The following is a 144,179-nucleotide window of genomic DNA, read 5'->3' as shown; positions in this document are numbered from 1 at the left end:
GCGCATACAGTTGTGCAGCCTTAGCATTTATTGCGGAGAGGACGCGCTGCCTGCCACGACGCTGACGGATGACGCACCCTCTCAGCATTTAATACGTCTTGTCCAATCCGCCAGCAGACGGCGTCAGGGTCACCCAGCAGACGGCGCGCCTCACCAGTCTGTTGGTAAACAGTGCGCCCGTGCCGAGCGGCGCACAGTACTCATCATCCTTCTATAAGAAGCTTCCCCTGCACGCCGAGGATACGGAGATCTCGGGCGTCAGGGCACAAGAAGATTGCCCCAGCAGCAAAGATTTGTGGCTCCAAGCGCTATATTCTTTATGTCTCTATGCCCACCTGTCGGGGCCCAGTACCTTTGTGCATGCCCTCCTTCAGCTATAAAAGGAGAGGCATGCAACGTTACACACAAGCTCAAGCTCAGGCTCACTTAGACACTCACAAGTTCATATAAGCTCTCAAGCAATACATCACACAGTGGAGTAGGGTGTTACGCTATGGCGGCCCAAACCACTCTAAATCCTTGTGTGTTCTTGTGTTCTTCCCACTTTTCCAACTAACAAGCAAAACACTTAGGCCCCTCCTCATCTTAGGATCTAGGGCGGGTGCACTCCGCCACCCGGCCGGAGATTTGCTCTCCAACATTTGGCGCGCCAGGTAGGGGCTAGGCTTTAGGTTTTTGCTTGTCTCCTTGCTCAAGCATGATGGTGCAAATCGTCGAGCACTGTGCCGAGACTTTGGTGGATTTCGCAGTGGAGGAAGAGGATGCTTCCTCCACGCCGCAAGTTCCCAACCGCCTTGTGCTAGGCACTGCTACAGTGCACGCCGCACGGCAGCATCTGGCTGTGCAAACGTCCCGGACTCCATCAAGGGCTTCTCCAGGGGCGTTATCGGCAGCCAGGGAGTTGTTGCGACACCCCCAAGCTCCACGGCCTCATCAGGGGCCATGAAGCAATGGTGGGACGACGTCGACCGACTGCTCGGTATGGCACATTCTACCTCGACCAGGTCGAGGACTCGGTCATCCCTGCGCCAACACGAGGCGTCAGCATCTGTGCGCTCGCCCTCAGTAAGGGGTGCACAGACCAACGACCTCCGGGCAAGACTCAACCGCAGGCGTGCGGGAGAGGATGCCCGGGTATCTTTGGAAAAGGCGCGCGAGCGCCGCCAAAACATAGATGGTCGCAACCTCGATCAGGACTTCGCGGTGGTTGCACCACAAACAGCACTGGGCACCTGGTCCCAAAAGGGTGTCCCCTTGGTCGGTGTGGGTTGCGCCACCCTTGCGGATCACCTCCGCGTGGCGTCATGGCCACCCAAGTTCCGGCCGCACCTGCCGGAAAAGTATGACGAAACATCGAACCCGTGGGAGTTCCTGCAGGTGTATGTCACCGCCATCACGGCATCAGGTGGAAAGACCGCTGTGATGGCAACATACTTTCATGTGGCCTTGTCTGGACCTGCCCGGACCTGGCTCATGAACCTTACCCCAGGGCCAGTCTGCTCCTGGGAGGAGCTCTACGCGCGGTTCGTTGCAAACTTTGCCAGTGCTTACCAGCAGCACGGCGTGGAGGCCCACCTCCATGCTGTAAGGCAGGAGCCCTAGGAGACCCTCCGAAAGTTCATCTCCCGCTTCACCAAGGTACGAGGTACTATACCTTGTATTTCTGATGCTTCCATCATCACGACCTTCCGACAAGGAGTACGTGATGAAAAAAATGTTGGAGAAGTTGGCCACACACGACGTGGAAACTGTCCCCACACTCTTTGCTCTGGCCGATAAATGCGCCAAGGCCGCCGAGGGCCGTGCATGGCACTTGGCTCCACAAACCGGAGCCGCCCAGTCGGGTGGCTCGGGCGCCGTCCCCCGGGACGGAAAGAAGAAAAAGAAGAAGGACCACGACTACCAGAGACCGCGGTCCACCGCTCTAGTGGTCGCAGCCACGACCGGGGGCCAGGGCGACCGCAACAAACGCCCACGGCCACAGAAGGGTAATAGCGGCTCATGCCCTGTGCACCCCAATGGTCGCCACAGCGCCACGGAGTGTCGCGAGATCATTGACCTCGCGAAGCGTGTCAGTGAGCGGCGCGAGCAGTCTCCCAAGGACGGCTCCCCACCTCGTCGCCGACCTGGCAAAGAAAAGGTCGACGATGGCGAGGTGGCCGCGGTTGAGCGGGACCTCGGGTATCAATCGCCCAAAGGGGACCTAAAAGATGTCTTCGCCGGAGGCTCTTACTCTGGTGAAGACAACTACATGGACCCCAGGGGGATCCCGAGCTCCCTAGTCTACGGAGCTGAAGCATGCCTTCCTCTGGAAACCCTTCTGGATTCCCCCACGGGTCCAGGCAGCTAACAGGTACACACGGAAGTGACCACGACTAAAGATAAGGGCTCCCGTGTTAAGTGCAGGTGGGGGCCCAGGGTCGGGACCTAGCCCTACGGCAAGTACCAAACCAAGAAGGGCTCCGTAACTCTCCCCTAGCTGGGAAGGACCCTTCAAGGTAACAGGAATACACTGACCCAGGGGCAACCATCTAGCTATGATCGGAAGAGTACCTTACCCCGATGCCGAAACATCTCTATAAGTTCTATCCATAAAGCAAGGTTGAGGGGTCGAATCTATTTTTTGTAACTAGGTAATGCATACGTATAAGACAACCTGGTGGGGTCTGTCCCTGTAAACCCGGCCTATTGGTCTGCACACATGCACGACGAAGTTATAAAGAGAAACTACCCCCTCAGTTGTGCTCTTGTGATAGTTCCATTTTGCTGCTCCATGGTCCTACCTTACTGTCTTTCAGATAGTACTTTTTAGCTAACCCACCCATACAGTTTCCACCTGTCTGACATGATGACATCCGAATTGAGCAGCCAGGCTTGCAGTTTAGGGCTCCTGATACGAAAGTAGGGAGGTCCGACAGCCTGGGGGTCGGCCCTAGAGAACCGGACCCCGTTCCATGGGGTGGCCCAGAGCCCGTGTAGCCGCTCAGCCTGGTCCCGTACCGTGGGCCTGCATGCTCTGCCACTTCGTGATGGGAACTTAGTATCTGGAGCTATAAGTCCTGCGGGTCCGACAACCTTGGGACTGGAACTAGAGAATGGACATTAGTCCCCTGGGGTGGTCCGGAGCCCGTGCAGCCGCTCAGCCTGGTCCCGTACCGTGGGCCTGCACGCTCCACCGCCCTACGACAAGTGTCCTAGTATCTAAAACCGCGACCCAAGGAGGTCCGGACACGCAACTTGGCCACCCGGACTAAAACCTGCGAGTCCCGAGCATGTATCAAAGGACGACTAATGTCAGATGGGGAACCCTATGAGGTGTACTACTAATGCTTCCTAGCTCAAAGTTGTGTACAGATCCAGATCCCGGCGAGTTTGGCTCCCAAGGGTTGTTGACAATCTTTTCAGATGCGCTGGTATCCAACCTTAACAAGTTAAGCCTACATCCCAAGCAGGGGGCCAAGTACCAGGGAGGAGTCAACAATATCACACACAACAGGAATGAGCGATACATAGATAAGTTTTAAATACTGCTTAAAAAATAGTACTCAGTAGTACCTTGCAAAAACAGGAAAAAGCCTGGGGCCGGTGCTAAAAACGGTTACCCGTTCCCTAGGGTGGTCCGGAGCCTATGTGGCCAGTTAGCCTGGTTCCGTACCCAAACCCTGCACACTCCACCACTCCATGACGGGTGCCCTAGTATTTGGAACTATAGTCCTGTGCGTCCAACAACCTGGAGGTCCGCCTTTGAAGAACGGGCACTTGTCCCCTGGGGGGGTCTGGAAACCGTGTAGCCGCTCAGCCTGGTCCCGTACCATGAGCCTGCACACTCCACCACCCTGCGGCAGGCGTCTTAGTACTTGAAGCCACCATCCAGGGGGTCTGGACACACAACTTGGCTTCCCAAGCTAAAATCCTACGTACATATGTTATTACATTCTGCTTTCAAGCAAACATATGTTCCCTTACAAGCGGGGCCCTAGCTCCATTTATGTAGGAATGGACTACGCTGCACCAGCAGGAGTCGCGCTAGAAGCTGGCTCCGGGCAGCCTCACCAGCGGCGGCGACCACCTCTACATCGACGGATCGCCGGCGACAGCGACCACCTCTGCACCAGTGCAGCGACTCGAGGCACCCCCGTGCATGGCCCAATAGTGACATTAAGTACTTAACGCCAAGAAGAATCACCATGTAAAAATCCAGATTATCCACATCCACATAATAGATTCCACACCTCTCCCATGAATGCACATGGCTACAGATGCAATAATGACTTCTGCCTCCATAGCTCTAAGGATATGAAGCTGCATCATACCCCTTCTCGGACAACATAGGATGCTCAATGTACCGGTATGGTCGGACCATAAGATCGCGACGAAACTTCAATGCAATGGATGATGAATGCATTATGCAAGTCAACAACATGAGTTCTTCCCAAACAGAATGTGCTAGACATATACTTCCACTTATTCCACATAATAAACCACATGGGTAACATGATCAAACCACATACTCAACATATGTATCAGTAAAACATGAATATCTTCCAACGATGGTACTCAATTAAAAGTATGAATACGAACACAACAGCAGAACATAATCAAGTGTAAGACTCTTCATTCGACAGATAGAATAATCATCACTGTTTTACTTGACTTTACCGGAAGTTTGGGCAAATCCCTAAGTACGATCCGGAAGTCCACCACCTGTTTTTGACACCCAACTTAGTGCACCAATATCACATAATAAGCCCAAAAACAACGCCGCACCTACGCGCAATCTCAAACCTCGCCGCGGGTAACAATTCTCCCCACACCCACCAAACTGCAGCGACGCTGCTTAACGATTCCATAACTTTCAAATTAAGGCAGCAGTGGTGACAAAAAAAAAACTCCAGCAACAACTACATAAAATTCCCCACAAGTTTTGTATACAATTTATGATTAAATTCTAACATCTAATTACCCCTAAACGGTCCACAAGATAAACCCAGCAATCTGTTTTTTCCTCTTTTGGGCAGCGACATACCCGGATTCAAACAGCGATAACTTTTAAAATATAATTCCGAATCGAGCGCATAAGTACTTGTTGGAAAGGTAAGATAAAGCCCTACATGATTCTCATAATGATTAACACTAATTACTCACGAAACATCCCCAGAAACTGCTAACACTGCTGCTGTTCGTCCACCTGAAAAATCTGTTTTTTTGACAGCCACATACCCGGATTCAAATGGCGATACCTTTTAATTTATAACTCCGAATTGAGCGCATAAATACTCATTGGAAAGGTATGCCAAAATTCTACATGATTCCCAAACTGATTCCCATTGACTCCCCACGAAAAAACCCAAAAACTGCTAGAATTACTGATGTTTGTCCGCCACCTAAAATTCTGGACAGCCCCTCTACCCAATCGCATACGCCACATCTAATCAATTGGATTGCAGCACAAATGAACAAGAGATAAACACAAAAAATCACCTTGAGTTCTCCCCCTTTCCTTCCTCCCTTCTTCCCTCCACCGAAAACAATCGAAGATTTGCTCCATGCGACGTAGGTCCGAGCGGCAACGAAAAGCACCTTGGGAGGAGGAGATGGGGGGGGGGGCGTCCAAAGGTGGGGAGAAAGAGGGGGGGCGGCTGCACAAGGGGTGGGGGGTTAGGGGAAAAGGGGCGGCTAGGGTTAGGGAAGGTTAGTGGGCTGAAACACGAATCTCGGCCCAACTCGCCCACGCGACAGCTCCCGACCCCGTCGGCTGCAAGAGTTTGGAAAGGAGAAGATGAGAGGGGGGCGGCGGCGGCCAAAGGTGAGGAGAATGAGGGGGCGGCTGCACAAGGGGTGGGGGGGTTAGGGGAAAAGGGGCGGCTAGGGTTAGGGAAGGTTAGTGGGCCGAAACACGAATCGCGGCCCAACTCGCCCACGTGACAGCTCCCGACCCCGTCGCAAGCGCTCAACCAAACAAATTCTACTGTCCTACTGGTGAATGATTTTCCCCAAATTCCAAATTACCAAAATGCATCAACCGAATGAGAAAAAAAACAAAAAGAATAACCTCCAACTTCCCTTCTTTGCAAACCGGGTATCACACTCGTACACTTCTTTCTTGCTATGGAACGGCTGAGGCGGCGGCGAGGAGGCTCCGACGACACTGGGCGGCGGTAGCGGCGTGCTGTAGATCTGCGCGCCGACGCCGGTCTGCATCTCCTCCCGGCCCCTGTGCTTGCCGAGGAAGTAGCAGCCGAAGCCGAGGAGGATGGAGAGGAAGATGAAGGGCAGAGAGACCACCAGCACGAACCCCATTGCCCGTCTCTGCCTCCTGTCCTGCCTCAATTCGCAGAGCAGGGGGTGTGGAGTGAGAGGAGCAGATATGGTGACTATTGATTGCTTTTTTGGGTCGCTCGTCGTTGCCGCTTGCTAAAATCCCAGCAGAGATGCTTTGAAGCTTTGCTTTGCTTTGCTTTGCTTTGGGACATGGGAGATGAAGCGGGGGTGGGTGGGTTAAATAGCCGGGGAGACAATGGAAGCTGCAAAAGAATCCTAGCGAAGGAGGCCGGCTGGGCTGCAGCTGGAGCCTGCAAGAGAAGAAGCTTGTGTAGTGTGCTGGCTACTGTCTGACAGCGTAGCGGCAAGTGACCGTTGCCGTTGGCACTAGTGTCCTAGAGGGAGGGCCTGGCAACCGTTGCCGTTGGCAAGTGACCGTTGCCGTTGGCAAGAGATGGCCTGGCATGGCTGGAGTCTGTACCTGGAGGCAACAGTCGAGTGACGAATGCCCTGCCCCGTTGTATACTTCTGACCTCGTCATTCGTGGTAGCATGTTACACCATCTGGTTGAGATTATGGTTCCGCAAAGAACTCACACATTTGCCCTCTTTCGATTTCGAAAGGGATTGCAAATGCACAATTCACACGCGTAATAACGAGCTAGTAACCCTGATTCCTTAATGACTCATCTTCTAGACTTCTACACCATTTCATCTTTGCCATATAAAACCGCCTCATTATTTGCTGCGTCCAAAGTGACGGTATCCGCTAGCCAAAGCAGTTTTTTGTGCTTAAACACAGCTCATACAAATACTCCTATACGATTCTACTACCAGTACTAGTACTAGGACAGCAGAGGTTTGCCAGACTAGTTCCCTAATTTATGTGCAGCTCTTTTTTGTTAGTATAGTGTCATGTAGTCCACCTGTCCACCACCTGATCCAAAATACTAGCGTATGTTTCCAAACAATTGGTCGCTTTGGGATTTATACTCTGACAAACAATATTGTTAGATACTTATAGGGTGATTGGTTCGAGGAATGAGTTATTCCATCATCTTTTCACTCATCACTTTTTTTGTTTGGTTCGTGGAATGGAATGAGTTGATTCATCATCACCTTATTTCTCATAGTTAGTACTAATATAAGAATGAGATCATTCTATTAAATTTGATGAATAGACTCATGATGCATCACCTTATCTTGGATGAAGTGATTTCTCAAACCAAACACCCCTTATAGTTAATCAACGTTAGATGTGTTGTTGTATTTGTTGTCAAAAGTACTACAAACGTGTCTATTCTTACTATTTGTTTTGTTCAGACAAGAGGGGCCTTGGCTACTAATTTCTATAAAAATGCATTATCTCATAAATAAAAGAAAATAGACGTTCGAGACTATTTTTAATGATGAGCCTAATGTCATCAACCATACTCTAAGGTTTTCTTCTTGGTGATCAAGCTATAGAAGTTTGGAAGGTGTGTTAAATGATTTATATCCTAGAGGAAAGAGCATGTTCAATACTCTTATGTATGACTTAATTTGACATTCCCTTTTGGGTAGCGAGGCCGATCAATGATGTCAAAGTGCACAACCAATTGTCGTTGTTCTGACGTGCTTAAGGGAGAAGCACCAAACTAGACTTCACGATGAATGGACATGAGGTTAACTAAGAGTACAACCTTGTCGATGGCATCTACTCCCAGTGACCGGTGCAGACTAGTTCTCTCTCATAGACTCTAAAACGACATGTATTTGTTGTATTTTAGAAGAGCTAAGGCTAGCCTCTATATTCCGGCTAGCCTAAGTTGTTCTTTTTCCCAGTGAATATTCAGTATGACCATATGTTCATGTATTGTTCAACACAACATAATCATTGAGTATGAGTATAGAAGATCATCCGATGTGGATGACAATGGGATATTCAAGTCCTCTACTGCATTATCAATCATCACTCTGAAGCATCCATGAACTGAACTATGCAACCATCATTTAACATGAAGCCATAATCCATACTGATCTTGTCCATGAGGAGCTTCAAAATTATTTAATAAAGCATATATACAATCTACACAATTAGGTTTTATTTATAAATAATATAACCTTTTAGTTTACTAAATTATATCATTTTAATTTATGCTTTACAAATTATGTAATGTTATTTGTTTATGTAATCAGATATACTTTTGTTTTAATAAAATAACTTATTTTTATGCTACCTAAAAGTTTGTTAAAAAGCTAACGTAACATTGAGATAACTAAACTATGCACTAAAGCGCTAGTCTATAAAGACTAACCATAGTCATAGCTTATATAACGATAGATACAGATCCATATAGTTGGAAAATATGAGAACCTAAAGTTCCCAACACGACAACAACGGACAAAGCTTACTCCAAACCAGTCTCCAGCATCACAATAGCATTCGTTTGATTAACACCAGTCTATCCACAGATTCGGACGTCCAAACCAACAGGGCCCATTTCCGGTCGAACCACAACCACGCCCACATACCAGACCAATAGAGGCATTCCCAGCAACCCACAACCAGTAATCCAGTACCATCAATACCACAATATAACAAGTTCGCAAACCTTGCTTCGTTTATAGGCTCGACAACCAAAGCTCATACAGATACAGCTTTGATAACGCTTCACTAGCTAGAGTCACGTGTCGCGCGTAAACGACATGCTTACAGGAACTTAATAATAAATACCAAGGTGGGAGCTTTCATCATTGGTAATAGGATTTGCATCTGACCAAAAGGTTCACGACCCTCCATAGATAGGTCCCTTCTTCTTCAAAGGCGAACCAACTTCAGTGAGCCCGCTCCCACAGAACCTCAATGTCCACCTCGGATGGGTCGGTCGCCTGGATCTCGTAGTGGAACCTGTCGAGCTCATACTTGATACGGTCCTTCGAGGTCGAGTACAACATCTTAGCACGGATGTGGGATGTCGACGGTGTTGGGGGCCTTCGTCTTCCGAAGGTCCTCAAAAACATGACTAACAATGTTTCCCAAGTGTAATATATGTATAGGAACCTTCGGACTCGGGATAAAGCTGTACACAATATGAAAAGCAGGGTCAGGACGAAGGTTGAACCAGTTCCGAAGCTATGCGCAAGGAAGCTTCGGCTCAACGACAGAAAAGGGAACTCACTTAAAGGGGAAAAGGCTATCTAGTCCTTGTTGGATTGTCATTAGGCCAATAGTAAACATAAAGGGCATGAATGTAATTTTACACAGGCTGCGCCCTGTGCCTATAAATAGATGAACAGTACTCCCGTACTGTTCACGCTGACTTGTACTCATTCGTGCGTCACGCTTGGACTTTCGCCTTCTGTCCAACCGAAGGTACAAATGTAATCCAATATTGTTTATATTCATTTATGATGATTTAATAAAGACATATTAAAGATGTTGTATAATTATTCATGTTATCTCTTACGTTTCATATGCTTCTTCTTTCATTATTATACACTGCAATGGTGAAGGTATGACCTTCACGACCTTCGTCTGAAGATCATTATATCCTAAGGGAGGTAATGCTTCGAAGGACGAAGGGAATTAACCTTTAACATTTTGTGTTGCCTTGTTCTTAATTCATAGCATTTGAGAACAAGTCCCCAACATTGGCGCCCACCTCCGGTGTACTCACTTCCACAATCTTCGGCAAAGCATCAACCTTTGTCATGCCGCCGAAGAAGACAACAGCGCCAGGGGCTACACTGCAACCACTGGACACAAACCAGGATACTCTCTCTCTCTCCGAGAAGCCAGAAGCCAAAAGAGAAAAGCCACCAGTCCAACACTTCAGGAGGAGGAGTTGGACCAGCAGATCAGGGACCTCGAAATCATTAACCAGCAGGTGCAAAGGAAAAAGGAGAAGATGGCTCGGCTGGCCGACCTTCAGAAAAGACGAAGCTACTGAGGAAGTGCGTCATCTTACTCAAGATGATCACGACCAAAGGCCCCAATACCGGGAGCTTCGACAGGAGGGCTCGTTCAATGAAGATGAATGGTACGATGATTTCAACCTTGGTAGCTTTACTTTTGATAATGCTTCTCCCCTGGCAGCAGAATTGCAAGCTATCCCATGGCCACAATCTTACAAAGCCACTTCAGCTACCCATGTATGATGGGCACTCGGACCCAAAGCAATTCTTGATGAGCTATGAGGCAACAATATCCTCATATGGAGGCAATGCAGCTGTCATGGCAAAGTCCTTCGTCATGGCAGTCAGAAACGTGGCCCAGACATGGTACTCTTCTCTTCGACCAGGGACAATCACGTCATGGAAAAAGCTCAAGGACATGCTGGTTACCAGTTTTCAGGGCTTTCAGACGAAGCCAGTCATAGCTCAGGCCTTCTTCCAGTGTACACAAGACCATGAGGAATACCTTCAGGCGTATGTCCGAAGGTTCTTGCGACTGAGAGCACAAGCGCCCACAGTGCCCAATGAAATTGTCATTGAGGCCATGACCAAGGGTCTTCGGCTAGGACCTATGACCCAATACTTTGCCAGGAAGCCCCCCAGAGTCTAGAGAAGCTGCTTCAAAAAATGGATGAGTACATCCGAGCTGACAACGACTTCCGCCAAAGAAGGGAGGAAGCTTACAGATTCTCTAAGATGACTAGGGGCTTCGGAGGAAGAGTCCACCCTAGGCATGTCAGATCAATCCACAACTCCAGTCAGAATGATGACAAAGGAAGCCAGCTTCAGAGGCCACATCACACCTCACAGTTTTCGGGACAGCAGCAAAGCTCCTTCAGGCCACCAGCTCCAAGGGACAGAGGCAGCAGGGGCTTCGGAGGAAGATATGGGGATCAGCCCAGAAAAATTTATTGCTTATTCTGTGGTGAGGACAAAGGCCACACTACAAGAACCTGCCAGATCACTATTCTGAAGCAAAAAGAGATTGCCGAAGCAGAAGCTCGGCAGAATCAGCCGAAGCAAGTCCTACATACTGCTTCGTGCCACTCTCCCTACATACCAGAATATGTGGGCAACCAACCTGTAGCTTCTGTTGCTTCGGCAAGCCATTCACAGGCTTCTTGGCCTCAACTCCCACCGCCACCACTACTGCAACCTACTTATTCCCGAAGCCAGCAGCCAGAAGGGCGCCAGCACTCCCAACAACAACGTGAATTTAGGGAGGAATCCGAAGCTCATACAGTCAATAGTACTGTACCAGAATCGAAGCACATATACTGAGCGATATCCTGCTTCTGAATTTTATGTTCTATGCCATTTTGCTTTTTAATAAGGAACAAGCAATGTAAATTTAGTCTTAATTTATTGTAATGATTTTGCTTCTATCAGAATGAAATGCATCTTCTTCACAGATTTACGAAGCTCAAAAGTCGTTCCTAAGGGAATGCAGAGCTAGATTTACCGAAGCTACAAAAAAGTCGTTCCTAAGGGAGCGCAGCGTAAGTTTTAAGCTCAAAAGTCGTTCCTAAGGGAATGCAGAGTCTAATTTGCCGAAGCTACAAAAAGTCACTCCTAAGGGACCGCAGCGTAAGTTTTCTGCTCAAAACTCGTTTCAAAGGGAATGCAGAGCCAAATACTGCCGAAATATAAGGCGAAGAAGTTCAAAAGTCGTTCCTAAGGGGATGCAGAACTTATACCGCCGAAATATAAGGCGAAGAAGTTCAAAAGTCATTCCTAACGGGATGCAGAACTTATATCACCGAAATAGAAGGTGAAGAAGCTCAAAAATCGTTCCTAAGGGGATGCAGAGCTTGTGTGTTCCAGTGTGGGCCTGTGGGTGTGTGTCTTCGACATCCTCATCATTTTGCATCATATCATCACATCATTTCGCATAACATCACATCATATTGCATCAATGACACGAGAATTGAATACGAAGCTGATCTTCGGCAAATGCTTCGTCAAAATAAAAAGGTGATAAGGCACGAAGTAAGTTTCGGGAAATACAGTTTTATCAGCCTTGTCACAAGAAGGGATCTCTCTTTACAAAGCATGGATATCTTTCTTTACGAATAATGGATCTTTTTCTTTATGAAGCATGAAAAGAAGGGAAGGTGTTTTTTCGCCGAAGCTCAAAAACGGTATGTGTGTAATATTCATACATCACAAAGAAATAAATTGCAGTAATTTACATATTCAATTCAACATTACACACTCCAAATATAACAAAGTTTTGTTACAGTAGAAAACTAATCTTCCTTCATTTGTTATATACATCAAGTTTTTCAGAATGTTTATTACAATCAAATCTATTCCTCTTTAAGGACTTTCTCTGCAACTTCGTTCAGCAATTTGTTGACGACTTCGTCGACAATAGATTCAGCCATGTTTATGATGTACAGCACTTCCTTCATTTCTGGATCAGCTAAGGGATCGAACGGTTCCGGCGGCGGAGATAGTTCAGCTGAAGTACGAAAAAATAATCAGTCCGCAGCCACAAAAATAAATGCCAAAGCTAAAAACCAAAAAATAATACCTATACGCTTTTCGCGCTCTGTAGCTTCTTCAGCTCGTCTTGCTTCTGCTCGGGCGTCATGGGTGTCTTTTTCACTTTTCTTTATAATTTCATGGGCCATCTCTCGGCCACCATTCACCCAGACATCATTGTAAAATTTCCTGCCCATCAAGGTTGCCTCAGCTGAAGGATCCTTCGTATCATCTACGCAGAAGGCAGCTTTGGCCTGGGATACGGCTTTAATATGATCACATCCCGCCTTCTCCAAGATGGCTGAAATTCCCCATGCACCAGAAAACGCACAAACATCCCCGCGATCACTCAAAATTTCTTCGAAGGTCTCGGCTTCTCCGCTTATCCATTCAACAACGCCTTCGAGGTCACCTCGTATGAAGTTTTCTTCAGCAGAGTAGGCACCCACTTTGGCGAAGCTAGCTTTTATTTTCTTCACGCAATCCAAGGATTTTTCAAAGAACCTTTCCTTGGATGTGCGAAGTTCTTCAACATTTTTCTCTAGATGATTTTTCCAATATTCGCTAATTTCTTGGTTAGCTTGTGCGAGTGCGCAGTTTTCCTTAGCTTCGGCCAGTTGTCTCTGAAGGTCTTCAATTTTAGTCTTTTGGGCTTCGGCCTGAGCTTTGAAACTAGCTTTGTCTTCCTTCACTTTGTTTGCCAATGAAATTAAGATTTTGTCTTTTTCAAGACCTTTGTTTCTCAATTCAATCACATCTGAACGAAGGTTATTCAGAGCCATTGTATAACCTTCGTCTTCAATATTCTTCTGTGCCCTCAGGGCATTACTAAGAATCAAGCCCTGTAACAAAAGTCAAGAAAGAATTGAGCATGACAAATAAAATACGTCATTCTCAAATTCAAAGCTAACTTCTATACCTTTATACTGTTGTATGCTAGGCTGTCAGCAAGATCATCATTCGACAAAATCGAAAGACCATCTTCTAGCTTCGGGAATCCCATGCTCTTACCTATCTCCCGACAAACGAATATTTCTTTATTGTCCGGGAGACAGTACAGGAAATCATCTTCATTACTTCTGTTAAATACTAAGGCTCCTTTCGAATATTTCAGCTTTTGAGCATAATGCCTTGCTTCCGCAATTTCATCTTCGGACAATTTCTTCCCCGAAGCATGTCGATAAATGTAATCAGCAGCTTCGGCCTGCGCTTCGGAGGCAGGAGATCTTGCCCTTTCTGCAATATCTTGCCCTGCTGTTTTTTTCCTCAGGCGCGGCAGGCTTCGCCGCGACGGGGGCTGGAGGCCCAGCTTCGGCTTCATCCTGAATTTTCATAGCTTCGACTTCTACTTGTCCAGTTTCGGCTTTAGCTTGTGCTTTGGCAGCTTTAGCAATTTTCTTTGTAGGAGTAGGGCTCAAGGCCTTTGTAGTCTCCAGCACAGCATCCAGCACGTTAGTCATCCTCCTCCTCTTGGGAGTTGCGGTAGAAGCCTTTTGCACCTTCGTCAGTTTTGTCTCTGTCGGAGGGCTCAGAATTTTTGGCACTTTTATTATTTCTTCAACTTTTGGCTCTTCAGCCTTATCAACCTTAGCCTCGACTGGCTCGGCTATGGGTACCTTCGGCACTACGGTCGCCTCTTCAGCGCTTTGTGCAATCAGAGCAGTTTGTGTTGCTTCGGCTGCTGAGGAGGACCCTGCGCCAAATTCAGGAACTACGGCCGGTTCAATATAACATGGTCGGTGGGTCAGAACCTTCACCTTTTTGCTCTTCGGCACAGGCTCTGCTGGGGTGACCGAAGCAGCAATCTTCCTCTTTTTCACTTGCCCTCGCAGCGGGTAGCGGTAATCAGGGTATACGAAGCCAATAGCATCAAATACGCTATTTAATCTTTTCTTGCCTCGACCTCCAAAGGCTGCGGATAGAGCATTATCTTCGGCCTTAGAGTATGCTCCAAGCAGCTCATCACTGGTAGCTTCGATGCACTTCAGCCAGTCGTCGTTCGGCTCATCAAACTTCTCCCTAAATCTGAAGGTATACTTCAGTCAGACCAGACCACCCTCACCAGAGTCGGTGGTGGTCTCCTTCGGCATATCCCAGCTCTCCACAAGTGGCCATACCCTGAAGGATATATGCTCTTGAATTAAATCCCTTGTGCCAATGAAGGCACCCACAGTGCTGAAAGCCCTCTGACATGCTTCGACATTGCCATCAATTTCCACCTTCGACCTTCGAAGACCGAAGTGGCACCAGATAGGGTGCTGGATGATTTCTTTAATATCTTCTCTTGCCTTTAAATCATTCTTCACATAAAACCACTCCTCCATCCAGGCTCCGGGCCATCTCTTCCAAAATGTTGGCACTGGGTGGCTTGCGTTGGGGCGAGCAATAAATCCATAACAACCAAAGTTGTTGTGGTACTGTTCTTTGCCAGTAGCATTCGTCTCATATAAAAGCTCGTGCATACTGCAGAAGCACTTCGCGCTTGGCTCTAGCCCCTGACTCCTTACAGCCCAGACAAAAATCCCCATCCTCATTATAGCTTCGGGGGTGATCTGATGAAGGAAGATCTGGTAGATATTCAGCACTTCAACTACAAACTTGCTCAAAGGAAACCGGAGACCAGCCTTAAAAAAGCTTCGGAAGATAACAACTTCATTTTCCTCAGGGGCAGGGGCGGTGTTGTCTCCGCCATCTCTCACGATACACATGTCTCGAAAGTACCTTCCTCTCATGTTGTCAAGATGACTCTGTTTAATAGTTGATTTTCCGAAGACAGTATGGCTTGGTCGCCAGGGCCGATCTTCAGAATCTTTGTCTCCACTCTCCACGTCATAACTATCACTATCATCAGTATCTTCGGACAAACCTTCTAGAATCTCTTTAGTAATCTTCTCTGTGTTTATTTTTGACATAGACTCAACAAACCCGGCGATAAAAGGATCCACATTTCTCTTTTCTTCAAACAACTTCGTCTCCTCAGTTACCTTCGTTTCCGCAGTCATTTTCTTTTCCTCACTCATCATCTCCCCAGACATGGTGAAAACACGTCCTTAAAACAAAGCTCGAAAAGCTTGAAAATCAGGCGAGAGCTAGTGAGCAAGAGCTAAAAAGTTTGAGAAAATAGTGGAAATGGCGTATCAAATGCTGCCGCTATGGTTTATATTTATACGCCTAGTGTGTTGCAACTTGGTGGGCCCTGTCTGTCATTGAGTATTGCTATTCTAGCAAAGGGAAGGTGTTTTTTCGGACCTTCGGCTTAAGGCCTTCGTTCATGTCGCAGTCTGAATTCGTTGTTATAACAAATTAATACTGCGAGGGGCTACTGTTGGGGGCCTTCGTCTTCTGAAGGTCCTCAAAAACATGACTACCAATGTTTCCCAAGTGTAATATATGTACAGGAACCTTCGGACTCGGGATAAAGTTGTACACAATATGAAAAGCAGGGTCAGGACGAAGGTTGAACCAGTTCTAAAGCTATGCACAAGGAAGCTTCGGCTCAACGACAGAAAAGGGAACCGACTTAAAGGGGAAAAGGCTATCTAGTCCTTGTTGGATTGTCATTAGGTCAATAGTAAACATAAAGGGCATGAATGTAATTTTACACAGGCTGCACCCTGTGCCTATAAATAGATGAACAGTACCCCTGTACTATTCACGCTGACTTGTACTCATTCGTGCGTCACGCTTGGACTTTCGTCTTCTGTCCAGCCGAAGGTACAAATGTAATCCAATATTGTTTATATTCGTTTATGATGATTTAATAAAGACATATTAAAGATGTTGTATAATTATTCATGTTATCTCTTATGTTTCATATGATTATTCTTTCATTATTATACACTGCAATGGTGAAGGTATGACCTTCACGACCTTCGTTTGAAGATCATTATATCATAAGGGAGGTAATGCTTCAAAGGACGAAGGGCATTAACCTTTAACATTTTGTGTTGCCTTGTTCTTAATTCATAGCATTTGAGAACAAGTCCCCAACAGACGGGGACCTGGGGTAACGGTGGATTAGGTAAAAGGTTTGGTGAAGTGAAACCAGCATGAAGGCCAGAGCGGATGCATTGAGCATGAAAGAATATGAGGCACCACAGGGATACATATAGTGCAGTCCAAAAAGACAACATCAGAATCTACATAATAGATTAACAATTATTGCCAAGAATATTAACTATTGCGCCACATGCATTGTTAATCCTTTTGGTCTGAACTACTAAAATGCTAACTAGTATGGGTTACCAGCAATCACTATAATGTAGAGGTGGCAAGTGCTATCATAGCAAGATCACATCACAATATCCAATCCAACTTTACAGTTCAATACTGAGTTAATAACACTTTAAAAGATTAAGTACTTAAACAACTAGTATGTTAAGTTTACTGTGATTGGTGCATTTTAAGCTTTTTTCAGATCCTCAAATGACTAACTCATGAACAGTTCACATCTTCAGCTATTTCTATGGATCTAGTATTCTAGTCTAGTTTCATTGGCATTGGCTTTACAGCTTAACGAAACTGCTAAACATGTATGAAACAAAATAAAGATGTGTGCATATATGATTCTGAAACTTACCAGGCAATGAAGAAAATCTTACTTTTCTGCACATTCTCCCTAGTAATAAAATCAAAATCATATAGCGCATATCGGCAGTCATTCTCCGGCAGAGAGGCCAGAAAATCATCATAGCTTTCAGTAGTCGCCCCATCTTCTCCACAACTACCTGCTTTTGCTTTTCTTCGATTTTGAAGATAACATATCGGAATGCCTTCTTCATTTGGAGCTCGACAAACGTCTCCCTAATGTTAGGAGCAACTCCCATGCCGGAAGATGCATTTGACTGCATAGAATTGTGCAGTGTTATTTCATAAAACTACATTTAAACGTCAAAATTCTAATTAGAGGTTGAAACCGCGTTTTGGCGTTCTAGACCGTAAAACACAGTGTTTCATGTGTTTTAGACCATTAGCTACTTTTGGGCCTAGTCTATTAGTTACTTTTGGGGTCCAACCTGGCTCATAGGTGAAGTTTTGGTAAACCACTAACTTCTCGATTTTGGTATTTAACTTCATGTTATTGTTTGAAATTATTTTTTTTATCGAACGCGTAGGAGAATTGTCTGAAATTATGATATATTGGTATTTTTCCTATGTTGTTTAAACTACGTTTAAACTTTGTTTAAACGTTTAAATGTCAAAATTTCACCCATGAGCGTTTCAATGTTTTATCATTTTAATATCCTAGGAATTGTGTAGACGATAAAAGAAAACCAAGGCTAGAAAACAGAAATACAAGATTAATTGTTCAATTTTGAACGGGCAGATATATAGAGGGGTTATAAGTAGTAACTAGAAGATTAATAACATTCTGATCATCCAATGTATGAACTGCAGCTATGTAGGCATGATTCCATAAAAGTTACTCCAACCTTCCACATACAGGAAGCCGTACAAAATTTTAATCCACCGGTCCTAGGTAACACTGCTGCAGCAAGCTTGCTTAATAAAAAATTATACAGATATACAGAAAATCCCTCAAGATACTGCCTATTCCAGGATTAAAAATTAGAAGCATGGTTCATAACATGTAAAATCACTTGGGCAAATCAAAAGTTCAGTGATTGCACAATAATGGATAGGATTAGGCACAACACCAAACAGAAGCTCAACCATCCATGCTAATTTTAATTCAATCAATTGCATCGCCAACTGTGTGAGAAGCAGTTCACCGTCCCTACACTAACCTAAAAGGCAGCAGGCAGCAGGCAGCGGGCAATCGGGTGTAAGAGGCATACTCCAAATATTTGCGCTTAGTGGAAGCAACGAAGCAGGAATAAGACTATACCACCATGGCCATTCCTCATAGGATCAAAAGTCTATGCAAGCAAGAATATTCGTTCATGGATGAACTGAACGTTATTGCCTTGAGAGCAACTCCAAAATAACGTGTAAACTAACCCTAAAACAGATTAGTCAAGAATAGTGGTTTTCTTACTCCAACAGCTCAATCATTCTTCCCCAAAAAAATTAGCGTCCCGCATCCACAACCTCATCTCCCTCATATTTTGGTGTGTTCCATCCCTCCCCAATTCATTCTTCAACGTATCAGATCATCCACAACCTCTCCGACGACTGTACAGATTACACCACATGTCACATTTAAAGGAACTCTTGAAGTACTCATCATAATTCACTCTTAAAACTTTTTAGCCTACTCTTAATAATCAGTTTCTGAGATAAAATTTGGATGAAGGGACCCGGAAGACGCAAGCAAGGAGAACTAGGGAAGGGAGCCCCTATTGTCCTATTGGCTGTGGGGTTCCTTTTCTTTCTTTATTTTTTTATATATATCCGGGCTGCTTCCACGGGGCTGCTGAGGGTTTTCGTTTTCGTATGGTGGGGCGAAATTCTCCATAGACACGGACGCGCCGCCGCTTCGTGTGGGTGTGCGTGGGTGGGGGCCTGTGTGGCGTACACGCCTCGTGGGTGACAGTAGGGTCGGGGTGTCGGTCAGTCCATCGGTCTCGGCTAGGTGTGTGGGGCCAGAGGACGGCGGGCCTGGGCCGCAGGAGGGGAGGTGGGGTGGGTGGTGCTCGGCGGCGGTGCATTGGACGGTCGTGATAGGAGTACCAACTTATATCACTCAAATTATTATTAGGGGTAATTATGACCATACTTTTCTCTGATCTACAATGGTGATTTTATCTCTAGTTTTACAACTTTGTGATTTTACCCATCTGCTTTGAAAACGAAGCCGTCATTTGCTCCTTACCTTTAACATTGTTAATTCAGGGTTAATTGTGATTATAACCTTGTGTCACCTTATAATTGGGTTTTCCCCTTAATTTTTTCAACGGTAACGTAAACGATATATGGTAGATGAACGACGAGGTTCTATGGAGACGAGGAGAGCCTTGGGAGGGACCATGGCCCCTATCGGGACCCCCTTGGCTCCGCCACTACCCCTGCTGCGGCTTAGTGCCAAATGCGGTTAATGTGGTCGATCACTTATGGTGGGTCAATCCTGGGTCACGCGCGAAATGCACTAGAGTGGCTTTCTCTCGATTCACCCGACCCCGTTCTGGCTCCGCCTCGCCCGATTTGGGGCTTGTTGCCTCGGGAGTATCCAAGGGTGGGTCCTTCTACGGCGAATCTGTTCATCATCCTTTTGCTAACTAGTGGGCCTCTCTGACACTTTTGTGAGAGAGACATGTGGGATCCTACGTTAATAGTGAAGAGTTAACTGCTATACATGCGAGTAAAATGGTAGGCGACAAGAATCCCTACAATCAGGCTCTAAAAAGCGATATATGGATGTGACAGAAAGACCGTTTATTTTGCTAGGGCATGTTTGTTCAGCTTTGTTTTGACGATTTTATTTTTCAGAATCTGGCTATGAGAAGAATATAGCTGTGAGGAGAATCTGATTATCAAGAGGATTATGCGTGGAGAAAGATGAAAGAATAAGATTTAGAATCTAGAATGTGATGGATTCTTAGTTTTCTACTACCGCGATGACTTGACCGATTCAATGTTTACGTTGATTTTAGACGATTTTAAATTAAACGACTATAAAAATACATACAACAAAGCTAAGTGTTTTAATCCGCAGCAGCTTGGATGGTGAGAAGTTAGGAAAAAGCCGAAACAAAGACCGCGTATTTGAAGTTTGAACTACGCTCGAGTCGGGAGGTACCGTCTCGTTGCCTCTGTCGTCCTGGGTTGCCAGCCCAGCTCACAATCCGGCTAGCCGCCGGGACAATAGGGTCCACTTGTCATCGAACTATTATGCGCCTTGCTACCTGCCAAACAAAGAGCAAATGCAAATCCAGCAAGACTAACTATAGGTGTACATTTGGGCCGGGCCTGATGTGCCGGCCCGAAGCATAGAAAAAAGCACGGCCTAGGCACGGCACGACCCGAAATATTTTAGTGTCGGGCCGGCACGGCCCGATATATCGGGTCGGGTTTGGGCCGAGGTCGCGGCCCATGGGCGGGCACGAGCACAACCCGTTTAAGGCAGGCACGAAATGGCCCATATAGAGGCACAAAAAGGCCCATATATTTATTAAAACCACACTTCATTCCATATTTTCATGTACTTGATAAAGAACACAAAGCTAGAGATAATGTTAGTTAGATATTTTTTATAGCTTTGAATTAGAGTATGTGATGTAATTTTATTTTTGTTATGAACATTATATAATGAACTGAACTTACAAACTTTATATAGAGCTGATTATACTCTATTTCTTTCTAACAAAATGATTTGTAAACGAGGTAGTCATTGCATAGCTCTGGTAACTTAATACAAATATTAAGTTTGCTTTTGGTTACATTTATTTGTCTTCTCTTTTATTTGTTTTATTAACTCTGATGTGAATTTCGGGCCCTGATGTGAATTTCGGACCAAAAATTGAATTTTGGGTCCTAATGTGAATTTCGGGCTTTTATAATTTCGGGCCGCTCAAAATGAGCCCGACACGTTAAAGCAATTACGGGTCAGGCCGTGGGCCGGCCCAGCATGACCCGAAATTCAAATGGGTCGGGCCGGCCCGAAATTCAAACAATACGGGTCTTTTCGGGCTTGGGCCGGGCGGCCCAAATGTACACCTACAAGACCAACACGAACACAAGCAGAGCTCTCTCACGCCTCCCTTCGTCTCCCTGTCTCTCTCTCTCCCAGACGTCAGCCACCGCAGCAGCAAAAAAAACCTAAACCCCCAATCCACCAATGGTGTCGAGCAGCACCTATCTTACCGACGACGGCTTCGCGGTGCCGCGCCTCTTCTCGCAGGGTGTATCCTACACATACGATGACGTCATCTTCCTCCCGGGCTACATCGGCTTCCCCGCCGACACCGTCGACCTCTCCACTGCCTCTCCCGCCGCACCCCGCTATCCATCCCCTGCGTCGCGTCCCCGATGGACACTGTCTCCGAGGCCGCTATGGCCGCGGCCATGGCATCACTTAGCGTCGTCGCCGTCGTGCACTGCAACACCGAGCCCCACGCCCAGGCCGCCATCGTCCGCGCTGCCAAGTCCCACTGCCTTCCCTTCGTTTCCGCCATCGTCGTGCAGCTGGTTCTACGCAGGCTTTTGAGCAAAAATGCCTGTGATCCGAACGTGGTTCAAATTTGAATTGCTTTTGACCCGACAAAATTTTAGCAATCTTTCACTCTGAATATTGTAAGAAGCGACTAATCCTGTTACCGATGCTTAGACTATCTTCAGCGGTTTCCTTAAATTTTTCCTACTATATCATATTTTTGTCATATTACCAATATTTTATCCTCTATTTTTTTTATCTTCCACAGTGGTTCCCCTATAATCTCACTCTATACCTCACTACAACTATAAAATACTATACAAATATAAAATTGGTTCGGTGATTAAATCTTTTAATTAGAAGATATAAAAAAACTAAGTACAAAAGCTATTAATTTTGAATTAGAACGATATTTTAATTAAATCTTTTGAACTAATCTTTTAGTTAAATATTTAAATTGGAACGATTGGACGAACGATTGAAGAACAACCGAACGATCCTTGTGCTAGCGTGTTCTTGTGTGGGACTTGGAGTGGGCGTGTTGGGGGGAGAGAGTTGTCATAAAATGGCTTGGGGTGGCTTGAGAGGAGGCCCTTGCCCCTCTATTTATAGGCTAGGTGGGGGGATTAGGGGGAGGAGGCGAGGATTAGTGGGAGATAAGCATGTATTAGTCGTGTATAAGTGAAATTAGCTTGTAGAGCTCACTGTATGACACCGGAGGCGTACGTATACGTATGAGCATGCAGATAATTATGAAGAAAATATTTGTGGAGACTTTAAAAATGATTCTGAAGGTATTGTTGGGTTTATGCTTCGTCGCCGAAGGTCTTATAAGAAGAAGTGGTCCTCGGCTGAAGCTGTTTGTATAAGATAGCCGAAGGTTCTTCTTCGCGAAGCTTCGGCATTATAAACCGACTTAAAGGTAGAATGACCTTTTAGTCCATAAAGGTCTAAGTCAATGTTGTAAGTTTTTATAAGGGGCATACTTGTAATTCCTCACAGGCTGTGTCCTGTGCCTATAAATAGTGAACAGTATTCCATTACTTTTCACGCATTCTGACGATTGCAATCGCATCTCTCGGAATTCAACCTCTGCCAAGGCATAGGTATTATGGTATTTGATGATCCAATATAGTAAATAAATGTAATATAATTAGTATATGATTTATTTACACATATTATACCTTTTTGTATTATCTTATAAATGCCTATTGAAATATGATTACGAAGGTTCAACTTCGTAATCATCCTCTTATTAACCTTCGTCCAAAATTCATTATTCCGAAGGGAATAATGTTTTAAGGACGAAGGGCGTTATTATTTAACATTTTATGTTGCCTTGCTCTTGATTTATAGTATTTGAGAGCAAGTCACCAACATTGGCGCCCACCGTGGGGTGAACTCACTTCCACTTTTTGAGCCGATGGCTTCGTTTAACAACCAAGCTGGAGCTGCTTCGGACCCGAAGCTGGTGCTCCCAATCACAGGTGGCTCGTCCTCAGAGCCAGCTAACAAGAAACAGAAGAAGGAGGCACAGAGAAGAGTACAGCATGTTGGGGTGCAAGGACCCTTCATCAAGTCAAGATGGTCTCACATTCCTATTACCTTCTCCCAAGAGGACCTTCAGCTCAAAGATTACCCACACAACGATGCCATGGTTATCTCTTGTGTTATTAAAGGATTTCTGGTCCACAATGTTTTGGTTGATACAGGCAGTGCAGCTGACATCATATTTGCTAAGGCCTTCAGACAGATGCAAGAGCCAGAGGATAAGATTCATGATGCTACACATCCTCTCTGTGGCTTCGGAGGAAGACAGATTGTAGCACTGGGAAAGATTACCATGTCAGTGACCTTCGGGTTCATCAACAACACTAGAACTGAGCAAGTTGTGTTTGACATTGTCGATATGGAATACCCTTACAATGCAATTATTGGTCGCGGTACCCTCAATGCCTTCGAAGCAATCCTTCATCCTGCCTATCTTTGCATGAAGATACCTTCGGATCAGGGACCCATTGCTATCCATGGAAGTCAGGAAGCTGCAAGAAGGGCCGAAGGCAATTGGACTGACTCAAAAGCAATCCATAACATAGATGGAGCTGAAGCTTGTGAACAGTACAAATTCAGAAGGGAGAAAGCAGCTTCAGCAGATCAGCCGAAGCCTATGCTCTTATGTGAGGACATAGCAGAGCAGAAGGTGCTGTTAGGCTCTCAATTATCCGAAGAGCAGGAGAAAACTTTGATAAGGTTTTTGTTCAATAACAAAGATGTTTTTGCATGGTCGGCCAATGATCTCTGCGGAGTCAATAGAGATGTTATTGAGCACTCGCTCAATGTCGATCCATCCTTCAGACCCAGAAAGCAAAGGCTTCGGAAAATGTCAGATGATAAGGCCGAAGGTGCTCGCAACGAAGTCAAAAGACTCCTCAGTGCAGGAGTCATTAGAGAAGTGAAGTACCCAGAATGGCTAGCTAACACTGTTATGGTAAAAAAGGCCAATGGCAAGTGGCGAATGTGCATCGATTTTACAGATCTTAACAAGGCTTGTCCGAAGGATGAATTCCCACTACCAAGGATAGACTCTTTAGTTGATGCAGCAGCTTCTTCAGAGCTCATGAGTCTGTTAGACTGTTATTCAGGTTATCACCAAATTTGGATGAAGAAGGAAGATGAGCCGAAGACTAGCTTCATAACTCCAAGTGGCACATATTGCTATCTTCGGATGCCTGAGGGGCTCAAGAACGCTGGAGGAAGTTTCAGCCGAATGACTGCGAAGGTTCTCCAACCTCAAATAGGCCGAAACGTGCTAACTTATGTTGATGACATCATTGTAAAAAGCACGAAGCAGGAGAATCATATTGCTGATCTCCAGGAGACCTTCGCCAGTTTCAGGCAAGCTGGCTTAAAGTTAAATCCAGAAAAATGCGTCTTCGGAGTAAAGAAGGGAAAATTTCTTGGATGCTTGGTTTCAACAAAGGGAATTGAAGCTAATCCAAGTAAAATTGAAGCTATACTTCGGATGGAACCACCAACTACAAAGAAGGGGGCTCAAAGATTGACAGGAAGATTGGCATCTCTCAATAGATTCATATCCAGATCAGCAGAGAGAAACTTACCATTCTTCGAAGTGCTGAAGTCGGCCGAAGTCTTTCAATGGGGACCACTCCAGCAGAAGGCCTTCGAAGAGCTGAAACAGTATTTAATAGATCTAACCACATTGACTCCACCAATGCCAGGGGCTCCTTTATTATTATATGTGGCAGCTTCGCACTCAGCGGTAAGTGCAGCGCTTGTCCAGGAGAAGCTTGATGGTCAAGTCAAAAGGCAGGCCCCAATATATTTTGTTTCCGAGGTTCTTAGTTTATCAAAGAAAAATTATACAGAGTTGGAGAAGGTACTGTATGCTGTCTTGATGGCCTCCAGGAAGCTTCGGCACTATTTCCAAGCTTACAACATAATTGTTCCTTCATCACAACCTCTGAAGGATATTATGAGGAACCGAGAAGCTACTGGAAGGATTGGAAAATGGGCTGCAGAGCTCAATGAATTTTGTATTGAATATGTTCATAGATCTTCGATTCAGTCACAGGCGCTGGCAGACTTTATTGCTGATTGGACGCCAGGGGCTCAGGAGGAGGAAACGAATAAAGACAACGAAGCCTGGACAGTGTTTTGTGATGGATCTTGGGGAACCTTCGGAGCAGGAGCGACTGCTGTGTTGGTTTCACCTTCCAAAGTCAAAACTTGTTATGCGGCAAAGCTTGATTTTAATTGCACAAATAACATTGCTGAGTACGAAGCATTGATTCTAGGTCTTCGGAAGTTAAAAGCAATGGGAATCAGAAGGGCCATACTTAAAACTGATTCCCAGGTTGTTTCGGGTCATATTGACAAGAGTTGCAAGGCTAAGGATCCGAAGCTTGAAAAATATCTGGATATGGTTCGAAGAGTTGAAGCTTCCTTCGAAGGGTTTTCTGTCAAAAATATCCCTCGAGGACAAAATGAGCACGCCGATTTGCTGGCTAAGTCAGCAGCACAGGGGCTGCCTTTACCTTCGGATGTGTTCTTCGAAACAATAAAAGCACCTTCGGTGGAACTTCTTGAAAGAGCAGTCCTTAACATATCTCCTGTTTTTAGCGAAGATTGGAGAACCGAGATCATCTCTTATCTTCAGGGTAAATTCCTTTCAGATGACGAAGCTTATAACAAGAGGATAGAGGCAAGAGCTCGTCCATATGTCATAATAGAAGGGGAGCTGTACAAACATGGAGTTTGTGCTCCGCTGCTCAAATGTTTATCCAGAACCGAAGGTATAGAATTAATGAAAGAAATACATGCAGGCCTGTGTGGATCTCACATCGGATCTAGGCCGTTGCTTGGAAAAATTTTCCGTCAAGGGTTTTATTGGCCGAAGGCAGCTTCGGATGCAGCAGAATTGGTTCAAAAGTGCGAAGGTTGTCAGAAATGTGCAAGAGATCAAAAACAACCTTCGTCCTTAACACAGCTCATACAACCCACTTGGCCATTGCAAAGGTGGGGCCTTGACTTGTTAGGTCCGTTACCACCAGCCCAAGGGAACCTGAGATATGTTGTAGTAGCTGTGGAATATTTTTCTAAATGGATTGAGGCGAAGCCCTTAGCCACAATAACTTCGGCCACCGTCCAAAAGTTTTTCTGGCAGAATATTGTTTGTCGTTTCGGGGTGCCAAAGGCTATCACTGTGGACAATGGAACATAGTTTGACTCCGAAGCTTTCAGGGATTTCTGTGACCAAATTGGTACGAAGATCCATTTTGCATCAGTTAGGCACCCGGAGTCAAATGGACTCGTTGAAAGAGCCAACGGCATTATAATGACAGGAATAATGAAGTTAATCTTCAATCAACCCAGAGGAAAATGGCCAGATCAGTTAACCAAAGTGGTATGGAGCCACAACACGACAACATCAAGGTCTACAGGCTTCACTCCATTTAAGTTGTTATTCGGTGACGAAGCAATAACTCCAGAGGAAGCTAAGACCGGATCAATAAGGATAGTAGCTTCGGCAGAATCAGATTCCGAAGCTGCTTATTCTATAGAAAAAGATGCTTTAGAAGAGATCAGACTGCAAGCCGTGGAGAATATCAATAAATATCAAGCCGAAACAGTCAAATGGCGGGACAGAAAGGTTCGGCTAAAAAATATTGAGCCAGGGCACTTGGTGCTTCGGAGAGTGGCCAACCCAGAAACAGTAGGCAAATTGCAGTTGAAATGGGACGGACCTTTCTTAGTAGCATCTTCGTCAAGACCCGGGTCATACAGATTGAAGGATATGGACGGCAACGACATTCCTAGGTCTTGGAATGCGGATGAGCTTCGGCGATATTATGTATAATTCGATGTAATTTTTCATATTTTTTATTTTTTCTTTCATGGCACCCTTTTCCTTTCCAAAGGGGGAGAAAGGTTTTTAATGGGGCCAGCATATGTAATTTTCTTTTTTAGTTCTATAAGAGCAAAATCCCCCAAAGAATGTAAATGTAAAAGCTGAGAGCGCACCATCGAGTGCCAAAAAGTAAAGGCGAAGAAGCTCCAAAGTCGTTCCTAAGGGAATGCAGAGCTTACAGCGAAAAGTCAACGCTGATTCCGCCAAAAGTAAAGGCGAAGAAGCTCCAAAGTCGTTCCTAAGGGAATGCAGAGCTTACAGCGAAAAGTCAACGCTGATTCCGCCAAAAGTAAAGGCGAAGAAGCTCCAAAGTCGTTCCTAAGGGAATGCAGAGCTTACAGCGAAAAGTCAACGCTGATTCCGCCAAAAGTAAAGGCGAAGAAGCTCCAAAGTCGTTCCTAAGGGAATGCAGAGCTGAGGTGTGATTGTTTTTAAGAAAATAATGGCTATGAATATGGCTTCGGATACGTGTTTGGCCAATCATTTGCACATCACATTACATCATAGCATTTGCATTCATAAACATTCATCTAGGCATATGTAGGATAATCATCTTCATCGCATAAATGGTTGCTTCGGCAAAAAGAAAAAAGAAAGGGAAAAAAGAGCTTCGTGCACAAAGAAGAAAGGAAAATGTTGTTTTCTATGCTTCGTTGCGTACGAAAAGAAGGGAAGGTGTTTTTTCGCCTTCGGCTCAAAAGAAAATTTCGTCCACAGCAAAGCATTTCTCATACACCAATGGAAGGATAAGGATATATACCAAGGTATGAACAGAATTCATTAAAGACAAGTTTTGGTTACATTTACAAAAGTTATCTCAAAAGTTTTTCAAGTACTGTCTACAGTCTACTATCTAAATCTCCAAGGAGCTTCGGCTTCGGCGTTATTTTTAATCATCAGCTTCGGCTTCGTCATCCTACATGAATAAGGTTGTTGGAAGTCAAAATCAAGTTTACAGGAAAAGGTAAGCGCAAGGTATGGTTTCTTACTGGTTCAAGGTGACTACGAGCTTCGTTTCCAGCCTTCTCTCGCCCTCCTTTTGTCCATATCATTTTTACAAATCTGTTCGAGATACTTCGGGCAAGATCGGGAATGTCGTCCAGGATTGATGGTGATAAAGTGAAATTTGGCCTGTTGACAATCTTCCCATGATCATAGCCAGCCTTCAGGAAAGCTGCAGCAGTCCCTCGAGAAGCCACCCAGGCACAGAAGTCACCATGCCCAGCTATGACTTCGTCGAGCTCGTCAATCTCCCCCTCAATATATTCGAAGGTCTTCGGTAAATCTTCAGCTGAGGGGGTGAATTTTTCACTGCTGGCTCCAACTGAGTAAAAAATCTTTCTTAATCGTTGAATGCACTTGTTGCTAAATTCCAAGCATTTTTCTTGAAGACTTGTCAGTAGTTTTCTCAAATCTGAATTTTGCTGAGCTTCGGCTTCAAGTTTTGCATTAAGATTTTGTTTTTCTTGTTCGAACTGCTCAGACTGACGGAGAAGCTTCGTGTTCAGTTTTGATATTTTTGCTTCAGCTTCCGCCAGTAAACCTTCGGTTGCCTGGAGCTCAAAGTTCTTTTTCTCGAAAGCATCTGATTGCTCCTTTATTTTGTTTTCCAAATTTCCAATTATAACTTCATGCTTTTTATCTTCAAGATCTTGCTGCATTTGCAAGGCTTTACTCAACAGCATACTCTACACGAACACAACCTTCGTCAGACATGTTTTTATTAGAAGCAATAAAAGTTAAGGGACAAGTTATTCACCTTGAAGTTGGAATAAAATAAACTACCAACGACATGTTGTCGTCGGTAGCGGCTGATGTCTGCTTCTAGCTTCGGGAATCCAATATTCTTGGACAGGGTACTGATAACTTTGGCCCCTGTTTGGTCTCGAATACACTCTAATTTTTCATCATCAACGCCTCCGAAGAGGAGTGCCCCAGGTTTGTACCCACAGGATTTGGCATACTCTTTAAGCTCTTCTATTTCAGCTTTGGATAGATGTTCTCCAACTAAGTTTTGGAACGCGAAGGCTTCGTCTTCTGAAGCTTCATCAGCAACTTCTTTTCCTTTCTTTGACGCTGCGGTCACGACCTCTTCGGCAGCAGTGGTAGCTTCTTCTGCAGCCATGTCTAACAGTATTTGGTCAATATGTTCAATTGTGCTCTCCAAATTCAAATCTTCAGCTGAGGCAGCTTCGGCAGCTGCGGCCTCCGAAGGTGCAATTTCAATATCTGCCCCCTCTGCAGCCGTTTGAGTTTTTTGGGCCGAAGCTCTTGGCGGCGTCTTGTCAATCACCTCTGTCACAGTGATAATTCTTTGTTTCTTTGCCCTGATTGTTTTCTTCGATTTCTCGGGCTCCTTGTCCTTCTGAAAAAACTTTGTCAGTTGAGGACCCAGTGGACTTAGCTTCGCAGGTAAGGATTCAGTCATTACCTTCAGAATTTCCTCAACGTCAGCAACAGCAGGTGATGCGGGGGTTTCTTCTGCTTCGGATATTTGTTGCTTCGGAGACGTTTTCCTCTTCTTCGGAATCTTCTTTTTTAATGGTTCTTTTTCTTCATCCACGGCCTCAGTTATCCTTTTTCTTTTTTGACCCCCAGCACCTTTGTTCAGGTTTTCATAATCAGGGTAATCAAAGCCCAAGGCATCCAACACTCGATTTAGCCTTCGTTTCGGACGGGCTCCGAAGGCTGCGGTCATCAATTGATCTTCTTTTTTGGAATAGTTGCCAAGTATTTCATTGCACATTGCTTCAATTGTTTCCAACCACTCTTGGCAAGGTGTTTTAAAGTATTTCTTAAATTTAAAATAGTAAGGCAAACGCACAAGTTCACCTTCTTTCTTTTTCCCCTTCAGCTTCGGCATTTCCCATTCTTTTAAACTAGGAAAGACTTGGAAAGCCAAGAACTCCTGTACCAGGTCTCTTGTACTAATATGCTCTGCAACAATTCTGAATTCATCCATTGCTTTTTGTGTGGTACCGTCTACTGACATGTTGCAGAGAGGCCGGGTTTCTCCGAAGATTAGTTCGAGTGGACTTTGCACGAGTTTCTCCTTGTCATCATTAACCTTAACATAAAACCACTCAGACTTCCACCCTGCTGCCCATTTACTCCGATAGCTGATTACAGGAAACTTCGTAGTCTTCCGATAAGCAAAGTTGTAGCAACCAAAATTATCATGCAAGCCATCCTTTCTAGCCTTCGTCTGATAATGCAGTTCGTGAACCCGGCAGAAGCTGTCCGCAAATGGCTCCACTGCTTGGCTTCGGAGTGCCCAGATATAAACACTGAGCCTAACGATAGCGTTGGGGGTCAGCTGGTGAAAATAGATACCGAACCTCTTCAGCACCTCTGCAATAATCCCGTGAAGGGGGAATCTTAATCCAGCCTTTAAAAAGCTCTTAAAAATGACAATTTCATCTTTTTCCGGTTTCGGGGTAGTCTCTTCTCCCCCGAAGCGTAGTAGCTTCTTCTGATCCTCATTGAAAAAGCCTGACTTTACCATTTTGGAGAGATCAGCCTTCGAAACGGTGGATTTTCCAAAGTCCAAGTGGCTGGGCTTACTTGGCATGACAATACGATAATCGTCTTCGGGATCAGTTTCCTCAATAACCTCTTCTTCTACTCCGGCAGCTGCTTGTTGTGTTTGTTCTGCACCCTCACCAGGAATATCTTCAGAAACTACCAGCCCGGATCGTTGCATGGCTTCGGAGATGGGAACAGTCTCCGAAGCTTCAGTTTCGCCTCCCTCACGCTCAACCCTGGCAGTAGAACGCACTCTGGCCATTTAACTATGAACTTGCGAAACTTTAATACTTTCTTCCTCCGAAGCAGGTTTCAGGCTGGAGCTTCGTTCGGTTCCGACGGACAAGCTTCGGCGATAGTTAAAAATTTTGGCAGCAAAACAGTACAAATAGCAATGAATGCTGTGGTAACTTCACACCTACTCGTCTGTTTATATAGTGCTGCAGGTAAGAAGGCGAAGCGCCAGAATTTTTACACCAGGCGGACACCCGCTCGCACTCGCTGCATGGTGGACCGCAGAAACCGAACAGTAACTCTGCAAGGTGGGGCCGTTACACGCTGGGAGATTGAATCGTTTCTCGACAACGAGCTCAGGGAAGGTGTTTTTTAGACCTTCGGCGCTCCGAAGCTTAAGAGACTTTTTTCACGGATCAAGCTCGTTACGAAAAACGATCTAGCACCGCGAAAGGGGCTACTGTTGGGTTTATGCTTCGTCGCCGAAGGTCTTATAAGAAGAAGTGGTCCTCGGCTGAAGCTGTTTGTATAAGATAGCCGAAGGTTCTTCTTCGCGAAGCTTCGGCATTATAAACCGACTTAAAGGTAGAATGACCTTTTAGTCCATAAAGGTCTAAGTCAATGTTGTAAGTTTTTATAAGGGGCATACTTGTAATTCCTCACAGGCTGCGTCCTGTGCCTATAAATAGTGAACAGTATTCCATTACTTTTCACGCATTCTGACGATTGCAATCGCATCTCTCGGAATTCAACCTCTGCCAAGGCATAGGTATTATGGTATTTGATGATCCAATATAGTAAATAAATGTAATATAATTAGTATATGATTTATTTACACATATTATACCTTTTTGTATTATCTTATAAATGCCTATTGAAATATGATTACGAAGGTTCAACTTCGTAATCATACTCTTATTAACCTTCGTCCAAAATTCATTATTCCGAAGGGAATAATGTTTTAAGGACGAAGGGCGTTATTATTTAACATTTTATGTTGCCTTGCTCTTGATTTATAGTATTTGAGAGCAAGTCACCAACAGGTATTTCTCAGGAGGAGAATATTTGGAGAATTATCGGTGGAATATTTGGGCAGTATTTCTGAAAAGAATCAGAGGGGATCACTGAGGATAATATTTGTAAGATATTTGAGGAGAATTTTGGAGAGAATATAGACCACTATATTTTATTTGTTGAGATCAACTCGCAAACAAACATTTTAAAACGAAATTTAAAATTCATTTTGAATTTAGAGCGAGTTTGGAAAAATTTCAAGATTTGAATTTTTGGGGTGCTACAGTAAATCATTAGAATAACTGAGTAATAACAAATTAAAATATATATAGCATGTGTGGTCTTGTTTTTTCAAAAGAAATCTTAGGGAATACAAATATAAAATTGGTTTGGTGATTAAATATTTTAACTAGAAGATATAAAAAAAACTAAGTACAAAAGCTATTCACGTGAACAATACTAGTTATATGCCATATACATATGATTTGTAATATTTTGCACTCCAGGCATCTTGTGATTACCTAATGGTAGCTTCTCCCAGTGTCTGAACTTGTCATACTTCTTGTCCAATGTCAGTTCGCGTTGTTGAAGAACTTTGCATTTTGATGCACGCATTTGTGCAAGACGACTCCACATATGTCCTACGGTTCTGATTATTTGCATCTAGGTGATACATTCTATTGTCCACTAGGACTTATGCATCACGCATTTGTGCAAGATGACTCCACATATGTCCTACAATTCTCAATATTTGCATTTGGGTGATACATTCTATTGTCCACCAGACTTGTGCATTACTTAGTTATTTGTACCTAATGTTGCATTTGTGAGATTCTCTCAGGTCCTCACAAGCATAGTATCCACATAATAGTATCTGGGTGGTTGCAATCGATTAAAACTTATAGATAGCATGCATGATATAATACAAAATACGAACATTGATACGTACCAGGAAGTCACGCCTAACGGTTAATCATGTTCTTTCTTCTTCTCATTTCTCGGATCGACGGATTTAGAATCCTCGAGGTACATCTGTAAGCAGTGTATAAAAACCATAGGAGTAACGACAAATTTAACATGTATGTTAAATACAAAATAATAAGTACTATCACTTGCAAGCTCAATATGCTTTCAAAGTCAATGTACACTTTTTTAGAGTATCCAAAGAGTCTAATATAACTGCATGTCCATATTATGGATAGATTAGAAATGTAGTCTAGTAAGCCATAGTGTCAGGATTGCACCATTCAAACAATACAAGTTTGAAATCTCGAAATATGAAAAGGTTGATCCCAATAGTTACATATATGTTTAAAACAACCTTTTTAGTTACCTGAAGTTGTAGGGGGCAAAAATATACCCATCTTCTTCGACCCACTTCATGCATTTATACTCATATTGAGTGTGAGAAAGAATCATTACCTAGTGAGGGATTTGAAAGTTGAAATTCGCTTGGTTAGCAATCTCATTAGTTCATAAGGGTGTAATTATTGTGCACCACCATTGATCTCATTGAGCTTGGTATAGGGATCAAAGCGGTCGGTAAAACACCTCTACTGTTTTCATTTTCATATTTATTTTGCGGTACGGGAACGGGAACGAGGTATATCGAAAACGAAAATGTGGGAACAAGTCCTTTCTTCATCTATTTGTCATAGGGAACCTTGAGCTTGCACAATGTTTTTTTAGAATATCATTGATCGGGTAGTGGTATTTCACCACTCGTGTGGTCACCTTTGTGGTAACTGGTAGCCTACACTTGTTGCTACAACTATGTTTGGAGCACCACTAATTAAGCCAACTTGGCACAATAACAATGGCCTTAGCTCCATCGTCTCGAGGTCATGATCTCTATTCTAGTTTTAATCCAAAAATGTCTACTTTTCCAATAGTGGATACCTTCACTATGTGTATCATATGAAGGGATAATCATTATGATTTATGGTGTGAACCTGACAAGCAGTAATGGAACACGATCTCCACTAACACCACACTCTCATGTTAATAAGTGACATACTCGGGTTGGGAGCCACCAAAGGGGGAAAATAAAGTATAGAGCCTCCACCAAATAAAATCAAGCCAAAAATTACAGGAAATGAGTTCCATACTTGGACAAAGCTAGGTTAATAAGCAAACCATTGGGGAGTTGAACATTCATTACAACAATATTTTACTCATTATAGTATAATATAGTGAGTGTGGATTGCACATGGACATTTTACTCAGGTTGGAAGCTGCTGCATTTGATTCCTGTAGCAATACGATCATTTTTGTTGGCACATTGTATGAACTCGGATTAGAGTTAAAAGGTCTTGTGTTGTTTCACAAAATTCTAGCACCTATGCAGCTAGCCTTTTGTAGTAGTGTCGTTTAGATGCATTACACAAATGTCCAATGTGACTGAGCGCCCACCTACAACATGATTGTTGTCACCCTTATTGTAACTTTTATGTCTGGTGTACAAGTCCACTAGGTAATAGGGATCACAAAAAATATTTGACACAACACACTTTTGTGAGCGGTTCACTACACCAGAACGATGAAGAACCAATTTATAGAGAGTACTTGATCCTTTTATTGACCAAGGACAGTGACACCACCGGGATAGTGTTTAGTGTGTCTCCACTGGGGCGTTGTTAAGACTTTTTGAAGCATTTTTCTAGGGTATGAAATTCATGCCGCTATCCTCTATTGCAGTATTGATTGGCATGTTTTTTTTTGCGTAAAAATATCGAGTCCGAGAACTGACGACGGTCTAGTGGGCCGATCCCTTGCAGGACTGAGATCGACTAGTGGACCAAAATCTCAGTCCACAGTGGCCCAGTCTTAATGCGTGCTAGGTAGGTCCACCGGCCACCACGAAACGCGAATGATTCGGCCCGAGAAAATTCCGACTGTTGCGCCGCTCATGTGCGCGAACCCGTTTGCTTTCGGCTTCTTTCCCCCAAACCTTTTTAAGCCCACGTGCCCTCCCCCGATCGTTGCACTTGTACCCCAAATAAACTCCCTTCCCTCCATCGGTCCATCCATCCTAACAGAACCAGGACGCGCACGAGACGAAACCGCCGCCGCCGCACATGGCTGACTCTGGCGCCCTCGTCGTGACGGAGGCGCGACAGCAACACCCGTTGAGCCAGATCGCGGCGAGCGAGACGCACCGGCTGCTGCTCAAGCAGTGGGTCAAGGAGGAGGACCTGCTGGCGCGTCGCGTGGTGCTATGGGAGGCCTGCCTCAACGGCGCCCGCAAGGAGATCGCCTTCCTCTACTGCGCCTTCTTCGCCTTCCACTCCGCTTCCGTGTTGCTCCTCTTCCTCTCCTCCTCCTCCTCCTCCTCCGCTGGCTTGGCGGCAGCGACAACAGCGTGCAGACGATCATGGATCCTCTGCCTTGTCTCGCTGCTCTCCTCGCTCGCCATGATCTGGGCGCTGTGGTACAAGTCTGACACGGAGGCCATCCTGGAGCGCGTCCTCGCGCGAGAGCGCGAGGATGCGCTGCACCTAGCTAGGTGCGTCTCTGAGCTCAAGCGCAAGGGCCTCCGCTTCGACCTGCTCAAGGAGGTGGACACTGTGCGCAGGGCCAAGAACCTCCGCGCTGAGGCCAAGGGCGCAGCAGACAGGCCCAGGAGGTGGCAGACCAGGGACCTGGCCGTCTTCGCGTTCTTCGCCGTCGCCTGCGGGGTGCTCATGCTCACCAGGTTCCTGCTCTGCAATTAGCCAGGTCAGGTGGGGAAGCGATCAGCACGTGCTGCTTGCCTTGCCTTCTTGGCCTCTTCTCCTCCTTGTTCGTTCTGGGCAGAATTGTTTGTTCTGCGAATTTTGGTGTTGGTTTTATCTGTTTGTAATAATAATAAGGAAATGATCTGATTGTAACAGAGAGTAAATGCTCTCGGTATTATGAATTTACGATGATACCTATTAATGTTAATGCTTGTGAGTTCATTTTGGTGGAACTGGTAAGGGGCTCGTTTAGTTTCCTTCCAATCTACATTTGAGGGGATTTTGAGGGCCTGTTCGTTCCTATCCTAGTCCATATGGGCATGTTTGGTGTGGCGCTAACGCTGCCACACCCTGCCTAAGCAGCGGCGCTCGATTTGGCCGCCACAGCGACGGCGACAAATCTGTGGCGTGGACGGTGAGGCAGTCAACCAAACCTTAAAATCCTTCCCGAATAACCCAAATAAGGCTAACCTAGTTCTGGAAATTGGCAGCATTTTGGTATCTCGGTTTTCTCCCTATCGAACGCTCCTTCAGACGTTTCCCCAACTTCAGACATCTGACAGCACATTTCAAGAATTACGACAGACAAGTTTTAGATGATCCTGCTATAACATTTCTCTATTGTATTATCCTAAATTGAAAGATCTTGTGGAGATGCTCAGTTGCAATCTTCAAACACATATATAGCCTGCAGGAGTCACACACACAAGCCATTCTACTGCAACGCCATTGCATGATTACAGAAGATATAAAGTGTGATTGCAATCATATCACAACATCCACACACACACACCATCTTTAGACACAAGCACAGATTTGACTCTCAATCTACACTCTCAAGACAACCAGGGCGAAATTAAAGAAGAAAGAATATAAATCCAACATCACCACCAAGACATATATGTAGTAGTAGTAGTAGAATGGATGGATGGAGAGACGTCTGAATCTCAGTCACACAGCCTCGGACCCTTATTTCTTGCTATGGAACGGCTGAGTCGGCGGCGAGGAGGCACCGACAATGCCGGGCGGCGGCAGCGGCGTGCCGTAGATCTGTGCGCCAACGCCGGTCCGCTCTCCTTCCGGCCCCTATGCTTGCCGAGGAAGTAGCAGCCGAAGCCGAGGAGGATGGAGAGGAAGATGAAGGGTAGAGAGACCACCAGCATGAACCCCATTGCATGTCTCTGCTTCCTGTCCTGCCTCAAGTCGCAGAGCAGGGGGATGTGGAGCGAGAGGAGCAGATATGGTGACTATTGATTGCTTTTTTGGGTCGTTAGGTCATTGTCGCTTGCTGAAATCCCAGCAGAGATGCTTTGAAGCTTTGTTTTGCTTTGCTTTGGGACATGGGAGACGAAGCGGGGGTGGGTGGGTTAAATAGCTGGGGAGACAATGGAAGCTGCAAAAGAATCCTAGGGAAGGAGGCAGGTCGGGCTGCAGCTGGAGCCTGCAAGAGAAGAAGCTTGTGAAGTGTGCTGGCTACTGTCTGACAGCGTAGCGGCAAGTGACCGTTGCCGTTGGCGCTGGTGTCCTAGAGGGAGGGGAGCTGGCCTGGCATGGCTGGAGTCTGTACCTGGAGGCAACAGTCGAGTGACGAATGCCCTGCACCGTGTTGTACTTCTGACCTCTTCATCCGTGGTAGCATGTTCCACCATCTGGTTGAGACTACGGTTGAGCAAAGAACTCGCACATTTGCCCTCTTTTTCTCAGTCATTTCGAAAGGGATTGTAAAAGCACAATTCACACGCGTAATAACGAGCTAGTAACCCTGATTCCTTAATGACTCATCTTCTAGACTTCTACACCCTTTCATCTTTGCCATATAAAACCGCCTCATTATTTGCTGTGTCCAAAGTGACGGTATCCGCTGGCCAAAGTAGTTTTTTGTGCTTAAACACAGCTCATACAAATACTCCTATACGATTCTACTACCAGTACCAGGACAGTAGAGGTTTGCGAGACTAGTTCCCTACTTTATGTGCAGCTCTTTTTTGTTAGTATAGTGTCATGTAGTCCACCTGTCCACCACCTGATCCAAAATACTAGCATCTGTTTCCAAACAATTGGTCGCTTTGGGATTTATACTCTGACAAACAATATTGTTTAGATACTTATAGGGTGATAGGTTCGAGGAATGAGTTATTCCATCATCTTCTCACTTATCACCTTTTTTGTTTGGTTCGTGGAATGGAATGAGTTGATTCATCATCACCTCATTTCTCATAGTTAGTACTAATATAAGAATGAGATCATTCTATTAAATTTTATGAATAGACTCATGATGCATCACCTTATCTTCGATGAAGTGATTCCTCAAACCAAACACCCCTTATAGTTAATCAACGTGATATGTGTTGTTGTATTTGTTGTCAAAAGTACTACAAACGTGTCTATTCTAACTATTTGTTTTGTTCATATAAGAGGGGACTTGGCTATTAATTTCTATAAAAATGCATTATCTCATAAATAAAAGAAAATAGACGTTCGAGACTATTTTTAATGATGAGCCTAATGTCATCAACCATACTCTGAGGTTTTCTTCTTGGTGATCAAGCTATAGAAGTTTGGAAGGTGTGTTAAATGATTTATATCCTAGAGGAAAGAGCATGTTCAATACTCTTTTGTATGACTTAATTTGACATTCCCTTTTGGGTAGCAAGGCCGATCAATGATGTCAAGGTGCACAACCAATTGTCGTTGTTCTGACGTGCTTAAGGGAGAAGCACCAAACTGGACTTCACAATGAATGGACATGAGGTTAACCAAGAGTACAACCTTGTCGATGGCATCTACTCCTAGTGACCGGTGCATACTAGTTCTCTCTCATAGACTCTAAAATGGCATGTATTTGTTGTATTTTAGAAGACCTAAGGCTAGCGTCTTTATTCCGGCTAGCCTAAGTCGTTCTTTTTCCCAGTGAATATTCAGGATGACCATATGTTCATGTATTGTTCAACACAACATAATCATTGAGTATGAGTATAGAAGATCATTTGATGTGGATGACTATGGGATATTCAAGTCCTTTACTGCATTATCAATCATCACTCTGAAGCATCCATGAACCGAACTATGCAACCATCATTTAACATGAAGCCATAATCCATACTGATCTTGTCCATGAGGAGCTTCAAAATTATTTAATAAAGCATATATACAATCTACACAATTAGGTTTTATTTATAAATAATACAACCTTTTATTTTACTGAATTATATCATTTTAATTTATGCTTTACAAATTATGTAATGTTATTTGTTTATGTAATCAAATATACTTTTGTTTTAATAAAATAACTTATTTTTATGCTACCTAAAAGTTTGTTAAAAAGCTAACGTAACATTGAGATAACTAAACTATGCACTAAAGCGCTAGTCTATAAAGACTAACCATAGTCATAGCTTATATAACGATAGATACAGATCCATATAGTTGGAAAATGTGAGAACCTAAAGTTCCCAACACGACAACAACGGACAAAGCTTCCTCCAAACCAGTCTCCAGCATCACAATAGCATTCGTTTGATTAACACCAGTCTATCCACAGATTCGGACGTCCAAACCAACAGGGCCCATTCCTGGTCGAACAACAACCACGCCCACATACCAGACCAACAGAGGCATTCCCAGCAACCCACAGCCAGTAATCCAGTACCATCAATACCATAATATAACAAGTACGCAAACCTTGCTTCGTTTATAGGCTCGACAACCAAAGCTCATACAGATACAGCTTTGATAACGCTTCACCAGGTAGAGTCACGTGTCGCGCCTAAACGACATGCTTACAGAAACTTAATAACAAATACCAAGGTGGGAGCTTTCATCATTGGTAATAGGATTTGCATCTAACCAAAAGGTTCATGGCCCTCCACAGGTCCCTTCTTTTTCAAAGGCGAACCAGCTTCAGTGAGCCCGCTCCCGCAGAACCTCAATGTCCACCTCGGATGGGTCGGTCGCCTGGATCTCGTAGTGGAACCCGTCGAGCTCATACTTGATGCGGTCCTTCGAGGTCGAGTAGAGCATCTTAGCACGGATGCGGGATGTCGACGGGGACCTGGGGTAACGGTGGATTAGGTAAAAGGTTTGGTGAAGTGAAACCAGCAGGAAGGCCAGAGCGGATGCATTGAGCATGAAAGAATATGAGGCACCACAGGGATACATATAGTGTAGTCCAAAAAGACAACATCAGAATCTACATAATAGATTAGCAATTATTGCCAAGAATATTCCTAACTGTTGCGCCACATGCATTGTTAATCCTTTTGGTCTGAGCTACTAAAATGCTAACTAGTATGGGTTACCAGCAAACAATACAAAGTAGAGGTGGCAAGTGCTATCATAGCAAGATCACATCACAAGATCCAATCCAACTTTACAGTTCAATACTGAGTTAATAACACTTTAAAAGATTAAGTACTTAAACAACTAGTATGTTAAGTTTACTGTGATTGGTGCATTTTAAGCTTTTTCAGATCCTCAAATGACTAACTCATCAACAGTTCACATCTTCAGCTATTTCTATGGATCTAGTATTCTAGTCTAGTTTCATTGGCATTGGCTTTACAGCTTAACGAAACTGCTAAACATGTATGAAACAAAATAAAGATGCGTGCATATATGATTCTGAAACTTACCAGGCAATGAAGAAAATCTTACTTTTCTGCACATTCTCCCTAGTAACAAAATCAAAATCATACAACGCATATCGGCAGTCATTCTCCAGGAGAGAGGCCAGAAAATCATCATAGTTTTTAGTAGTCGCCCCCGTCTTCTCCACAACTACCTGCTTTTGCTTTTCTTCGATTTTGAAGATAACATATCGGAATGCCTTCTTCATTTGGAGCTCGACAAACGTCTCTCTAATTTTAAGAGCAACTCCCATGCTGGAAGATGCATTTGACTGCATAGAATTGTGCAGTGTTATTTCTTAAAACTACATTTAGATGTCAAAATTCTAATTAGAGGTTGAAACCGCGTTTTGGCGTTCTAGACCGTAAAACATAGTGTTTCATGTGTTTTAGACCATTAGCTACTTTTGGGCCTAGTCTGTTAGTTACTTTTGGGGTCCAATCCGGCTCATAGGTGAAGTTTTGGTAAACCACTAACTTCTCGGTTTTGGTATTTAACTTCATGTTATTGTTTGAAATTATTTTTTTATCGAACGCGCAGGAGAATTGTCTGAAATTATGATATATTGGTATTTTTCCTATGTTGTTCAAAACTACATTTAAACTTTGTTTAAACGTTTAAATGTCAAAATTTCACCCATGAGCGTTTCAACGTTTTATCGTTTTAATAACCTAGGAATTGTGCAGACGATAAAAGAAAACCAAGGCTAGAAAACTGAAATACAAGATTAATTGTTCAATTTTGAACGGGCAGATATATAGAGGGGTTATAAGTAGTAACTAGAAGATTAACAACATTCTGATCATCCAATGTATGAACTGCAGCTACGTAGGCATGATTCCATAAAAGTTACTCCAACCTTCCACATACAGGAAACCGTACAAAATTTTAATCCACCGGTCCAGGGTAACACTGCTACAGCAAGCATGCTTAATAAACATTATACAGATATACAGAAAATCCCTCAAGATACTGCCTATTCCAGGATTAAAAATTAGAAGCATGGTTCATAACATGTAAAATCACTTGGGCAAATCAAATGTTTAGTGATTGCACTCGAGTTGGGAGGTACCGTCTCGTTGCCTCTGTCGTCCTGGGTTGCCAGCCTAGCTCACAATCCAGCTAGCCGCCGAGATAATAGGGCCCACTTGTCATCAAACTATTATGCACCTTACTACCTGCCAAACAAAGAGAAAATGCAAATCCCTATCCAGCAAGACCAACACGAACACAAGCAGCGCATACTTCACGCTCTCTTCACGCCTCCCTTCGTCTCCCTGTCTCTCTCTCCCCCATACATCAGCCGCCGCCGCAGCAAAAAAACCCTAAACCCCCAATCCACCAATGGCGTCAAGCATCATCGACCTTGCCGACGACGGCTTCGCGGCGCCTTGCCTCTTCTCGCAGGGTGTATCCTACACATACGACGACGTAAGTTGGTTCATATATTGTTAACTCATGTTGTTTGACTGCTATATTATTTTGTGCCATTCTATGTTTGACGCATGAAACTTTCATCTGCTCTTTGATGAAAATGTTTTGAGTTATAACTCTTGACACACTACTTTTAGGACGAACGTCGAGTTAAAAATACAGAGGCATGGGCTCTCTTGAAGCCATGACAAAAGGGAGTGATGCAAGGTACCTTGGTGATACACTCAGGCTCAAAGTCGCGCAGGGCGTTGTTGGAGCAGTAGCTGACAAAGGTTCTGAACTGAGGTTTATTCCTTATACAATGCAAGCAGTTAAGCAAGGATTCCTAGATCTTGGCGCAGATTCTCTCCAGTCAGCTCATGATCTTTTGCGATCAGAGACACTCAGATTAGAGGTATTTTCAGGGCTGTAAACAAGTTATCTTCCAACATGTTTTAGGTTTTAACATCAATTGTCTAAGATTGGAGAAATTCATCTTGCTTCATTTCAGAAAGATTGTTTAAACAATTTAAGTCAACCTATATTACTACCTACAAGTAGGTTTGTTTTTTGGAACCAGCTCAAAGGTTCAATAGATTATTTAGTAGTCTTCACTAATCCATATGAATCGTAGAAAGGTCAAAATGTTGTAGTAATTTGGAGATTTTAGGTTGGATTAGGATAAGGAGTTTGTATTGTTGCTAGTGGAAATAGCGAATGCTCCTCACCTGTGTCTACTGCTTTCTCATCGATGTTTAGATTGAGAAAGCACAGTGACTTTAGCTCCCTCCCCTCCCTGTGCACACACACAAATCCATCTTTATTTTCTGAGAACATATATTACTAGCCAAAAGCTGAGCATGTGTTCGAAGAATGGTTGATGATAGTGGTTTGTCTCTAAAGTTGTCATCCTGGCTAGTGTGCTACTGACAATTGAAAGGCTTTCGTCAAGTGGGTTGTTTGAACAATATTGATGAGCCCATTATTCTAAGTTGCAGCTGGTCCTACACAGGCTTTTGAGCAAAAATGCATGTGATCCAAACATGGTTCAAATTTGAATTGCTTTGGACCCGACAAAATTTTAGCAACCTTTCACTCTGAATATTGTAGGAAGCCACTAATCTTGTTATCGATGCTTAGACTATCTTCAGCGGTTTTCTTAAATTTTTCCTACTATATCATATTTTTTGTCATATTACCAATATTTTATTCTCTATTTTTTTTATCTTCCACAGTGGTTCCCCTATATTCTCCCTCTATACCCCATTGCAACTATAAAATACTATACAAATATAAAATTGGTTCGGTGATTAAATCTTTTAATTAGAAGATATAAAAAACTAAGTACAAAAGCTATTCATTTTGAATTAGAACGATCTTTTAATTAAATCTTTTAAACTAATCTTTTAATTAAATCTTTTAATTAGAACGATCGGACGAACGAACGAACAAACTTAGAACAGGTGGACGAATGATTGAAGAACAACCGAACGATCCTTGTGCTAGTGTGTTCTTGTGTGGGACTTGGAGTGAGCGTGTGTGGGGGGAGAGAGTTGTCATGAAATGGCTTGGGATGGCTTGAGAGGAGGCCCTTGCCCCTCTATTTATAGGCTACGTTGGGGGATTAGGGGGAGGAGGCGAGGATTAGTGGGAGATAAGCATGTATTAGTCGTGTATAAGTGAAATTAGCTTGTAGAGCTCACTGTATGACACCGGAGGCGTACATATACGTATGAGCATGCGGAAAATTATGAAGAAAATATTTGTGGAGACTTTAAAAATGATTCTGAATGTATTTCTCAGGAGGAGAATATTTGGAGAATTATCGGTGGAATATTTGGGCAGTATTTCTAGAAAGAATCAGAGGGGATCACTGGGGATAATATTTGTAGGATATTTTGAGGAGAATTTTGGAGAGAATATAGACCATTATATTTTATTTGTTGAGATCAACTCGCAAACAAACATTTTAAAACAAAATTTAAAATTCATTTTGAATTTAGAGCGAGTTTGGAAAAATTTTAAGATTTGAATTTTTGGGGTGCTATAGTATAAACCATTAGAATAACTGTGTAATAAAAAATTAAAATATATATAGCATGTGTGGTCTTGTTTTTTCAAAAGAAATCTTAGGGAATACAAATATAAAATTGGTTCGGTGATTAAATCTTTTAATTAGAAGATATAAAAAAACTAAGTACAAAAGCTATTCACGTGAACAATACTAGTTATATGCCATATACATATGATTTGTAATATTTTACACTCCAGGCATCTTGTGATCACCTAATGGTAGCTTCTCCCAGTGTCTGGACTTGTCATACTTCTTGTCCAATGTCAGTTTGTGTTGTTGAAGAACTTTGCATTTTGATGCACGCATTTGTGCAAGACGACTCCACATATGTCCTACGGTTCTGATTATTTGCATCTAGGTGATACATTCTATTGTCCACTAGGACTTATGCATCACGCATTTGTGCAAGATGACTCCACATATGTCCTACGGTTCTCAATATTTGCATTTGGGTGATACATTCTATTGTCCACCAGACTTGTGCATTACTTAGCTATTTGTACCTAATGTTGAATTTGTGAGATTCTCTCAGGTCCTCGCAAGCATAGTATCCACATAATAGTGTCTGGGTGGTTGCAATCGATTAAAACTTATAGATAGTGTTGGGGACTTGTTCTCAAATGCTATGAGTTAAGAACAAGGCAACACAAATGTTAATGGTTAAGATTCTTCGTCTTTCGAAGAATTATCTCCCTTAGAATATAATGATCTTCAGACGAAGGTCATGAAGGACATACCTTCATCATCGCAGTTTATATTAATGAAAGAAGAAGCATATGAAACATGAGAGATAACATGAATAATCATCTGACATTATTAATATATCTTAATTATATCATCATGAATGTATGTGAATAATATCGAATTACATTTGTACCTTCGGCTTCGACGGAAGGTAAAAGTCCAAGCGTGACACACGAGTGAATACAAGTCAGCATGAACAGTATGGGGGTACTGTTCATCTATTTATAGGCACAACCTGTGTAAAATTAAATTCATGTCCTTCATGTTTACAATTGACTTAAGGAAAACCTATCGAGGAACATATAGCTTTTTCCTCTTTAAGTCGGTTCCTTTTTCTGCTACTGAGCCGAAGCTTCCTTGCGCGTAGCTTCGGAATTGATTCGACCTTTGTCCCAATCATGCTTTTCATATTGTGAACAGCTTCGTTCCAAATCCGAAGGTTCCTGTGCATATGTTACACTTGGGGAACAATGTTAATCATGTTTTTGAGGACCTTTGGAAGACGAAGGCCCCCAACAGTAGCCCCTCGCATTATTAATTTGTTATAATAACGAATTTAGACTGCGACATGAACGAAGGCCTTAAGCCGAAGATTCGAAAAAACACCTTCCCTTTGCTAGAATAGCAACAATCAATGACAAAGGGGGTCCACCAAGTTTCAAAGCACCGGGCGTATAAATATGAACCCACATCGGCAGCATTTGGCATGCCAATTCTGCCATTTGCGTTATTGTGTCAAATTTTTAGCTCTTGCTCACTAGTTCTTGCCTGATTCTCGAGTTTTAGAGCTTCGGTTTAAAGACGTGTTTGCTCAAATTTGAAAAGAAGAAGATGAGTGGAGAGAAGAAGATGACTGAAGAGAAGAAAACGACCGAGGAGACAAAGCTATATGAGGAGAAAAAGGTTGCAGATCCTTTCATTGCTGGGTTTGTTGAGTCCATGGCAAAAACAAATATAGAGCAAATTACTAGGGAGATCCTGGAGGGTTTATCCGAAGATTCTGGTGACAGTGATAGTTATGACGTGGAAAGTGGGGATGAGGACTCTGAGGACCGCCGTGGCGCCCAAGCCATACTATCTTCGGAAAGTCGACTATCAAACAGAGTCATATTGACGCCATGAGGGGGAGGTATTTTCGTGATATGTCTATTATCAGAGTTGGAGGAGATAGTACTGCCCCTGCTCCGGAGGAAAATGAAGTTGTTATATACCGAAGCTTCCTAAAGGCAGGTCTTCGGTTTCCACTGAGAAAGTTTGTGGTTGAAGTGTTGAAGATATACCAGATCTTCCTTCATCAGATTACCTGAAAGTCGCCTAAAGGGGGGTGAATAGGAGGAAACTGAAATTTATAAACTTAAAGCACAACTACAAGCCAGGGTTAGAGTTGGAAATAAAACTGAGTCCGAAAGAGAGGGGGAAAACAAATCAATCAAAGAAATAGAGCGGATGACACGATGATTTGTTTTACTGAGGTTCGGTTCTTGCAAACCTAGTCCCCATTGAGGTGGTCACAAAGACCGGGTCTCTTTCAACCCTTTCCCTCTCTCAAACGGCCACCTAGACCGAGTGAGCTTTCTCCTTAATCAAACAGGTCACTTAGACCCCTACAAGGACCACCACAACTTGGTGTGTCTTGCTTTGATTACAAGTGTCTTGAGAACAAGAAAGAGGAAGAAGAAAGCGATCCAAGCGACAAGAACTCAAATGAACACGAAAATCTCTCTCACAAGTCACTAAGTGTTTGGAGTGGTTTTGGTCTTTGGAGAGGATTTGATCTCTTGTTTGTGTCTTGGAGTAAAGTCTAGAGCTCTTGTATTGAATGTAATATGCTGGAAACTTGGATACCTTGAATAGTGGTGGTTGGGGGGTTATTTATAGCCCCAACCACCAAAACAGCCGTTGGGGAGGGTTGCTGTCGATGGGCGCACCGGACAGTCCGATGCGCCACCGGACACTATCTGGTGCGCTAGCCACGTCACCCAACTGTTAGGGTTCTGATGGTTTAGACCGTTGGAGCTCTGACATCTTGGGTATGGTGCCGCACCGGACAGGTACTGTTCACTGTCCGGTGCGCCTTCTGGCGCTGCTCTGACTCTACGCGAACTCTCCGTGCACTGTTCACGTTGCAGGAGACCGTTGGAGTCGACCGTTGCGCTCGCCAGCCGTTGCTCCGCTGGCACACCGAACAATCCGGTGCCACACCGGACAGTTCGGTGAATTATAGCGGAGCGGCTCTCTAGAAACCCGAAGGTGAAGAGTTCACTCTCTACGGCCCCTGGTGCACCGGACACTGTCCGGTGGTGCACCAGACATTGTCCAGTGGCACACCGGACAGTCCGGTGACACACCGGACAGTCCGGTGCGCCAGACTAGGGTTCTCTTCGGTTTCTTTTGCTCCTTTGATTTGAACCCTAACTTTGATCTTTTTATTGGTTTGTGTTGATCCTTTGGCACCTGTAGAATGTATAATCTAGAGCAAACTAGTTAGTCTAATTATTTGTGTTGGGCATTTCAACCACCAAAATCATTTAGAAAAAGGTTTGACCCTATTTCCCTTTCAATCTCCCCCTTTTTGGTGATTGATGCCAACAAAAACCAAAGCAAATATATAAGTGAACTAGTTTGCATAAGGCAAGTGCAAAGGTTGCTTGGAATTAAACCAATTTATACTTTCACTAGATATGCATGGATTGCTTTCTTTCTATTAACATTTTGGACCACATTTGCACCACTTGTTTTGTTTTTGCAAATTCTTTTGGAAAATCCTTTTTTTAAAGTCTTTTTGCAAATAGTCAAAGGTATATGAATAATATTTTGAGAAGCATTTTCAAGATTTGAAATTTTCTCCCCCTGTTTCAAATGCTTTTCCTTTGACTAAAACAAAACTCCCCCTGGATGAAATTCTTCTCTTAGTGTTCAAGAGGGTTTTATCAATATGAAAAGGATTTAGATACCAATTGAAAAATCCTCCTTTAAATATATCAATTTGAAATATGGATAACAATTGAAAACTTTATTTCGATTTTTTTTTAAAATTTGGTGGTGGTGCGGTCCTTTTGCTTTGGGCTAATACTCTCTCCCCCTTTGGCATTAATCGCCAAAAACGGAGACTTTGTGAGCCCTTTTTCTCTCCCTTTAGTACAAGTAAATATGAGTGAAGATTATACCAAAGTGAGAGTGATGTGGAGTGATGGCGAAGGGTAAATAATACCGATAGAGTGGAGTGGAAGCCTTGTCTTCGCCGAAGACTCCATTTCCCTTTCAATCTACGACTTAGCATAGAAATAAACTTGAAAACACATTAGTTATAGACATAAAAGAGATATGATAAAAGGTATATAAATGAGCTATGTGTGCAAAGTTTCAATCAAAGTTCCTAGAATCAAGAATGTTTAGCTCATTCCTAAGTTTGGTAAAGGTTTTCTCATCTAGTGGCTTGGTAAAGATATCAGCTAATTGTTCTTTGGTGCTAACATAAGCTATCTCGATATCCCCCCTTTGTTGGTGATCCCTCAAAAAGTGATATCGAATGGCTATGTGCTTAGTGCGATTGTGTTCAACGGGATTATCTGACATGCGGATTGCACTCTCATTATCACATAGGAGAGGGACTTTGCTCAATTTGTAGCCATAGTCCATGAGGGTTTTCCTCATCCAAAGTAATTGCGCACAACAATGATCTGCGGCAATATACTCGGCTTCGGTGGTAGAAAGAGCTTCTGAATTTTGTTTCTTTGAAGCCCAAGACACCAGGGATCTCCCCAAATACTGACAAATCCCTGATGTGCTCTTTCTATCAATTTTACACCCTGCCCAATCAACATCTGAATAACCTATTAAATCAAAGCTGGATCCCTTGGGGTACCAAAGACCAAACTTAGGTGTATAAACTAAATATCTCATGATTCTTTTCACGGCCCTAAGGTGAACTTCCTTAGGATCGGCTTGGAACCTTGCACACATGCATATGGAAAGCATAATATCTGGTCGAAATGCACATAGATAGAGTAGAGATCCTATCTTCGACCGGTATATCTTTTGATCTACGGATTTACCTCCCGTGTCGAGGTCGAGATGCCCATTGGTTCCCATGGGTGTCTTGATGGGCTTGGCATCCTTCATTCCAAACTTGGTAAGTATGTCTTATATGTACTTTGTTTGGCTGATAAAGGTGCCCTCTTGGAGTTGCTTGACTTGAAATCCTAGAAAATACTTCAACTCCCCCATCATACATCTCAAATTTTTGAATCATAATCCTACTAAACTCTTCACATGTAGATTTGTTAGTAGACCCAAATATGATATCATCAACATAAATTTGGCATACAAACAAATCATTTGCAATGGTTTTAGTAAAAAGAGTAGGATCGACTTTTCCGACTTTGAAGCCATTAGTGATAAGGAAATCTCTTAGGCATTCATACCATGCTCTTGGGGCTTGCTTGAGCCCATAAAGCGCCTTTGAGAGTTTATAAACATGGTTAGGGTACTCACTATCTTCAAAGCCGGGAGGTTGCTCAACATAGACTTCTTCCTTGATTGCTCCATTGAGGAAGACACTTTTCACATCCGTTTGGTAAAGCTTAAATCCATGGTAAGTAGCATAGGCAAGTAAAATGCGAATTGACTCAAGCCTAGCTACGGGTGCATAAGTTTCACCAAAATCCAAACCTTCGACTTGTGAATAGCCCTTGGCCACAAGTCAGGCTTTGTTCCTTGTCACCACTCCATGCTCGTCTTGTTTGTTGCGAAAAACCCACTTGGTTCCTACAACATTTTGGTTAGGACGTGGAACTAAATGCCATACCTCATTCCTTGTGAAGTTGAGTTCCTCTTGCATTGCCAAGACCCAATCCAAATCTCTTAATGCATCTTCGACCCTGTATGGCTCAATAGAAGACACAAAAGAGTAATGTTCACAAAAATGAGCGACTCGAGATCGAGTTGTTACCCCCTTATGAATATCGTCGAGGATGGAGTTCACGAGGCGATCTCTTTGAATCGCTTGGACTCTTGGGTGTGTCGGTCTTTGACCCTGTATTTCTTGCTCATCTTTCTTGTCTTGATCATTGTTATCTCCCCCTTGATCATTGTCCTCCTCTTGAGGTGGCTCATCCTCTTGATCTTCATTTTTATCACCTTGAGCTTGATCCTCATCTTGGGTTGGTGGAGATGCTTCCATGGAAGATGACGGTTGATCTTGTGCTTGTGGAGGCTCTTCGGATTCCTTAGGACACACATCCCCAATGGACATGTTTCTTAGCGCGACGCACGGAGCCTCTTCATCATCTAGCTCATCAAGATCAACTTGCTCTATTTGAGAGTCGTTAGTCTCATCAAACACAATGTCACAAGAAACCTCAACTAATCCAGTGGATTTGTTGAAGACTCTATATGCCCTTGTGTTTGAGTCATAACCAAGTAAAAAGCCTTCTACAGCCTTAGGAGCAAATTTAGATTTTCTACCTCTTTTAACAAGAATAAAGCATTTGCTACCAAAGACTCTAAAATATGAAACATTGGGCTTTTTACCGGTGAGTTCATAAGATGTCTTCTTGAGGATTCGGTGAAGATAGAGCCGGTTGATGGAGTAGCAGGCGGTGTTAATTGCCTCAGCCCAAAACCAGTCCGGAGTCTTGTACTCATCAAGCATGGTCCTTGCCATGTCCAATAGAGTTCTATTCTTCCTCGCCACTACACCATTTTGCTGAGGTGTGTAGGGAGAAGAGAACTCATGCTTGATGCCCTCCTCCTCAAGGAAGCCTTCAATTTGAGAGTTCTTGAACTCCGTCCCGTTGTCGCTTCTTATTTTCTTGATCCATAATCCGAACTCATTTTGAGCCTGTATCAAGAATCCCTTTAATGTTTCTTGGGTTTGAGATTTTTCCTATAAAAAGAACACCCAAGTGAAGCGAGAATAATCATCCACAGTTACAAGACAATACTTACTCCCGCCGATGCTTATGTAAGCTATCGGACCGAATAGGTCCATGTGGAGTAGCTCAAGCAGCCTATCAGTCGTCATGATGTTCTTATGTGGATGATGAGCTCCAACTTGCTTCCCTGCTTGACATGCGCTACAAACCCTGTCTTTCTCAAAATGAACATTGGTTAGTCCCAAAATGTGATCTCCCTTTAGAGGCTTGTGAAGATTCTTCATCCCAACATGGGCTAGTTGGCGATGCCAGAGCCAACCCATAATAGTCTTAGCAATTAAGCAAGTATCGAGTTCAGCTCTATTAAAATCAACCAAGGATAGCTGACCCTCCAATAGTCCCTTAAATGCTACTGAATCATCACTTCTTCTAAAGACAGTAACACCTATATCCGTAAAAAGACAGTTGTAACCCATTTTGCATAATTGAGAAACTGAAAGCAAGTTATAATCTAAAGAATCTACAAGAAAAACATTGGAAATAGAGTGGTCAGGAGATATTGCAATTTTACCAAGTCCTTTGACCAAACCTTGATTTCCATCCCCGAATGTGATAGCTCTTTGGGGATCTTCGTTTTTCTCGTAGGAGAACATCCTTTTCTCCCCTGTCATGTGGTTTGTGCACCCGCTATTAATAATCCAACTTGAGCCCCCGGATGCATAAACCTACAAAACAAGTTTAGGCCTTGTTCTTAGGTACCCAAACGGTCTTGGGTCCTTTCACATTAGAAACAAGCACCTTGGGTACCCAAACACAAGTCTTGGAGCCCTTGTGTTTGCCCCCAACATATTTGGCAACTACTTTGCCTGATTTGTTAGTAAGCACATAAGAAGCATCAAAAGTCTTAAATGAAACATTAGGCTTATTTGATTCAGTAGGAGATTTCTTTTTAGGCATTTTAACATGGGTAGAATGCCTAGAACTAGATGTCTCATTCTTATACATAAAAGCATGATGAGAACCAGAATGAGACTTCCTAGAATGAATTCTCCTAATTTTATGCTCAGGATAACCAGCAGGATATAAAATGTAACCCTCGTTATCCTGAGTCATGGGAGCTTTGCCCTTAACAAAATTGGACAATCTCTTTGGGGCATTAAGCTTGACATTGTCTCCCTGTTGGAAGCCAATGCCATCCTTAATGCCAGGGCGTCTCCCATTATAAAGCATGCTACGAGCAAATTTAAATTTTTCATTCTCTATCTCATGCTCATTAATTTTAGCAGTTAATTGAGCTATGTGATCATTTTTGTTCTTTAACTAAAGCTAGATGATCATGTATAGCATCAACATTAACATCTCTACATCTAGTAAAAATAGAGACATGATCAACCCTAGATGTAGAGGGTTTGCAAATTTTTAATTCATCAATCTTAGCATGTAAAGTAGCATTCTCATCTCTAAGCTTGGAAATAGAAGCATTGCAAACATTCAAATCGTTAGCGATTAATTTATCATTCTCAATCTTGAGACTAGAAATTGATTCATTCAATTTGTCAATCTTAGCAATTAAACTAGCATTATCATTTTTAAGATTGGCAATTGAATCATCACAGACATTTCTCTTTTCAACCTTAGCAATCAAATTAGCATTTTCAATTCTAAGGTTGGCGATAGTGTCATGGAAAATGCTAAGCTCACTAGTCAAATTTTCACATTTCTCTATTTTCTAAGCTTAAGCATTTTTAACTTTAACATGCTTTTGTTTTCCTTAATAAGGAATTCCTCTTGGCTATCCAAGAGTTCATCCTTCTCATGAATTGCACCTATCAATTCATTCAAATTTTCTTTTTGTTGCATGTTTAAGTTGGCAAAAAGAGCAAGCAAATTATCTTCATCATCACTAGAGCTACCCTCATCACTAGATGTTGTATATTTAGTGGAGGCTCTAGATTTTACCTTCTTCTTTTTTCCATCCTTTGCCATGAAGCACTTGTGCTCGACGTTGGGGAAGAGGAGGCCCTTGTTGACGGCGATGTTGGCGGCGTCCTCGTCGGAGGAGGAGTCGGTGGAGCTCTCATCGGAGTCCCATTCCTGACACATGTGGGCATCACCGCCCTTCTTCTTGTAGTATCTCTTCTTTTCCTTCCTCTTTCCCTATTTGTCGTCGTCCCTGTCACTATCACTAGACATAGGACATTTAGCAATGAAATGATCGGGGTTACAACACTTGTAGCACACTTTCTTGGAGCGGGGCTTGTAATCCTTCCCCCTCCTTTGCTTGACGATTTTGTGAAAGCTCTTGATGATGAGCGCCATTTCCTCATTGTCGAGCTTTGAGGCGTCGATGGGGAGCCTACATGATGTAGACTCTTCTTTCTTTTCTTCTATCGCTTTGAATGCGACGGGTTGCACCTCGGGTGTGGAGGTGCCGCCTTGCTCAACGATTTGTTTGGAGCCTTTGATCATCAACTCAAAGCTCACAAACTTTCCTATAACCTCCTCAGGAGACATTAGCTTATATCTAGGATCACCACGAATTAATTGAACTTGTGTTGGATTACGAAAAACAAGTGATCTTAGAATAACCTTGACCTATTCATGGTCATCCCATTTGGTGCTCCCGAGGTTGCGCACTTGGTTGACCAAGGCCTTGAGCCTGTTGTACATTGCTTGTGGCTCCTCTCCTTGGTTGAGGATGAACCGACCTAGTTCCCCCTCGTTCGTCTCCTGCTTGGTGATCTTAGTCACCTCATCTCCTTCGTGCGCGGTTTTTAGCACGTCCCAAATCTCTTTGGCACTCTTCAACCCTTGCACCTTATTAGCGAGGAGTATAGTAGTGGCTTGGGAGTTGAAGTCCCGGATTTGGGCGACCTTGTTCGAGTCATAGCCTTCATCCCCTACGGATGGTACCTGCGCTCCAAACTCAACAATGTCCCAAATGCTAGCGTGGAGTGAGGTTAGATGATGCCTCATTTTATCACTCCACATACAATAATCTTCACCGTATAAAACCGGTGGTTTTCCTAATGGGACGGAAAGTAAGGGAGTGTGTTTAGAAATGCGAGGGTAGCGTAAGGGGATCTTACTAAACTTCTTGCGCTCATGGCGCTTAGAAGTGATGGACGGCGCGTCGAAGCCGGAAGTAGATGGTGACGAAGAATCGGTCTCGTAGTACACCACCTTTGTAACACCCCTGGTGTTACTGTCACTAAAACTTGAGCATAACATCATGAGCATTAGCATATCATGTGATTGTTACACTTAGAATGCATTCACTAGGCAAAGATTTCAAACAAGTTGTATTGATGTGGCATGTCATGGGTAAAACCCTAGGGTAGAGTACTTAACCCTAAATTGAGCTTAGGGTGTCAATAAAGCCCAAATGAGTTAAATTCTTAAAACTTATTAGAAATGGTTATAAGATATCAACTCTAATAGGATTTGATAGCATCCAAACTGTAGAAGTGCCAGAAACCCTAAAAAGGACCACTGAAAACCCCAAATAGAAACCCTAGGGTGTTATATTCAAATATTGCAAACTTTTGGATCTAAGTGCAAAAACTAGGGAATTAGGGTACCTTGAGTCATATGGTTCACATATTTGAAGATTTGCAAAAGAAACCATGAGATTTGGGCCTAATTGCAAAAAGGCCACCCTAGTGCTCATATGGCTAAGTTTGAAATTCAGTGCATAAGGCTGACTTTGGAGCTTTGTAGTTCTAAAAATATTAGGAATTTGCCTAGGGTCAACACATCAAACTTAAAGAGCTACTGTAGGAGTGCAACTTTGCTTAAGTAACTAAACTTTGTTTACATACAAAATTTGGAGAAAAATGAGCCCAAAGTTGTGTTGTCCTAGCATCTCTAGGATCTCCTGTTGCTTGTAGGCTCGATTGATTGAACTAGACCATACTGAATTGCCCGGAACACCGTAGCTTCTTCTCAGGTTTTGTCGTCGTCGTGGACAGGCGTGCTCCGGCCCAGATTAGTGCAATTTATTGAGGGGTTAGTGTCACCGAGGGTAGAATTCGGTGCCAGCTAAGTTAGGGGTCCGGTCTTGGCATATTCCGGCCAGTGTAGGCTCACCGGAGACGTGCTTGTCGCCGACCACCATCGCGGACCTGGTGTTGCGAAGGAATAGATCTTCGGGGGTCTTGGTGCAAACGTCAGTGAGACAAACAAATAGTGCTCTGGGTTATTTACTGTTTATTCAAAAAGCTGAGGTCGTCTGTGTAAAACCGCCAACGCGGGCGCGCACGCGGCGCATTTCGCCTGGGCGTGGGCTGTATTGGGCCAGTTTCAGCCGAGAACTGTTCACAGTTTTCTCCTTTTTCTTTCCTGCCAAGCTTAGAAAATCCATAGAAAATTCCAGGAAAATTTTAAAAATATGAGATCAATTTTCTTAGATTCCTAATTTTCTATAGTATTTAATAAAAATAGTAGTATGGTTTTTGTTCCAAATAAGGAATTATGGTGTATTTAAAATAGCTAAAACCCATACTTCTTGAATTTTAGAAATTAATTAATAATCCCAAAAATCACCAAACTCTTTAGATAAGCTTTAGATGTTATTTAGAAGCCTTGGGTAAAGTTTGGTATGATTTGGACCATGTTTGGTACCTAGAACCCAAAACCCTAGTCTTCTAGTGGTGCCTGCCCTAAGGACTTCACTAGTGACTCCAGAAACCCTAGTTTCCGGGAGATCCGTGAAGAAAAATTGTATTCAAGACCTAAGATAATGTACTTTTATTATCTTTGCATTTGCATAAGCATTACATGAGCATTCATGATTATATATGGTTATATATAGAAAACGAAGAAGAGATAGAAGTTGAAGAAGCAAGGACTACACCACCACCACCTGAAGAACCCCAGGCCGGGAACTGCTTTTATTTTGACATATGTGGAGCAGAGCCTAACTCACCTATCACACAAGGCAAGCCCTGGTGCATTTGCCACCTCCTTGATATTTTAAAATCTTTCTCACTTGCTTGATGTATTAAGTGATAGGAGTTGTGTGCTAAACAAATTGATGCATTTCCTTCCTTGAGAATTTGATTACCTTTCCTTGATCCCATGTTTTATAAAAAAGGTTTTTCTTATGCTTAGCTTTGCTCTAGAAAAACAAAATGTTTTGTTTTGACAAAAGGTGATGCTTCAAGTGGGTGGGAAGTTTTCAAAATAAAATTTGATGGTGGATCCATCATGGTCGTGATGGGTTCAACATCGGAAAAGATGTATCTCTGCCAGGTACCAAACTTTGGGTTGAAAATAATAAAGCTGAGACCGGGCGGGTGACTTGCACGAGAAAGGAGTCTCGGTGTAGTGTCTCCGTCTGAGTCGATTAAGGACCTTATCGATGTAGGCCTGCTGACCGAGGTCCCTTTAACTGGTCACATGCCTCATCATGGGTAAGCTTTGCCTCAGGTAGACTAATACCAGAATAAGATAACACGCAATGGGAGTGGAGAGATGGCGAGAGTAGTGTGTACCCTCCGTGGCAAGAGGCTGGACGGTGGTATATCTGTGCTCTCGGTTGGCGTGAACCTGATCTGGTCTTAAGAACCTCGGTGGCGAGTCGACATATGCAAGGGTTAAGTGCTACATATGTCATGTGATTGGAGATCCTCAGCTGAGTTTAATCGATTTGGATCGCTGTTACTTCTCGGACATGAAGACTTGGTCACTGACTTACACGTACCATTCCAGTGAACTTAAAGGGTTGATAAAAGACGGCTAGTGCAGGTCAAGTGCTTGAACTAGGGTAGAAAGAACTCTAGATGCAGGTAACTTTACTTAACCTGACAAGTAAAATTGGATTTTTAAGGATCCACTATTAGTAAGCATTTCTCCAAACAGAGTCTTTGATTATTGATAAGCCATACCTTGATTCCCAAAGGCTAGCATATCCTTGAGAGTCTTTTTTTATTTTGACGGGTAAGACTTGTGAAAGTACACTTCGTACTCAGGGCTTTGTCCCATGTTGTTTTAGGTGAGGAAGTAGCAATTTTTTGTTGCTTTTGTTCCAAGGTGGTGCCTAAGGAAGAAAATTAAGACTGAAGCCTCGGGAGGAAGTGTCCTCCTTTAAAACTTTTTACTGTTTATCGGGAGGGGTTTTTGCCTCCCAAGATATGTAATAATATTCTCCAGCACTCTTATATTTGCTCTGGTCTGTAATAATACTACTCTTTCTATACTTTAAAATAAAGTAAGTTATTTTAACTGCTTCCGCATACTCGTTCCTCCGATGTGTTGTAATATCTGTGTGACGGGTGAAACGCTCTTGGGCAAGGTAAAGAATTCAGATACCGAACTTGTCAAGTGATCAGGTGCACCTGCAGGGTTGTCCGAGGTCCGATGGACAAGGACAACTGTAGGTGGGCCTAATGACTTGGGAGGTTCTATCACAGCTGGTATCGGAGCGAAGCCCATCTCTGTAGATGTTATGAGGCATTTTCAAAAAGAATTTTCAAAGACTTATCTAAGAAATTTTCTTTCATTCTTATCTAATTACCTTCTGAAATACTTATATTAAGACCAGATAGTAGAGTGCAATGTATGGAAGGTTGTGAATCAACTAAGATTGATTATGTAATTATGCATGCATCATGATAAAAACTATACTAATAAGATTTTCCCCCTTGTGGAGATATGCCGCCGCGCACAAGGAAAACCGCGCGCAAGTCCACTGGACCGATTGGCGTGCCTCGCCATCAGCTAGCTCCAAGGCACGAGGATAGTAGCAGCGGCAGCAATGATCCCATTGTAGATCTGGAAGCCTAGGTGGAGCAGCTTCGAACGGAACTGCGTCATAGAAACAGTGTGTGGGTCGAGGATGGTCAGCGCATAAATGAGTTAAGGACTGACATCCGGCATCTGCAAGATGAGCTTGCCGAACGAGATTTGGCACTCGATTGGGTCGTCAACTCGCGTTCCATTGCTTGGGACCGAGAAGCTAAAGCTCGAGCCCGTGTGGAGGAGCTTAGCACGACCGTTGATAACTTACAGGTGTACTACAATACATTACATGAGGAAGTTCATGAATTGTATTCGCGACTACACCCTAACGTACTTGCAGATCTTGTCGGAATGGGAGTTGGACCTTCTAGAACAGCAGGTGAAGCTTTTGGTGGGGAACTAGATCTTTTCAAGCCCCCTCCTTCAATGAACCGGGCTGATGAATGGACCCCTACACCCGACAACGAAGTTGCTAAGGATAATAAGTACTAGTAGTAGTATAGTCTAGAAATAGTGTTAATGTAAAATAGGTAATGATGTCATGTTGTACATTGAGTTTGTAACTTACCTCTTAAGTAATGTAAAATGATGGTATGTATCATCCGATGCACGGAGACCCAGAAGCCATTATTTGTGGTGCAGCAGTTAAGAGGCCCTGCCAGCACCTGGTGGGGAAATTATGTGGCCATTCAGCCTGCCGGACATTAAGTCACCTGGGATGAATTTAAATTGGCATTTCGGGAGCACTACATTCCAGAAGGGGTACTCCATATGAAGCAAGAAGAATTCATGAAGCTTAAGCAGGGTGGAGATACTATTACACAGTATCTCAACAAGTTCAATCATTTGTCCCAGTACGCCATTGACCAGGTCAACACTGACATGAAGAAGAGAAACTATTTTATGAGAGGCCTCAATGACCGACTACAACGGAAGATGGCCACCTGCCTCGACCTCTCCTATAGCAGGGTTGTCAGCACAGCGCTGGCAGTTGAAGCTAAATATGCAGGCCCAGGAAAGTCAAAGGGCTATGGAGGTGACAGGTCCAACCAAGGGCCTGAAAAGCGACAAAGGTTGGTGACCCGACCTTTCAATCCAAACCGTTCTTCACCTTGTCCATCCTCCTACCCCTTTAAACAGCCTGTATTCATCCGCCCTGCCACTGCCCCCACTTCCACAACTCAGTCGAGTGCCCCTAGTACTCGTTTCCCTGCACTCCCGAGTTCATCTACTGGTTGCTTCAATTGTGGGAAGTCTGGACATTTCATCAAAGACTGCCCATATCCGAGGCAGAACAACTCCAATAATCAGTAGAACCCGGGGAATTCCAGTCAAGGCAAGGGAAACACGGCAAATAATGCAGTGGGCAAGAATGTGAAGAAATCTGGGCGAATCTATTATACACAAGTGGCCACTACACCAGAGGGAGAACCGGTCATGATGGGTACGTTTCTCGTGGCCAATCACCCTGCAGTCATTCTCTTTGATTCTAGTGCTTCACATACATTCTCAAGTGGTTGGCTGATCCATTTGCAATTTGAGTATTTTGACAAAATCAAATTCTAACTCTACTATTTTTAAAATTCTCAAGTGGTTGGCTGATCCATTTGCTTTGGCCTTAATTTCTCCCCCTTTGGCATTAAGCACCAAAACGGGATCATTTTTTGCCCTTTCAACCCCATTGCCTCACCAAAAATGTCAATAAAGAGCAAAAGTCAATGAAATTGCAAGTATGAACTTAGAAGTAAGTACATGAATACCGGAGTGCAGTGGAAGTCTTTTCATCGTCCAAGTTCATTTTTCCCTTTCAATGCACATTTGAGACCACATCAAGTATACTCAAACAAACAGGTTAGTCTCAAAGGGTCAAGTTGTAGCACATCTCCCCCTAAATATGTGCACCATTTGCATATGGACTTGTGAGGTCCGGGGAGATCTTGTACAACTTGAGCACCACAAATAGATAACACATGTAGTAAATGCATAAAGTAACATGATCAAAGGCATAGAACACAAGTATGCTATAGATCAATCCAAGTTACGTGAATCTAAGACATTTAGCTCACTACGCAACCTGCAAAAAGTTTTCTCATCCAACGGCTTGGTAAAGATATCGGCTAGCTGGTTCTCGGTGCTAATATGGTACACCTCGATATCTCCCTTTTGCTGGTGGTCTCTCAGGAAGTGATGTCAAATGTCTATGTGCTTAGTGCGGCTGTGTTCAACAGGATTGTCCGCCATGTGGATAGCACTCTCATTGTCACATGGGAGTGGGACTTTGCTCAGATTGTAGCCAAAGTCCTGGAGGGTTTGCCTCATCCAAAGTAGTTGCACGCAACACTGTCCTGCGGCAACATACTCGGCCTCAGTGGTGGATAGGGCAACGGATGTTTGTTTCTTTGAACTCCAGGACACCAGGGACCTTCCTAGAAATTGGCATGTCCATGATGTGCTCTTCCTATCAACCTTGCACCCGGCATAATCGGAGTTTGAGTATCCAATCAAGTCAAAGGTAGACCCCTTTGGATACCAGATCCCGAAGCAAGGCGTAGAAACTAAATATCTAAGAATTCGCTTAACGGCCACAAGGTGACATTCCTTGGGGTCGGATTGATATCTAGCACACTTGCATACACTTAGCATAATGTCCGGTCTACTAGCACATAAATAAAGCAATGAACCTATCATAGACCGGTATGCCTTTTGATCAACGGGCTTACCTCCTTTATTGAGGTCGACATGCCTGTCGGTTCCCATCGGTGTCTTCGCAGGCTTAGCGTCCTTCATCCCAAACCTCTTGAGAAGATCTTGAGTGTACTTCGTTTGGGAGATGAAGGTACCGTCCTTGAGTTGCTTCACTTGGAACCTAAGGAAGTATGTTAACTCGCCCATCATCGACATTTCGAATTTATGCATCATCACCCTGCTAAACTCCTCACAAGACTTTTGATTAGTAGAACCAAATATTATGTCATCGACATAAATTTGGCACACAAAAAGATCACCATCACAAGTCTTTGTAAAAAGAGTGGGATCGGCTTTCCCAACCTTGAAAGCATTAGCAATTAAGAAATCTCTAAGGCATTCATACCATGCTCTTAGGGCTTGCTTAAGTCCATAGAGCGCCTTAGAGAGCTTGAACACATGGTTGGGGTACCTGTCATCCTCAAAGCCAGGGGGTTGTTCCACGTATACCTCCTCCTTTATTGGCCCATTGAGGAAAGCGCTCTTTACATCCATTTGAAATAGCCTGAAAGAGTGGTGAGCAGCATAGGATAACAATATTTGAATTGACTCTAGCCTAGCCACAGGAGCAAAAGTCTCCCCAAAATCCAAACCTGCGACTTGGGCACAACCTTTTGCCAGAAGTCGAGCCTTGTTTCTTGTCACCACTCCGTGCTCGTCTTGCTTGTTGCGGAACACCCACTTGGTTCCCACAACGTTTCGCTTTGGACATGGCACCAGGCTCCAGACTTCGTTTCTCTTGAAGTTGTTGAGCTCTTCCTGCATGGCCAACACCCAATCCGAATCCAGCAAGGCCTCTTCTACCCTGAAAGGCTCAATAGAAGAGACAAACGAGTAATGCTCACAAAAGTTAGCTAATCTTGAGCGAGTAGTTACTCCCTTGCTTATGTCACCCAAAATCTGGTCAACGGGGTGATGTCCTTGGATCGTTGCTCGGACTTGAGTTGGAGGGACACGTGGTGCTTCTTCCTCCATCACTTGTTCTTCCTGTGCTTCCCCTTGATCATGTCCCTTTTCTTGAGGTACCTGTTCACCGACTTGAGTTGGAGGATGCACCATTGTGGAGGAAGATGGCTGATCTTGCTCCTGGTGTTCCTGTGGTCGCACATCACCAATCGTCATCGTGCGCATCGCGACCGATGGAACATCATCTTCATCTATGTCATCAAGATCAACTTGCTCTCTTGGAGAGCCATTAGTCTCATCAAATACAACGTCGCTAGAGACTTCAACCAAACCCGATGATTTGTTGAACTCTATACGCCTTTGTATTTGAGTCATACCCTAGTAAAAACCCTTCTACTGCCTTGGGAGCAAATTTAGAATGTCTACCTTTCTTCACCAGAATGTAACATTTGCTCCCAAATACACAAAAGTAGGAGACGTTGGGTTTGTTACCGGTAAGGAGTTGTAGGAGGTCTTCTTGAGAAGGCGATGGAGAAAGAGCCGGTTTATGGCGTGGCAAGCTGTGTTCACAGCTTCCGACCAAAACCGCTCGGGTGTCTTGAACTCTCCAAGCATCTTTCTTGCCATGTCGATAAGTGTCCTATTCTTCCTCTCTACCACACTGTTTTGTTGTGGTGTGTAGGGAGCAGAGAACTCGTGCTTGACGCCTTCCTCCTCAAGATACTCCTCAACTTGTAGATTCTTGAACTCGGACCCGTTGTCGCTCCTTATCATTTTCACCTTTAGCTCAAATTCATTTTGAGCCCTCCTTAGAAAGCGCTTTAGGGTCCCTTGGATTTCTGATTTATCCTACAAAAAGAACACCCAAGTGAAGCAGGAAAAATCATCAACAATTACTAGACCATACTTACTTCCCCCGATGCTAAGGTAGGCAACAGGTCCGAAGAGGTCCATGTGAAGAAGCTCTAGTGGTCTTGATGTTGTCATCACATTCTTGTTATGATGAGTGCTTCCCACCTGTTTCCCTGCCTGACATGCTGCACAAGGCCTATCTTTCTCGAAACAAACATTGCTTAGTCCTAACACATGTTCTCCCTTTAGAAGTTTATGAAGGTTCTTCATCCCAACATGTGCTAGACGGTGATGCCACAGCCAGCCCATACTAGTCTTAGCTATTAAGCATGCATCTAGATCGGCCTCCTCTTTCGAAAAATCAACTAAGTAGAGTTTGTCGTCTAATATACCGTTAAAAGCTAATGAACCATCACTCCTAAAGACAGATACATCAACGTTTGTAAAAAGACAATTGTAAGCCATGTGACACAATTGACTTACAGACAGAAGGTTGTAACCAAGCGACTCTACTAGAAATACATTCGATATGGAGTGCTTGTTGGTGATGGCTATCTTGCCCAAGCCTTTGACCTTGCCTTGGTTCCCATCTCCAAAGATGATCGTATCCTGGGAATCCTTGTTCTTGACATAGGAGGTGAACATCTTCTTCTCCCCCGTCATGTGGTTTGTGCATCCGCTGTCGATAATCCAGCTTGAGCCCCCGGATGCATAAACCTGCAAGGAATTTAAGCTTGGGTTTTAGGTACCCAACTCTTGTTGGGTCCTGCAAGGTTAGTCATAGTAGTTTTTGGAACCCATATGCAAGTTTTGTCTCCCTTGCATTTGGATCCCAACTTCCTAGCCACTAATTTTGCATTCTTACATGAAAGAATAAAAGAAGTGTTGCAAGTATGAAAAACAATAGTGGGTTCATTGCACAGGCACATGAGACACAACATGATTGCGCCTAGGCCTATTTCTACTACAATCTTAAGTAGAGCTGGAAGCAATCATAACATGATCATAGTCTCTATAAGCATTCCTAGAAAATTTCCTATCATAAATGTAGGCATGACACATTTGAGAACTACTAGTCATAGGGGCCTTCCCTTTCTCCTTGTTGAGAACGGGAGCCTTTTGGCTTGTTAAGTTCTTGGTTTCCTTTCGAAAACCAAGTCCATCCTTAATTCAAGGGTGTCTACCAATAGTGTAGGCATCCCTAGCAAATTTCAATTTATTAAAATCATCCTTGCAAGTCTTAAGTTGAGCATTAGCACTTGCCACCTCATTACTTAATTTTGTAATAGAAACAATATGTTCATTATAGGCATCAACATCAAAATCCTTACATCTATTACAAATAACAACATGCTCTACACATGGACTAGATTTATTAACTTCCTCTAGCTTAGCATTTAAATCATCATTTAAACTCCTTAAATTATAAATAGATTCATGGCAAGCAGACAACTCAGAGGATAGCATTTCGTTTCTCTTAATTTCTAGAGCAAGAGATTTTTGAACACTAATAAATTTGTCATGCTCTTCATACAAAATATCTTCTTGCTTCTCTAGCAATCTATCTTTTTCATTTAGAGCATCAATTAATTCATTAATTTTCTCTACATTGGCTCTATCTAAACCATTAAATAAGCTATAGTAATCTACTTCATCATCGGAGGATTCTTCTTCACTAGATGAAGTGTACTTGGGTGTGTCCCGAACACATACCTTTTTCTCCTTGGCCATAAGACATGTATGGCGTTCGTTGGGGAAGAGTGAGGATTTGTTGAAGGCTGAGGCAGCAAGTCCTTCGTCGTCAGAGTCAGAAGAGGAGCAGTCCAAGTCCCATTCCTTTCCAAGGTGCGCCTCGCACTTTGCCTTCCTGTAGTTCTTCTTTTTCTCCTTCTTCCCGCTCTTTTCTTGTCCCTGGTTACTATCATTATCGGGACAATTTGCAATAAAGTGACCAGTCTTACCGCATTTAAAGCAGGAGCGCTTTCCCCTTGTTTTGTTCTTGTTGGGGTACTCCTTGCGTCCTTTAAGCGCGGTCTTGAAACGCTTGATGATAAGCGCCATCTCATCTTCATTGAGTCCGACAGCCTCCACTTAAGCTACCTTGCTTGGTAGCGCCTCCTTGCTGCTTGTTGATTTGAGAGCAACGGGCTGTGGCTCGTAGATGGGTAGTGGACCGTTTGTTGGAGGCCTTCGTCTTCCGAAGGTCCTCAAAAACATAATTTAACAATGTCTTCCAAGTATGACATATGAACAGGTACCTTCGGACTCGGGTTAAAAGCATACACGATGTGAAAAGCATGATCGTGACGAAGGTTGTTGTTGCTCCGAAGCTACGCGCAAGGGAGCTTCGGCTCAATGGCGGAAAAAGGAACCGACTTAAAAGGGAAAAGGCTATCTAGTCCCCATTGGGTTGTTTATAAGTAAATAGTAAATATGAAGGGCATGAATGTAATTTCACACAGGCTGCGCCCTGTGCCTATAAATAGATGAACAGTACTCCTGTACTGTTCACGCTGACTCGTATTCGCTTGTGCGTCACGCTTGTACTTTTACCTTCTATCACGCCGAAGGTACATTTGTAATTCAATATTGTTTCTGTCTTTCCATGATAATATAATGAGAATGAATTAATAATGTTATATGATTGTTTATGTTGTCTCTTATATTTCATATGCTTCTTCTTTTATTAACATATAGTGCGATGACGAAGGTATGTCCTTCATGACCTTCGTCTGAAGATCATTATATCCTAAGGGAAATAATGCTTCGAAGGACGAAGGGCTTTAACCTTTAACATTTTGTGTTGCCTTGTTCTTAATTCATAGCATTTGAGAACAAGTCCCCAACATTGGCGCCCACCTCCGGTGAACTCATTCGACCACCTTCGGCAAGCACTGACCTTCGTCATGCCACCGAAGAAGATAACAGCACCAGGGGCTGCTGCATTGCAGCCACTGGACACAAATCAGGAGACTCTCTCTCTTCGAGAGGCTCGAAGCCAGAAGAGGAAGGCCACCAGTCCAACATTCCAGGAGGAGGAGTTGGACCAAGAGATCAGGGACATGGAAATCATCCATCAACAAGTGCAAAGGAAAAAGGAGAAGATGGCTTGGCTGGCCGATCTTCAGCGAAAGATCGACGAAGCTACTAAAGAAGTATGTCATCTTGCTCAAGATGAACAAGACCGAAGGCCCCAACACAGGGAACTTTGTCAGAAGGCTTATTCAACGAGGATGGATGGTATGATGATTTCACTCATGATACCTTTACTTTTGATGATGCTTCTCCCTTGCCAGCAGAATTGCAGGCTATCCCATGGCCGCAATCCTACAAGACACCCCAGCTACCCATGTATGATGGCCACTCAGACCCAAAACAATTTCTGATGAGCTATGAGGCAACACTATCCTCCTACGGAGGCAATGCAGCTGTCATGGCTAAGTCCTTCGTCATGGCAGTCTGAAACGTGGCCCAGACATGGTATTCTTCCCTTCGGTCAGGGACAATTACGTCGTGGAAGAAGCTCAAGGACATGCTGGTGACCAGTTTCCAAGGCTTTCAAACGAAGCCAGTCACAGCTCAAGCCTTGTTCCAGTGCACGCAAGACCATGAGGAGTACCTCCAGGCATATGTCCAAAGGTTCTTGCGACTAAGGGCACAAGCGCCCACAGTGCCCAATGAAATTGTCATTGAGGCCATGATTAAGGGTCTTCGGCTAGGACCCATGGCTCAGTACTTCGCCAGGAAGCCCCCACAAACTCTGGAGAAGCTGCTTCAGAAGATGGATGAATACATCCGGGCTGATAACGACTTCCACCAAAGAAGGGAGGAGGCTTACAGATTCTCGGAGATGACCAGGGGCTTCGGAGGAAGAATCCACTCGAGGCATGTCAGGTCAATCCACAATTCCAATCAGAATGACGACAAAGGAAGCCATCTTTAGAGGCCATAGTACACCTCACAATCTTCGGGGCAACAGCATAGCTCTTTCAGGCCACCAGCTCCAGGGGCAGAGGCGCCAGGGGCTTCGGAGGAAGATATGGGGATCAGCCCAGAAAGATTTATTGCTTATTCTGTGGTGAGGACAAGGGCCATACCACAAGAATGTGCCAAATCACCATTCTGAAGCAGAAGGAGATCGCAGAAGCCGAAGCTCGATAGAATCAGCTGAAGCAGGTCTTACACACTGCTTTGTGCCACTCTCCCTACATACCAGAATATGTGGGCAATCATCCTGCAGCTTCTGTTGCTTCGGCTAGCCATTCACAGGCTTCCTGGCCACAGCTTCCACCCCCACCACCACTGCAACCAACCTATTCCCAAAGCCAGCAGCCAGAAGGGCGCCAGCACACCCAACAGCAACGAGAGTTCAGGGAGGAATCCGAAGCACGCATAGTCAATAGTACTATGCCAGAATCAAAGCACATTTATTGAGCGATATCCTACCCCCGAAATACTTTTATGTTCTTTATCATTTTGTTTTTCAATAAGGAACAATCAATGTAAATCTAGTTTTAATTCCTTGTAATAGTTTCGCTTCTATCAGGATGAAATATATCTTTTTCACAGACTTACGAAGCTCAAAAACTGTCGAAGCTCAAAAGTCGTTCCTAAGGGAATGTAGAGCTAAAAATCACCGAAACTACAAAAAGTCGTTCCTAAAGGAGTGTAGTGTAAGTTTTGCCGAAGCTACAAAAAGTCGTCCCTAAGGGAGCGCAGTGTAAGTTTTCTGCTCAAAAGTCGTTCCAAAGGGAAATGCAGAGCCAAATACCGCCGAAATATAAGGCGAAGAAGTTCAAAAGATGTTCTCCTCGGGCGTCATCTTGGTGTACCTGGGATTTTCACGAATAAGATTTACAAGATGGGGGTCAATTACAGTAAATGACCTTAGCATGAGTCGGACGACATCATGATCCATCCATCTTGTGCTTCTGTAGCTTCAGATCTTGTTGACAAAGGTCTTGAGCCTGTTCTAGGTCTTAGTTGGCTCCTCTCCCCTGATCATCACGAACCTCCCCAGCTCGCCTTCCACTAGTTCCATCTTTGTGATCATAGTGGCATCATTTCCCTCATGTGATATCTTGAGGGTATCCCAGATTTGTTTGGCATTGTCCAAGCCACTCACTTTGTTATACTCGTCCCGGCAAAGAGATGCTAACAACACAGTAGTAGCTTGGGCATTTTTATGGATTTGCTCATTAATAATCACAGGATTATCAGTGCTGTCAAAGTGCATCCCATTTTCTACAATTTCCCATATGCTAGGATGGAGAGAGAATAAATGACTACGCATTTTATGACTCCAAAACGAATAGTCCTCTCCATCAAAGTGTGGAGGTTTTCCAAGGGGAATTGAAAGTAGATGCGCAATTGAATTGTATGGCATGCAGGAATAATCAAAAGAATAGTTTTGATTAACCGTCTTTTTCTTTGACAAAGAATCGTCATCATCGTCGTCTCTTGGTGAAGAAGAAGATGCATCGCTATCGTAGTAGATGATCTTCTTGATGTGCCTCTTCTTCTTCCCGTCCTTCTTCTTGTGACTTGAGCCTGAGTCAGTGGGCTTGTCATCTCTTGGCTCGTTGAAGATGGACTCCTTCTCCTTGTCGTTGACCACCATCCCCTTTCCCTTAGGATCCATCTCTTCGGGCGATTAGTCCCTTAGATGAAGAGTACGGCTCTGATACCAATTGAGAGCACCTAGAGGGGGTGAATAGGTGATCCTGTAAAATTAAACACTAAATAGCCACAAAACTTAGTTATAGAAGTGTTAGTGCGACTAAGTAGTTTTGAGGTGAGTTCTTGTGGACAAAACAATCACAGAGAAAACAATCACAAGAGACACGCGATTTTTATTCCGTGGTTTGGCCAATTAATACTTGCCTACTTCCACGTTGTGGCGTCCCAATGGACGAGGGTTGCACTCAACCCCTTTCAAGTGATCCAATGATCAACTTGAATACCATGGCTTTCTTACTTATAGTCTTTCTCCCGTTTGCGAGGAATCTCCACAAGTTGGAGCCTCTCGCCCTTACAATAAAGATCACAAAGAAGGCACAAGACTAAGGCTAGGAGAGCAACACACACAACACACAAATCCACAGCACACACACACAAGCCAAGACTTGAGCTCGAAACGTAGCATAGAAAGTTCACAACTCGAACGGAGCTCAAATCACTAACACAATCGATCAAATGCGCGGAGGAAGAGTGCGAGAGTCTTAGAATGCTTAGTGAATGCTCAGGTGACTCCTCCATGCGCCTAGGGATCCCTTTTATAGCCCCAAGGCAGCTAGGAGCCGTTGGAGGCCAACTTGGAAAGCCAAACTTGCCTTCTGTCGGGTGGTGCACCGGACAGTCCGGTGCACCACCGGACTGTCACTGTAGCTGTCCGATGCGCGATCGCCTTCCAAATCAGGCGCATCCGACTGTTGGTCCTCGGGGTCGGTTGGCGCACCGAACACTGTCCGGTGCACAACGGACAGTCCGGTGTGCCCAACCGATCGTTGCTGCGGGCCACACGTCACCCGCGGATTGCACGGTCGACCGTTGCGCTGGCGACTGTTGGCTCACCGGGCAGTCCGGTGCACCACCGGACATTCCGGTGAATTATAGTCGTACGCCGCCGTTGAATCCCGAGAGCGGCGAGTTCACCACGGACCAGCCTGGCGCACCGGACACTGTCCGATGCACCACCGGACAGTCCGGTGTGCCAGACTAAGCTGAAGTTTGGCTGCTCACAGCCAAGTCTTTTGCAATCCTATTCCTCTCTTTTCGGCACTATTTCTAGCACTTAGACCAACAATGTTAGTTCACAAAAACAATGTACTAAGTCTAGAAACGTACCTTTTACTTTGATTTGCACCTTTCACATATTTAGCACATAAGTACTCAAATAATGTGTTGGACATCTAATCACCAAAATACTTATAGAAATTGCCCAAGGGCACATTTCCCTTTCACATCTCCAATTCACGCGCCACCACCCTTGTTGGGGACCTGTTCTCAAATGCTATGAGTCAAGAACAAGGCAACACAGAGAATGTTAAACGTTAAAGTCCTTCGTCCTTCGAAGCATTATTTCCCTTGAGAGATAATGATTTTCGGACGAAGGTAGTGAAGGACGTACCTTCGTCAAAGCAACATATAAACGAGGAAAGAAACATATGGAATATAAAAGATAATACAAACAGTTATTTATTACCATCAATTCATTTCTATTTCATTATTAAGGAAAAATAGAAATGATAACAAGTTACAAAAGTACCTTCGGCTTGAAAGAAGGTAAAAGTACAAGCGTAACACAAAATCAAATGCCCAGTCAGCGTGAACAGTACGGGAGCACTGTTCATCTATTTATAGGAACGGGACGCAGCCTATGTAAAATTACACCCATGCCCTTTACATCCGCAAATAACTCTATAGTAATCCATCGACGTCTAAATAGTCTTTTCATCTTTAAGTCGGTTTCCTTTTCTGCTATCATGCCGAAGCTCCCCTGCTCACAGCTTCGGCGCTGCATCAACCTTCGTATTCTTTGTGCTTCTCCCGCTGTAGTATTGATTCGAATCCGAAGATACCTGTCCACGCATTATACTCCAGAAACATTGTTAAATCATGTTTTTGAGGACCTTCGGAAGCCGAAGGCCCCCAATAGTGGCCCCTCGCAATATTAATTTGTTAGAATGATAAATTCCAGATTGCGACATGGACGAAGGCCCTAAGCCGAAGGTCCGAAAAAACACCTTCCCTTTGCTAGAATAGCAACAGTCACTAACAAGTGGGGCCTTCCAATTTTCAACGCACTAGGCGTATAAATAAGAGCGCACCACGAGCTCATTTGGCACGCTTTTTTGCCATCTGCTCTTGCTTACTCAACTTTTAGCTCTTTGCGCACCAACACTTGCTTGGCTTTTTAAGTTTTTTAAGCTTCGGCTCTAAGAGCAGTTTTTTAGCATTTCCAAAGATGCCTGAAGATAAAAAAGTTGTTGCTGAAATGAAGCTGAGCCTTTCTGAGGAGAAGAATCTTGGCTTTCTTGAGTCAATAGCAAAGACGAATACGGAGAAGATTACTAGGGAGATTTTAGAAGGTTTATCTGAAGATACTGGTGATAGTGACAGTTATGATGTGGAAAGCGGCGGGGAAGACTCCGAAGATCGACCCTGGCGACCAAGCCATGCAGTTTTTGGAAAATCAACTATTAAACAAAGCCATCTTGACAATATGAGGGGGAGATATTTTCGGGATATGTCTATTGTGAGAGCTGACAATGGAGACAAGACTTGTCCTAGTCCCGAGGAAAATGAAGTCGTGATCTTCCGAAGCTTCTTCAAGGCTGGGCTTCGGTTCCCTCTAAGCAGTTTCGTGGTTGAGGTTTTGAAGATATTCCAGATTTTTCTGCACCAAATTACTCCCGAAGCCATTATAAGGATGGGAGTCTTCGTATGGGCTGTGAAGAGTCAGGGCTTGGAGCCAAATGCTAAAATTTTCTGTAGCATGCACGAACTTTTATATGAGACGAAGCCCTGGGGTAAAGAGCAGTATCATAACAACTTTGGCTGCTATAGCTTCGTTGCCCGCTCTGGGTAAAGCTGCTCTGTGCCGACTTTCCGGAAGCGATGGCCCGGGGATTGGATGAAGGAATGGTTCTATGTGAAAATGATTTAAAGGCACGAGAGGATATTAAGGAGATTATCATGCGCCCTATTTGGCAACGCTTCGGCCTCCGGAAGCCGAAGGTGGAAATTGATGAAGCAGCTGAAGAATGCCGAAAGGCCTTCGGCATAGTCTGCTCCTTCATCGGGACAAGGGACTTAGTTCAAGAGCATGTGGCCTACAGGATATGGCCATTGGTAGCCAACTGGGAGATGCCAAAGGAAACTATCAACAACCCCCACGAAGGTGGTTTGGTTCGACTAAAATACACCTTCAGAGTTGGAGACCAGTTTGATGAGCCAGACAATGATTGACTGAAGAGTGTCGAAGCTACAAGTGATGAACTGCTTGGGTCGTACTCCAAAACAGAAGATAATGCACTATCAGTGGCCTTCGGAAGCCGGAAAAAGAAGAGACTCAACCGAGTTTTCGATGCTATTGGGTTCATGTACCCTGACTACCGCTACCCGTTACGGGGGCAAAAAAGAAAAGGTGCAACTTCCAGGAAAGATGATGCTTCAGCCGCTCAAAGCAAGCCTGCGCCAAAGAGGAAAAAGGTGAAGGTCCTTACTCACCGACCGCGCTTTATTGAACCGGCCATGGTGCCCGAGTTTGTCGGTGAGACCTCTTCGGCTACTGAGGCCAAAGAACCTGCGCTTGCGCAGAAAACTGAAGAGCTGACTGCAACACCGAAGGTTGAAAAAATTGAAGAGCCGAGAGCTGAAGGGACAAAAACATCAGAAATTTTAAGTTCTTCGGCAGGAGTTGAAGTGCCAAAAACCCAAAAAGGTCTAGCAGTGACCCCCAAAATAAAAAGGATGGTTAATGTTCTAGATGTACTGGAGACAATAAAATCTTCAAGCTCTACTCCGAGGAAAATTGCCGAAGCTCCAAAAACGCAAATTGAGACAACAGCATCTGAAGCCGAAGCTACAAAGCGCCAGGCTGAGACCGAAGCTGGGCCTTCAGAGCCCGCCAAGGAGAAATCCTTGGAAATCAGAGGAAAAGTAAAAGAAGCGGCAGAGCAAATTTTGGCTGAAAAAACTGCCACTGCCACCCCCGAAGCATTTTTCGAAGCTCTCAATTATATTTTACGACATGCTTCGGGCGAAAAAATGACTGAAAAAGAAAAGCGAGAAGCTCAGTTCTATGCCCAAAAATTGAAATATCCAAAGGGGGCATTGATTTTCAACGGCAGCGGAGAAGAAGACTTCTTGTATTGTCTCCCAGACAGCAAGGAGATTGTTGTCTGCAGGGAGATGAGCAAAAGCTTCGGATTCCCGACACTAGAGGACGGGCTCTCGGTGCTATCAAAAGATGAATTGGCCGACAACTTATCATACAATAGCTTAAAGGTGAGAAAATGAATTTTACTGAAAAGCAAAAATTTTCCATTTGCTTATACTTAATACCGTATTCCTTTTTCAGGGCCTTATTCTTAGCAACGCCCTCAGGGCGCAAAAAAGTGCTGAAGACGAAGGATGTACTATAGCTTTGAACAACATTCGTTCCGAAGTAATTGAACTAAGGAACGAAGGTCTTGAAAAAGATAAGATATTAAACTCATTGGTAGACAAAATAAAAGAAGACGAAGCTACCTTCAAAGCCCAAGCTGAAGCCCAGAAATGCGAAATTGAAGACCTTCGGAAACAGCTGGCAGATGCAAAATTAAAGTGTGCAATTGCCGAAGTTGACCGAGACGCCAGTAACTATTGGAAAAATTATTGGGAGAAGACAGTTGTAGAACTTCGGACTTCAAAAGAGAAATGCTACGAAAAATCCATAGAATGTGTGCAAAAAATAAAATCTAGCTTCGCCAATGTTGGCGCATTCTCTAGCGAGGACAACTTCGTAAGGGGCGATCCTGAAGGCCCAATTGATTGGATCAGCAACGAAGCTGAAGCCTTTGAAGAAGTTTTGAGTGGTCGCGGGGATGTCTGCGCCTTCTCAGGTGCTAGGGGAATCGCGGCTATTTTGGAGAAATCAGGCTGTGATCATGTGAAAGCTTTGGCTCAAACCGAAGCTACCTTATCTATTGAAGATACAAAAGACCCCTCGGCCGAAGCAAGCTTAGTTGGCGGGAAATTCTTTACTGACATCTGGGAGAATGGCGGCCGAGAGATGGCGCACGAGATAATAAAAAAGAGTGAAAAAGATTCTCATGATGCAAAAGAAGCGACGAAGGCAGCTAAGAAAGCTGCGGAACTTGAAAGGCGGATAGGTATTGCTTAATAACTTTTAACTTTATGTTTTATTTTTGTGACTTCGGACTTATTTACGTTTTCTATCGCATCTGAGCTATCTCCTTCCTCAGAGCCCTTCGAGCCAACGGCCGACCCAGAAGCAAAGAGAGAGGAAGAAATCACTAAAATGGCCGAAGCTATTTTGGATGAAGCTATTTCTCGACTGTTAAACGAAGCTGCGGAAGCAGTTTTAAAAGAAGAATACCTGTTATTGTAAAAACATATGGAATGTAATATTTGCTAACAAAGTGTGTAATATTTTTATAATTTTGAATGTAATATATAAGCTGCTTGTAACTTAATTCTTTACGATGCATGAAACTTCACGTACATACTGTTTTTGAGCCTTCGGCGAAAAAACACCTTCCCTTCTTTTCATGCTTCGTGAAGAATATCCATATTTCGTAAAAACATCCAATCTCCGTAAAAACATTATGCTTCGTAAGCCATAGATCTCCTTTTCATATTAGAGTTGACGAAGCTGTACTTCTTCAAAACGTATTTTGTGCCTTGGCACTGCTTCTTCGAAACAATCTCCGAAGATCAACATTGTATCCCCTTCTTGTGCCATTGATGCAATATGATGTATGATGTTATGTTATGCAAATGATGTGATGATGTTATGCTATACAAAATGATATTTGTGCCGAAGATACACACATTCCCACAGTAGAGCACACACTCTTTTTGTTGTTTATTTTTCGGCTTCACCGCTTATTTTTCGGTGTATCAGCCCTGACTTTTTGCTGTAAGCCTCCCTTAGGAGCTTCTTCGCCTTTTACTTCGGTGGTATTCGCGTTGACTTTTCGCGCTTCGCCTTATACTTCGACGGAATCAGCGTTTATTTTTCGCTGTAAGCTCTGCATTCCCTTTGGAACGACTTTTGAGCAGAAAACTTACGCTGCGCTCCCATAGGAACGACTTTTTGTAACTTCAGCAACTTACGTTGCATTCCGTAGAACGACTTTTTTGTAGCTTTAGAGATACTTTCTGTAGCCACGAGCTCTTAAGAACGAGTTTTCATGCTTCGGCAACTTTTTGGATTCTGTAAGTCTGTGGAGAAGATATATTTTCACTATGGCAAAAACGAAGCTGTTACAAGAAATTGAAAACGACAAGAAAAACTTAGGCTTTCAATGATTGTTCCTTATTAAAAGAAAAATGATAATGAATGCAAAAACTATTTCAGAAGTAGGATATCTTCTAGTAGATGTGCTTCGACTCTGGCACAGTACTGTTGACTGTGCGAGCTTCGGACTCCTCTCTGAAGTCTCGTTGCTGATGAGTGTGCTGGCTCCCTTCTGGCTTCTGGCCTCGTTGTATTGGTGGTGGAGGTGGAAGTTGTTGCCAAGATGCCTGAGGTTGGCTTGCCGAAGCAACAGGAGTTGTGGGATGGTTACCCACATACTCTGGAATGTATGGTGAGTGGTACGAAGCAGTATGCATAACTTGCTTCGGCTGGTTCTGTTGGGCTGCAGCTTCTGCTTTCTCTTTCTGTTTCTGGATGGTGACATGGCACATCCTGGTAGTATGGCCCTTGTCCTCTCTGCAGAATAGGCAATAAATTTTTCTGGGCTGATCCCCAAACCTTCCTCCGAAGCCCCTGACGCCTTTGCCCCTTGGAGCTGGGGGCCAAGGATAGCTCTGTTGCTGCCCCGAAGCCTGGGAGGAATATTGCGGCCTCTGTTGCTGGCTTCCTCTGTCGTCATTCTGAGTGAAAATGAATTGATCTGACGTGCCTAGGATGGACTCTCCCACTGAAGCCCTGGTCATTTCGGAGAATCTATAAGCTTCCTCCCTTCTCCGTCGAAAGTCATTATCAGCTCGGATGTATTCATCCATCTTCTGAAGCAGTTTCTCCAGGGTCTGAGGGGGTTTCCCGGCGAAGTATTGGGCTGTAGGTCCTAGCCAAAGCCCCATTAATCATGGCCTCAATGACAATTTCATTGGGCACCGTTGGCGCCTGTGCCCTCAGTCGTAAGAACCTTCGGACATACACCTGAAGGTATTCTTCGTGATCCTGGGTGCACTGGAACAAAGCTTGAGCAGTGACTGGCTTCGTTTGAAACCCTTGGAAACTGGTGATAAGCATGTCCTTCAGTTTTTGCCATGATGTGATTGTTCCTGGCCGAAGAGAGGAGTATCGGGTTTGTGCAACATTTTTGACTGCCATGACGAAGGATTTTGCCATGACTGCAGTATTGCCACCATATGAAGATATGGTTGCTTCGTAGCTCATCAGAAATTGCTTCGGATCTAAGTGTCCGTCATACATGAGGAGCTGAGGTGGTTTGTAAGACGGGGGCCAAGGTGTAGCCTGCAGTTCAGCTGACAGAGGAGAAGCATCGTCAAAGGCAAAATTTCCATGGTGGAAATCCTCATACCAGTCATCCTCGTTGATGAAGCCCTCTTGGTGAAGCTCTCTGTGCTGGGGCCTTCGGTTTTGCTCATCCTGAGCGATATGACGAACTTCTTCAGAGGCTTCGTCTATCTGCCTTTGCAGGTCAGCTAGCCGAGCCATCTTTTCCTTCCTCCGTTGCATTTGCTGATGAAGCATCTCCATATTCCTGATTTCTTGGTCCAAGTCGTCCTCCTGAGGCATTGGACTGTTGGCCTTCCTCTTCTGGCTTCGGGCCTCCCGAAGAGAAAGGGTCTCCTGGTTCGGGTCCAGCGGCTGCAGAGCGGCAGCCCCTGTTGCTGAAGCTTTCTTTGGCGGCATGACGAAGGTCGATGCTTGCCGAAGGTGGTCGAAAAGGGTTCACCGGAGGTGGGCGCCAATGTTGGGGACTTGTTCTCAGATGCTATGAGTCAAGAACAAGGCAACACAGAGAATGTTAAACATTAAAGTCCTTCGTCCTTCGAAGCATTATTTCCCTTGAGAGATAATGATTTTCGAACGAAGGTTGTGAAAGACGTACCTTCGTCAAAGCAACATATAAACGAGGAAAGAAACATATGGAATATAAAAGATAATACAAATAGTTATTTATTACCATCAATTCATTTCTATTTCATTATTAAGGAAAAATAGAAATGATAACAAGTTACAAAAGTACCTTCGGCTTGAAAGAAGGTAAAAGTACAAGCGTAACGCAAAAGCAAATGCCCAGTCAGCATGAACAGTACGGGAGCACTGTTCATCTATTTATAGGCACGGGACGCAGCCCATGTAAAATTACACCCATGCCCTTTACATCCGCAAATAACTCTATAGTAATCCCTCGAGGTCTAAATAGCCTTTTTCAACTTTAAGTCGGTTTCCTTTTCTGCTATCATGCCGAAGCTCCCCTGCTCACAGCTTCGGCGCTGCATCAACCTTTGTATTCTTTGTGCTTCGCCCACTGTAGTACTGATTCGAATCTGAAGATACCTGTCCACGCATTATACTCCAGAAACATTGTTAAATCATGTTTTTGAGGACCTTCGGAAGCCGAAGGCCCCCAACAACCCCCGGAGCCTATAAATTGAGGGTGTCGTCGGGTTCGTAAGGTAGTCAAGCACCCAATCCACCAAGTCGTGCCTCTAATTGCTCACCAGAGCTCGCCAATTTGGGACTTCCCCCAAATCGATTATCCACCGCCGTAGAAAGGATCTCATCGTGGCCAGCCTACTTCAGGTTGATTCATAACCCTCTGTTAAGTGTCATAGCATCTCTAGGATCTCCTGTTGCTTGTGGCTTGATTGATTGAACTAGACCGTACCGAATTGCCCGGAACACCGTAGCTTCTTCTCATGTTTTGACGTCATCGTGGACAGGCGTGCTCCGGCCCGAATTAGTGCAATTGATTGAGGGGTTAGTGTCGTCGAGGGTAGAATTCGGTGCCAGCTAAGTTAGGGGTCCGGTCTTGGCATATTCCGGCCAGTGTAGGCTCACCGGAGACGTGCTCGTCGCCGACCACCATCGCGGACCTGGTGTTGCGAAGGAATAGAACTTCGGGGGTCTTAGTGCAAACGTTAGTGACACAAACAAATAGTGCTCTGGGTTATTTACTGCTTATTCAAAAAGCTGAGGTCGTTTGTGTCAAACTGCCAACGCGGGCGGCGCGCGGCGCATTTCGCCTGGGCGTGGGCTGTATTGGGCCAGTTTCAGCCCAGAACTGTTCACAGTTTTCTCCTTTTTCTTTTTTGCCAAGCTTAGAAAATCCATAGAAAATGTAACACCCCAGGTGTTACCTGAGGCCCTAGCTCAATACATGCACTTATGGCCTATTATCACATGTGTTTAAGTGGGGGAGAAGGGGCACCAAAACCTTAGAAACCATGGATTGATGAAGGAATGATCATGACAAAAGAAATACCCAAGATTTTCATACATCCTCACCTTGGAAAAAATGGCTCAAACCCTAGACCCCCTCTTGAGCCATTAGACCCCCAAACACTGGATTAATAGAAAGGATAAGCAAATGAACATTTCATGACTTAAACCCTTTACCAAAGTTTAAGTACATTAATATATCTACAAAATACAGTAACGGGGCGTTTGGATCCCTTCATTTTAAAGGAATTGGAATTCACTCAATAAAGTAACTTATTTAGTTTGGAATTTGGCATTCCACCACTTTCCAAAGCTCAGATATAAGCCTATCTCAAATTCATAGGGTGGAAGATAGGAAATGATTTTATGCATCAATAGAATTTGTTTCTACTCTGTAACATACATGACACTCTTCGTCTCATTTCTCTATAGTAAAAATGTAGCACATAAATATCTCTGACATCTTGCTAATAATAGTATACAAATATATTTTACATAAAAGTGAATTAGCTTAATTGATATATGCCTAAATTACTATTATTAGAATGGAATTAAATTCCGATGATCCAAACGAGGCGTAAGGGAAATATTACAAAAAGACCCCCACAAAGATCCCAAATCAGCCTCCAAGTGGAGGACACTATAGAGTAACTCACATTTTCTCTAAGTCAAAAATCAACCCTAACTAGAGATCAGAAGTGTTCACCTATTTGATGGCGCCAAAACCACATGGTCTAAATAACAAAAAGTAGCCAAACTACCCAAGGCACACCCCTGAGAAGTTTGAAACCAAACCAGGGTGGTTTGACATGGTTTGGCATCTGTTTTGTCGCGACATGAACAGTGCAGACAGACAAGACTTGGTGCCACCATATCTTCTAAGCCAGACCTGATCTCCCCTTGGAACTCACATGAACTAGGTAGCTCTAGGTGCAGGGAAGAAATCTTACACAAGCCATATGGCAAGATTCGCACGTTTGGGTGCTCAGCAGGTGCAAGAACTTGGGTAGAATAACACAGCCACGTGTTCGACGCGCCCTGGCAACGCCAGAGCATGCCCCAGCGCTCGGCCCCGCGCGCGCCACGCCAAGCCAAGCTAGACTCGTGCCCACGCCCGCGCTCTCGCCTATAAAGTCGACCGAGGCCTCGACCGTACGCCCCCTGCTCGCTCTCAACCTCATCGGAGTGCAAGATCACCGTCGATCGCTCTGCGCACGGCGTGCCAGCGGCCGCCCGAGACCCGACCACCATAGATCGGCCATCCTAGTCATTCCCCGCCCCGTCCGACCCTCGGGATAGCCTCTGCGTGCCTCGGTGAAGCTTCCAGAGCCAGGAATCGAACTATACCTCGCCGGAGACACCAGATCGACGTCGCTGGACTTCACCCGACCGCCGGCGCACGTAGACCGAGCTCCACGGTGAGTCTTTTTTTGATTCCTTGCACGGGTAATTTCCTTAGCACCCTGTGAAGCTCCCTATGCCCTTGGATTAAACTCTACCATCGTGAGCAGGCTGGAGCACACGCCGCCGACAAGCCCGCCCTCCTGCGCACGTGGCCCGACCGATTCCGGCCATCACCATCGACGAGTCGTACCTCGACGTGACCGCCAGGACCTCCCAAAGCTAACCCCGCCCTTTGCAGGACCTCCCTCGCCACCAGTAAGCCGCGCCGCCCTGTTTACTTCCGCGGTTACTGTTTCAAAGGGGGGAGGGATCTCGGGGAGAAAGAAGAAGCTGGGGGGTTTGTACAGTCAGAGACTCATATGAATAGTTCCGCAGGGGCATAAGTTGAAGACTTGGTTTAGGAAAAGCCCAGGGGTCTCGGTGTAAACTGGTTTTTCTTAACTTCAGTTTTATTCAAACAAATTTGGTCAAACCAATTTTGCTAGGTTCTAAATAATATGAACTACTTAGGAAAAATACAAAACACCCTAAGTATTGCAAGAAATTTTAAAGTTTTGATTTAAATAGTAAACTGACCAAAAGCTAAATAAAGAAGGGAAAAATAGCTACACTCTTAGTCTGGGGTTAAGAAAAATTGGAGAGGTGATTAACCACTACCTAGCCTGTTTAAAAATAATAAACCCCTCAGTACACCAGATTAGGGAAGGGTTTACCATTTAAACTCATTTTGACTCAAAGTTAAAGAAAATAGAAAAGGGAGTTTAAAATAAGAACCAGGGGGCAACAACATTTTTGCTAGCTCACTTGTTTAACATAGTTCACTGGAAAATTTTGTTAGACCCTCTCTTAGTACAAAAGAAATGAACTACCTTTTATTTCATGAAAACAAGGACTTAGAAAACTTCTAGAAAAATAATCCTGAGAAGAACCCACCCCAAACCTTAGGATAACTAATAATATGTTATTATGAATCTAGGAAAAATGTAAGTTCTGTTGTTTGATATTTTTCAAATAACAAGTTAGTTATAAGTACCTTTTTGGTATTAAACTTTAGAAAATCACAACTAAATATCCAGTAGGCCTTTTTCTGTGATTTTTAACACAGAGACCTATTATCACCTAGGAATCTTGGCAAAAATAAATGTTGACCCAGAATCCCCAAGGAAAGTGCCTTTTTACCAAGGAAACACCCAGACCTATTATCACCTAGCTACAGTGTAAAGTGCCTTTTTACCCTTACTTTTGTCATTTTTCCCAAGGAAAATATGAATTGTTTTCAACCTCAAACTTGTATGATGAAACCCAGAGGTCAATGTTTACCCACTGTAATTTTTATAACATTTTTGGAAAATGTTAACTTGCCATGATAGTTCAAAAATACTTAATAAGAAGCACAATAGGAGGAAAAAGGGGAAATTTTGGGAGAACTTAATAAGGTATAACTAAATCCTTCTAAGAGTCCCATAGAACCTACAAGATGTAATTAGAGGTTTTAAGTTCACTCAAAACCCTAAAGATGAAGGTATGAAACCCTTAAGACTAACAACAGAAACCCTAGTATTCCCCCTATTTTAATAATGTTCCCCTATGCTTAGTGTTTCCAAAATGCCATATCATTAATATGCATACATCTTATTCATTGCATTCGATAGACTGTAATGTCGCTGACGGGGAATACATCCTTGTTCCGGAGCAAGGAGCTTCTCAGGAGGTAGCCTAGGAGCCAGCACCAGAGCCTGCCATCGAGGATTTGCCTGCCCCAGCTTTGGAAGGCAAGCCCCGGTTTTATGCATAACCCTTAATATATATGCTATTTTACTGCACTTAATGATTGTAGGCTTGTACTGTGCACTTAAGTGTAGGAGTTGTTTGAAACCCTAGTTGCATGAACTCAGGATTCCTTTGAGATGGATACTAGTATGCTAGGTCGAGTAGCAGCTTTACTAATTAGGGATCTCAGTAGAAGTCGAGTGATTTTTCTAGCACTCGCGCGAGGTCAGGAATTGGTTGTATCCATTTTTATATCGGAATGATGATGGTCTATGGACAACGCTCCATGGGGATGCGTTGTCTACGAGATGGAAATTGGAATAAGGATTAAGGTGTGGTACCTTGTGTCAAGAGTCTGAACGTACTAAACACATGCCAAGAAATATGGTAAATCGGTAAGCCTAGTACCTGAGTGAACCTGCCCGCAGATTGCCCTCCTCACGCGACCTGAGACGTGGTCTCCCATTCCGGTTATGGTGGGTACAAGTGCGGTCACTGCACGACGGCAATCGGGGTCAGTGAGGCATTGTACGGCAAGGCGGTGAGCCCCTTTCTGTTGCCAGGGAATCGATGGGGATGGTTGATGTGTGGGGAGGGAGTGCCTCGCCACGTCGTGTGTTTAGGTTTACCTTGCAAGGATAAAAACTCAATTCGAATCGTCTGCTTCTCGCAGCTAATGAGACTGCTTGATCCATGCTGCAACATTGAGTAACAAGTGGAAAGATGTTGACTTGGCAAAAGATGTTGATTGCTAAAATGATTGCTAACATGTATGATTAGATAGGGATACGTTTAGTCTTAAGAGAGTCACACTAAAATTTGAAAATCTAAACTTGATTTTAGACTCAGCTAGTGCTTTTAGCAAACCAAACCCCTTAGCCAAACAGTTGCATGTCTAGAGGTAGAGGAGTAGACTCCTCACACCGGGTAAGTCTAGCTGAGTATTAGTATACTCAGCCTTACTTGTGGCATAATTTTTACAGGTTCTCTGGAGGACATGGTTGCTGGCGTGACTTGGTCGTCCATCTTGGCACCGGGGTGGACAGTCGAGTGGGACCCTACCTCGGTAGAGGAGGAGCATGAGGAGTGATGGGCCAGGCTTCCCCATCCCTCCGTTTATTTACCGTTAGTTATATTCTGCTGCATTCTGAACAATGATCACTACTTTTGAAAAACTCCGATGATGTTGTAATAAATTAAGTACGCCTTAATGTATGGTTTATGTTTTATTGTATTTGCTCTGTGCCTCACCTTCGAGTGAGTACGTGGTACTTGATCCTGTTAGTGGCCTCGTCGTACTACATCCGAGGGACTGACGTTTTATTCCTATTTAAGTGTGGTCTAGCCTTTAAGGTGGGACTTAGGCACTTAAGTTGGAATAACTCGGGCGGTTCCGTCACAACTTGTATCGGAGCTTGTACCACCACAGAGGAATCAATAAACCGTAATTACCATTCTTTTCAAAAAGTAAAACTTGCTAGAAACAAATGTTGGATAGATCGGTAAGACGATAAGGATGGGCATAGAACGTGAAGCCTTAGGAGACTAGATGGGTAGCTAGGTGGCTATTTGAATGTGCCATGTAGGCTACTGTAATAAGGGATGGAGATTTCTCTACCCCTATAAGTTGATGCAAGGTCGCTTAGGACGAGCATGCATGCATCATCTTAATCAAACTACTTAGTAAGTGGTCAAAAAGTTTAAAAGCTATGCGACACGGTAATAAAAGATTAAGTGTATCTCCCAGATCTCCACATAATCCTGGGAAAGCCAAGCCCCAATCCACTTTTATTTTCTTAATTCTTTTTCTTTTTTTCGCTTACGCTTACCCTTACACAGATGACTTCTCACGAGTCCTCGGCAGGAGGGAACGCACATTCCCACACGGACGGACTTGCGCGAGAGGGTTTTCCCCGCATTTTATGGGAGGTGCTACAGGGAGCTGGTTATACAACGCCTCCCCAGTATGCGGTGTAGTTGTTCGAGGAGCACCGGGTACCCCGCTGTAGGGTGAGGATGACCTTGGAGCCTCATCCCTTACAGCTGGGCTGGCGTTCGTTGGACTCCAAGTCTTTTGGATTCAGGGCTGAAGATACTATCGAGTCCATTGCTCTCCACTGGCTGACGACCTTTTGTGGCTTTCACCCCTTAGAGTTGTCCACTCATCCCATTGGCTTGTTCCCCGCTGAAAAGGAGGATGACCCAATGTGGAAGGATCGAGTGGAGCATGCCAAGGATGTGTGGGCTCTTTACCTAGGGCAGACTGCTCACCTGACAGTGCGATGCATGAATGCCCTGTATCGTCTGCAAGCAGTGTGAGGAGAGGCAATATCACAATTGATGGGATTGGTGGAGTCTACCAAGATCACCCTGGACAACAGGGAGGACCTTGTGGTAGATCTGTCCACTGAGCTGGTGGAAAAGGACCTGCAGGTAGAGCAGATGGCCACCCAAATCCAAGAGCTTGAGGAGCAAGTAGGAGCCAGGGAGAACACCATCGAGGTTCTCGAGGATCAGCTTCTGAACACTCAGCAGCAACTTGAGGAAGCTAACCAGCACTTGGATATGTACCATCAGGAGATTCAGGACATGGAGGCCGAAGGGGCCAACGAGGATGTTGACATCGAGGGAGGAGAGGAGCCGAAGCCTGCATCCAGCTTGGACACTACTAGCTTAGGGAGACCACCTTCCCCCGAGTCTAGCGTTGCCTCGTTTGCTCATTAGGTTTCAGAGATAGGGTTAGAAGTGTGTGGCGGTAGAACTCCTCGAAACTAGCTTAGCTTTTGCACCTTTGGGGTACTAGGCTAGGGAGAGTCGAGTATTTTGAACCCTGTTGTAACCATTAGCAAACTCTTTTGGGTTGATGAAGGATGGATGATCTCTAATTCAATTATGAAGAAATTTTATTGTCATGTGGTATCTTTTATGAAAAATGCAAGGAAATGTTTGGCATTTTACAAACCCTTGTCCTTTCAAATCTTTTACCATGTGCGAACTCGAATGTTAAAAGTATGATATTAAGAGCATCCTAAATTTTCAGATGGCAGGAAGAACGCGCCATGGACAGAATGAGCGCATTCCTCCACCACCGCCGCCGCCTCCTACCATGCAAGAACTGATGGCTCAGCAGAATGAGATTTTGCGACATTTGGCTCAGTGTCAGCCACCACCTCAGCACTATGGTGGTGGTGATCACCATCAGTGTCCCCCAGCAGCGGCCACCTATCAAGAGTTCCTCAACACTCAGCCGCCATTATTCACTCGGGCAGAGGATCCACTTGATGCTGATGTGTGGCTTAGGGTAGTGGAATCCAAATTCCCACTGCTTACTGTAGTTTGTTCAGATGTGGCTAAGGTCCATTTCGCCACCCAGCAGCTTCGCGGACCCGCGCGAACATGGTGGGATCACTTCCTCGCTATGCAGCCAGTTGACCACATGGTGGAATGGGGAGAGTTCAATGCAGCATTCAGAGGACATCACATACCGGCAGGCATCATGGACCGCAAGCTCAATGAGTTTCTGGCACTTACTCAGGGGAATCGTACTGTGTTGCAGTACGCTCAGGCCTTCAATGACCTATGTCAGTACGCAGGCTATCATGCTGACACAGATGAGAAGAAGAGGGACAGGTTCAGGAGGGGCCTTAGTACTAAGCTCTGCGACCATCTCAACACAGTCAGAGCCAACAGCTACAATGAGTTAGTAAACATGGCCATTTCTCAGGAAGACTGCATCACAACCCGCCAGGCAGAAAAGAAGAGGAAGACCCCTATGGCAAGACCTTCAGCTCAACCTCAGTGTTTCAGGATTGTGTCCGACACTCAGAGTAGGGGACCTCAGCATCAAGGACGGTGGGTGATCCGACCACAACAGCAGCAGCAGACACCCAACCGCTCTCAGCCCCTAGTTCAGAGGAACAACAACCAGCTATAGCAGCAGTACCGTCAGGCCAATGACAACAGATGTTTCACTTGTGGCAGCACTGGACACTACGCTAAGAATTGCCCCAAGAACCAGCAGAGGCAGGGGCAAAATTCCAATCAGAACCAAGGCAAGAGGCAGAAGGTGCAAGTGAGACAAGGCAGGCTGAACTTCACCACCATGGCTGATATTCCAGAGGGAGCACCCGTCATGACTGGTATCTTTTCCGTTTTGAATTATCCTTCAATCATTCTTTTTGATTCTGGTGCATCACACAGTTTTATCAGTGCAAAATTTAGTGCCAAATGCCAGTTACCTTTCCATCACACAAATGGGGGCATTACAATTTCAACACCAGGAGGTAGGGTTGCCACCTATCAAATCAACAGGCAGGTGCCTATAAAATTTGGTAGTCTTGTAATTAGAACCACCCTCCTCATCTTGGGATTGGATAGTGTGGATATCATATTAGGAACTGACTGGTTATCAAGGCATCAGGCAGTGATTGATATCGCAGCAAGGGCCATTGAGATACACTCACCTACTTGTGGTGAAATTACGTTATATTTGCCTATCCAGGGCTGTACCCATTCCTGTGCCTTCACCATGATAGAGTCACCCGTCGAAAGGATCCCAGTGGTCTATGAGTATCCCAATGTTTTCCTAGATGAATTGCCAGGGATGCCACCCGACAGAGACATAGAGTTTGCAATTGAGCTACAACCCTGAACTGCCCCTATATCCAAGAGACCCTATAGGATGCCTCCAGTAGAGTTGGCAGAATTGAAAAAGCAGTTACAAGAGTTGTTGGACAAGGGATTCATTCGCCCAAGTATTTCTCCATGGGGATGTCCAGCCTTGTTTGTGAAGAAAAAAGACGAGAGTCTGAGATTGTGTTGATTACCGCCCTCTCAATGCGGTGACCATCAAACATAAGTATCCATTGCCCCGCATTGATGTATTGTTTGATCAGTTGGTGGGAGCTAAGGTGTTTTCCAAGATAGACCTTCGCTCTGGCTATCATCAGATCAAAATCAGGGCCAGTGATATTCCGAAGACGGCTTTCTCTACCAGATATGGAGTCTATGAGTACTTGGTGATGTCTTTTGGGCTTACAAATGCCCCGGCATATTTCATGTATTTGATGAATTCAGTATTTATGCCAGAACTGGATAAGTTTGTGGTGGTTTTCATCGATGACATTCTGGTATATTCAAGAAATGAACGAGAGCATACTAAGCACTTGCATACAGTACTTCAGAGACTGCGCGATCATCAGTTGTATGCAAAATTGTCAAAATGTGATTTCTGGCTAAGGGAAATTAAATTTTTGGGCCACACCATTTCTCAGGATGGGATATCTGTGGATCCTGAGAAAGTACAAGAAGTGATGAATTGGAAGCCTCCTACCACTGTACGGCGGATTCGGAGTTTTCTGGGATTGGCAGGATATTATCGGCGATTCATTCTAGATTTCTCCAGGATTGCCAAGCCAATGACTGAATTGTTGAAGAAAGGAGTAAAGTATGAATGGAGTCAGAAATGTGAGGATGCCTTTCATGCATTGAGGCAGCATTTGACAACAGCACCCGTGCTAGCACAGCCTGACAACACCAAATCTTTCGAGGTTTATTGTGATGCTTCAGGCACTGGATTGGGATGTGTCTTGATGCAAGACAACAGAGTTATTGCCTATGCATCCCGAGCACTTAGGCCTCATGAGCAGAACTACCCCACACATGATCTGGAGTTAGCAGCCGTAGCTCATGCTCTGAAGATATGGAGACATTATTTGATGGGAGCACATTGTAATATTTATACTGATCACAAGAGCCTCCAGTATATTTTCACTCAGGCGGATCTTAATATGAGGCAGAGAAGATGGTTGGAATTAATCAAGGACTACGATTTGGAAGTGCATTACCATCCTGGCAAGGCCAATGTTGTAGCAGATGCCTTAAGTCGGAAGGCCCAGTGCAACTGTGTAACTATGGACTCCAAGATCGCCACTCTGTGTAACGAGTTATGCAAGCTGAACATAGAAGTTGTTTCCTTAGGTACCTTGAATTATATCTCAGTGGAGCCCACTTTACATGAGCAGATAATTATGGCCCAGATTGGTGACAAGGGTGTTCAAGTCATCAAGGATATGCTCGAACAAAAGGTGGATAAGTACAAATGCTTTCGTCAGGATAGCAAGGGAGTTCTATGGTTTGAAGACCGATTGGTGGTTCCTAAAAATCCAGAGCTCAGAAAGAAAATATTGGATGAAGCTCATCTTTCCAAAATTTCCATGCACCCAGGCAGTAACAAGATGTATCATGATCTCAGATCCTTGTACTGGTGAACCAGAATGAAGAGGGAAATTGCTAAGTATGTATCTGAATGCGACACTTGCCAAAGAATCAAGGCTAGTCATTTGAAGGTAGCGGGTACCTTACAGCCCCTTCCCATACCATCTTGGAAATGCGAGGATATTTGCATGGATTTTATTGTGGGTTTACCCAACACATCCCGACACCACGATTCTATTTGGGTCATTGTGGACAGGCTAACTAAGACAGCTCATTTCTTGCCAGTACATACCACTCACAGGGCAGAGAAGTATGCAGAAATCTATATTGACCAGATAGTGCGTCTGCATGGAATACCAAGGACTATCGTGTCAGACAGAGGAGCACCGTTTGTGGCACGTTTCTAGGAGCAACTACAAGAGTCACTTGGAAGTTGGAACCCATGTAATAAGAAGCTCAGCGTACCATCCTCAGACAAATGGTCAGACAAAAAGGGTAAATCAGATTTTGGAAGACATGTTGAGGGCATGTGTGCTGCACTATGGGAAGAATTGGGATAAGTGCCTTTCTTTGGTGGAATTCTCTTATAACACCAGCTACCAGTCCAGCCTAAAGATGGCACCGTTCGAGGCCTTGTATGGGAGAAGGTGTAGAACACCGCTAAATTGGTCACAAGCTGGAGAGAGGGAAATTTTTGGACCTGACTTAGTGCTCGAAGCCGAGGAGAAAGTCAGAGTCATTAAGAAGAACTTGGAAGCTGCTCAGGCTATACAGAAGAGCTATCAGGATAAGAGGAGGAAGCCTCTACAATTTGAAGTAGGGGATCATGTATATCTTACGGTGTCACCCACCAAAGGTGTTCAGAGGTTTGGAATCAAGGGCAAGTTAGCTCCTCGCTATATTGGGCCCTATGAAATCAAAGAGACTTGTGGGCCTGTAGCATACCAATTGAGGTTGCCACCCCATATGTTAGTGATTCATGATGTATTCCACGTATCTCAGCTACAAAAGTATGTCCACTTACCCACGGAAGTGCTACCTAAACCAAAATTGGAGATCGAACCAGACTTGTCTTATCAAGAGCACCCCGTCAAGGTATTGGACCAAAAGGAAAGATCAACTCAAGCAAGGTCAATTCGAATGTTTAAGATTCAGTGGAGCAACCACATAGAAGAAGAGGCTACGTGGGAGATTGAGGATTTTCTACGTTCTCACTTCCCCGACTTTCTGCCTAAAGGAGTCAGTACGTAACCCAAAACACCCACCACCTACCTGCCCTTTGAGTTTAAATATAAGAAAAACCTAGTTATTAAGGGTAGAGTAAGTTGTGGAAATAAATTTATAAGGACTTCCTTCTGAAGTTGCAAAGAGGATGGCATTTGAAGAGCAGTTAACTAGAGAAACTTGGTTAAAGGAAACTGCAACACACCAACTTACACCTTCTTAGTACCCCAATAAAGGATCCCGACCCAATCTCGGGACGAGATTCCTTTAAGGGGGGAGGGCTGTAACACCCCAGGTGTTACTTGAATCCCTGGCTCAATACATGCACTTATGGCCTATTATCACATGTGTTTAAGTGGGGGAGAAGGGGCACCAAAAGAAACCATGCATTGATGAAGGAATGATCATGACAAAAGAAATACCCAAGATTTCCATACATTTTCACCTTGGAAAAAATGGCTCAAACCCTAGACCCCCTCTTGAGCCATTAGACCCCCAAAACTGGATTAATGGAAAGGATAAGCAAATGAACATTTCATGACTTAAACCCTTTACCAAAGTTTAAGTACATTAATATATCTACAAAATACAGTAAGGGAAATATTACAAAAATATCCCACAAAGACCCCAAATCAGCCCCCAAGTGGAGGACACTATAGAGTAACTCACATTTTCTCTAAGTCAAAAATCAATCCTAAGCTAGAGATCAGAAGTGTTCACCTATTTGATGGCGCCAAAACCACATGGTCTAAATAACAAAAAGTAGCCAAACTACCCAAGGCACACCCCTGAGAAGTTTGAAACCAAACCAGGGTGGTTTGACATGGTTTGGCATATGTTTTGTCGCGAGATGAACAGTGCAGACAGACAAGACTTGGCGCCACCATATCTTCTAAGCCAGACCTGATCTCCCCTTGGAACTCACATGAACTAGGTAGCTCTAGGTGCAGGGAAGAAATCTTACACAAGCCATTTGGCAAGATTCGCACGTTTGGGTGCTCAGCAGGCGCAAGAACTTGGGCAGAATAACATAGCCACGTGTTCGACGCGCCCACGCCTATAAAGCCGACCGAGGCCTTGACCGTATGCCCCCGCTCGCTCTCAACCTCGCCGGAGCGCAAGATCACCAGCGATCGCTCTCCGCACGGCGTGCCAGCGGCCGCCCGAGACCCGACCACCATAGACCGGCCATCCTAGTCATTCCCCGCCCCGTCTGACCCTCGAGATAGCCTCTGCGTGCCTCGGTGAAGCTTCCAGAGCCAGGAATCGAACTATACCTCGCCGGAGACACTGGATCGATGTCGCCGGACTTCACCCGACCGTCCGTGCATGTAGACCGAGCTCCACGATGAGTCTTCCTTCGATTCCTTGCATGGGTAGTTTACATAGCACCCCGTGAAGCTCCCTGTGCCCTTGGATTAAACTCTACCGCCGTGAGCAGGCCAGAGCACACGACGTCGACGAGCCCGCCCTCCTGCGCACGTGGTCCGACCGATTCCGGCCATCACCGTCGACGAGTCATACCTCGACGTGACCGCTAGGACCTCCCGAAGCTAACCCCGCCCTTCGCCGGACCTCCCTCGCTGCCGGTAAGCCGCACCGCCCTGTTTACTTCCGCGGTTACTGTTTCAAAGGGGGGGATCTCTGTGAGAAAGAAGAAGAAGCCGGGGGGTTTTGTACAGTCAGAGACTCATATGAATAGTTTCGCAGGGGCAAAAGTTGAAGACTTGGTTTAGGAAAAGCCCAGGGGTCTCGGTGTAAACAGAGCTTTATTATTTAAATGTAAACAGAGCTTGTAAAATTCATAACTTCAGTTTTCTTCAACCAAATTTGGTCAAACCAATTTTGCTAGGTTCTAAATAATATGAACTACTTAGGAAAAAATACAAAACACTCTAAGTATTGCAAGAAATTTTAAAGTTTTGATTTAAATAGTAAACTAACCAAAAGCTAAATAAAGAAGGGAAAAATAGCTACACTCTTATACTGGGGTTAAGAAAAATTGGAGAGGTGCTTAACCACTATCTAGCCTGTTTAAAAATAATAAACCTGTCAGTACACCAGATTAGGGAAGGGTTTACCATTTAAACTAATTTTGACTCAAAGTTAAAGAAAATAGAAAAGGGAGTTTAAAATAAGAACCAGGCGCAACCACATTTTTGCTAGCTCACTTATTTAACATAGTTCACTGGAAAATTTTATTAGACCCTCTGTTAGTACAAAAAAAATGAACTACCTTTTATTTCATGAAAACAAGGAGGACTTACAAAAATTCTAGAAAAATAATCCTGAGAAGAACGCACCCCAAACCTTGGGATAACTAATAATATATTATTCTGAATATAGGAAAAATGTAAGTTCTGTTGTTTGATATTTTTTAAATAACAAGTTAGTTATAAGTACCTTTTTAGCATTACACTTTCAAAAATCACAACTAAATATCTAGTAGGTCTTTCTCTATGATTTTTAACACAAAGACCTATTATCACCTAGGAATCTTGGCAAAAATAAATGTTGACCCAGAAACCCCACAGAAATTAGAGCTATAGTGTAAAGTTCCCTTTTACCTTTACTTTTGTCATTTTTGCCCAAGGAAAATATGAATTATTTTCAACCTCAAACTTGTATGATGAAACCCAGAGGTCAATGTTTACCCACTGTAATTTTTATAACATTTTTGGAAAATGTTAACTTGCCATGATAGTTCAAAAATACTTAATAAGAAGCACAATAGGAGGAAAAAAGGGAATTTTTGGGAGAACTTAATAAGGTATAACTAAATCCTTCTAAAAGTCCCATAGAACCTACAAGATGTAATTAGAGGTTTTAAGTTCACTCAAAACCCTAAAGATGAAGGTATGAAACCCTTAAGACTAACAACAGAAACCCTAGTATACCCCCTATTTTAATATTGTTCCCTATGCTTAGTGTTTCCAAAATGCCATATCATTAATATGCATACATCTTATTCATTGCATTCGATAGACTGTAATCTCGCTGATAGGAAGTACATCCTCGTTCCGGAGCAAGGAGCTGCTCAGGAGGTAGCCTAGGAGCCAGCACCAGATCCTGCCATCGAGGATCTGCCTACCCCAGCTTTGGAAGGCAAGCCCCGGTTTTATGCATAACCCTTAATATATATGCTATTTTACTGCACTTAATGATTGTAGGCTTGTACTGTGCACTTAAGTGTAGGAGTTGTTTGAAACCCTAGTTGCATGAACTCAAGATTCCTTTGAGATGGATACTAGTATGCTAGGTCGAGTAGCTACTTTACTAATTAGGGATCTCGATAGAAGTCGAGTGATTTTTCTAGCACTCGCGCGAGGTCAGGAATTGGTTGTATCCATTTTTATATCGGAATGATGATGATATGTGGACAACGCTCCATGGGGATACGTTGTCTATGAGATGGAAATTGGAATAAGGATTAAGGTGTGGTACCGTGTGTCAAGCGTTTGAACGTACTAAACACATGCCGAGAAATATGGTAAATCGGTAAGCCTAGTACCTGAGTGAACCTGCCCGCAGATTGCCCTCCTCACGCGACCTGAGACGTGGTCTCCCATTCCGGTTATGGTGGGTACAAGTGCGGTCACTGCACGACGTCAGTCTAGGTCAATGAGGCATTGTACGCCAAGGCGGTGAGCCCCTTTCTGTTGCCAGGGAATCGATGGGGACGGTTGATGTGTGTAGGGACGGAGTGCCTCGCCGCGTCGTGTGTTTAGGTTTACCTTGCAAGGATAAAAACTCGATTTGAATCGTCTGCTTCTCGCAGCTAATGAGACTACTTGATCCATGCTGCTACATTGAGTACAAGTGGAAAGATGTTGATTTGGCAAAAGATGTTGATTGCTAAAATGATTGCTAACATGTATGATTAGATAGGGATACGTTTAGTCTTAAGAGAGTCACACTAAAATTTGAAAAGCTAAACTTTATTTTAGACTCAGCTAGTGCTTTTGGCAAACCAAACCCCTCAGCCAAACAGCTGCTTGTCTAGAGGTAGAGGAGTAGACTCCTCACACCGGGTAAGTCTAGCTGAGTATTAGTATTGATAGTCGCCTAGAGGGGGGTGAATAGGGCAAAACTGAAATTTACAAATATAAACACAACTACAAGCCGGGTTAGCGTTAGAAATAAAATCGAGTCCGCGAGAGAGGGCGCAAAACAAATCGCAAGCGAATAAACAAGTGAGACACGCGGATTTGTTTTACCGAGGTTCGGTTCTCGCAAACCTACTCCCCGTTGAGGAGGCCACAAAGGCCGGGTCTCTTTCAACCCTTCCCTCTCTCAAACAGTCCCTCGGACCGAGTGAGCTTCTCTTCTCAAATCAAAAGCCGGGAACAAAACTTCCCCGCAAGGGCCACCACACAATTGGTGCCTCTTGCCTTGATTACAATGGAGTTTTGATCACAAGAACAAGTGAGAAAGAAAAGAGGCAATCCAAGCGCAAGAGCTCAAAAGAACACGGCAAATCTCTCTCTCTAATCACTAAAGCCTTGAGTGGAGTTGGAGAGGATTTGATCTATTTGGTGTGTCTAGAATTGAATGCTAGAGCTCTTGTAGTAGTTGGGAGGTGGAAAACTTGGATGCAATGAATGGTGGGGTGGTTGGGGTATTTATAGCCCCAACCACCAAAAGTGGCCGTTGGGGAGGCTGTCTGTTCGATGGCGCACCGGACAGTCCGGTGCACACCGGACAGTCCGGTGCCCCTGCCACGTCATCACTGCCGTTGGATTCTGACCGTTGGAGCTCCTGACTTGTGGGCCCGCCTGGGTGTCCGGTGCACACCGGACATCTACTGTTCCTTGTCCGGTGTGCCAGAATGGGCGCGCCTGACATCTGCGCGCGCAGAGCGCGCATTAAATGCGCGGTAGAGAGCCGTTGGCGCGGAGGTAGCCGTTGCTCCGGAGTCGCACCGGACAGTCCGGTGCACACCGGACAGTCCGGTGAATTATAGCGGACTAGCCGTTGGAGTTTCCCGAAGCTGGCGAGTTCCTGAGGCTGATCTTCCTTGGCGCACCGGACACTGTCCGGTGTACACCGGACAGTCCGGTGAATTATAGCGCGAGTGCCTCTAGAAATTCCCGAAGGTAGCGAGTTGGCGTTGGAGTCCTCTGGTGCACCGGACACTGTCCGGTGTACACCGGACAGTCCGGTGCTCCCAGACCAGAGGGCCTTCGGTTCCCACTTTGCTCCTTTGTTGAATCCAAAACTTGGTCTTTTTTATTGGCTGAGTGTGAACCTTTTACACCTGTATAATCTATACACTTGGGCAAACTAGTTAGTCCAATTGTTTGTGTTGGGCAATTCAACCACCAAAATTATATAGGAACTAGGTGTAAGCCTAATTCCCTTTCAATCTCCCCCTTTTTGGTGATTGATGCCAACACAAACCAAAGCAAATATAGAAGTGCATAATTGAACTAGTTTGCATAATGTAAGTGTAAAGGTTGCTTGGAATTGAGCCAATCTAAATACTTACAAGATATGCATGGATTGTTTCTTTCATAAATAGCATTTTGGACCACGCTTGCACCACATGTTTTGTTTTTGCAAAAACTCTTTTGTAAATACTTTTCAAAGTTCTTTTGCAAATAGTCAAAGGCAAATGAATAAGATTTTGCAAAGCATTTTCAAGATTTGAAATTTTCTCCCCTTGTTTCAAATGCTCTCCTTTGACTAAACAAAACTCCCCCTAAAAGAGATCCTCCTCTTAGTGTTCAAGAGGGTTTTGATATATCATTTTGAAATACTACTTTCTCCCCCTTTCGAACACAATAGGATACCAATTTGAAAATATTTAACACTTAAGTTTTTGAAATTGGTGGTGGTGCGGTCCTTTTGCTTTGGGCTCATTTCTCCCCCTTTTTGGCATGAATCGCCAAAAACGGAACCATTAGAGCCCTCGAAGTGCTATCTTCCCCTTTGGTCATAAATAAATGAGCTAAGATTATACCAAAGACGAAGTCCGGTTCTTTAGCTTTGGGCTTTTACTCTCTTCCCAAAGTCCTTTTCTTTGATGCTCATGCTTGTCTCCCCCTAGAGACTTGAAGCGACGGCGAAGGATGAGTTACGTAGTGGAAGCCTTTGTCTTCGCCGAAGACTCCAATTCCCTTTCAATACACCTATGACTTGGTTTGAAATAGACTTGAAAAACACTTTAGTCATAGCATATGAAAGAGACATGATCAAAGGTATATAAATGAGCTATGTGTGCAATCTAGCAAAAGAAGTTCCTAGAATCAAGAATATTGAGCTCATGCCTAAGTTTGTTAAAAGATTGTTCATCAAGAGGCTTGGTAAAGATATCGGCTAATTGATCTTTAGTATTAATGTATGAAATTTCGATATCTCCCTTTTGTTGGTGATCCCTAAGAAAATGATACCGAATGGCTATGTGCTTAGTGCGGCTATGCTCGACGGGATTGTCGGCCATTTTGATTGCACTCTCATTATCACATAGCAAAGGGACTTTGGTTAATTTGTAACCGTAGTCCTGCAGGGTTTGCCTCATCCAAAGCAATTGCGCGCAACAATGGCCTGCGGCAATGTACTCGGCTTCGGCGGTAGAAAGAGCGACCGAATTTTGCTTCTTTGAAGCCCAAGACACCAAGGATCTTCCCAAGAACTGGCAAGTCCCCGATGTGCTCTTCCTATTGATTATACACCCCGCCCAATCGGCATCCGAATAACCAATCAAATCAAATGTGGATCCCCTAGGATACCAAAGCCCAAACTTAGGAGTATAAGCCAAATATCTCAAGATTCGTTTTACGGCCGTAAGGTGAGCTTCCTTAGGGTCGGCTTGGAATCTTGCACACATGCACACGGAAAGCATAATATCCGGTCGAGATGCACATAAATAGAGTAAAGAACCTATCATCGACCGGTATACCTTTTGATCCACGGACTTACCTCCCGTGTCGAGGTCGAGATGCCCATTAGTTCCCATGGGTGTCTTGATGGGCTTGGCATCCTTCATCCCAAACTTGTTGAGAATGTCTTGTGTATACTTCGTTTGGCTAATGAAGGTGCCCTCTTGGAGTTGTTTGACTTGGAATCCTAGAAAATATTTCAACTCCCCCATCATAGACATCTCGAATTTCTGTGTCATGATCCTACTAAACTCTTCACATGTAGACTCGTTAGTAGACCCAAAGATAATATCATCAACATAAATTTGGCATACAAACAAGTCATTTTCAAGAGTTTTAGTAAAGAGTGTAGGATCGGCCTTTCCGACTTTGAATCCATTTGCAATAAGAAAATCTCTAAGGCATTCATACCATGCTCTTGGGGCTTGCTTGAGCCCATAAAGCGCCTTAGAGAGCTTATAGACATGGTTAGGATACTCACTGTCTTCAAAGCTGGGAGGTTGCTCAACATAGACTTCTTCCTTAATTGGTCCATTGAGGAAGGCACTTTTCACGTCCATTTGATAAAGCTTAAAGCCATGGTAAGTAGCATAGGCCAATAAAATGCGAATTGATTCAAGCCTAGCTACGGGTGCATAGGTTTCACCGAAATCCAAACCTTCGACTTGGGAGTATCCCTTGGCCACAAGTCGAGCTTTGTTCCTTGTCACCACACCATGCTCGTCTTGCTTGTTGCGGAAGACCCATTTGGTTCCTACAACATTTTGGTTAGGACGTGGAACTAAATGCCATACCTCATTCCTAGTGAAGTTGTTGAGCTCCTCCTGCATCGCCACCACCCAATCCGAATCTTGGAGTGCTTCCTCTACCATGTGTGGCTCAATAGAGGAAACAAACGAGTAATGCTCACAAAAATGTGCAACCCGAGATCTAGTAGTTACCCCCTTATGAATGTCGCCGAGGATGGTGTCGACGGGGTGATCTCGTTGGATTGCTTGGTGGACTCTTGGGTGTGGCGGCCTTTGCTCTTCATCCTCCTTGTCTTCCTTATTTGCATCTCCCCCTTGATCATTGCTATCATCTTGAGGTGGCTCATTTGCTTGATCTTCTACTTCATCAACTTGAGCTTTATCCTCATTTTGAGTTGGTGGAGATGCTTGCATGGAGGAGGATGGTTGATCTTGTGCTTTTGGAGGCTCTTCAGATTCCTTAGGACACACATCCCCAATGGACATGTTCCATAGCGCTATGCATGGAGCTTCTTCATCACCTATCTCATCAAGATCAACTTGCTCTACTTGAGAGCCGTTAGTTTCATCAAACACAACGTCACATGAGACTTCAACTAGTCCAGTGGACTTGTTAAAGACCCTATATGCACTTGTGTTTGAGTCATAACCAAGTAAAAAGCCTTCTACAGTCTTAGGAGCAAACTTAGATTTTCTACCTCTCTTAACAAGAATAAAGCATTTGCTACCAAAGACTCTAAAATATGAAATGTTGGGCCTTTTACCGGTTAGGAGTTCATATGATGTCTTCTTGAGGATTCGGTGTAGATATAACCGGTTGATGGCGTAGCAGGCGGTGTTGACCGCCTCCGCCCAAAACCGATCCGAAGTCTTGTACTCATCAAGCATGGTTCTTGCCATGTCCAGTAGAGTTCGATTCTTCCTCTCCACTACACCATTTTGTTGTGGCGTGTAGGGAGAGGAGAACTCATGCTTGATGCCCTCCTCTTCAAGGAAGCCTTCAATTTGAGAATTCTTGAACTCCGTCCCGTTGTCGCTTCTTATTTTCTTGATCCTTAAGCCGAACTCATTTTGAGCTCGTCTCAAGAATCCCTTTAAGGTCTCTTGGGTTTGAGATTTTTCCTGTAAAAAGAATTCCCAAGTGAAGCGAGAATAATCATCCACTATTACAAGACAATACTTACTCCCGTCGATGCTTATGTAAGCAATCGGGCCGAATAGATCCATGTGGAGTAGCTCAAGCGGCCTGTCGGTCGTCATGATGTTCTTGTGTGGATGATGGGTTCCAACTTGCTTTCCTGCTTGGCATGCGCTACAAACCATGTCTTTCTCAAAGTGAACATTTGTTAGTCCTAAAATGTGTTCTCCCTTTAGAAGCTTGTGAAGATTCTTCATCCCAACATGGGCTAGTCGGCGATGCCAGAGCCAACCCATGTTAGTCTTAGCAATTAAGCAAGTGTCGAGTTCAGCTCTATCAAAATCTACCAAGTATAGCTGACCCTCTAACACTCCCTTAAATGCTATTGAATCATCACTTCTTCTAAAGACAGTGACACCAACATCAGTGAATAGACAGTTGTAGCCCATTTGACATAATTGAGATACAGAAAGCAAGTTGTAATCTAAAGAATCAACAAGAAAAACATTGGAAATGGAATGGTCAGGAGATATAGCAATTTTACCCAAACCTTTGACCAAACCTTGATTTCCATCCCCGAATGTGATCGCTCTTTGGGGATCTTGGTTTTTCTCATATGAGGAGAACATCCTTTTCTCCCCTGTCATGTGGTTTGTGCACCCGCTGTCGAGTATCCAACTTGAGCCCCCGGATGCATAAACCTACAAAACAATTTTAGTTCTTGACTTTAGGTACCCAAATGGTTTTGGGTCCTTTGGCATTAGACACAAGAACTTTGGGTACCCAAACACAAGTCTTGGAGCCCTTGTGCTTGCCCCCAACATATTTGGCAACTACTTTGCCAGATTTGTTTGTTAATACATAAGATGCATCAAAAGTTTTAAATGAAAGATTATGTTCATTTGATGCAGTAGGAGTTTTCTTAGGCAACTTGGCACGGGTTGGTTGCCTAGAACTAGATGTCTCACCCTTATACATAAAAGCATGATTAGGCCCAGAGTGAGACTTCCTAGAATGAATTCTCCTAATTTTGCTCTCAGGATAACCGGCAGGGTATAAAATGTAACCCTCGTTATCCTGAGGCATGGGAGCCTTGCCCTTAACAAAATTGGACAATCTTTTAGGAGGGGCACTAAGTTTGACATTGTCTCCCCTTTGGAAGCCAATGCCATCCTTGATGCCCGGGCGTCTCCCATTATAAAGCATGCTACGAGCAAATTTAAATTTCTCATTTTCTAAGTTGTGCTCGGCAATTTTAGCATCTAGTTTTGCTATATGATCATTTTGTTGTTTAATTAAAGCCATGTGATCATGTATAGCATCAATGTTAACATCTCTACATCTAGTGCAAATAGAAGTGTGCGTAGAGGGTTTGCAAGAATTAAGTTCAACAATCTTAGCATGAAGAATATCATTTTTATCTCTAAGATCGGAAATCGTAACTTTGCAAACATCAAAATCTTTAGCCTTAGCAGTTAAATTTTCATTTTCTATTCTAAGGCTAGCAAGAGAAATGTTTAATTCTTCAATCCTAGCAAGCAAATCATCATTATTATCTCTAGGATTGGGAATTGAAACATTACAAACATGTGAATCAACCTTAGCATTTAAACTAGCATTTTCATGTCTAAGGTTGTCAATCATCTCATGGCAAGTGCTTAGTTCACTAGATAATTTTTCACATTTTTCTACTTCTAGAGCATAAGCATTTTTAACCTTAACATGCTTCTTATTTTCTTTAATAAGGAAGTCCTCTTGGGTGTCCAAGAGATCATCCTTTTCATGGATGGCACTAATCAATTCATTAAGTTTTTCTTTTTGTTGCATGTTGAGGTTGGCAAAAAGGGTACGCAAATTATCTTCCTCATCACTAGCATTATCATCACTAGAGGATTCATATTTAGTGGAGGATTTAGATTTAACCTTCTTTTTGCCGTCCTTTGCCATGAGGCACTTGTGGCCGACGTTGGGGAAGAGAAGTCCCTTGGTGATGGCGATGTTGGCGGCGTCCTCGTCGTCGGAGGAGTCACTTGAGCTTTCGTCGGAGTCCCACTCCCGACAAACATGGGCATCGCCGCCCTTCTTCTTGTAGTACTTCTTCTTTTCCTTTCTTCTCCCCTTCTTGTCGTCGCCTCGGTCACTGTCACTAGATATGGGACATTTAGCAATAAAATGACCGGGCTTACCACATTTGTAGCAAACCTTCTTGGAGCGGGACTTGTAGTCTTTCCCCCTCCTTTGCTTGAGGATTTGGTGGAAGCTCTTGATGACGAGCGCCATTTCCTCATTGTCGAGCTTGGAGGCGTCTATTGGTTGTCGACTTGGTGTAGCCTCCTCCTTCTTTTCCTCCGTCGCCTTGAATGCGACGGGTTGAGCTTCGGATGTGGTGGGTTCGTCAAGCTCGTTGATCTTTCTCGAGCCTTCGATCATGCACTCAAAACTTACAAAATGCCCGATAACTTCCTCGGGGGTCATTTTAGTATATCTAGGATTACCACGAATTAATTGAACTTGAGTAGGGTTAAGAAAAATAAGTGATCTTAGAATAACCTTAACCACTTCATGGTCATACCACTTTACGCTCCCGAGGTTGCGCACTTGGTTCACCAAGGTCTTGAGCCGGTTGTACATGTGTTTTGGCTCTTCCCCTTTGCGAAGGCGGAACCGACCGAGCTCCCCCTCGATCGTTTCCCGCTTGGTGATCTTGGTGAGCTCGTCTCCCTCGTGCGCGGTTTTGAGCACATCCCAAACCTCCTTGGCGCTCTTCAACCCTTGCACTTTGTTATACTCCTCTCTACTTAAAGAGGCGAGGAGTATCGTTGTCGCTTGAGAGTTGAAGTGCTCGATTTGGGCCACCTCATCCTCATCATAATCCTTATCCCCTACGGATGGTACCTGTGCACCAAACTCAACAACATCCCATATACTTTTGTGGAGTGAGGTTAGATGAAATCGCATTAAATCACTCCACCTAGCATAATCTTCACCATCAAAAGTTGGTGGTTTGCCTAATGGGACGGAAAGTAAAGGTGCATGTTTAGAAATGCGAGGATAGTGTAAGGGGATCTTACTAAACTTTTTACGCTCTTGGCGTTTAGAAGTTACGGAGGGCGCATCGGAGCCGGAGGTTGATGTTGATGAAGTGTCGGTCTCGTAGTAGACCACTTTCCTCATCCTCTTTTGCTTGTCTCCGCTTCGATGCGGCTTGTGGGAAGAAGATTTTTCCTTCTTCTCTTTGTGGTGAGAAGAAGATTTCTTCTCCTTCCCTTTGTTGGAGGAGATCTTCTTCTTCTCCCTCCTTTTGGTGCGGGACTCTTCCGATGAAGTGCTCCCTTGGCTTGTAGTGGGCTTTTCGCCGGTCTCCATCTCCTTCTTGGCGTGATCTCCCGACATCACTTCGAGCGGTTAGGCTCTAATGAAGCACCGGGCTCTGATACCAATTGATAGTCACCTAGAGGGGGGTGAATAGGGCGAAACTGAAATTTACAAATATAAACACAACTACAAGCCGGGTTAGCGTTAGAAATAAAATCGAGTCCGCGAGAGAGGGCGCAAAACAAATCGCAAGCGAATAAACAAGTGAGACACGCGGATTTGTTTTACCGAGGTTCGGTTCTCGCAAACCTACTCCCCGTTGAGGAGGCCACAAAGGCCGGGTCTCTTTCAACCCTTCCCTCTCTCAAACGGTCCCTCGGACCGAGTGAGCTTCTCTTCTCAAATCAAAAGCCGGGAACAAAACTTCCCCACAAGGGCCACCACACAATTGGTGCCTCTTGCCTTGATTACAATGGAGTTTTGATCACAAGAACAAGTGAGAAAGAAAAGAGGCAATCCAAGCGCAAGAGCTCAAAAGAACACGGCAAATCTCTCTCTCTCTAATCACTAAAGCCTTGAGTGGAGTTGGAGAGGATTTGATCTATTTGGTGTGTCTAGAATTGAATGCTAGAGCTCTTGTAGTAGTTGGGAGGTGGAAAACTTGGATGCAATGAATGGTGGGGTGGTTGGGGTATTTATAGCCCCAACCACCAAAAGTGGCCGTTGGGGAGGCTGTCTGTTCGATGGCGCACCGGACAGTCCGGTGCACACCGGACAGTCCGGTGCCCCTGCCACGTCATCACTGCCGTTGGATTCTGACCGTTGGAGCTCCTGACTTGTGGGCCCGCCTGGGTGTCCGGTGCACACCGGACATCTACTGTTCCTTGTCCAGTGTGCCGGAATGGGTGCGCCTGACATCTGCGCGCGCAGAGCGCGCATTAAATGCGCGGCAGAGAGCCGTTGGCGCGGAGGTAGCCGTTGCTCCGGAGTCGCACCGGACAGTCCGGTGCACACCGGACAGTCCGGTGAATTATAGCGGACTAGCCGTTGGAGTTTCCCGAAGCTGGCGAGTTCCTGAGGCTGATCTTCCTTGGCGCACCGGACACTGTCCGGTGTACACCGGACAGTCCGGTGAATTATAGCGCGAGTGCCTCTAGAAATTCCCGAAGGTAGTGAGTTGGCGTTGGAGTCCTCTGGTGCACCGGACACTGTCCGGTGTACACCGGACAGTCCGGTGCTCCCAGACCAGAGGGCCTTCGGTTCCCACTTTGCTCCTTTGTTGAATCCAAAACTTGGACTTTTTTATTGGCTGAGTGTGAACCTTTTACACCTGTATAATCTATACACTTGGGCAAACTAGTTAGTCCAATTGTTTGTGTTGGGCAATTCAACCACCAAAATTATATAGGAACTAGGTGTAAGCCTAATTCCCTTTCAAGTATACTCAGCCTTGCTTGTGGCATAATTTTTACAGGTTCTCTGGAGGACATGGTTGCTGGCGTGACTTGGCCGTCCATCTTGCCACAGGGGTGCACAGTCGAGTGGGACCCTTCCTCGGTAGAGGAGGAGCATGAGGAGTGACGGGCCAGGCTTCCCCATCCCTTCGTTTATTTACCGTTAGTTATATTCCGCTGCATTCCGAACAATGATCACTACTTTTGAAAAACTCTGATGATGTTGTAATAAATTAAGTACTCATTAATGTATGGTTTATGTTTTATTGTATTTGCTCTGTGCCTCACCTTCGAGTGAGTACGTGGTACTTGATCCTGTTAGTGGCCTCGTCGGATTAGATCCGAGGGACTGACGTTTTATTCCTATTTAAGTGTGGTCTAGCCTTTAAGGTGGGACTTAGGAACTTAAGTTGGAATAACTCGGGTGGTTCCGCCACAGAAAATTCCAGGAAAATGTTAAAAATATGAGATCAATTTTGTTAGATTCCTAATTTCTATAGTATTTAATAAAAATAGTAGTATGGTTTTTATTCCAAATAGGGAATTATGGTGTATTTAAAATAGCCAAAACCCATACTTCTAGAATTTTAGAAATTAATTAATAATCCCAAAAATCACCAAACTCTTTAGATAAGCTTTAGATGTTATTTAGAAGCCTTGGGTAAAGTTTGGTATGATTTGGACCATGTTTGGTACCTAGAACCCAAAACCCTAGTCTTCTAGTGGTGCCTGCCCTATGGACTTCACTACCGACTCCAGAAACCCTAGTTTCCTGGAGATCCATGAAGAAAAATTGTATTCAAGACCTAAGATAATGTACTTTTATTATCTTTGCATTTGCATAAGCATTACATGAGCATTCATGATTATATATGGCTATATATAGAAAACGCAGAAGAGATAGAAGTTGAAAAGGCAAGGACTACACCACCACCACCTGAAGAACCCCAGGCCGAGAACGGCTTTTATTTTGACATCGGTGGAGCAGAGCCTGACTCACCTATCACACAAGGCAAGCCCCGGTGCATTTGCCACATCCTTGCTATTTTAAAATCTTTCTCACTTGCTTGATGCATTAGGTGATACGAGTTGCGTGCTAAACAAATTGATGCATTTCCTTCCTTGAGAATTTGATTACCTTTCCTTGAACCCCTGTTTTATAAAAAATGTTTTTCTTATGCTTAGCTTTGCTCTAGAAAAACAAAATGTTTTGTTTTGACAAAAGATGATGCTTCAAGTGGGTGGGATGTTTTCAAAATAAAACTTGATGGTGGATCCATCATGGCCGTGATGGGTTCAACATCGGAAAAGATGTACCTCTACCAGGTACCAAACTTTGGGTTGAAAATAATAAAGCTGAGACCGGGTGGGTGACTTGCACGAGAAAGGAGTCTCGGTGTAGTGTCTCCATCTGAGTCGATTAAGGACCTTGTCGATGTAGGCCTACTGACCGAGGACCCTTTAATTGGTCACATGCCTCATCATGGGTAAGCTTTGCCTCGGGCAGACTAATACCAGAATAAGATAACACGCAATGGGAGTGGAGAGATGGCGAGAGTAGCGTGTACCCTCCGTGGCAAGAGGCTGGACGGTGGTGTATCTATGCTCTCGGTTGGCATGAACCTGATCTGGTCTTAAGAACCCTGGTGGCGAGTTGACATATGCAAGGGTTAAGTGCTACATATGTCGTGTGATTGGAGATCCTCAGCTGAGTATTAATCGATTCGGATCGCCGTTACTTCTCGAACATGAAGACTTGGTCACTGACTTACACGTAGCATTCCAGTGAACTTAAAGGGTTGATAAAAGACGGCTAGTGCAGGTCAAGTGCTTGAACTAGGGTAGAAAGAACTCTAGATGTAGGTAACTTTACTTAAACTGACAAGTAAAACTGGATTTTTAAGGATCCACTATTAGCAAGCATTTCTGCAAACAGAGTCTTTGATTATTGATAAGCCATACCTTGATTCCCAAAGGCCAGCATATCCTGGAGAGTCTTTTTTTATTTTGACGGGTAAGACTTGCGAAAGTACACTTCGTACTCAGGGCTTTGTCCCATGTTGTTTTAGGTGAGGAAGCAGCAAATTTTTGTTGCTTTTGTTCCAAGGTGGTGCCTAAGGAAGAAAATCAAGACTGAAGCCTCGAGAGGAAGTGTCCTCCTTTAAAACTTTTTACTGTTTGTCGGGAGGGGTTTTTGCCTCCCAAGATATGTAATAATATTCTCCAGCACTCTTATATTTGCTATGGTCTATAAAAATACTACTCTTTCTATACTTTAAAATAAAGTAAGTTATTGTAACTGCTTCCGCATACTCGTTCCTCTGATGTGTTGTAATATCTGTGTGACGGGTGAAACGCTCTTGGGCAAGGTAAAGAATTCAGATACCGAACTTGTCAAGTGATCAGGTGCACCTGCAGGGTTGTCCGAGGTTCGATGGATAAGGACAATTGTAGGTAGGCCTAATGACTTGGGAGGTTCTGTCACAACCTTCTTCATCTTCTTTTTCTTGTCGCCGCTCCAATGCGACTTGGCATGTGAAGGGGATCCCTTCATTTTGTTGCCAGATTCTCCCGATGGAGCCTTCCCATGGCTTGTAGACTTGTCACCGTCGGTCACGATCTCCTTCTTGGCGTGATCTCCCGACATCACTTCGAGTGATTAAACTCTAATGAAATACCGGGCTCTGATACCAATTGAAAGTTGCCTAGAGGGGGGTGAATAGGCGGAAACTGAAATTTATAAACTTAAAGCACAACTACAAGCCGGGGTTAGCGTTGGAAATAAAATCGAGTCCGAAAGAGAGGGGAAAAACAAATCAATCAAATAAATAGAGTGGATGACACGATAATTTGTTTTACCGAGGTTCGGTTCTTGCAAACCTAGTCCCCGTTGAGGTGGTCACAAAGACCGGGTCTCTTTCAACCCTTTCCCTCTCTCAAACGGTCACCTAGACCGAGTGAGCTTTCTCCTTAATCAAACGGGTCACTTAGACCCCTACAAGGACCACCACAACTTGGTGTCTCCTGCTTTGATTACAAGTGTCTTGAGAATAAGAAAGAGGAAGAAGAAAGCGATCCAAGCGACAAGAACTCAAATGAACACGAAAATCTCTCTCCCATAAGTCACTAAGTGTTTGGAGTGGTTTTGGACTTTGGAGAGGATTTGATCTCTTGTTTGTGTCTTGGAGTAAAGTCTAGAGCTCTTGTATTGAATGTAATATGCTGGAAACTTGGATACCTTGAATAGTAGTGGTTGGCGGTTATTTATAGCCCCAACCACCACAATAGTCGTTGGGGAGGCCTACTGTCGATGGGCGCACCGGACAGTCCGGTGCGCCGCCGGACACTGTCTGGTGCGCCAGCCACGTCACCCAACTGTTAGGGTTCTGACGGTTTCGGTCGTTGGAGCTGACATCTTGGGTCCGGTGCCGCACCGGACAGATACTATTCACTGTCCGATGCGCCTTCTGGCGCTGCTCTGACTCTGCGCGAACTGTCCGCGCACTGTTCATGTTGCATGCGACCGTTGGAGTCGACCGTTGCACTCGCCAGCCGTTGCCCCACTGGCACACCGGACAGTCCGGTGCCACACCGGACAGTCCGATGAATTATAGCGGAGCAGCTCTCTAGAAACCCAAAGGTGAAGGGTTCAGTCTGTACGGCCCCTGGTGCACCGGACACTGTCCGGTGGTGCACCGGACAGTCCGGTGCGCCAGACCAGGGTTCTCTTCGGTTTCTTTTGCTCCTTTGATTTGAACCCTAACTTTGATCTTTTTATTGGTTTGTGTTGAACCTTTGGCACCTGTGGAATGTGTAATCTAGAACAAACTAGTTAGTCTAATTATTTGTGTTGGGCATTTCAACCACCAAAATCATTTAGAAAAAGGTTTGACCCTATTTCCCTTTCATTACCCCCGAAGCTATAATTAGAATGGGGATTTTTGTCCGTGCTATAAGCAGTCAGGGGCTAGAGCCAAGCGTGAAGTGCTTCTGTAGTATGCACGAGCTTTTGTATGAGACGAAGGCTACTGGCAAAGAACAGTACCACAACAACTTCGGTTGTTATGGATCTATTGCTCGCCCCAATGCAAGCCACCTGGTGCCAACATTTCAGAAAAGATGGCCCGGGGCCTGGATGGAGGAGTGGTTTTACGTTAAGAATGATTTAAAGGCAAGGGAAGACATCAAAGAAATTATTCAGCGCCCTATCTGGTCTCGCTTCGGCGTCCGAAGGCCAAAGGTGGAAATTGATAGCACTGTTGAAGCATGTCAGAGGGATTTTAGCACTGTGTGTGCCTTCATTGGCACAAGGGATTTGATTCAAGAGCATATATCCTTCAGGGTATGGCCACTTGTGGAGAGCTTGGATATGCCGAAGGAGACCACAGTCGATTCTAGTGAGGGTGGTCTGGTCCGACTGAAGTATACCTTCAGATTTAGGGAGAGGTTTGATGAACCAGATGACAATTGGCTGAAGTGTATCGAAGCTACCAGCACTACCGGAATCCAGGACTTTGCCGAGTGCCGGCGGCTTTGCCGAGTGCTTTTTATCGGGCACTAGGCAAAGATGACTTTGCCGAGCGCCGCACTCGGTAAAGTCCTGCGCTTGGTAAAGAGCTTGTTTACCGAGTGCAGGACACTCGGCATAGAGAAACACTCGACGAAGACTGCTTTGCCGAGTGGCAAACACTCGGCAAAGATGGCGCTCGGCAAAGGGCCGTTAGCGGCCGTCTACAGATGATGGCCGTCAGCCTTTGCCGAGGGCTGAAAGCCGGCACTCGGCAAAGCAGATTCTTTGTCGAGTGTCAAATATCTGGCACTCGGCAAAGAGGGTCTTTACCGAGTGTCTTCTGTGGACACTCGGCAAAGCATTTTTTTTATTTTTTTTATTTTGGCCACCAAACTTTTTGTGGTATGTTCCTACACTATGTAGACCTACATGAACCATTTTGGGACAATTATAACAGTGTTTTCAATAGCTAATAGATTTAGTTCGTTTATTTGAATTTCTTCGGAAAATTCAAATTTGAACTGCAGGTCACTCGAAACTTGAAAAACCGTGCATGCAAAAATGATATCCATGCTACTTAGCACAAGTTACGACCGATTTCAGGAGCGGGCCGGAAACTTCGAGCAACATGCTCACTAAACATGGTCGTGAACTTGCCATCCACGTGTTTAAAAATTGTACAAAACACAAACAAAGTCAGAAAATCATGAAACATGTCCACGTGTCATGATATCATATGTAGAGGCTGTGATAAAATTTTGAAAAATTTTCGAGAAAGCTGTGATGCACTATGTGTACAAACCTAAGAGATCCACATTGAAACTCTATGATTTCATGTGTAGTTCTCTTAGGTTTCTACACATAATGTCTCACAACTTTCTCCGATATCATGACACGTGGACAAGTTTCATGATTTTCTGAGTTTGTATGTGTTTTATAAAATTTTTAAACAGCTGGATGGCAAGTTCACGGCCATGTTGAGTGAGCATGGTGCTCGAAGTTTTCGGTCCGCTCCTGAAATCGGTCATAACTTGTGCTAACTAGCATGGATATGATTTTTGCATGCACGGTTTTCCAAGTTTCGAGTGACTTGCAGTTCAAATGTGATTTTTTCGAAGAAATTCAAATAAACGAACTAAATCTACTAGCTATAGAAAACACTTTTCTAATTTTCTCAAAATGGTACATGTAGGTCTATATAGTGTAGGAACACACCACAAAAATTTTGGTTGGGAAAATAAAAAAATTAAAAATATAATTTGTCGAGTGTCCAGAAATGACACTCGGCAAAGTAGCCTTTGTCGAGTGTCTCCTTTGCGACACACGGCAAAGAATAGTAAAATAACCTTTGCCGAGTGTCGCTTAGGGGACACTCGGCAAAGACGAGTTTGACGAGTGCCCCCGATCTGGCACTCGGCAAAACGTATTTTAAAATAAAAAAATCTTTGTCGAGTGCCAGATCACGGGCACTCGGCAAAGCACTCGTACATAGCCCTGTTCAGTTCTTATTCTTCCTCACTCTCTCACTCTCTCAATCCACTGCCCTCTGCTCCACGCTGCCGCCGTTCCCTCGTCGCGCCGTCGTGCCCTCGCACGCCGCTGCCGTGCCCCCGCCGCGCCCGCTGTCGTGCCCCCGCCCGCCCGCCGCCTAAGTGCACGCCGGGAAAGTGCATGCGGCCGAACTCAAACCCCTGCGCCCCGTCGTCTCGCCCGCGACCAAACCTCTAATATGATTGCTTGCTTTCGTTTTGTGATATTGTAATTAAAAAGCTTTATGTTCTACGTGTATGATTTATATGAAATGATTAGGTTTAGTATTGAGTTAATTATATACGTGTATGATTAGGTTAATATGTAGTCTTGTTGTGTTAAATTTATGTACGTGTATGATTAGGTTAATATGTAGTATTGTTTATTGTCGTCCATCGTGCCGTTGAATTATGTGTGGATGTCAGCCATCGTGCTAATAGTTTTATTTGCAGGATTTCGAAACCTCCCCGTGCAGGGGAGGTGCTGCCGAAATTTTCTGTAGCTAGGCTTCTATTAGAGGATGGAGGACCGTGAGTGAATGTACACGGGTTGTAGAGGAAGGAATGATGTCACCAATGAATGGATTAGAAAGACCGATGATTTCGTGGAACGGGCATATGGCGAAGCTGCTAAAGAAGCGAGTCTAGTCCCATGCCCGTGCAGCAAATGTGCCAACCGGAAAAGAAAACCAAAGAAGGCCATGGTAGAACATATTTGGAAGAATGGATTTACGTCGGGCTATACTCGGTGGATATTTCATGGTGAAGCGCATCGTACGAGAGAGGATGTGCTGAGACAACGTGTCGAGGATTATGACGCGGATGCGGGGGTAGCGGATATGTTGAACGACTATCAGGAGGCACAGTACACGGGAGGATGTATGGATGACGAGCCAGAGCCGACTGCAAAGGCGTTCTACGACATGTTCGACGCGGCACAGAAGCCCCTTCATGGCCAGACAAAGGTTTCTCAACTGGATGCCATTGGGCGTGTAATGGCGTTCAAGTCGCAGTACAGCATGAGTAGAGACGCATTCGATGGCTTGTTGACGGTTATTGGGAGCCTGCTTCCGGATGATCACGTTCTGCCAAAGAGTATGTACGAGGCACAGAAACTCCTTCATGCACTCAAGATGACGTATGAGCATATTCATGCTTGTCCGAAGGGCTGCGTGGTATTTAGGAAAGAATACGCGGAGGCAAAGTACTGTCCCAAGTGTAAATTGTCTAGGTTCGTGGAGGTAGACTCTGGTGATGGACAAAAGAGGCAGCTCGACATCCCCTTGACAATCCTACGGCACCTTCCGTTCATACCGAGGATCCAGCGTCTGTACATGATAGAGGAATCCGCGAAACAGATGACATGGCACAAAAATGGAAAACGATACAATCCTGACAAGATGGTGCACGCATCCGATGGTGAAGCATGGAAACACTTTGATGCCATTCACCGTGAGAAAGCCGAAGAGGCTCATAATGTACGTGTTGCGTTGGCCACAGATGGGTTCAATCCATATGGAATGAGCGTTGCCCCGTACACATGTTGGCCCGTGTTTGTTATCCCAAACAATCTCCCCCTGGTGTGTGCTTTCAAAGGCAGAATATATTCGTGTCGTTGATAATTCCCGGACACCCGGGGAATAAAATGGGCGTGTACATGGAGCCTTTGATCGATGAATTGGTACGTGCCTAGGAGGAAGGGGTATGGACGTATGATCGAGCTACGAAGACAAACTTCAGAATGCATGTTTGGTACAAGTACTCCATACATGACTTACCGGTGTATGGGCTATTTTGCGCCTGGTGTGTTCACGGTAAGTTCCCATGCCCAGTTTGCAAGGAAGCTCTCAGGTTCATTTGGTTGAAAAAGGGTGGCAAATATTCGTCCTTCGATAAACATCAACAATTTCTCCCTCCTGACCATCCATTCCGCCTAGACATCAAGAACTTTACGAAAGGTGTCGTAGTGACAGACCGCCCACCTGCAATGATGACTGGTGCCAAAATTCGTCAACAGATAGATGGGCTCGTGGCTAATACAGAAGGTGGTTTTGTGGGATATGGTGAGCAGCATATGTGGACACATAAGTCTGGCTTGACTCGGCTCCCCTATTATGACGACCTCCTCCTTCCACACAACATTGGCGTGATGCACACTGAAAAGAATGTTGCCGAGGCACTGTGGGCAACTGTCGGTACCCTGAATCAGGGGTACCCTCTTCTACAGTATGAAGACGCTGCGCCCGTACGACACCTTAGGATCGCACGGAGAGCGGCACTCGACCCCACCACATGGGCAGGCCTAAGGGCACCACGTGGCGAGGAAGGATAATACATCCCGGGAGGCACTCTTGGGACCAGTCTTCCGCAGAGGAACACCGGACCCCTATGAGTACGGGTCCGGAGCTCCCGAGGAGACATGTCGGGTCCCCTTGAGTGAGGTCCGGGCCTTAGCAAGGTCCCAGGATGGAGAGGACCCTGGCACGAGCAGGGGTCCAGTGCCGACACGTGTCCAGGCCTTGCCCTACGCTCCCCGCTCAGGCGGAAACCCGTCGCAGCCGCATGGCTTATGACGTAAGCCAACGGGCTGAGCCTAATGTAAGGCCCATACAGCTGTGCAGCCTTTGCATTTATTGCGGAGAGGACGTGCCGCCTGCCACCACGCTGATGGATGACGCGCCCTCTCAGCATTTAATACGTCCTGCCCAATCCGCCAGCAAACGGCGTCAGGGTCACCCAGCAGACGGTGCGCCTGACCAGTCTTTTGGTAAACAGTGTGCCCGTACCGAGCGGCGCACAGTACTCATCATCCTTCTACAAGAAGCTTCCCCTGCACGTCGTGGATACGGAGATCTCGGGCGTCAGGGCACAAGAAGATTCCCCAGCAGCAAAGATTTGTGGCTCCAAGCGCTATATTCTTTATGTCTCTAGGCCCACCTGTCGGGGCCCAGTACCTTTGTGCATTCCCTCCTTCAGCTATAAAAGGAGAGGCATGCGACGTTACACACAAGCTCAAGCTCAGGCTCACTCAGACACTCACAAGTTCATACAAGCTCTCAAGCAATACATCACACAGTGGAGTAGGGTGTTACGCTCCGGCGGCCCGAACCACTCTAAATCCTTGTGTGTTGTTGTGTTCTTCCCACTTTTCCAACTAACAAGCAAAACTCTTAGGCCCCTCCTCATCTTAGGATCTAGGGTGGGTGCACTCCGCCACCCGGCCGGAGATTTGCTCTCCGACATTTGGCGCGCCAGGTAGGGGCTAGGCTTTAGGTTTTTGCTTGTCTCCTTGCTCAAGCATGATGATGCAAATCCTCAAGCACTGTGCTGAGACTTTGGTGGATTTCGCGGTGGAGGAAGAGGATGCTTCCTCCACGCCGCAAGTTCCCAACCGCCCTGTGCCAGGCACTGCTGCAGTGCACGCCGCACGGCAGCATCTAGGGGCATTATCGGCAGCCAGGGAGTTGTTGCGACACCCCCCAAGCTCCACGGCCTCGCCGGGGGCCATGAAGCAATGGCGGGACGATGTCGACTGACTGCTCGGTATGGCACATTCTACCTCGACCAGGTCGAGGACACGGTCATCCCGGCGCCAACACGAGGCGTCAGCATCTGTGCGCTCGCCCTCAGTAAGGGGTGCACAGACCAACGACCTCCGGGCAGAACTCAACCGCAGGCATGCGGGAGAGGATGCCCGGGTATCTTTAAAAAAGGTGCGCGAGCACCGCCAAAACATAGATGGTCGCAACCTCGATCAGGACTTCGCGACAGTTGCACCGCAAACACCACTGGGCACCCGGTCCCAAACAGGTGTCCCCTTGGCCGGTGTGGGTTGCACCGCCCTTGCGGATCACCTCCGCGCAGCGTCATGGCCACACAAGTTCCGGCCGCACCTGCCGGAAAAGTACGACAGAACATCGAACCCGTCGGAGTTCCTGCAGGTGTATGTCACCGCCATCACGGCAGCAGGTGGAAAGACCGCTGTGATGGCAACATACTTTCATGTGGCCTTGTATGGACCTGCCCGGACCTGGCTCATGAATCTTAACCCAGGGTCAGTCTACTCCTGGGAGGAGCTCTGCGTGCGGTTCATTGCAAACTTCGCCAGTGCTTACCAGCAGCACGGTGTGGAGGCCCACCTCCATGCGGTAAGGCAGGAGCCCTGGGAGACCCTCCGGAAGTTCATCTCCCGCTTCACCAAGGTGCGAGGTACTATACCTCGTATTTCTGATGCTTCCATCATCACGGCCTTCCGACAAGGAGTACGTGATGAAAACAATGTTGGAGAAGTTGGCCACACACGATGTGGAAACTATCCCCACACTCTTCGCTCTGGCCGATAAATGCGCCAGGGCCGCCGAGGGCCGTGCATGGCACTCGGCCCCACAAACCGGAGCCGACCAGTCGGGTGGCTCGGGCGCCGTCCCCCGGGACGGAAAGAAGAAAAAGAAGAAGGATCGCGACTACTAGAGGTCGCGGTCCACCGCTCTAGTGGTCGCAGCCACGACCGGGGGCCAGGGCGACCGCAACAAACGCCCACGGCCGCAAGCGGCTCATGCCCTGTGCACCCCAATGGTCGCCACAACGCCGCAGAGTGTCGCGAGATCATTGACCTCGCAAAGCGTGTCAGTGAGCGACGCGAGCAGTCTCCCAAGGATGGCTCCTCACCTCGTCACCGACCTGGCAAAGAAAAGGTCGACGACGGCGAGGTGGCTGCGGCTAAGCGGGACCTCGGGTATCAATCGCCCAAAGGGGACCTGAAAGATGTCTTCGCCGGAGGCTCTTACCCCGGTGAAGACAACTAGATGGACCCCAGGGGGATCCCGAGCTCCCCTGTCTACGGAGCTGAAGCATGCCTTCCTCTGGAAACCCTTCTGGATTTCCCCACGGGTCCAGGCAGCCAACAGGTACACACGGAAGTGACCACGACTAAAGATAAGGGCTCCCGTGTTAAGTGCAGGTGGGGGCCCGGGGTCGGGACCTAGCCCTACGGCAAGTACCAAACCAAGAAGGGCTTTGTAACTCTCCCCAGCTAGGAAGGACCCTTCAAGGTAACAGGAATACACCGACCCAGAGGCAACCATCTAGCTATGACCGGAAGAGTACCTTACCCCGATGCTGAAACATCTCTATAAGTTCTATCCATAAAGCAAGGCTGAGGGGTCGAATCTATTTTTTGTAACTAGGTAACGCATACGTATAAGACAACCCGGTGGGGTCTGTCCCCATAAACCCGGCCTATTGGTCTGCACACATGCACGACGAAGTTATAAAGAGAAACTACCCCCTCAGTTGTGCTCTTGTGATAGTTCCATCTTGTTGCTCCATGGTCCTACCTTGCAGTCTTTCAGATAGTACTTTTTAGCTAACCCATCCGTACAGTTTCCACCTGTCTGACATGACGACATCCGAATTGAGCAGCCAGGCTTGCAGTTTAGGGCCCCTGCTACGAAAGTAGGGAGGTCCGACAGCCTGGGGGCCGGCCCTAGAGAACCGGACCCCGTTCCATGGGGTGGCCCGGAGCCTGTGTTGCCGCTCAGCCTAGTCCCGTACCGTGGGCCTGCATGCTCCGCCACTCCGTGACGGGAACTTAGTATCTGGAGCTATAAGTCCTGCGGGTCCGACAACCTTGGGACTGGAACTAGAGAATGGACATTAGTCTCCTAGGGTGGTTCGGAGCCCGTGTAGCTGCTCAGCCTGGTCCCGTACCATGGGCCTGCACGCTCCACCGCCCTGCGACAAGTGTCCTAGTATCTAGAACCGCGACCTAAGGAGGTTCGGACACGCAACTTGGCCACCCGGACTAAAACCTGCGAGTCCCGAGCATGTATCAAAGGACGACTAATGTCAGACGGGGAACCCTATGATGTGTACTACTAATGCTTCCTAGCTCAAAGTTGTGTACAGATCCAGATCCCGACGAGTTTGGCTCCCGAGGGTTGTTGACAATCTTTTCAGATGCGCTGGTATCCAACCTTAACACGTTAAGCCTACATCCCAGGCAGGGGGCCAGGTACCAGGGAGGAGTCAACAATATCACACACAGCAGGAATGAGTGATACACATATAAGTGTTAAATACTGCTTAAAAATAGTACTCAGTAGTACCTTGCAAAAACAGGAAAAAGCCTGGGGCCGGTGCTAAAAACGGTTACCCGTTCCATAGGGTGGTCCGGAGCCTGTGCGGCAGATTAGCCTGGTTCCGTACCCAAACCCTGCACACTCCACCACTCCATGACGGGTGCCCTAGTATTTGGAACTAAAGTCATGTGTGTCCAACAACCTAGAGGTCCGGCTCTGAAGAACGGGCACTTGTCCCCTGGGGGGGTCCGGAAACCGTGTAGCCGCTCAGCCTGGTCCCGTACCGTGAGCCTGCACACTCCACCACCCTGCGGCAGGCGTCTTAGTACTTGAAGCCACCGTCCAGGGGGTCTGGACACACAACTTGGCTTCCCAGGCTAAAATCCTGCGTACATATGTTATTACATTCTGCTTTCAAGCAAACATATGTTCCCTGACAAGCGGGGCCCTAGCTCCATTTCTGCAGGAATGGACTACACTGCACCAGCAGGAGTCGCGCTGGAAGCTGGCTCCAGGCAGCCTCACCAGCGGCGGCGACCACCTCTGCATCGACGGATCGCCGGCGACAGCGACCACCTCTGCACCAGTGCAGCGACTCGAGGCACCCCCGCGCATGGCCTAATAGTGACATTAAGTATGATAGTCACGGGCCAGTCCGCCATGGGAATAGGCGTAGCAGTTGGCATGACCATAGGCAGTCCAGCAGTAATTGCATCAATAGGCGCACAGGAACGGCGGTCTAACCGCCAATCAGACTCTGGCCCCACCTACAGGCTCGCATCCTCCCCTGAGGCGGGCCCAGGGGCCACTGTCGGTACCCTAAATCAGGGGTACCCTCTTCTACAGTATGAAGACGCTGCGCCTGTACGACACCTCTGGGTCGCACGGAGAGCGGCACTTGACCCCATCACATGGGCAGGCCTAAGGGCACCACGTGGCGAGGAAGGATAATACATCTCGGGAGGCACTCTTGGGACCGGTCTTCCGCAGAGGAACACCGGACCCCTGTGAGTACGGGTCCGGAGTTCCCGAGGAGACATGTCGAGTCCCCTTGAGTGAGGTCTGGCCACGTGACGTACGTGGCAAGCCGCTCCGATGGCCCCACGACTCAGACACAGACGCACAACTTGCATGCACACACATGCACACACCAGCGCCCTGCACACACACGGTGCCAGATTTATTTCTAACACAGGCGCGGCGCCTCATGAACGCGAAGATCTAGCGCTGGAACAGCGCGGCCCTGGCGCGCGCGTCATCGTCGTCGTTGCGGCGGCCACCGCGGCCGGGTCGACGAGGGCGTGCACGATGTGGCGGAAGAAGTGGGAGCTGGAGCGCAGCGCGCCGCCGGCGGTGGAGGTCTGCGTGGTGTGCTGCTGCCACTCCAGCTCATGGCTACGACCGAAGACGCGCGCGCCCTCGCCGACGAGGATGACGGTGACGCACCAGAAGTCGGTGATGTTGAGGGTGCTCGCGAAGCCGCCGAGGAGCACGACGGTGGCCCACACGAAGTCGAGCATCCCGAGCCTGTTATAAATGAATACGACACAAAGGGAATCAATCACAGAGAAGACACAGATTTAACGTGGAAAATCCCTCTAAAGCGAAGGGGAAAAAACCACGGGCGTCGGCCAGCAACTTCTCACTATTTTCAGGTGGTTACAGATCGCATGAGATTTACAATTGAGATAATTATCTCCTGCAGCTTACAAAGATATTTATAGAGGTGAAACCCTAAAACGAGTAGGGAAACCATCCGTACCGTGGGGGGCTCCGCCCCCCGCACCCCCAGGCGTCCCACGGGCCTCCGCTTCGCTCGCCAACCTGGCCGCCTTCTTCAGAATTTGGATCACAAAGTCAACAAACTCCACCTTGAGACAAAATTCCTTGTAGCATCATAATAGCAAACTCCACCTTAAACAAATGCATCATCATCTTGCCGGCGCCAATAGCCACTAAGGGCTAATTTATAATACCAACTAAGTTTGAGCATAGCTCAAACTTAGCAACAGAAACATGCTTTGCCATCATATCAGCAGGATTATTATGAGTACTGATCTTGCATACCTTCACCAACCCTTTTTCAATGATATCACGAACGAAGTGATGACGAATATCAATATGTTTGGATTTCTCAGTAATCATCTGATCTTTGGTGAGATGAATAGCACTCTGACTATCACAATAGATGGTAATGCAAGACTTAATTCCACATAGCTCTGGATATATATCTTTCAACCATAAGGCTTCCTTAGTAACTTCTGCAATTGCCATATACTCAGCTTCTGTGGTAGACAAAGCAACAGTATCCTCTAAACGAGCTTTCCAACTCACAGCACAATCTCCAACAGTAAAGACATAACCTGAAAGAGATCTCCTCCTGTCTAAATCACCACCATAATATGAATCAACATAGCCAACCAGACCATCTCCAGATTTACCAAAACATAAACAAGCACTAGAAGAACCACGTAGATATCTGAAAATCCACTGAACAGCTTTCCAATGCTCTTTACCAGGATTAGACATGTATCTAGCAACAACGCTCATAGCATGAGACAAATCAGGACGAGAGCAAACCATAGCATACATGAGTGACCCAACGGCACTAGAGTATGGAACTTTTGACATATATTCAAGCTCAGCATCAGTTTCAACACACTGTTTAGCAGACAGTTTAAAATGAGGAGCCAATGGAGTACTCACAGGTTTAGTATTTTGCATGTTGAAACGACGAAGGACCTTCTCAATATAATTCTTCTGGCTCAAGTACAGCAGTCCAGAGTTCCTATCCCTGACTATCTCTATGCCAAGGATTTTCTTTGCAGCACCCAGATCCTTCATATCAAATTCGCTACTAAGTTGTGCCTTTAAAGCAGCGATTTCCTTCATGCTCTTGGCAGCAATCAACATATCATCAACATATAGCAACAAATATGTAGGTGATATCCATTAACAAATTTTAGATAAACACAACTATCATATTGAGACCTCTGAAAGCCCTTAGAAAGCATAAATGAATCAAACCTCTTATACCATTGTCTGGGAGATTGTTTCAAACCATATAAGTACTTCTTCAACCTGCACACATAGTCTTCTTTTCCAGGAACAATGAACCCCTCAGGCTGGTCCATATAAATGTCCTCCTCCAAATCACCATGTAAGAAAGCAGTTTTCACATCTAACTGTTCAAGCTCATAGTCATGTACAACAACAAGACTAAGAAAGGTACAAATTGAACTATGCTTGACAACAGGAGAATAGACATCAGAGTAATCAATCCTGGAATATGGCTAAAACCTTTGGCAACTAGCCTTAATTTAAAGCACGGAGGCTCTTTTGGAGTCATACCTTTTTTCTTTTGAAAATCCATTTGCACTTAATTGCCTTTTTGCCAGAAGGCAGCCGAACTAGTTCCCAAGTGCCATTCTTCTCAAGAGACTCCATTTCTTCATGCATAGCACCCATCCACTTTTCACTATCAGTAGTGTCGGGGACCATAATTAGGGGTACCCTCAAGACGCCTAATTCTCAGCTGGTAACCCCCATCAGCATAAAGCTGCAAAGGCCTGATGGGCACGATTAAGTCAGGGATCAGTCCACACGAGTGACTCGATCACGCTTCACCCGAGCCTAGCCTCGGCCGAAGGCAGCCGACCTCGAGAGACTTCCGTCTCGCCCGAGGCCCCCTTTTTTATGGCGGACACATCACCGGCTTGCCCAAGGTCTTGGCTTCGCTCAGAAGCAACCTTGACTAAATCACCACACCGACTGACCAAATTGCAGGGGCATTTAACGCAAAGGTGGCCTGACACCTCTATCCTGACACGCGCCCCCGGCAGAGCCGAGGTGACCGCCGTCACTCCACCGCTCCACTGGCCAGTCTGACAGAAGGACAGCGCCGCCTGCGCCACTCCGACTGCAGTGCCACTCGACAGAGTGAGTCTGACAGGCAATCAGGCCTTGCCAAGGGCGCCACGGCGAACTCCGCTCCGCCCGACCCCAGGGCTCGGACTCGGGCTAAGACCCGGAAGACGACGAACTCCGCTCCGCCCGACCCCAGGGCTCGGACTCGGGCTAAGACCCGGAAGACGGCGAACTCCGCTCCGCCCGACCCCAGGGCTCGGACTCGGGCTAAGACCCGGAAGACGGCGAACTCCGCTCCGCCCGACCCCAGGGCTCGGACTCGGGCTAAGACCCGGAAGACGGTGAACTCCGCTCCGCCCGACCCCAGGGCTCGGACTCGGGCTAAGACCCGGAAGACGACGAACTCCGCTCCGCCCGACCCCAGGGCTCGGACTCGGGCTAAGACCCGGAAGACGGTGAACTCCGCTCCGCCCGACCCCAGGGCTCGGACTCGGGCTAAGACCCGGAAGACGACGAACTCCGCTCCGCCCGACCCCAGGGCTCGGACTCGGGCTAAGACCCGGAAGACGACGAACTCCGCTCCGCCCGACCCCAGGGCTCGGACTCCGCCCTGGCCTCGGCCGAACGACCTCCGCCTCGCCCGACCCCTTGGCTCGGGCTCGGCCACGGCAACTGAAGGCAAGACTCAACCTCGGCTTCGGAGGAAACCCCACGTCGCCCTGCCTAGAGCACAGACCGCCACGTCAACAGGAGACGTCATCATCATCCTACCCCGAATCGACTCGGGTCACGGAGAACAAGACCGGCGTCTCGTCCGGCCAGCTCCGCCAGAGGGGCAATGATGGCACTCCACAAGCTCTATGACGACGGCGGCCCCCAGCTCTCTTACGGAAGCAGGACAACGTCAGCAGGGACTCGACCGCTCCAACAGCTGTCCCTCCATCAGGCTCCGCCGCACCTCCGATAGCCACGACATCACGCCAGCAGGATGCCCAGATCTCTCCGGCTGCCACATCGGCATGTACCTAGGGCGCTAGCTCTCCCTCCGCTAGACACGTAGCGCTCTGCTACATCCCCATTGTACACCTGGGTCCTCTCCTTACGACTATAAAAGGAAGGACCAGGGCCTTCTCAGAGAAGGTTGGCCGCGCGGGACCGAGGACGGGACAGGCGCTCTCTTGGGGCCGCTCGCTTCCCTCACCTGCGTGGACGCTTGTAACCCCCCTACTGCAAGCGCACCCGACCTGGGCGCGGGACGAACACGAAGGCCGCGGGACTTCCACCTCTCTCACGCTCGGCTCCGGCCGCCTCGCCTCTCCCCCCTCCGCGCTCGCCCACGCGCTCGACCCATCTGGGCTGGGGCACGCAGCACACTCACTCGTCGGCTTAGGGACCCCCCTGTCTCGAAACGCCGACAGTTGGCGCGCCAGGTAGGGGCCTGCTGCGTGCTGACGAATAGCTCCCCGTCAAGCTCCAGATGGGCAGTCTCCAGCAACCTCTCCGGCCCGGGACGGTGCTTCGTTTCGGGGCTCTCGAGTTCATGTCCTTCGACGGCAGCTACGACATGATACTTCTTCCACCGCCGTGCGACCACGACAATGGCGGCCGACAACCCGCCCGCCGGCGGCGGAATCGACGACGTCTTCCCCGCGTGGTGGAAGAGCTATATTCGGGCTCGCTCCGTTTTCTCCCCCGCCAACGGAGGGGAAAGCGGAGCCGTCAAGGCCAGACGGGAGGCCGCGCTTCGTCAGCCGTCGAGCGAATCGACGCCCCCGACGCCCCGACGGAAGGCACGCCGGACGTCGACCTCGTGTTCGAGACGGAGGCGAGCGCCGTCCCCCCGCGGCACGCTGACCCTGAGCAAGAAGACGACGCCGGCGCGCTCGCGGAAAGCCTGCAGGACGTCGCCCTCGAACCAGAGATGACGGCGCAACCAGTCCCCGATGTGACTACGTCGCTCCTCGTCGACCAAAAGGTAACGACTAACTCCCATCTTGCGTCATTTCGACTCGGCCTCCACCCGCCAAACGACCTCGATTTGGCGGGCGCTCTCATTGAGGCGAGTGCAACCCCATTGAGGTTCTGTATGCGGTCGCCTTGGGACCGACTGACGGACGTCTCGACCTACGGGCCCTCTGGGTCCGAGGAAGATGACGACCCCAGCATCGGTTGGGATTTCTCCGGACTTGGCAACCCCAGTGCCGTGCGGGACTTTATGACCGCATGTGACTACTGTCTGTCCGACTGTTCCGATGGAAGCCGCAGCCTTGGCGACGAGAGCTGCGGCCCAAGCCGCGAATGTTTCCACATCGAGCTGGGGGATCCCACCGAAGGCAACCATCTTGGTATGCCGGAGGATGGTGATCTCCCTAGGCCGGTGCCTCGCGCTGACATCCCACGGGAGCTAGCTGTGGTCCCCGCTCCGGCGGGGGGTTACGACCCACAACTCGAGCAAGTCCGCGAGGCACAGGCCAGGCTCAACGAGGGAGCAGGAGCGCTTGAGACAATCCGTCGGGACGTCGGACAGGCATGGGTGGGCCGACCCCTGGCCGGAGAAATACGTCATCCGCCCCAAGGTCTCCAGCACCGTGTCGCCAACGACGTCAGGATCAGGCCGCCGCCCGCATCCAGCGGGGTCGGTCAGAACCTGGCAACCGCAGCAATGCTCATCCGCGCGATGCGGGAGCCGTCAACCACCGAGGGTCGGCGGATCCAGGGAGAACTCAAGAATCTCCTGGAAGGCGCCGCGGCCCGGCGGGCCGAGAGCACTGCATCCCGAAGGCAAGGATATCCCTCGGAACCTCATGCCGCGACTTCCCGATTCATGCGGGAAGCCTCGGTCTACACCGGGCGCACGCGCAACACCGCGCTGGCGGCCCCGGGCCACCTCGGCAACGAGCACCATCGACGCGACCGTCGGGCTCACCTCGACGAAAGGGTGCGCCGAGGCTATCACCCCAGGCGTGGGGGACGCTACGACAGCGGGGAGGATCGGAGTCCTTCGCCCGAACCACCCGGTCCGCAGGCTTTCTGTCGGGCCATCCGACGGGCGCCATTCCCGACCCGGTTCCGACCCCCGACTACTATCGTAAAGTACTCGGGGGAAACGAGACCGGAGCTGTGGCTCGCGGACTACCGCCTTGCCTGCCAACTGGGTGGAACGGACGACGACAACCTCATCATCCGCAACCTCCCCCTGTTCCTCTCCGACACTGCTCGTGCCTGGTTGGAGCACCTGCCTCCGGGGCAGATTTCCAACTGGGACGACTTGGTCCAAGCCTTCGCTGGCAATTTCCAGGGCACATACGTGCGCCCCGGGAATTCCTGGGACCTTCGAAGCTGCCGGCAACAGCCGGGGGAGTCGCTCCGGGACTACATCCGGCGATTCTCGAAGCAGCGCACCGAGCTGCCCAACATCACCGACTCGGATGTCATCGGCGCGTTCCTCGCCGGCACCACTTGCCGCGACCTGGTGAGCAAGCTGGGTCGCAAAACCCCCACCAGGGCGAGCGAGCTGATGGACATCGCCACCAAGTTCGCCTCTGGCCAGGAGGCAGTCGAGGCTATCTTCCGAAAGGACAAGCAGCCCCAGGGCCGCCCATCGGAAGAAGCCCCCGAGGCGTCTGCTCCGCGCGGCGCCAAGAAGAAAGGCAAGAAGAAGTCGCAATCGAAACGCGACGCCGCCGACGCGGACCTTGTCGCCGCCGCCGAGTATAAGAACCCTCGGAAGCCCCCCGGAGGTGCAAACCTCTTCGACAAGATGCTCAAGGAGCCGTGCCCCTACCATCAGGGGCCCGTCAAGCACACCCTCGAGGAGTGCGTCATGCTTCGGCGTCATTTCCACAGGGTCGGGCCACCCGCCGAGGGTGGCAGGGCCCACGACGACGACAAGAACGAAGATCACCCAGCAGGGGGGTTCCCCGAGGTCCGCGACTGCTACATGATCTGTGGAGGGCATGCGGCGAGTACCTCGGCTCGGCACCGCAAGCAAGAGCGCCGGGAGGTCTGCTCGGTGAAGGTGGCGGCGCCAGTCTACCTAGACTGGTCCGACAAGCCCATCACTTTCGACCGGGCCGACCACCCCGACCATGTGCCAAGCCCGGGGAAATACCCGCTCGTCGTCGACCCCGTTGTCGGCGATGTCAGGCTCACCAAGGTCCTGATGGACGGGGGCAGCTGCCTCAACATCATCTACGCCGAGACCCTCAAGCTCCTGCGCGTCGATCCGTCCTCCGTCCGAGCAGGCGCTGCGCCCTTCCACGGGATCATCCCTGGGAAGCGCGTCCAGCCCCTCGGGCGACTCGACCTCCCAGTCTGCTTCGGGACACCCTCCAACTTCCGAAGGGAGACCCTGACGTTCGAAGTGGTCGGGTTCCGAGGAACCTACCACGCTGTGCTAGGGAGGCCATGCTACGCGAAGTTCATGGCCGTCCCCAACTACGCCTACCTGAAGCTCAAGATGCCGGGCCCCAACGGGGTCATCACTGTCGGCCCCACGTACAAACACGCGTTCGAATGCGACGTGGAGTGCGTGGAATACGCCGAGGCCCTCGCCGAGCCCGAGGCCCTCATCGCCGACCTGGAGAACCTCTCCAAGGAGGTCCCAGACGTGAAGCGCCATGCCGGCAACTTCGAGCCAGCGGAGACGGTCAAGGCCGTCCCCCTTGGCCCCAGTGGCGACACCATCGAGCAGATCCGGATCGGTCCCGGGCTCGACCCCAAATAGGAAGCAGTGCTCGTCGACTTTCTCCGCGCAAAACGCCGACGTCTTTGCGTGGAGTCCCTCGGACACGCCCGGCATACCGAGGGATGCCGCCGAGCACTCGCTGGATATTTGGGCCGGGGCCCGATTCGTCAGGCAGCCTCTGCGCCTCGATCATCAAGGAAGGGTCGGCCTCGCCATAGCGGAGCCCGACCCTCCCTCGGGGGCTAAAAAGGGGGAACCCCTCTGCGTCGAGATCTTTTTAATCAAAAAAAAGGGGGGAGCCTCTTGCGTCCTCCCAGCTACGTTCTCCTGGCTATGTCAGAAGCCGGGTCTCGAGGAGCGAACGCGAGTTCATGAAAATGGCGAGGCCGATTGAGCCGAGGAACTCCCGTACCTCCGGGTTAGGGATACCCCACTCATCACCTGCCACGGAAAATGACCCAACTCGAGAAGCCACTCTATTATCGACGAGCTAGGGCGAACACGCAGACGGAAAGAGAGGAGAATACGACTCCATGCAAGAAAGACAAAAGTGTTCAGGCCTCAGCGGCCGTGGTAAGACACACGTTCAACAAGAAACTGTTCAAACGAGAATCAGGTGCCGCCTTGGGAAGGAGCCGCGCCTTCAAATGCACCCCCGCCATCGGTGGGGTCCATCTCGGCCTCCGGTGACGTCGCAGGAGGAAGGACCTCCGCCTCAAAGGTGGTCGCCAGCACCGCACTTGGGCCAGCGGCAACCGCGTCAAGCCGCTGCACCTCCGCCAAAGCAGCATCGTCTTCGTCAGGAAGGCAGTACCCCTCACTAACCCGCTCCAGATCCACAACGTAGTGAGAGGCGAGCACGGCGAAGGCCCGCCTGACGCCATGGTGTAGCGCTTCGCGGACTCTGCCGCGGGCGTGACCACCCAAGGCCCGAAGGCGGCTCTGAGGGGAGCTTCCTGAAGGGACGTCATGACCGCAAGGTCCGCCTCCCTCTGCTCAGTGGCTCCGGCAAGCGCCTCAGCAAGCGCCTTGGCGGACTCATCAAGGGCGGACTCAAGCTCTGCAAGTAGCCAGGAGAGATGCCTCAAGTACAAGCAAGGGAAACGGACAAGAAAAAGAACTAGGGAGGACCGAGACGTACTCCCGGCTCGGGCACGATGCTCCGAGGCCGCGACTTGGGTCGCAGCTAAGTCGGCCGCAAGGGTCTCGGCTCGGCTTTCGACCTCGGCAGCCCGGTCTTGAAGCCGATTCCATTCCTCGACGACCCGGGCGAGCTCCGATCGCTGCTGTTGCACCTCCGCACGCGCCGCTGCCGCCTCGGCTCTCAGGTCGGCGCATAACAGCTGGAGATCCGCCACCTTGGCATCTTGCTGAGAAAGGCGCGTGGTAGCCCCGGCAAGCGAAGACCTCAGGGATCGCAGTGAGCCCCAGACATCAACCTCACGGCGGATGAATGACGACTTAGCGGCGCTCCGGTCCGTCAGATCCTGGGAAAAGGAAACAGGGCGTCACAGCGAGTATCATACGGAAGGAAGAAAGGGATGCCCGAAACCGCTACCTGGAGGATTTTGGGGACGTCTCTGCAGAAGACCTCCAGCGACGCCCGGAGCGACCCCACCGTCGTCTCTGCGCACTCACGGAGCTCACCCCAGGACTGGTCCTCCTGCTCATCATCAAGAACGAAGACGGGGTCCGAGGCCTCGCGGGTCCGGAATCGGAGCAACGGGCGCCGGGCCTCGGGGCTCCGCCGCACGGCGATGAGGCTGTCGCCCGGCGGGACAGATTGCGCGACCGCGCCCACCTCTTCTGAGGTCTTGGGCACCGACGCATCAGTCATCCCGGCACTGGCGGCGGCTGGGCACCCTTCGACAAGGACGGCGGCAGCCTCGACGGTGGCGGGCGCCGGCATGACCGGCCCGACAGGCGAACTCAGAGCCGTGTGGGCGTCAACCGCCTCCTCAACCACGATCGCCGCCTCGGCTGAAGAGCCGGCCTCGGGAGCCCGCTCCTCCGAGATTAGCGACGCCCGAACCCCCGATGTCAGGGTGCCCCGCGAGAGGGTCGGCTGAATGGCGCTGGCCGCACAGCTCGGCGCCGTCTTGAGGGCCTTCCGGGGTGCCAGGTCGGTCTGGCCGAGACTTCGCTTGCTGGATAGAAAAGGAAGGGGATCACAACCAAAACATACGAATGGGAGGCCAAGACGAAGACATTCCGAGGTACTCACCCACTCCGGGCCATGATCCACCTCGCCTGGGGAGAGCCTTCTTGGATCCCAGCTCTCGAAACGGCCACCGAGGTCCGCTTCGCCGGCGCTTGGGGCGCCTGGGAGACAGGTTCCTCGGGCACGGCAGCGACGACCTGAGGGTCACTCCCGACCGCCCCCAGCACAAGCGGCGGCCTCTGGGGAACAGACGCCTTGGTCTGGACCCCCAGAACTACTTCAGCTCCTCCGGCGGAGGGGTCAGGTGGCCTCTCGGTTCGCCCCCGCGCCTCGGGTCGGGAGCCCGATGCCCCGACTTCGGGGGCTGACGGAGTCGGTTCGCTCGGGGGCTGGACCGACGGCTCTGGGCCACACCCCAGGCCGAGGCTGAGGCCAAGACGGGCGGCCATGCCGTCATCATCATCATCATCGTCGTCGTTATCGTCGTCGGGCGTCTCCGGCGACGGCTCCCTCGGGAGTCCGTCCCTCTCCTGCTGACGGCGGCGCTTCTCTAAGGCGTCCCGAGCCCGCCTCCGCTCGCGGGCCCGGGCCTTCTCCGCGTCCTTCTTTTTCTTCTTCTCCTCCGCGGCAACCCGCCGCGCTGCACGGTCCACCGCGTCCTCCGGAACCCGTGGCAGGGAGGGTTTGTGACACCCCACATCCTAAAAGGAGGGGAGAAAGGAACCCGATCATAAGGACCTGGAGCAACCAGACTTACGAAGAAAGGAGGAGCGGACGCTCACCAAAGTCACGCACCCCTGATCGGGGCACATCCGAAGCTGGGAGTATGCGTGGGGGTCCGGCTTCCCCATCGCAGCCGACACCCGCCATTGGAGGGCGTCGGAAGAAAGAGGATCCGGGGCCATCCGTGAGCCCTCCCAGTCGGCTTCCGGGGTCATCTCCCAGAGCGACAGCCGCCGCTCCGCCAATGGGAGCACCCTCCGACGGTGAATGGCGGCGATTACTCCCGCAGCAGTAAGTCCCCCCTCCCGCAACTCCTTCAGGGCCTGGAGAAGGGGCTCGAGATTTTTCTGCCTCTCGTGCGGGGTCCCGTGGCACCAGGCGTCGGTGGCAGCTGTAACTACTCGCTGGGAAAACGGTGGGAGCAACTCGCCGTCGTTCCGGAGGTAGAACCACCGGCGCTGCCACCCCTTGTTCGAAGACGCGAGAATGGCAGGAATGTACTGCAACGCCCGCGACTGCCTCAACAAGAGAATGCAGCCGCCGGCCCGCACCGCTGCGCGGATCCTCCTCTCCCCCGTCGACAAGGCGAAAGGCTCGGCGAAGAAGAAGTAAGTCCACAAATCCCAATGGGGAGCAATCCCCAAGTACCCTTCGCATAGCGCTACGAAAATAGCGGCCTGCGAGATAGAGTTGGGGGAGAGGTTGTGCAACTCCACCCCATAGTGGAACAAGATGGCCCGCCGGCGCACCAAATCCCCGCTCATGGAAGGAGACGAAGCTCACAACATACCCCGGCGGTGGGGACGGAGCGGCTCCGCCCACGGGAGGAATCCACTCTGGCCGCTGCTTGTCGGTGAGGGGGCGGAGCAGACCTTCGCCGACCAGCTCCTCCAGATCGCTCGCCGTCACCGTGGAGAAGGGCCACGGATCGCGCGGGGGGATTATGGTCACTCGGTCCGCCATCACCAAGATGGACAAGATGGCGGCGCAGGGGGGCAGGGAAGGCGGTTTCTCTCTCCTCCGGCTAAAGTACCCCGGGTGGCGAAAACCTGAAGGGAAAAGAAGGGAGCAGAGTGAAGAACCGTCACCGGGCCCCCTCTCAAGTATATGAAGGCCAGGGCGAAACCGTTTCCAGCACGCCGCCTGGACCGGACGCAGGATTCGAAAAACGCGAAGCGGCACAGCCGTTCCTCAAAACGGCTCTCACACGCGTAACGGCCGCCCCGCCAACCACTCGCCCCGTCGCATTAACTCCGCGGCGGGACACGCGGCGCCTCTGGAAGGAGGAGCGCGCGACGCTTCGCCTTCGCCGTAATAACCGCTTCAGAAAAGGTACGCCACGTCGTCCGATTTCGTATCCTTTTCCGTTTTCCTCTTTCTCTATCTCTTGCAACAGGGACCGGGGAAGGGGGATACCCCGAAAGGGATCCTTCTCCGCGAAGGAACCGGGCTCCGAGCCCCCCATTACTGATCAGGGGTTCGAAGGCTGGCCCCCCAAGGGTTCAACAGCCGCCTCAGATCGCGTGGGCCCGACACCCACTACTAGTCAGGGGTTCGAAGGCCAGCCCCCCGAAGGGCTCCATGGCCGCCTCAGGCTACTCGGGCTCCGCGCCCATTACTGATCAGGGGTTCGAAGGCTGGCCTCCGAAGGGTTCACAGTCGCCTCAGACACCGAGCGAGGGATGACCAGGGGTACGTTCGATACATAACCGAGGCTCGGGCTGCGCTCCCGAGGTACCCTAGGACATTTCCGAGACCAGCGGGAACGATCTTGTAACGGAATCCCATCGGAGGGAGGCATCGAGCCCTCGGACCCCGTCGCCAGGGGACCGGGTCCGGCAAATCACCCGCAGGTACTTTTGGGCGTGCCTCTGGGCCCCTAGCCGACCCCAACGAACGGGGCACGGACGTCCACTCGGATTACCCGCTTGCAGCTCACCGGAGACACCATGTTCGGTGCCCATCGAGGGTAACATGGCGCGCTCCCCCCCTCCTCCTTGCGGAAAGGCGACGTAGGGGCGTATGTAAAAAGCCGAGTCTGTCCCTGATCGTCCTCTCGCCCTGTGCAGAGGCTCGGGGGCTGCTCTCGCAAAAACCGGCTCCGGCCAAATCGTTGACAGCGTCAACATACCAGCCCGAGAGCTTGGACCCCGACCGTGCACCCGGGCTACGGCCAGTTCGCATGAGGGAACGACCAGACCAGCCGAAGCGTAAAGCGAAGCATTAAGACCTTGAAGGAGTGTAACCACTCCTCCGAGGCCTCGGGGGCTACACCCGGCGGGTGCGCTCGCGCGCACCCACCGGAACGAAATGCAACCGAGAAAGGCTGGTCCCCTTGCAAAAAAGTGCGACGAAAGCCTCCAAGCGAGTGCTAACACTCCCTTCGAGGCTCGGGGGCTACTGTCGGGGACCATAATTAGGGGTACCCTCAAGACACCTAATTCTCAGCTGGTAACCCCCATCAGCATAAAGCTGCAAAGGCCTGATGGGCACGATTAAGTCAGGGATCAGTCCACACGAGTGACTCGATCACGCTTCACCCGAGCCTAGCCTCGGCCGAAGGCAGCCGACCTCGAGAGACTTCCGTCTCGCCCGAGGCCCCCTTTTTTATGGCGGACACATCACCGGCTTGCCCAAGGTCTTGGCTTCGCTCAGAAGCAACCTTGACTAAATCACCACACCGACTGACCAAATTGCAGGGGCATTTAACGCAAAGGTGGCCTGACACCTCTATCCTGACACGCGCCCCCGGCAGAGCCGAGGTGACCGCCGTCACTCCACCGCTCCACTGGCCAGTCTGACAGAAGGACAGCGCCGCCTGCGCCACTCCGACTGCAGTGCCACTCGACAGAGTGAGTCTGACAGGCAATCAGGCCTTGCCAAGGGCGCCACGGCGAACTCCGCTCCGCCCGACCCCAGGGCTCGGACTCGGGCTAAGACCCGGAAGACGACGAACTCCGCTCCGCCCGACCCCAGGGCTCGGACTCGGGCTAAGACCCGGAAGACGGCGAACTCCGCTCCGCCCGACCCCAGGGCTCGGACTCGGGCTAAGACCCGGAAGACGGCGAACTCCGCTCCGCCCGACCCCAGGGCTCGGACTCGGGCTAAGACCCGGAAGACGGTGAACTCCGCTCCGCCCGACCCCAGGGCTCGGACTCGGGCTAAGACCCGGAAGACGACGAACTCCGCTCCGCCCGACCCCAGGGCTCGGACTCGGGCTAAGACCCGGAAGACGGTGAACTCCGCTCCGCCCGACCCCAGGGCTCGGACTTGGGCTAAGACCCGGAAGACGACGAACTCCGCTCCGCCCGACCCCAGGGCTCGGACTCGGGCTAAGACCCGGAAGACGACGAACTCCGCTCCGCCCGACCCCAGGGCTCGGACTCCGCCCTGGCCTCGGCCGAACGACCTCCGCCTCGCCCGACCCCTTGGCTCGGGCTCGGCCACGGCAACTGAAGGCAAGACTCAACCTCGGCTTCGGAGGAAACCCCACGTCGCCCTGCCTAGAGCACAGACCGCCACGTCAACAGGAGACGTCATCATCATCCTACCCCGAATCGACTCGGGTCACGGAGAACAAGACCGGCGTCTCGTCCGGCCAGCTCCGCCAGAGGGGCAATGATGGCACTCCACAAGCTCTATGACGACGGCGGCCCCCAGCTCTCTTACGGAAGCAGGACAACGTCAGCAGGGACTCGACCGCTCCAACAGCTGTCCCTCCATCAGGCTCCGCCGCACCTCCGATAGCCACGACATCACGCCAGCAGGATGCCCAGATCTCTCCGGCTGCCACATCGGCATGTACCTAGGGCGCTAGCTCTCCCTCCGCTAGACACGTAGCGCTCTGCTACATCCCCATTGTACACCTGGGTCCTCTCCTTACGACTATAAAAGGAAGGACCAGGGCCTTCTCAGAGAAGGTTGGCCGCGCGGGACCGAGGACGGGACAGGCGCTCTCTTGGGGCCGCTCGCTTCCCTCACCTGCGTGGACGCTTGTAACCCCCCTACTGCAAGCGCACCCGACCTGGGCGCGGGACGAACACGAAGGCCGCGGGACTTCCACCTCTCTCACGCTCGGCTCCGGCCGCCTCGCCTCTCCCCCCTCCGCGCTCGCCCACGCGCTCGACCCATCTGGGCTGGGGCACGCAGCACACTCACTCGTCGGCTTAGGGACCCCCCTGTCTCGAAACGCCGACAAGTAGATAATATAGCTTCTGAATAATTCAATGGTTCCTGAACATTATCAACTTCTTCAGCAACAGCCAAAGCAAAAGCAACATTGCACTCTTGAATCAGTCTTTGGGGCCGAACTATCTGCCTCCTAGCTCGGCCTTCAGCAAGAGACTAGGGATGAGACTCCACAACAGGTGATGAATTTTCAGCAGGTGAATTTTCAGCAGGTTCAGCAGATGGTGGAGCATGATCATCAACATCCCCTCCGTGCTCCACCTGCACACTAATAGACTCAGAATTCTGGTTAGTAGCACTGGTAGATACAACCGAAGGGAACATAACAGATTCATTGAACACAACGTTTCTACTAAAAAATGCCTTCTGTGTATCAGGATTCCACAATTTATATGCTTTAACACCAGATCCATAACCCAAGAAAACACACTTAATTGCTCTAGGCTCAAGTTTACCATTATCAACATGTGCATATGCAGTACAACCAAACACTCTCAACTGAGAATAACCATAGGGGGAACCAGACCAAACCTCAATTGGATTTTTCTTATCGATAGCAGTGGATGGTGAACAATTGATCAAATGACAAGCAGTGGAAGCGGCCTCAACCCAAAACTTTCGGCTCAAACCTGAGTTGGACAACATACGCCGAGCCTTGGAGATTATTGTTCTATTCATACGCTCTGCCACACCGTTCTGCTGAGGCGTATATGGAATAGTGTGGTGCCTCACAATGCCCTCCTTCCTGCAGAAAGAGTTAAAATCACCAGAACAAAACTCCATGCCATTGTCAGTTCTCAGAACTTTTAGCTTCCTCTCAGTCTGCTTCTCAACCATAGTCTTCCAAACCTTGAAAGACTCAAAGGCATCTGATTTTTGCTTAAGAAAATAAGGCCAAACTCTGCGTGAATTATCATCAATGATAGTCAACATGTAACGAGCACCACCATGAGAAGTTATACGTGACGACCCCCACAAATCAGCATGAACATAATCAAGAATATTTTCGGTATTATGAACAGTAGAACTGAACTTTACCCTTTTATGCTTACCGAAAACACAGTGCTCACAGAAATCAAGGGTATCAGCATGGCAACCATCAAGAAGGCCTCTCTTGCTCAATTCTGCCAAACCAGGTGCACTCATATGGCCAAGGCGCATATGCCAAATTTTAGTAGTCTCAGAATCAGAAGCAACAACAGCATTAGCAGAGCCAGAACTACCTCGAAGCACATATAAGTTTTCAGCTTTCAAATCACCTTTAATAACCACAAGAGAGCCTTTTGTTACCTTTATGACACCGTCACCGGCGGTATACTTGTAACCTTTTGTGTCCAGAGTACTCAGAGAGATGAGGTTCCTGGACATGGATGGAACATGCCGCACTTCAGTCAATGTGCATACAATCCCATCGAACATCTTGATCTGCATGGTGCCCATGCCAACAACAGTGCAAGGGGAATTATCACCCATCCGAAGAGTACCTCCGTTCTGCACAGCTTCATAGGTACTGAACAGAGATTTTTAGTGCAAACATGATACGAGCAAGCAGAATCGAGGATCCATTGGGCATCATCAGCAGCACAACCAGCAAAGGCAATAAGAACATCACCATTATCAGAATTATTTTCGGATGCAACAGAGACAGTACCACCGGTCTTACCCTTCTCCTTATTCCTCTTCTCCTTGTTCTGCAGTTTGTAACGGTTCTCAATTACATGGTTCGTCTTCTTGCAGTATTTGCAAAATAATTCATCGGATGCCCCCTTGACTTGGAGCGACCCCTCTGGTTCTTTCCTTTCCTTTGCCACCTGAGTTGGACTTTTTTTGCTCAGTGCGGCCACGGACATACAAAGCTTCTCCACTCGAGCCAGCAACATCTTTCGAGTTAACCATCTATCTCATCTTTTCTTTCGCAGTCAAAGCTTCATACACTTCAGCCATGGTTAGAGTATCACGATTGTATAGGATGGTATCTCGAAAATTGCTAAACGATGCAGGGAGGGAACACAGGAGAAGAAGAGCTAGGTCTTCATCATCAAACTTTACCTCCATAGACGTCAGATCGGCCACGATCTCCTTAAACACTGATATGTGCGTCAGAACGGAGCCTCCTTCCTGCAACTTGTGGGAGAACAACTTCATTTTGACATGCATCTTGCTGGTCAGATCCTTTGACATACAGATCGACTCCAGCTTCAACCAGAGAGCAGCGGCGGTTTTCTCCGCCAGAACCTCCTGCAGGATATTGTTAGACAGATGAAGGTGAATATGTGTGAGCGCCTTACGATCCTTGCGCCTCTCCTCATCAGTCCATGTCCTGGCGTCCTTGTTGCCAAATCCATCTAGGGCATCATCTAGGTCACGATCAAACTTCGAGAGAATCGCCCGTATCTTCACCTGCCACAGCGAGAAACGCGTGTCGAGATCCAGCAGCGGAAGATCGTACTTCATTGTCGTCGACATCCGTGTGCCGGCAGGAAACCCTAGCACACCGATCACCAAACAACCAAAGCTCTGATACCATTTGTTATAAATGAATACGACACAAAGGGAATCAATCACAGAGAAGACACAGATTTAACGTGGAAAACCCCTCTAAAGCGAAGGGGAAAAACCACGGGCGCCGGCCAGCAACTTTTCACTATTTTCGGGTGGTTATAGATCGCAGGAGATTTACAATTGAGATAATTATCTCCTACGGCTTACAAAGATATTTATAGAGGTGAAACCCTAAAATGAGTAGGGAAACGATCTGTATGGCCCAGGCCTCCCGGCGACGGGCCTCCGCTTCGCTCGCCAACTTGGTCGCCTTCTTCAGAATTTGGATCACAAACTCAACAGAAGTCGCTTGCCGCTTTCTCAAACACGGCCCGCCGGAGGGCGAATAGCGCGAGCCGCTTCTCGGGCGGCTCCCGGCCGTCGCCCCCTCCGGAGCTGCCGCGCCCGCTTCCGCTGCTGCCCGGCGTCCGCTCACGCCACGACTCGAAGAAGGACGCCGAGTCGGCGGTGCCTCCGGTCCCGAGCCCGGTTGTGGCGGCGGCGCCACGGTGCTCCATGATGTCCAGCTGGATGCTCGGCGGCACATCGCCACCGCCTTTCTGCCAGCCGCCGTCGCTGTTGGACCCGAGGCCCGTGGCGTCGCGGCTCTTCTTGTACTTCATGCTGGCTGGCGCCAACACCTCAGCTAGGCCTAGGCTCGCTGATCCCGAGAAATGAGGAGGGGAAAAGAAGGGGGAATCCCGCGTGCGACTCCGACAACAAGAGGGCGAAAAGGGCGCCTCGAGAAGTCGAAGAGAAGGGTGACCCAGTTGCGCTGCACGACGTTTTCTCTCGAGAGATGGAATTGGGAAACTTGGGCAAGGAGGAGTCGAGAACTGTTGACGCCGACTGGATCAAGGATTCAGCGGCAAAAGTCAACTCGCCTATGGGGGAGTAGACAAGAAAAGGCGATCGACTTGGTGTCCTCGCGTGGGGATGATGGCGACGTGATCAGAATCATTCAACTAAGAATAGTAATGCATCTGATGGCGGATGGTGTAGTAGTGCTGATTGTACTCATCGGCGAGAAGAAGCAAATGAGCGACGCCAATCATCTGCATATAATAATGATAAATAATAAAAGGGGAGAATCCAGTTACAAGGTACCGATGGATCCGGCACAGCGAGAAACTGTAGATTCCAGCTTCTCAGTTGGACACAGTCGCTGCCTTCATTGCTCGATATGGTCACGAGGAACCCACGTGCTCGACGCTGGAGAAGGTGACGAGAGGGCCGGACACGCGGGCCGGCCGTGACTGCGCACGTGAGTGTCGGAGAAGCTTTATTCAAAGTTATGTTTTTTTTAAAAAAATCTTGACAGAAGTTAAAGATCGGAAGAGTGTTTTGAACTCTCGGAGATGCTCGTATAAACGCAGAAAATCCCTTTTTTTGTTCGCTTTGTTTGCAGAGAACAACACTAGGCGACTACTACTTCCACGCAATAGAGATCGACGGAAACGGATGGCAGAAAACAAACCGAGAGTCGTCCATGTCCGCCACCCAGGCATGAGGGTGAGGCATCCACGCCTGCCACGGCCACGGGACGGTGGGTCGACGTCCGCCAGCGCATCGGCGTTGGCGTGCAAGCGATTAAGCGGCATATGCCACGGCCACGACCGGATTGGTCCACTGGAGTCGACGGCGCACACCTGCACGCACGTCTCGGCTCGTTCCGACTTGGGGACACGGACCACGTCCCGACCTCTCGTCCTTCCTTATCCACACATCCACGGCGGACGCGGTGCCTGATTTCCTGACCGCTGCACCTGCACACAACACACGTCAGGCGGCAGCGGCAGCATCGCACGGAAAGTTCATTGGGCATTGGGCGACTCGCAGGAAGGTCGACTCCGGGTGGATGAGAACTCCAAGTTCCACCCGTACAAATTGGGCCGGAAGCGCTTGCCGGGCCACAAGAGGGAACACGAACGGAGCATGCTGGGCCAAAGCATGAACCCGAAGGCGAGGCGCGCGAGACGGAGGGAATAGGGATGAAAACGAGACGGATATAGCCGTATATAAGGTCATCCCGTATCATATTCTAATGTATTTCTCTCGGATACGAGACCGGATATGAGTAGTTAATATTCGGGACGGATATAGAACGGAACTGGGTAATAATCCGGACGGGTAAAAAACGGATAATGGATACTACTCGGGTAGGTACCGGATAATTGTCGGGTAGTTCGTCCGATGATATTAATTGTCCAACCATCCATAAGTTAAGCAATACATAATCATTTTTTGCGCAATATTAATTGTCTGATGTTATATATGGACATATGTTGTGTCTCCGTAAAATTTCACGATTTTTTGAGGCTATTTATGTATTATTAATTTCTTGTCATAGAAAATCATCAAAATACAATGAAATCCTTAAAATATTGTAGTATCGACCGAAAAATACAAATAAGTTACCAATACTAATAAATAGTCTATAAAAAGATAACCTTAAGTTCCTACGTGGAGATAACCTTAAGCCCCACATAAAAATGATAAAGTCTATTAATTTGATATAAATTTGGACATTATTTCATTGATTTTGGTCTAAAAGATACGTTTAAACAAAAAATTGATGTATTACAAAGTTATAGATCTCTTCAAGCTCTACAATTTTTATATAAACTTTATCTTCATCCGATTTCATATGTAAAAGTTATGATTTTATAACTATATTATGCTGAAAAAGAAAAAACGGGTACCCGTCTCCGACCCGAATATCCGGGTATTTTCCGGGTAGTGCTCGCTCCGTATCCGACCCGAATCCGAAGCTACAGTATCCGGGTATTACACGTGTCCATCCCGAATATAAAACTACCCGAATCTGTATCCGAAAAACGGGTATTTGTACTACCTATATCTGGTACCCGACGGGTATACCCGACCCGTTTTCATCCCTACGAAAGGAGGCGTGAAGAGAGCGCTGCTTGTGTTCGTGTTGGTCTTGCTGGATTTGAATTTGCTCTTTGTTTGGTAGGTAGCAAGGCACATAATAGTTCGATGACAAGTGAGCCCTATTGTCCCGGCGGCTAGCCGGATTGTGAGCTGGGCTGGCAACCTAGGACGACAGCTGCAAAGAGACGATACCTCTCGACTCGAGCGTAGTTCAAACTTCAAATATGCGGTCTTTGTTTCGGCCTTTTCCTAACTTCTCACCATCCAAACTGTTGTCGATTAAAACACTTAGCTTTGTTGTCTGTATTTTTATAATCGTTTAATTTAAAATCGTCTAAAATCAACGTAAACATTGAATCAATCAAGTTGTCGCGATAGTAGAATCCATCACATTCTAGATTCCAAATCTTATTATTTCATCTTCCTCTACGCGTAATCTTCTTGATAATCAGATTCTCCTGACGGCCAGATTTCATAGCCAGGTTCTCAAAAAATCCTCAAAACAAAGCTGAACAAACAGGCCCGAGCAAAATAAGCGGTCTTTCTGTCACATCCATATCTCGCTTTTTAGTGCCTGATTGTAGGGATTCTTGCAGCCTACCATTTAACTCGCATGTATAGCAGTTAGCTCTTCACTATTAATGTAGGATCCCACATGTGTCTCTCACAAAAGTGTCGGAGAGGCCGACTAGTCAGCAGAAGGACGATGAAAAGATCCGTCGTGGAAGGACCCACCCCTGGATAGTCCCAAGGCAACGAGCCCGGAATCGGGCGAGGTGAAGCCAGAACGGGGTCGGGTGAATCGAGAGAAAGCCACTCTAGTGCATTTCGCGCCTGACCCAGGATTGACCCACCATAAGTGATCGACCATATTAACTGCGTTTGGCACTAAGCCGCAGCAGGGGCAGGGGCAGTGGCGGAGCCAAGGGGGGCCCGGTAGAGGCCATGGTCCCTCCAAAGGCTACGACATATATATACACATTTTAAATTTTGTGCAATCTAAATATATATACTCTAAATTTTGTGCATCTAAACTCTATGTAGCTTAATTAATCAAAAGTTTAATATAATTATTGGTAATATATGATCCATAACTCTTTTGTAGTATGCTAACCAAAACTTAAAAGAGACAAACAAATGTAGCATAAAATATTTGTTGAATGGCTAATCGACGGTTCACACCGTCAAAACCTAATTCATCGAAAGATGATTGATCTCTGAACCTCATCCCTTTGCGTTTCGTGATTTCGTCTTGTCGTCTAGCTTTGCGGCTACCCATTGCCAATGATAACTTGACTTGGCCTCTGCCACATGCCCACAAACAGAGTCACAGAAGGCGATCACGCAAAGCAGCAGACTGATCGGGAGCAGCGCTGGTCACTAGGACCACATGTTGCAACAGTGACATCCGCATCTGGCTACAAAATTTAGATCTAAATATGAATTACTTATATACAGACTGCATTAGATTTAATGTAGATTATGGTCAACAAAGTCAAATAGACCAAAACGTTGTTGCATGTGCCTATAAATTATATTTTTTTCTAAATTTGACAACCATTTCTGATCTTTGTCGCCGAATAGCACAAACTACGAAATTAGATGAATAACCGGCTGGGTCTTCGTCTCCAGGAAGATCGGCAGGCTGCTCAACTGGATGCAGGTGCTCTCCGCCCTGGCCTGCGTCGTGCTCTCGGTGATGCGTCTCTGGAAGCAGGACTTCGGCGGCCGCGACAGCCGCAACATGAGGCCGGCGCTCCTGCTCTTTTACACCCTGGCGCTCGTGGAGGCGTCGCTCTTCCTGTTCGAGAAGGCGTACTGGACGTGGAAGGTCTCCGTCTGCAAGCTGCTCCACCAGGTGAGCGCCGAGTGCGAGCTGGGCCCGTACGGGCTCGTCTCCCTCAAGCGCTTCTTCTACGACGCCTACTCGCGGTGCATCGCCGGGAGCATCTTCGACGGCATCAAGATGGACCTCGTCACCTTCGCCGAGGACCTCATCCTCTCGGACTTCCTCGACGAGCAGATCATCGGCGTGCGCATCCTGCAGCAGTTCGCCAACAGCGAGCGCTCCGCGAGCGACACGCTGCGCAAGGTCGGCACCACCCCGAGGTCCATCGACCGGCTCGTCGAGATGCTCAACTGGAAGCGTACCGAAGAGGATGAGGTGCGACTGTGCGCCGCCGAGATCGTGTCCAAACTCGCCAGCAAGCGTCAGAACGCGCTCCGCGTGTCCGGCATCCCTGGGGCCATCGAGTCCGTCACGTCCCTGCTCTACACCGCCACGAGTCCGCCCGTGTCCGGAACGCACCCGCAGCTGCCCTGTGCTCCCGCCGAGCACGGAGCCTCACCGCCGGCGGCCAGCCGCGGCTACGACCACCTGCAGTTCAACCTGCTGGGCCTGCTCATCCTCAAAAGGCTCGCCAGGGACCACGACAACTGCGGCGGCAAGATCGGTAACGCGCGAGGCCTGCTCGCCAAGGTCATCAACTTCACGCAGGCGTCGCGGGCTCTCCTCCAGAACCCGCACGTCACCGACTCGCAGGTGCGCGCCATGAAGCGCGCGCTCAAGGTGGTCAAGATGCTCGTGTCCACGACGGGTAGCACCGGGAAGGCGCTCCGGGAGAGCGTCGCGGAGAACGTCTTCACGGTGAGCAACCTGCGCGGCATACTGCGGTACGGGCAGCAGCACAGGGAGCTGCAGAAGCTTGCCGCGGACGTGCTCACTGGGCTGGCTATGCACGACAGCGGCAAGGAGGCCATTGTGGCCACCGGAGGCGTCGTCAAGCTGCTGCTTTCAATATTCTTCAATGCCCAAGACACGGAACTCGTCGCGAGGCCGGCGAAGCGCTGGCGATGCTGGCTCTGGAGAGCGAGGCCGGATGCGCGGCGATACTCAGGCAGACCGACGTGCTGGACCAGCTCGTGTCGGCGTTGCAGGACGGCGACGCACGGCGGCGCCTCAACGCGGCGAGGGTCCTGCGGAACCTGTGCGCGTACTCGGGGCGACAGCAGAGGGAGCGGCTGCGCGTGGTGACCAAGGCCTTGCCAACGGTGCTGAACGCCACCAAGGTGGACAAAGATAGAATACTCGAGGTGTCCGTCGGCCTGACGACGGAGATCTGCCAGTTAATCGACGGCGAGCAGTTTGCCGCCGAGCTGCGCGGCGCCGGTGTGGCGGACGAACGCGCATACGTGGAGCTTCTCGCGAACATCCTGCGGCAGTACAGGTATGTTAGAAATATAGTCATTTTCCGTATTATTTTAATTTCATAAATTAACATTATAATGATGACATATAATAAATAATTAACCATAGAAATTGTGATCTTAAATTGATCCATACCAATATGAATCAAGAGAACATAGAGCATGAGAATTATATAAATCATATGAATACAATAAGCATGTAAACTGACTGAACAATTGAGAATAAACAGATAGAAACATAAACAACATGACTGTAAAATTAAAACAGACAGATCTATCATATTATAATAAGACAGAACAGATAAGATAAAATCATTCGTACATATGAAACAGCATAGATGAATATATGAAACATATATAATCTCCAGAACACAAAACAGTAAGTAAATAAACTGATCATACCCTCCCATGTGCTCTGATGATCCAGATCCTTGGCCAGCTTCTTTTGTCATGTTGGAGATGTTTTGGGCAGTCGCGTAGACGCTCCCCAAAAACCTAATTGCCGATCCACCGTGCAAGGTCTCGAACGACACGGGCTTCGGAGGCACCTGCCCTCTCGCTTCTCTGTGCGCGCAGAGTCACGAGATGGAAATACCCTCACTCGGCGGCTGGACTGTGAGTCTGAAAGTGTTTTCTCTCGTGTACCGAGTGACAGGGGTGCTCCTCTATTTAACCTCTCGCAGAGGGAAGCTGAAGGAGAAAGGTCGCCGAGTCACGCCAAGAGTCGGCCAGCTCTAGCCGAGTTATGGCATGAGTCGGCCAGCACTCGCCGAGTCATGCCATGAGTCGGTCAGCTGAAGGAGAAGGGTCACTCGGCTGGCTGACGAAGAGACAGGGTCACTCGGCTGGCTGACGAAGAGACAGGCAACTGAAAGGTTAACGCGGTTAGTGAGTGCTAAAAATTAACACAACCACACCACGCCCGCTCGCCTGCCTGCCTCGCCACACCACGCCATGCCACGCCACGCCAGCGGCGGCGCGCGCGCGCGTGTGGCACGCCCTTGTCCCTTTCTTGACTTCTCAAGTTAAGTGGAATAAATCCCACCATATAAGTCAAGCCAACAGACCCTTGGACTTCCAATGTGGTACCATTGGTATTCTCCACCATTACACACCTTAGAGTTTATTCAATAAATGGGGCCAAGCCCATAAAAGATCCAACAATCCCCACCAAACTCTAGGGTTTGTAATGATGAAGTATCAGAATCACAATCCTTTGATATACCAGTGTTTCGATGGAGACTGTTAAGTTGAACATCCATCTAGAATAAGAGTTTCACTCATTCACAACTGAACAATGGACTATGCCTTGAATTGACAGTTTTGTGCGAAATAAGATTCACTCAAATCCTTTGCTGATACTAGGCTGCAAAAGGGTATTCCCGCTGTTTAGAAGCATATAAGTCACACTTCAGTGCCTTTCATGAGTATTTAGGGATTACCCAAGTCCCATAGACTGTGACTAGCAGTCTGACTCATATAGGTGTATTTCTCAGAAGATGTTCTGTAGGACAACGTCTCACCTTTATAAGACTCTTGGAATACATTAAGGTAAAAACCATCCTGTCTTACAGATAGGAAAGATGTGCATCAGAAATGAGTTAAAGAAGGGATCTTTCCTCACAATCTACTCCTAGCTTGTTTCACCACTCTACTTCACGGGATCTCCGATCACATAGAGTAGGTTACCACTAGAGTAGATCTCACATGGGTCTCATACCCATTTCCCTCGATGCACTTTCTATCACATTGCGTGACAGACCCTTAGTGAATTGATCTGCCAGATTATTCGATGTGTGGACATAATCCACAGTTATAACTCCGGAGTTTTTCAACTTTCTGACAGATTTCAATCTCCTCTTAACATGCCTTGTAGACTTCATGTTATTCCTAGAACTGTTAACCTTTGTAATCACCGTTTGGTTGTCACAGTTCATTGAAATGGCCGGTATCGGTTTTTCAACTACCGGTAAGTCCAATAGGAAATCACGAAGCCACTCGACCTCAGCCCCAGCAGTGTCTAATGCTGCGAGTTATGCTTCCATTGTAGACTTCGTTAAGATAGTCTGCTTGCAATACTTCCAGGAAACAGCGCCACCTCCAAACAGAAACACATATCCTCTTGTGGCATAAAGCTCATCAGCATCAGAAATCCAGTTGGCATCACAATAGCCTTCCAGCACTTTTGGGTTTCCGGTAAAATGAATACCGTATGTCATAGTACCTTTCAAATATCGCAACACTCTCTCAAGAGCACGCCAGTGATAATCTCCTGGTTTCGACACAAACCGACTTAGCTTACTCACAGCATAAGAGATGTCTGGCCTTGTTGCACTTGCAAGGTACATGAGCGAGCCAATGATCTGGGAGTATGTCAATTGATCCCTTGCTATTCTCCGATTCTTTCTTAATAGCACACTGGGGTCATAAGGTGTTGGAGCAGGATCACAGTCACTAAAACCAAAGCGACTCAATACCTTTTCCACATAATGGGATTGTAACAAAGTTACCCCACCATCAGCTTCTCTAACAAGCTTGATGTTTAGAATGATATCAGCTTCTCCCAAATCTTTCATTTCGAAATTGCTCGATAGAAGATTTTTAACTTCCTCAATCACATTGAGATTTGATCCAAAGATCAAGATGTCATCAACATAAAGGCACAACATAACAGACTCACCCCCACCATATCGATAGTATACACACGTGTCAGATTCATTTACAACAAAGCCAGCTGTTGTAAGAGTATTATCAAACTTTTCATGCCATTGCTTAGGTGCTTGTTTTAGGCCATACAATGATTTTATCAACCTGCACACCTTGTTCTCTTGACCATCCGCAATAAACCCTTCTGGCTGATCCATATAGATCTCCTCATCCAACTCTCCATTTAGGAAAGTTGTCTTAACATCCATCTGATGAATGATAAGACCATAATAGGCTGCCACGGCTATTAATGTGCGAATTGTAGTCAATCGAGCCACTGGTGAGTAGGTGTCAAAGAAATCTTCACCCTCCTTTTGGGTATATCCTTTGGCCACAAGCCTTGCCTTGTACCTCTCGATTGTACCATCAGGCCTAAGCTTTTTCTTGAAGATCCATTTGCAACCTATAGGTTGACAACCATAAGGACGGTCAACGACCTCCCAAGTTCCATTAGACATAATAGATTCCATCTCACTCCTTACTGCTTCCTTCCATAAGTCAGCATCAGGAGAGGAATATGCCTCACTAATGGTAGTTGGTGTGTCTTCCACAAGGTACACTATAAAGTCATTACCAAAGGATTTTGCAACCCTCTGTCTCTTGCTCTTTCGAGTGACTATAGTGTCATCCTCCTCAGGGATGTGCACGTGAGAATCCTCAGCATGATCTATAGGAATCGACAGTTCGTGCTCATGGGGAATTATAGTCTCATGACTTGTATCACTAGGTGTATTCTTCATGGGAAACTCATTCTCAAAAAATGTTGCGTCTCTTGATTCCATGATAGTATCAACATACATATCAGGCACATCAGATTTTATAATTAAGAACCTATACCCAGTGCTGTGAAAAGAGTACCCAAGAAATACACAATCAACAGTTTTAGGCCCAAGTTTACGCTTTTTGTTGATTGGCACATTCACCTTAGCCAAGCAACCCCAAGTGCGCAAATATGAGAGATTTAATCTTCTCTTTTCCCATTCCTCGAATGGTGTGATCTCTTTGTTCTTTGTTGGAACTCTATTCAGGACATGACATGCTGTCAAAATCGCCTCACCCCACCATGCCTTGGATAATCCCGCTGTACTCAACATGGCATTCACCAAATCGGTTAGAGTGCGGTTTTTCCTTTCAGCAATTCCATTGGATTGTGGTGAGAATGGCGGTGTCCTCTCATGAATAATATCATGTTCCACGCAGAACTCATCGAACACATTAGAGAAATATTCTCCACCTCGGTCTGACCTTAAACGTTTTATTTTCCTCTCAAGTTGGTTCTCAACTTCAGCTTTATAGGCTTTAAAATAATTGAACGCTTCATCTTTTGTTTTTAAGAGATACACATAACAAAATCTAGTGGAGTCATCTATAAAAGTGAGAAAGTATCTTTTACCACCTTTGGTCAAAATTCCATTCATCTCGCACAGATCAGAATGAACAAGTTCTAGAGGTGCCAAACTCCTCGCCTCAGCAACCTTATGAGGCTTGCGGGGTTGTTTTGATTCAACACACACATGGCACTTAGACTTTTTGACTAAGTTAAATTTAGGAATTAAATTTATATTTGCTAACCGCATAAGACAGCCAAAACTTGCATGACAAAAACGTGAATGCCATAAATCTGACTCATCAGAAAAATGAACAGAATTCACCAGTTTATTACACACATCATGCAGTGATAAGCGGAACAAGCCTCCGCGGTCATATCCTTTACCAACGAAATTACCATGTTTTGATACAACACATTTATTAGACTCAAGAACAACTTTGTATCCATCTCGACATAGCATAGAAGCGCTAACGAGATTCTTCTTGATAGAGGGCACATGCTGCACGCTCTTCAATGGCACCGTCTTTCCCGAAGTAAACTTCAGAATGACCGTACCAACACCAAGAACATGAGCACGCGACCCATTTCCCATTAACAAGGCGCCAGACCTCCCGACCTGATAGGAAGTGAACATAGAGGCATCAGCACACACATGAATGTTTGCACCACTGTCCATCCACCACTCAGGTGAATTACAGACTGAAAGAACAAATGGTAAAGAATTACCATACCCAGATGTTCCATCTTCAGTTTCAGTGGTTACAACATTAGCTGATTTCTTGTCTTGAGTAAACTTGCGATCAGGGCACTCTCTTGCCCAATGTTGTCACTGCCACAGACAAAGCATCCTCCCTTTCCCTTGTTATTGTTGTTCTTCTTTTTAAACTGTGCTGTATGAACAGGTTTATTTGCATTCACTTGTTTGTTCTGGTTTTTCTTCTTGTTAAACTTGCGGAAGTTTCTCTTCTGCACCACATTAGCAGTAGAGGTCTCAACACCTTTTCCACTGTCCTTTGTTCTAGCCCTTTCCTCAACATCAAGAGTACCAATGAGCTCTTCCACATTGAACTCTTGTCTCTTATGTTTGAGAGAGGTAGCAAAGTCCTTCCAAGAAGGTGGTAACTTGGCGATTATACCGCCAGCCACAAACTTGTCAGGCAAAGGACAAGGAAAAAGTTCGAGTTCCTTAGCTAGTGCCTGAAACTCATGAGCCTGTTCCACTACTGATCGGTTCTCAACCATCTTGTAGTCATACAGCTGCTCCATGAGATACAGCTCGCTACCAGCGTCAGTTACTCCAAACTTTCCAACAAGTGCATCCCACAGCTCTTTCCCTGTGGGAAGGATGATATAACTTTTCTGGAATTTAGTATCCAGTGCACTAATTACTGCTCCTCGAAAGAGGTTGTCTTCAGCCTTAAACTTAGCCTCATCCTCAGGAAGTAAGTTGACAGGCTTGCCCTCAGCGGCATGAAAACAAGACATTGCAGTAAGCCACAATTTCATCTTAGCTTTCCATATCAAGAAGTTTTTACCATCGAAAGGATCAGGCTTTAGCACAGCAGCAAATCCTCTGACAGAAAAATGCCTAACATTAGGTTTTTGGATTGTTAGAAATATAGACATTTTCCGTATTATTTTAATTCCATAAATTAACATTATGATGATGATATATAATAAATAATTAACCATAGAAATTATGATCTTAAATTGATCTATACCAATATGAATCAAGAGAACATAGAGCATGAGAATTATATAAATCATATGAATACAATAAGCATGTAAACTGACTGAACAATTGAGAATAAACAGATAGAAACATAAACAGCATGACTGTAAAATTAAAACAGACAGATCTATCATATTATAATAAGACAGAACAGATAAGATAAAATCATTCGTACATATGAAACAACATAGATGAATATATGAAACATATATAATCTCCAGAACACAAAACAGTAAGTAAATAAACTGATCATACCCTCTCATGCGCTCTGATGATCCAGATCCTTGGCCAGCTTCCTTTGTCATGTTGGAGATGTTTTGGGCAGTCGCGTAGACGCTCCCCAAAAACCTAATTGTCGATCCCCCGTGCAAGGTCTCGAACGACACCGGCTTCGGAGGCACCTGCCCTCTCGCTTCTCTGTGCGCGCAGAGTCACGAGATGGAAATACCCTCACTCAGCGGCTGGACTGTGAGTCTGAAAGTGTTTTCTCTCGTGTATCGAGTGACAGGGGTGCTCCTCTATTTAACCTCTCGCGGAGGGAAGCTGAAGGAGAAAGGTCGCCGAGTCACGCCAAGAGTCGGCCAGCTCTAGCCGAGTTATGGCATGAGTCGGCCAGCCGCCCGCCCGCCCGTCCGCCCGCCTGCCACGCCCGGCCCGGCCGGCGGCGGCGGCGCGCGCGCGTGTGGCACGCTCTTGTCCCTTTCTTGATTTCTCAAGTTAAGTGGGATAAATCCCACCATATAAGTCAAGCCAACAGACCCTTGGACTTTTAATGTGGTACCATTGGTATTCTCCACCATTACACACCTTAGAGTTTATTCAATAAATAGGTCAAGCTCATAAAAGATCCAACAATATCCGGACATTAGGGTCCCGCGAATGCGACGGTTCGTGGCGCAGCAAGTCATCTGGCTGATGACGAGTTCGGGCGGAGGCGGTGACCACAGCGGCGGGTACGTTCAGCTCCTCAGGGAGGTGGGCATGAAGCGGCTGCTAGAATCCATCGCTGACACCACGTCGGAGCTGGAGTGCTACCACGTTTTCTCAGGAAGCGTCGGCATCAGCAAGCACCGTTTTAGCTTCTCCGCC

The 144,179-nt window shown here is 46.7% G+C and overlaps 2 protein-coding genes and 2 pseudogenes across 3 annotated transcripts; 2 read left to right on the top strand and 2 right to left on the bottom strand.

Moving 5' to 3' along the window:
• Positions 1 to 1,286: 1,286 nt before the first annotated feature.
• Positions 1,287 to 6,802, bottom strand: LOC109942433 (uncharacterized; annotated as a pseudogene).
• Positions 6,803 to 35,013: 28,211 nt separating this feature from the next.
• On the top strand, positions 35,014 to 35,860 carry LOC103644128 (uncharacterized). Of its 2 annotated transcripts, XM_035964397.1 has the most exons (2): positions 35,014 to 35,441; positions 35,511 to 35,804. In XM_035964397.1, the coding sequence occupies exons 1-2, from the start codon at positions 35,014 to 35,016 to the stop codon at positions 35,647 to 35,649; spliced, it is 567 nt and encodes a 188-aa protein (XP_035820290.1). In that variant the 3' UTR covers positions 35,650 to 35,804. The 2 variants fall into 2 exon arrangements, with proteins under 2 accessions (XP_035820290.1, XP_008665547.1); XM_008667325.4 differs by having other exon boundaries at positions 35,014 to 35,860.
• Positions 35,861 to 39,376: 3,516 nt separating this feature from the next.
• Positions 39,377 to 113,668, bottom strand: LOC103645671 (actin-depolymerizing factor 2). Its single transcript, XM_008668685.2, has 3 exons — positions 113,531 to 113,668; positions 40,284 to 40,549; positions 39,377 to 39,703 (listed from the first exon to the last, which is right to left on the bottom strand). Exons 1-3 carry the CDS (start codon positions 113,666 to 113,668, stop codon positions 39,553 to 39,555), a joined length of 555 nt encoding a protein of 184 aa, XP_008666907.2. The 3' UTR covers positions 39,377 to 39,552.
• A 21,824-nt stretch (positions 113,669 to 135,492) lies between these two features.
• LOC103645670 (uncharacterized) overlaps positions 135,493 to 144,179 on the top strand; it is a 10,822-nt pseudogene continuing 2,135 nt past the window's right edge.

Source organism: Zea mays, chromosome 1, assembly GCF_902167145.1.
Source record: "Zea mays cultivar B73 chromosome 1, Zm-B73-REFERENCE-NAM-5.0, whole genome shotgun sequence".
Classification (NCBI taxonomy): Eukaryota; Viridiplantae; Streptophyta; class Magnoliopsida; order Poales; family Poaceae; genus Zea; species Zea mays.
Note: the sequence above shows the minus strand (reverse complement) of the source record. Positions and strands in the feature narration are given on the sequence as shown.

Excerpts from the sequence above, each read along its gene's own strand:
- LOC103644128 (XM_008667325.4), top strand. The coding sequence starts at position 35,014 with ATGGCTGACTCTGGCGCCCTCGTCGTGACGGAGGCGCGACAGCAACAC.
- LOC103645671 (XM_008668685.2), bottom strand. The coding sequence starts at position 113,668 with ATGCGCGGGGGTGCCTCGAGTCGCTGCACTGGTGCAGAGGTGGTCGCT. Across the intron at positions 40,550-113,530 it reads GCGACTCCTGCTGGTGCAGT|TCAAATGCATCTTCCAGCAT; the intron begins GTAGTCCATTCC and ends AATTCTATGCAG. Across the intron at positions 39,704-40,283 it reads AAGATTTTCTTCATTGCCTG|GTCCCCGTCGACATCCCGCA; the intron begins GTAAGTTTCAGA and ends CCGTTACCCCAG.